The sequence below is a fragment of the Phocoena phocoena genome, chromosome 11, assembly GCF_963924675.1.
Source record: "Phocoena phocoena chromosome 11, mPhoPho1.1, whole genome shotgun sequence".
Lineage (NCBI taxonomy): Eukaryota > Metazoa > Chordata > Mammalia > Artiodactyla > Phocoenidae > Phocoena > Phocoena phocoena.
The window spans coordinates 84,454,871-84,599,049 of NC_089229.1; the positions used below are offsets into that span (position 1 = coordinate 84,454,871).

Below are 144,179 nucleotides of genomic sequence, written 5' to 3' on the forward strand. Positions count from 1 at the left end.
GATAGTCCAATGTAACTGCCAAATCTTTAGTAAAAAGTAGATTGTTGCCTGCATAACAAGTTATTAATGATGGCCACTTTAAAAAATAAAGTTCTGGTATAAATCAATCATGTTTGGCTTGGGTTTTATTGACACTTATACAATATTATGAGAAAAACAATTATAGATTCTGACTGAAACTCATCTAGAGAGAAAAAAAAATCTTTCACTGCTTGTTTTAATGTTAGACATACATTTTAAAAAATATACACTGGTTGAGGGGGCTTGAAAAGCTGCTGGGATGCTAGATTCTAAGAACACTGAATTCTGGTCATCTCCAGGAAATCAACACACAAAATATCTCAAACTTTTCCAAATTTGGGCTCAACTATATAAATTAACATCAAGCCATGCAGAAGTATATGCAAAAAAGTAGAATGGATTTCTAACTTCCAAAGTAGTGAAGTACAGCTCCCCTAATGAAATCACTTTTCAGGTATCACATCAACTCAGGAAAAGTGATTCTGGATAGCCATTTCCGAGGCTCATCTGTCTCCAAGATCAACCACTGCCTTTTGATTTTACTTGCTTTTTGCTCGATTGGAAATATTTTCTAATTATTCAATACTTTGATTCATTCATTTAACAAACATAAAGTGAAGTCCCATTACATAACTAGTGCTATGTAAGGTTATGATACCATAAAGATAAAGAAGGCTCATGTTGTGAAGGCTCATAAAGTATACCTGGGGAGGCAAACTTATAGCCAGACAATCCTGGATACGTTCACTTGATAAGAGGTGTCCTGGGCACTGCAGTGAAGCAGAGGAAAGGGCCAGAAGGGACAACGGCGCAAACACGGAGATGGCTTTCTGGAAGCGATACTTCCAAAGTAGATTGCACAAAGTTTTTAAAAGCTTTAACAAAGTCAAGAATTAACCTGGTCAAGAGGATAAGAAGCATGGAAAAAAGCGCAGAGTTTTGAACAAGATTGACATGTCCAGAACTATAAGTAGATGGGTGTTGCTCTATCTGAAAGTATAAGGCAGTAGGTGAGAAGAATCTGAAGCTGAAAAGAAGAGCTGAGACCAAACCAAGGAAGACTGTGCTTGGAGAGCCATTTTAAACAGTGAAATCGCGAACAAAAAGCACAAAAATGGAAAAAACGTGGTACTAAATACGTAATGAAAAGAACATTTACAGTATGAGAGCTAAAACAAAAGGCAGAACATCAGCTTGTTCAACCTCAGCTGGGAATTCACGTGTCAAGGGACTCAAATTTTTCATCACTCTGCACAGGCACAAGTCCACAAATGACCACAAAAGTGCCCCCAAAATTGACTTTCCCCCAAAATAAATAAATTTTAGCACATAGGCGAATTCACAAATATGGAATCCATGGATAATGAGGATAAACTGTGTGTGTACTCACACATACACACATAAATATATACATGTGTAACACTACACACTGACAATAGAGAATATGCCTTCTTCAAGAACACAGGTTAACAGTGCCCAAAGTGAATCATATATTAGGTCAAAACATCAATAATTACCATAAAGTAGAAACAAAAACACTCTCTGATCACAATGGAATAAATCAAGATATTAAGAACAAAACCAAAATTAAAAAGGTTCTTCCACCTAGAAATTAAACTTGGGTAAAAAGGAAAATATATACAAATTACACAATTTCTGAATAATAATTAAAACACCGCAAGTTAGAATAAACGGTTTTTGTTAACATCTATGCTAATTTACCGTATCAGTTAAATTCCCAACTGAAAAAGCTACATTAAAGAGGTTCCACATTGAATGATGGAGGAATATCTCCTATTGGACCAAAGTTCTCACAGATAACTATAAAATTGGGATATAAAACTACCTAAAAGCACTAGAAAGCAATAAATAGCAAAAGAAACCAGATCAGGATTTACATTTAGAAAAAGAGAATGGCACTGAGTTTCCCATATTATTTACCTGAGGGCAAGCCACAAGTCAGAGGTTTGTGGGGTACCTAAAACTCAAAAAACCTGCAGTCTTTACTTGACGCGCCAGAGGACAGAGTTCAAAGTAACCGCAAGAGCTGGAAAGTATGGAAAGAAATTCTGAGAGAGACCCAGAGATGACACTAAAATCTGCATACAGACCGACCAGATCTCTGGCTGACTTGTAAACTACACAGGTGTGGGGCACATTCCAAAGAGCCCAACTAAATCTAAAAAAAAAAAAAAAAAAAAAAACTGATCAAAAATTTTAGCTGCTATCCACCGAGGAGAGCCAGAGTTTGAGTACAGCCAAGTTACATACCTGCTAAAACAAACAAAATCAATACTTTTCAGAGGATCATAGCAGAATCAAGAGTCTCTACAACATATCAATCACAAGTCCAGGAAACAGATCAAAACTACTAGACATACAAAGAAACAGGAAGATACGAACCATACTCAAAAGAAACCAAATCAACAGATGGTCCCTGGGATGATCCATTGTTGAAATTCATGGACAAGGATTTTAAAGCAACCATGCTCAAGGATGCAAAGACTATACTTATATTGAATAAATAGAAAATTTAAAGAAAAATAGAAACTCTAAAAAACAATGAAATGGAAATTATAGAACTGAAAATAATATCCAAAATTTAAAAAGTCACTAAATGGACATAACAGCAGTTTGGAAATTAGAAGGGAGGAAAGAAGCCAACGAAGTATGAAGACAGATGAACAGAATAATCCAATCTGGAAAACAGAGAAAACAGACATTGGAAAAATAATGAACAGAGCCTTAGTGACCGGCTGAACAACTTCAGTCTAACCATGTGTAGTTAGGGACCCATAAAGGGAAGAGAGAACGAGTCTGAATACAATACTTGAAGAGATAATGGCTGAAACTTCCCCAATTTGGTAAAAGACATAAATTTACAGATTCAAAATGGTCAAAATTCAAGCAGAATCATAAATACAAAGGAAATCACATCTAAATCACATCTAAATAATCAAATTGCTAAAAACCAATTAAATACAGGTCATGCAAGCAGTCAAAAACAAACAAAAACCCCAAAATACCACACTACAAACAGAGGACATTCATTTGAATGATCACCAACTCATCACAGGTCAAAACAGTGTTCTTAGGAAATACAAGTATTGAAATATTAAGGGGTAAAGAAGACTTATGTGTGTAAGTTGCTCAAGTAATTCACAAAAAGAAATAGAGAGAAAATGGTAAAGCAAAGGAAGTAAAATATTACTGGGGGAATCTGGAAGAGGATATATGGGAGTGCATTGAAGCATTCTTCTGACTTTTCTAGTATTTCCTAATTCTGTCAACTGATGGAATTTAGAGGCAGTAATGCCCAACAATGAACAATTAAGGCAACTAGGCCTTAATTTCTAAATATTCTCTAAAAAAAAAACAAAATGTCAGGGATCCGTGAAGAAATAGCTGAATTGAGGGTTGGGGCAGGGAAGTACAAACCTAGCCTGGAACACCTTATGTTGCCAGAAAAGGAAGTGCTCTAAAAATGAGGTGGGCAATGTTGAAAGAATACAGCAGCCAGCTTGAAGGAGCTCTCAATCACCAATCTAGAAATAAACTGAGCAACAGAATGACTGTAATAGAATTACAGCCCACAGAATATCCTTGTGTCCTTACTGCTTGGATAAATAAATAAAGGTAAATAATAAAGGTACAGCTCTTCCTTACAGTAAAATTCCAATTTATGAATGTAGAAGGAAAGAGAGAAATAGAAAATCAGCATCGTGCAAACATCACAATATTGTTGCAGGAAAAAACTGCCAATGGATGCTAAAATTAATAGCAAAGAAACCACACAACTTCCAAGTATCCTCTTCCACCAGCTAATTACCAATTAAAAGTAAAACGTGGGGAGAGAAACCTGGCAGACACTTCAATTAAGTAACTAAGGTTAAAACCACTAGTAACATATGTATTAACATCTTACACCTCATATGATACACTGAAAAGGGCCTATTTCTATGGTAGTCTTGAAAAAATACCCATCTATATTATCAGAGTAAGGAAATAAGAAAAACAAATATGAAATGGTAGAGGCAAGGAAGAACTCTGGAAAGCTGAATCAGAAATTGGAGGTGTCAGTACGGACTCAATTTCTAAAACATACATGAATATGAGCATGTGTACACGTGCACACACACAACACGTGCGCGCTCCCTTGCTCTGCCGGCTAAAAGGGCCTAAGATCAGTAATAGCCCAGGAGCAATGAGCATCCCTAGTCCTCAGATCTAAATTTCTAAATACTAACACCCCCAAAAGGAACCAGTCTCCTTGGAGAAAATGCCTGATTCCAGGGGTCAGGAAGGGAAGTACAAAATTAGTCTGCAATTTCTTGTTTTACTAGAAGGTAAGGAAGTGCTCAAAAAATTTCGGGGTATATCAAAAGGACATAGGAACCAGATTTGATGGGGTTCCCCCAAGCCAAATCTCAGACAATTTAACATCAATATATGGAAGTGTAGTAACAAATTATAATGCATTGAATAAAACAGAAACCCATGAGTATATACTTAAAATACGGTCCCATGCATGGCAGATCAGAGAAAGATAACAGACACAAGAGGATGATTCCTTACAGTAAACAGAGATAGACAGATGATAGACAAGAGATTCCTTACAGTAAAAGGTTGATATACGTGAAGCATGCAGCAGCACTAGAAGTGACTATTTTGCAGCCATCACAATAAAGACTGGTTTAGATAATTATCAAGTATTGTTAAATCAGGGGAGGAGGACAGGAGATGTTTGCCAAGGAGCAAAATACTTAAATCTTAAAGTATCTCCCCAGACTGCTTATTAGTTACCACAGGGAAAACAACTATACAGTGACGACATAGAACAATACTTTGACCAGGTGATCAAAATTAACATCAACATTGATTTCCTCACATGTGATACTCTAACAAGGACAAATCACTTCTGTAGTATTTTGGCTGCAATACATAACCTCAACCTAATCATTACAAAACACCAGACAAACCCAAATTGGAAGGCATGCTAATAAAACAAACACACACACACTGCTGACTATTTTCATTATGGAAAATTGATCTTCATGATAAACATTATCTGAAGGTAGAAATCATATCTTATCTTTGTATCTCCACCATCTATCACACTACCTGAAAATTAGAAACTGAGCTTAACTAACATTAGTTGAACGGATAGTCCTTGCCTAGACTGTAAGATGCTAAGTCCTAACCAGTGTCTCTATTCCTGCTTCCAGCCCCAAGCACAGTGAAAACACATAGTGGCTACAATAATGAATTTTTAAACTAGGTAAACAAAATTTGTTCATAATTTATACAATATTCTACACTCTCACCTCAACCAAATTTTCAAAAGTAAACTTTTTTCAAAACTTTTAAACACTATATTAAAAAACCAGAGATTAGAAATTTAAAGACTCACTTCAAATAGTTATACACGAACATTTAAAAGCTTTTTCTACAATAGGAAAACCACAAAAATAAGTTGAAGTAACAAGATTTATGGATACAAGCAGTTAGAACTCAACTTTATTGTTACAACCAATTTTTATTTACAGAATATAAATCTCTTCAAAAAGATACATTCCTTTATTTAATCAATGATAAAAGGCCTTATTAAACAGAAATAAAGCCTAAACATCACTTATATTTAAACAGAAATACAGATTCATTAAAAGTTTATGAACACATAGCAAAACTGCATCTTTATTTAAGCAGTTACATGAATGAGGCTGTTTTTAATTTTCTTCACTGGTAACCCCATTTTAACCAGAGAACAAACTTTACTTAAATTAACAGTAGTAAAAATGTAAAAATTAAATTTTAAACATGAAAAGAAGCAACAAAAAACAGGAAGTATCTTCATTACCAAACAGATTAACAAGTTCCCAGACACTCAGATACTTTCTGAGGCATATCAAAACACCTACATCAAACGTTGCATTCATTTGAGAGGTATCAATACATTTTCAGTGCTGAGACTATTTGTAGCACTTACAGTATTTACAGAGCAGCATTATACTACTATGGTTCACATTTGAGAAACATAAATTTAACCTTTATGCCACAATTTCCCAATTCAACCTACAGCTAATGCAATGACAATTATTCATTTTGGTTTTTTCTTCTGAAACTGATAAGGACATTGTCATTTAAGAATATGTAATAATGCCAGGTCTTCTTTCTTAAAATAATGGTATATTTTAAAATCCAAATACTTCAAATCATGGAAACTTCACCCAGCTACACAAAAGCTCCTAAATACAGTAGAGTTTAAAAGTTTCCTTTTTGCAGATTCTACCAATTTATAATTACTTTAGTACATGTAAGTAACAGGAAACTTCTTCAGATTGTTGAACAATAAAAATTACAGGGTGTCACTACATAATTTAAGTAGCAGCACAGTACAACCATGCAAGTGCTCTCATTTCCTCCACTGGAAATGGGGGGAAACATTTGGGGGTCTTTCCCAGTTCACAGGAGCTAGTTTACACAGATACTATCAGGTCTTAATCTCTCAAAGTTCCTTTTGAAATTTAACTAATGGAACAACTCAAATCAGCCACCTTTTTCTTACCCTTCACTAACGAGTTCAAATATAACATGTAATGTTTTCAATTTGTATAAACACCTTGTGTTTTGTTAAAATGATTTATGGTATTAATACCATTAATGGGCAAGGTGTAGACAAAAATATGCCTACATTTAGGGATTAAGAGTATTTTACAGAGCAATTTTTTCGTAACTAGAAAGCCATAGGATGCATAACGAACACAGATTTTATTTTAACTTGCTGTTTGATAACATCAGTAGCACAGTAAGTGCATTAAGTATAGGAAAGAAGAGAAAGCAGATTGCAGGACAGAAACCTACTAAAAACTTGAATTCTGAATGCCTCAAAGTCAAAAGGGTATTTTCTATAAGCACTATATTATTTTTTCTATTCAAATAGTTTAAATCTGTCCATTTCATATTATGATTCAGAAAGGAAAATTTTAGTGTTAAAAACTGTTCAGAAAAGTCTAATTCATTGTGTAATATATCTTATTAATTTCAGTTTTCAAGTATTCAAGTAATGCAAACTCAAGCATTTTCTTTTATAGCAATACATTTATGGACTAAACTTCAAAGATGGGGAAAAATTCATTTAAAATAATCGTTACACTTTTCTGTCTGAAGACATCAAACCCAAGACATATAACACTGTAATCTCACAAGTGGTATGTAGCAGAAAAAAAAGGTGGTTTCATATAACTAATGTCTTTCATTAAAAAAAGAAACAAAAACAAAACAGATTGCCTTAATATGTAACTAAGTTTCCAGTCAAAGACATTCTAAAAATCTAATGAAGAAAATTCAGAGCAAATCAATTTTGAAATAAAGATAAAGCTGCTTTACCACATACTTATAATTCACTTTCCTTTGTGCATAAAAACTACTAGCATTTGCCTTTTGTGTAAAGTAGTGCAAGTTGCTGCCAATAACAAAACTCCCCTAGCATAAAACATTGTTAACTTTGTCTATCAATTGAATGACTGACTAATATTAAAAGCTTAAGTCTATATCACTTTGGAATGCTTATTAAAAAGCAATTTAAAGCAGAAAATCAAACTGATAGTTTTCTCATTTACATTATGAAGGAATTCAAAAATGGTACAGAAAGCTTTGTGTAATGTAAAAAAGAAATATCCATATAACTTTAAAAGTGGAGGTTTTTAACTGTTAATTGAGAGTGTTTGGGGGGAATTTTTCCTTTAAATCTGGAAGGTTACATAATAAATATATTTATGAAGTTAAATATTTTTAGTTCAGCAAAAATGGAATTAGCAGTCATTAAAAGAGCACATACCTTTTCTGTGTTTTACAATCCCATAATGAACAACTTTATACTTAGAGAAGCCAACTGAGACATGCTTAAGTTGAACTAGGAGCTATTACTTATCATTTCCCTTGTATATGTGGGACTTAAGATTCACACTGAGATATATAAAAACTCAAAGGTTTTTTTTGTAGAAAAAGGTTAACAGCCTTGAAAACAGAAAAGGATAACACTTCAGTCTGCAATCATAAAATTATATTTTTAATTTGCTTTAGCTTAGAGTCATGACTCAAATGGAATTCTAACAATGTATTAATTTACTGCTTGCAGGAATCTAACCTCCAAAAACTAGTGGTCAACTAAAGTTTGAAAAAAAGTCATATTAGGCACTGAGAGGCTAAATAAATAAGTACTGACATTAACAAAAACTGACAAACCCTATTTCCAGTTCCTCTTGTTATCCCACTGTGCAGCCCGATTTGTTGGCTATTTCCAGTCTAAAACCAAAGAGCTGGATCATGACCTTACAGAAAAATGTCTACAAAAGGGAAAAGAATGCAAAACAATACACAATCTCATATGCAACATACAAGTCACACTAATTTACAAATTTGTATTTACACTGTTTTATATACATTCCAGGCAGACCTAGTTGATGAGTTTTGTGCTCATATTGATCTCAAATGATCATGTGAACAGTATGATTTACTACCACGTCTCTTTAATTCCCAGAAAGTGGTGGTAGCATGGGGTCAGGAGGGGAAAAAATCAAGTATTACTGGTCAGTTAAGATCATACAAGTATGTAAGGAACAAAGGGAAAACAAATTGTGGAATTTTGCTTGCTAAAGCATCCAGGCCACTATGGTCTACTGACTAACACTGAGTATACATGAATGCCACTTCTCTAACAACCATTTTCATATTTACAAAATGAGCTTACTATCAGTTGAGTTATTAGGTAAGGCATTCAAGTTCCTTAGCTTAACATAAAAAGGCAAAAGACATCCCAGCAAGCCACAGGACAAATTTTAGAGGGATGTTTTCCCTTTAGAATCCCTTAAATGATCAATTAAAAGGGAAGCAAACTTTGAACCCTATTATTAGGCTGAAGCATGATCCCAAAAACCTGTACAGGAAGTGGGAACATCATAATACCCAAAATCTAGCCTAAAAGTGGGGGAAATATCTTAAATAGCTTATTTTGTTCCCAAGATTCATTGCCTAGGGCTAAAGTGAGAGCCTTTATTCCCCTTTACATTCACTTCTATATGAATCTCTCTGAACCACTTACAAGAGTATCACAGCTAGCAGCTAGGCACAATCTACCAGCAATGGCTCGGTGAATCTCTATTCAAAATAGTTTGAAGAATATGGAGTAAGGCAGAAAAATGATCTTCTCTCTTCCCACAGTTCTCCAAGATATATCTGCACTTTTAAGAAGTCGGAAAGCAAAAAAAATCAAGAGTACTACATATTCTTCATTGTTCTAAGAAAATGTTCCAGCCCCAGATGAAATTCCACCAAAAACAATTTTTCAAGTTCACTCTAACATTATATAAAAAGCTATTCATTGTTTAATTGGTTCCTTTCATTTAGTTAATTAGGTAAAATTCTATTGATCCTACAGTAATATGGTTTATAAAAACAGAAGTGAACATCTGTAACATTGGGGAGGTAGAAAACAAATCTTGGTCTAACACTGCTAATATAGACACAAAACAGATTTTAAGATTCTATTCATGTAACTAGAATTTACCATTTTAAATGGTCTGTAAGTGTTTCTACTTACTTTATTAGCTTTAAACATCTTGAGATAATCCAAGTATTTTAAAGCACTTATCTGAGAATACAAGTCACTTGGAATAATACATCAGACTCCCCAGAAGATTTCTCAGAGGATTAATTTGTAGTTGCATATTCTGAATATGCAGATCCATTAAGCCAACTTTGTACATGGGCACTTATGTGACCAAAGTGCAAAGCTTGTCATACTAATTTTCTAAGCAGAGTTAACCATGACTGCTCAATTCTACACAGCAGTCTTCAAAATTGGATGCTTGCTTATCTATCTCAACGATCTAAGTTCCTTCCAAATAATAACTGCCATCCTCTCACTCTCAAACAGACAAAAACAAACAAACAAAATCAAAAGAAATCAAACCAAACAGAAGCCCTCCTACCATGAGTATTTTTGCTTAATTCACATTGTTATATCAGATTTTAAGTGTACAAGGTTCATGTTCTAAAGGTTCCTTATTTAATTCTTTTAACCATCTCAACTTATTTCTCTGAAACTATTGATACATTTATCAAGTAATCATTTGCTATCATTCTAAAGACATGGAGCCAGACTAAAACATTAAAACCACAGTGTAAGGAATGAATCTGAAGAAGTAAAAAAGAATTAAACTAAATGACATTTTCTTGTTCCCAAGTATGATAAGCATTCTGGCTTTGTTTCAAAAATTAACAATTGCTGTACTAGCTACTATTTAATAACAAACAAAATATACAACATCTTAATAAGTAAAACAAAATTTTTGGTTAGAAACAATTTGATACAGTAAAATTTTAAAAACAAACTGTAACTTAAATGACCATATATAGTATATGAAAACATTATTTAATACAGATTTTGGTAACATAAAATCATCATATATCTATTCCAGGATTATATGGTAAATATTAATATTTATACTGCCAGACTATGTAGCAAGAGGGGAATTTAATTCTAAGATGTTCCCCCCCAAAAAATGCTTTCCAATACTCCAGAAAGATGTACCACTAGCATAGACAGTGAATGTACTTCACTCTCCTAAACAGATATTTTTCTATGAACATCTTAAGTTATCTAAACCAGTGTCTGGCATTCCAAGAGTAAATGATTCATTTAACTAACAGTGTGTCAAAATAAAAAGGTTACACTAAACACCTAAAATGTTTACTAAGATTAATGTTATTAAAGTAAAACTTAAAAGAAAATTTTCTCTGGAAAATTTTTGTTGCTTACACCCAACCAACAGATGAAAACAGTCACAGAATTCATGTTAAATTTATAATAAATAATTAACATATAACATAGATTAAATTATCAAAGGATTAAACTGACATCTTTATACCCTTCTGCTGATTTAACAAACTTCTAACCCACCACATACTGAGAGCAGTAGGTGTATTTCTTAACATCATTCTATTTAAAAAATAAATTGGTTGTTTAGAAGCATAATTTGTAAAGCAAGATAACCAAATTAAAAGAATTTTAACATATATTGGCTTTTCGGAATTTCTTAAAATATCCACAAGCATTGTTCAGCTACTTAAGAATAATTAAATGTCTTCTTTACTCAGGCACCTTTAATGCAGTAACCTCAGGCTTCATCTTAAAGTATTGGTTAAAACGAACAATTGCATACCTATTGAGAAAAGAGAGTAACAACATAATTACAGCTAAAAACCTTAATCCTTCGTTTATTTCCACCCACCCGTTCTAAACTGATTTTTTTAAGTTTTTAAATTTTCAAGGGACATACTTTTAGTTTATTGCACCACCTACTGGACACTTTTCTAATACTGAAATCATTTAACAGATTATACCAGATTTCCTTGCAGACCAATTATTAAATGTATGCAACCTCTGCAACATTTGACTAAAAATAATAACTACAATGTCCCCTATAAATTCTAAATGTAAATCCCAAGAGTAGAGACAAATGTAATGCATACAGTAAAATTAAACTTACCCAAGGAAATCAAACTCAATAGTGGAGTATTTGGCTTGAATCAAAGCCCACAGTCCCCAAAAGAAATGTGAAGCCTAAAAAAAGGGAAGAAAAATCAAGAATTATGATAATGCATTTCTTTGTAAAACAAATATTAAATTGTAAGTTTCTTCCTTTTTCATCAACTCCATGAACAATACTTCCTTGATGCTTTTTTAACACAAAGTATCTAAAACCACAGGTAATACTGAAGTGTACAGTTATCTGGATGGCTATAGACCACTTTTGTCCACAAAAGGTTATAATAAATTATAATCACTAAAAAATAAATAGAGCCCAGTTCCTGTATCCTGCTTTGTGTGGGCAGAGTTTGGCATCAGCACTGATACATGTTGTTAGTTAAGTGTTTTTAATGGGTCATAATTGCTAATAGGATTTCCTATAAAATACATTACCAAAGGATTTTGTTTCTTAAAATATATACAAAAAGGAAAATCCAAATCTCAAAAATAAAACATATACTGAAACCTGAAGATGTTCAGGGGGTGACAAATTTCTGAAAGCAATTTTTATTGACCCAACAATTCTGCGCAATCAACGATGATATAAAGTTACACAACTTATGTTGGAGAAAAATGAGTCTTAGGACTTAAAGAGTAAACAGATGACTGTATAATTAGGAGCTGCATAATAATTTTGTATGTGTGCTTTACAATCTATTTTCATTTAAACACGATATTTTAAGATTCTGAGGGAGGAACCAAGATGGTGCGGTAGAATGACATGCTCTTACTCCCTCTTGTGAGAACACCAGAATCACAACTAGTTGCTGGACAATCACTGACAGGAAGAAACTGGAACTCACCAAAAAAGATACCCCATATCCAAAGACAAAGGAGAAGCCACAATGAGACGGTAGGAGGGGCGCAATCACAGTAAAATCAAATCCCATAACTGCGCGGTGGGTGACTCACAGACTGGAGAACACTTATACCACAGAAGTCCACCCACTGGCGTGAAGGTTCTGAGCCCCACGTCAGGCTTCCCAACCTAGGGGTTCAGCAATGGGAGAAGGAACTCCTAGAGAATCAGACTTTAGAAGGCTAGAGGGATTTGATTGCAGGACTTCGACAGGACCAGGGGAAACAGAGACTCCACTCTTGGAGGGCACACACACAAAGTAGTGTGTGCATCGGGACCCAGGGGAAGGAGCAGTGACCCCATAGGAGAGTGAACCAGACCTACCTGCTAGTGTTAGAGGGTCTCCTGCAGGGGCGGGGGGTGGCTCTGTTTCACTGGGGGACGGGGACAATGGCAGCAGAAGTTCTGGAAGAACTCCTTGGTGTGTGCCTTCCCAGAGTCTGTCATTAGCCCCACCAAAGAGCCCAGGTAGGCCCCAGTATTGGGTTGCCTCAGGCCAAACAACCAGCAGGGAGGGAACCCAGCCCCACCCATCAGCAGTCAAGCAGATTAAAGTTATACTGAGCTCTGCCCACCAGAGCAACAGTCAGCTCTACCCACCACCAGTCCCTCCCATCAGACTTACACAAGCCTCTTAGACAGCCTCATCCACCAGAGGGTAGACAGCAGAAGAAAGAAGAACTACAATCCTGCAGCCTGTGGAACAAAAACCACATTCACAAAAAGATAGACAAGATGAAAAGGCACAGGGCTATGTACCAGACGAAGAAACAAGATAAAACCCCAGTAAAACAACTAAATGAAGTGGAGATAGGAAACCTTCCAGAAAAAGAATTCAGAATGATAGTGTAGATGATCCAGGACCTCAGAAAAAGAATGGAGGCAAAGATAGAGAAGATGCAAGAAATGTTTAACAAAGACCGAAAGAATTAAAGAAGAAACAAACAGAGATGAACAATACAGTAACTGAAATGAAAACTACACTAGAAGGAATCAATAGCAGAATAACTGAGGCAGAAAAATGAATAAGCGACCTGGAAGACAGAATGCTGGAATTCACTGCTGCAGAACAGAATAAAGAAAAAAGAATGAAAAGAAATGAAGACAGCCTAAGAGACCCCTGGGACAACATTAAACACAACAGCATTCGCATTATAGGGGTCCCAAAGGAGAAGAGAGAGAGAAAGGACCCAAGATAATATTTGAAGACATTATAGTCGAAAACTTCCCTAACGTGGGAAGGGAAATAGCCACCCAAGTCCAGGAAGCGCAGCGAGTCCCATACAGGATAAACCCAAGGAGAAACAAGCCAAGACACATAGTAATCAAATTGGCAAAAATTCAAGACAAAGGAAGATTATTTAAAGCAGCAAGGGAAAAATGACAAATAACATACAAGGGAACTCCCATAAGGTTAATTAATAGCTGATTTCTCAGCAGAAACTCTACAAACCAGAAGGGAGTGGCATGATATACTTAAAGGGATGAAAGGGAAGAGCCTACAATGAAGATTACTCTAGCCAGCAAGGATCTCATTCAGATTCCATGGAGAAATCAAAAGCTTTACAGATAAGCAAAAGCTAAGAGAATTCAGCACCACCAAACCAGTTCTACAACAAATGCTAAAGGAACTTCTCTAAGTGGGAAACACAAAAGGAGAAAAAGACCTACAAAAACAAACCCAAAACAATTAAGAGAATGGGCCTAGGAACATGCATATCGATAATTACCTTAAACATAAATGGATTAAATGCTCCAACCAAAAGACACAGGCTTGCTGAATGAATACAAAAACAAGACCCGTATATATGCTGTCTACAAGAGACCCATTTCAGACCGAGGGACACATTCAGACTGAAAGTGAGGGGATGGAAAAAGATATTCCATGCAAATGGAAATCAAAAGAAAGCTGGAGTAGCAATCCTCATATCAGACGAAATACACTTTAAAATAAAGACTATTACAAGACCCAAAGAAGGACACTACGTAATGATCAAGGGATCAATCCAAGAAGAAGATATAACAATTATAAATATATATGCACCCAACATAGGAGCACCTCAATATATAAGGCAACTGCTAACAGCTCTAAAAGAGAAAATCGACAGTAACACAATAATAGTGGGGGACTTTAACACCTCACTTACACCAATGGACACATCATCCAAAATGAAAATAAATAAGGAAACAGAAGCTTTAAATGACACAACAGACCAGATAGATTTAACTGATATTTATAGGACATTCCAGCCAAAAACAGCAGATTACACTTTCTTCTCAAGTGCCCAGGGAACGTTCTCCAGGATAGATCACATCCCAGGTCACAAATCAAGCCTCAGTAAATTTAAGAAAATTGACATCATATCAAGCATCTTTTCTGACCACAACACTATGAGATTAGAAATGAATTACAGGGAAAACCACATAAAAAACGCAACACATGGAGGCTAAACAATGTTACTAAATAACCAAGATATAACTGAAGAAATCAAAGAGGAAATAAAAAATACCTAGAGACAAATGACAATGAAAACACAGCGATCCAAAACCTTTGGGATGCAGCAAAAGCAGTTCTAAGAGGGAAGTTTATAGCTATACAAGCCTACCTCAAGAAACAAGAAAAATCTCAAACAATCTAACCTTACATCTAAAGGAACTAGAGAAAGAAGAACAAACAAAACCCAAAGTTAGCAGAAGGAAAGAAATCATAAAGATCAGAGCAGACATAAATGAAATACGAACAAAGAAAACATAGCAAAGATCAATAAAACTAAAAGCTGGTTCTTTGAGAGATAAACAAAATTGATAAACCGTTAGCCAGACTCATCAAGAAAAAGAGGGAGAGGACTCAAATCAATAAAATTAGAAATGAAAAGGAAGTTACAACAGACACCACAGAAATACAAAGCATCCTAAGAGATTACTACAGGCAACTCTATGCCAATAAAATGGACAACCTGGAAGAAATGGATGAATTCTTAGAAAGGTATAACCTTCCAAGACTGAACCAGGAAGAAACAGAAAATATGAACCAACCAATCACAAGTAATGAAATTGAAACTGTGATTAAAAATCTTCCAACAAACAGAAGTCCAGGACCAGATGGTTTCACAGCTGAATTCTATCAAACATTTAGAGAAGAGCAAACACCCATCCTTCTCAAGCTCTCCCAAAAAACTGCAGAGGAAGAAACACTCCCAAACTCATTCTATGGGGCCACCATCACCCTGATATGAAAACCAGACAAAAATACTACAGAAAAGGAAAATTACAGACCAATATCACTGATGAATATAGATGCAAAAATCCTCAGCAAAATACTAGCAAACAGAATCCAACAACACATTAAAAGGATCATACACCATGATCAAGTGGGATTTATCCCAGGGATGCAAGGATTCTTCAAAATACGCAAATCAATCAATGTGATATACCATATTTACAAACTGAAGAATAAAAACCATATGATCATCTCAACAAATGCAGAAAAAACTTTTGACAAAATTCGACACCCATTTATGATAAAAACTCTCCAGAAAGTGGGCACAGGGGGAACCTACCTCAACATAAAAAAGGCCATATACGACAAACCCACCACAAACATCATTCTCAATGGTGAAAAACTGAAAGCATTTTCTCTAAGATCAGGAACTAGACAAGGATGTCCACTCTCGACACTATTATTCAACATAGTTTTGGACGTCCTAGCCACGGCAATCAGAGAAGAAAAAGAAATAAAAGGGATACAAATTGGAAAACAAGAAGTAAAACTGTCACTGTTTGCAGATGACATGATACTATACATAGAGAATCCTAAAAATGCCACCAGAAAACTACTAGAGCTAATCAATGAATTTGGTAAAGCTGCAGGATACAAAATTAATGCACAGAAATCTCCTGCATTCTTATACACTAATGATGAAAAATCTGAAAGAAAAATTAAGGAAACACTCCCATTTACCATTGCAACAAAAAGAATGAAATACCTAGGAATAAACCTACCTAAGGAGACAAAAGACCTGTATGTACAAAACTATAAGACACTGATGAAAGAAATTAAAGATGATACAAATAGATGGAGAGATATACCATGTTCTTTGATTGGAAAAATCAACATTGTGAAAATGACTCTACTACCCAAAGCAATCTACAGATTCAATGCAATTCCTATCAAACTACTACTGAATACCTAGGAATAAACCTACCTAGGGAGACAAAAGACCTGTATGCAGAAAACTATAAGACACTGATGAAAGAAATTAAAGATGAAACCAACAGATGGAGAGATATTCCATGTTCTTGGATTGGAAGACTCAATATTGTGAAAATGACTATACTACCCAAAGCATTCTACAGATTCAATGCAATCCCTATCAAATTACCAATGGCATTTTTTTACAGAACTAGAACAAAAAATCTGAAAATTTGTATGGAGACACAAAAGACCCCGAATGGCCAAAGCAGTCTTGAGGGAAAAAAGCGGAGCTGGAGGAATCAGACTCCCTAACTTCAGACTATACTACAAAGCTACAGTAATCAAGACAATATGGTACTGGCACAAAAACAGAAACATAGATCAACGGAACAAGATAGAAAGCTCAGAGATAAACCCACACATCTATGGTCAACTAATCGATGACAAAGGAGGAAAGGATATACAATGGAGAAAAGACAGTCTCTTCAATAATGGTGCTGGGAAAACTGGACAGCCACAGGTAAAAGAATGAAATTGGAACACTAACTAACACCATACACAAAAATAAACTGAAAATGGATTAAAGACCTAAATGTAAGACCGGACACTATAAAACTCTTAGAAGAAAACATAGGAAGAACACTCTTTGACATAAATGACAGCAAGATCTTTTCTGATCCACCTCCTAGAGTAATGGAAATAAAAACAAAAATAAACAAATGGGACCTAATGAAACTTAAAAGCTTTTGCACAGCAAAGGAAACCATAAACAAGACGAAAAGACAACCCTCAGAATGGGAGAAAATATTTGCAAATGAATCAACGGACAAAGGACTCATCTCCGAAATATATAAACAGCTCATTCAGCTCAATATTAAAGAAACAATCAACCCAATCCCAAAATGGGCAGAAGACCTAAATAGACATTTCTCCAAAGAAGACATACAGATGGCCAAGAAGCACATGAAAAGCTGCTCAACATCACTAATTATTAGAGAAATGCAAATCAAAACTACAATGAGGTATCACCTCACACCAGTTAGAATGGGCATCATGAGAAAATCTACAAACAACAAATGCTGGAGAGGGTGTGGAGAAAAGGGAATCCTCTTGCACTGTTGGTGGGAATGTAAATTGATACAGCCACTATGGAGAACAGTATGGAGGTTCATTAAAAAACTAAAAATAGAATTACCATATGATCCAGCAATCCCACTATTGGGCATATATCCAGAGAAAACCACAATTCAAAAAGGCACATGCGGGCTTCCCTGGTGGTGCAGTGGTTTAGAGTCCTCCTGCTGATGCAGGGGACATGGGTTCGTGCCCCGGTCCGGGAAGATCCCACATGCCACGGAGCAGGTAGGCCCGTGAGCCATGGCCGCTGAGCCTGCGCTCCGCAACAGGAGAGGCCACAACAGTGAGAGGCCCGCGTACTGCAAAAAAAAAACAAAAACAAAAAGACACATGCACCCCAATGTTCATTGCAGCACTATTTACAATAGCCAGGTCAGGAAAGCAACCTAAATGCCCATTGACAGACGAATGGATAAAGAAGTTGTGGTACATATATACAATGGAATATTACTCAGCCATAAAGAGGAACGAAACTGAGTCATTTGTTAAGACATGGATGGATCTAGAGACTGTCATACAGAGTAAGTCAGAAAGACAAAAACAAATATCGTATATTAACGCATATATGTGGAATGTAAAAAAATGGTACAGATGAACCAGTTTGCAGGGCAGAAGCTGAGATACAGATGTAGAGAACAATCGTATGGACACCAAGTGGGGAAAGCAGCGTGGGGGGGATGGTGGTGTGATGAATTGGGCGATTAGGATTGACATGTATACACTGATGTGTATAAAATGGATAACTAACAAAAACCTGCTGTATAAAAAAATAAATTAAATAAAATTAAAAGAAGAAAAAGAAGCAGACTCACAGATAAAAAGAACAAACTAGTGGTTACCACTTGTGGGGGTGGGCAATATAGGGGTGGGGGAAAAAAGGGTTATCATGGGGTTATATGAAGTCACGTGTGTGAAACTTTTGGAAATTGTAAAGCACTACAAAATTTTTTAAATCTTTCATTTAATAAAAAATTATGTACAGTTAAAAAGAAAAACTGGCAGTGTTTTGGTCAGTTCAGTAAAGCTACACAGAAAAGACTGCCAAGCATATGCTGGCTCCTAGTTTTTATGCCTTCTGTGGTTCAGATGCATTTCTTTCATTCTGATTACTTAGGAAAAGTTATCTCCAGCTTGCTTTTTCCCATTAGTTTCTGTCTACTTTACTGTCTTCAATTTATCTTGTTTAATGACAGATTTTTAAGGCAGTTGGTATTTTACTTTTTTAGTCATCATTCTTTTTATATCCCTACTTATTACATCTTATTAGAAAACCTATTTTGTTCTGTGTTTCAGTTTTTTCTGCTACATATTTATGAGGCTTCCAATTGACTTTCTCTTTGAAAGCATTAAACAGAATATTGGTATAAATTATATTGTACATACAAGCAAAAATAAAATAGTTGCATGTGTACTTTTTTAACATTTACATAGATAGATATTTGGCTTACATTCATCTCTACCTATGCATCTTTTGATTAGCTATAATCCACATCCAAATATTTAGACCATCTGTTCTCATATATTGAAAATAGATTGATCTATATTTTTCCCTACTGGAATCGTACCTTACTATATATCCAGCTTTAATTTTCATATCTTTCTATAGTGGTCAGATTCTACTAAGTTTTACCATTGCATTGTACTCCTTAGCTTTTCTAGGCTGGGACTACACAACACTGCATTAAACAGAGTTAAATATTTGATAATCTAAAAAAAAAAAAAAGTTTCTGATAACACTAAGACTTCACTTCCCGAGAAATACTCTATTCTAACTAGAAATACTATAACTAGAAAAAAATTACTAGGTGTGTGGTTGTAAGCAACTTAATTAACCCCTCTGTACGTTTGTTCTCTCATCTGTAAAATGCAAGTGAGATATTATAATTTATAATAAGATATAGACATTTGATCTTCATTCACTGTTCCTGGCTCATAGCTCCTTGGACTTTCCTAAGCATAGAGCAACTGGAAGCATCTTTTGTTACAATATTTGGTCTTTTGTCATTGGTTCCTGAAATAGTTCCACAGCTATAATGTGAAAGGAATGTCTTTGTTATTCTTAACAAGCCCCTTTCAACCACATGTTAATGAGGTATCTTTTGGAAAGCCCCTAAACTTGAGGGCTGGTTGCCAGGGGAATTAACCACGTGATTAGAAGGTTGGAACTTTCCGCCCCACCACCTCCAGACTTCCAGGGAGGGAAGAGGGACTGAAAACTGAGATGGCCAGTGGTTTAACCAATCTTGCTTTGGTAATGAAGCGTCCACTAAAACCTAAAAGGAAGGAGTTTGGAGAGCTTCCATATTTCGTGAACCAGATGACCTACGCACATGTTGGGAGGGTGGTACACCCGAAACTCCACAGGAACGTAAGTTCCTACACCCAGGACACTTCCAGACCTCACGGTACTATACCTCTTCATCCAACTGTTCTTTTGTATCCCTATAATATCCTTTATGATAAACTGGTAAACAAATGTAAACGTTTCTTTGAGTTCTGTGAGCCACTCTAGCAAATTAACAGGCCCCAAGGAGGGAGTTGTGGAAGTCTCCCATTTAAAGCCAGTGGACTTGCGAGTGGCATCTAAAGGGGCAAGGGGACAGTCTTGTGGGACTGAACCTTTAACCTATGGAATCTGACACTATCTCCAGGTAGATAGTGTCAGACCTGAGTTAAATTTGTAGGACACCCAATCACTGCCTACTGAGAACTAGAGAACTGATTGGTGTGTGGAAAAAAAACCACATCGGAGCAGCTGGCATACAACAAACGTTCAATAAAATGTTAATTATTAATTATATGAAACCAGAATGACAAAAATGATGAAGATTTTTTAAAATGGTCTTCTTTCTGTCTAAGGAAGTGTCTCAGGTATTGAAAAGTGATTTATGAGATGAGATGCCTTCCTTCTTTTGAAAGTCTAAATCAGTGGTTCTCAAAGTGGTCCATGAATCCATGGAAGACTCTGAGGCCCAAAACTATTTTCATAATAATACTAATATGTTACTTGTCTTTTCGACTGTGTTTACATTTGCAATGATGAAAAAGCAATACTGGGTGAAGCTCCTGGTACCTTAACATAAGTCAAGGCAGTGGTACCAAAATGAATTAGTATAGTAGTCTTATTCTTCACCACCACCACACACTCACAGTACAAATCCAGTCTCACTAAAGAATGTCCTTTAATAAAGTCCTTTAACTATTAATTTTATTAAATCTCCACCCCTGAGTACATGATATTCTGATATTCTGTGGGATGATACAGGAAGTACAAATAAAGAATGTCTGATGCATACCCAAAGCATGAAGGCTGTCTCAAGGAAAACCACATATGACTGAGTTGTGACCTAAACTTGCACATTTTTAATGGAACATCATTTTTACTTGAAGAACAACTGACATATGAACTAGAGTTATTAGACTTGGGTATTTGGCAGACATTTCTCAAATATAAAAAAGAGAACTTGTCATTTCAATGAGAATAAATGACAGTATTTGTTGCCAATGACAGACTTTGACTATTCAACCTAAAATTAGAACTTTGGAAAATCTGTATTCAACTCTGTGAGCTTATCAGCTTCTCAATAAAGTACCTAAAACTTTTCTGATACTGGTGGTGATATCAATAAATGTGATTTTTTAAATATCATATAATGAGACGTATCAACTTTTAGAAGATCTATACAGCTCAATAAATCCATATTTTCCAAATAACTAATGAATGACATTCAAATTACAAAATCACACATTGGTAAAAGAACCATTCAAAGTGCAAGATAAACTAATGGAGTTTAATGTAATAGAATACAAAAGTTAACTTATGTGTTCAGACTGAACATTACAATTAACCTTTAAGAAACCATCACTTGCTGAGTTTTGGTGAAGCATCAAAAAAGAATATCCACAATTCTCTGAAAAGGCAAAACACTCCTCTTTTCCAACAACCCTATGTGTGCGAAACAGGACTATCTTCATATACTTCAACCAAAACAATACATTGTAAGAGATGAAATGCAGGAGCAAATATGAGAATACAGCTTTTGTTATGCCAGACATTACAGAGGTTTGCAAAAGTAAAGAATTATGTCATCCTTCTCACTGAAGTGTTTTTTGATTTGGAAAATAGCTATTTTTCATTTTTAAAATGCTGTTTATGTTAACATGAGTTTTTTAAAAAAACATGTATTTAATAAATATTTTGAATTTGTTTTAATTTCCAAGATGGTAAATACTGATAGTTAAACCATATAAACAAAATCTCGTAGAGGTCTTCAAAAAAGTTTTTGAAGCGTAAAATAAGGTACTGAGACCAAAAAGTTTGAGAACCACTAGTCTTAATCACCTCAGCATATTCTAATGATATAAAAATCATCTGCAACTGGTATCATAATCTCTTCCTATTAGGTGGGTTCTGTAGTAGAAAAGACTAAAATCAGGGGACATTCTACACCTAAAAATAACATAACATTCTACACCTAAAAATAGCAGTGCTGGCAAATGTATTTCTCAATTTTTATTCATATAGTAATGGAAAATAACTAAATAATTCTAAACTAGAGAAGCATTATACATAAAACTTCACGTTTTTGGTAGGTAACACCTTTTATAGGGTGAAAAATTAAAAATTTATATGTAACATTAGACTCATAAACCAAGGGGGAGTGAGGAAATAGCCCATTTGTCATTTTGCATTCTCCAAAATGGCAAAGAGAGAATATTTAAGTACAAATAATATAATAATCTGTGATTCTATGATTTACTAATACTACTTCTCTCAGATTTGGAAGTTATGGATATGTAAATCTATCAAAGGGTATTTTAATTCCTAGGCTACCCACATCTGTTGCAAAGAAAAATTAAAAGCTTTATATGGTGAACAAATAACTAAAATGAATCCTCAAACTGTTTCCTGAAAACCTCAATATAACTTTAATATTTTACTTAGAAAGAATCTGAAGTCTGCCAACAATGTGTCTCAAAACTCAAAGCTTAAAAAACCCCTGTATTCCCTATTTGGTTTTGTAATGCAAATACCTACTTTTGTCTGTCATCTCCTCAACATTAATTAATTATAGTAAACAATTAATTAGAAGTGAAATCTTTTAATACTGAGGAAGTCTGATCATACCATTTACTGAACATTTATTTATTTAGAACATTACCAAACATTTACCAAACAATAAACATTTACCAAACATTTATTTATTTAGAACAGCTACACCTTGATCTTATTCAAACCTCTTTTCCTCCCTTATCAAAACAGCTTTATAATGTATGTATGTGCTGTCTTCTTCATGACAAGTGATCAAGGAAAGAGGAGGAAACAGTATTTAAGACACATCCATAAGGAACAAGAGGAACCTGCCAGAGAATACAGGGAAAAGGGCATTCTAAGTAGAAAGGAATAATCTATACAAAAGCATACAGGCTTAAACCACCCTGGAGTGTTTAGAAAACAAGATGACTCTGCCAGAGAGGAGGTGGTAGGTGAGAAATTTAGTGGGAAATAAGACAATTTGTAGATGCTATCATTTGGATTTCATTCTGTAAGTCACGGGGAGTCATAAAGTAGGAAAGTGACACAATCAGATTCATAAATTAGATTCTAGTTATTAGAAAGAGCACTTTTAAAAAATATACAGTGTGAATTACAGACAGAAAAAACCTGCAGGTAAAGAGACCAGTAAAGACTAACATATGTGAGAGACAAAGGCCTTAATCAAAGGTCATGCAATTAAGGAGAAAGGGTTGGAATTGACAGAATTTTAGAATAGAATCTGAAAATAGAAAAAATGTGAGGAGAGGAACACATGAAAAAAAATTCCTTCTTTCCTGGTTTCAGAATACAGCAACAGAATGGACAGCATTTTAATTAAGTCAAGATAGTACAATAAAGAATGGGACAGAGGATAGGATGCAGAAAATAAACTTCAAGTTTGGACACCTTGTGGTCAAATACTAATGGGACCCTGGATAGATACAGTCAGTACTGATCTGGAGCCTGTCAGTGGGATCATTAACAGAAAGGGCAATAAAAGCCATGGGACTAGATCACCCAATAGAAGTATATAAAGTGGGGAACTCCCCAGGAGTCCAGTGGTTAGAACTCCATGCTCTCACTGCTGAGGGTCTGGGTTCAATCCCTGGTCAGGGAACTAAGATCCCACAAGCCGTGTGGCACGGCCAAAAAAAAAAAAAAAAAAAAAGTATATAATGTACATAAAATGAAAGGAGGGAGGCCCAAAATCCAAACACTAGGAAACACTACCATGTAAGAGGGTTGGAGGAAGAGTAAGAAGAAAGAGGAGCCAGAGAAGGAGACAAGCAGGAGGGCACAAAAGAGGAAAACCAAGGAAGAATGGGACCACAAAAATTAACGAAAGGAAAAATTGGAATCAATGGAAAATAATGTCAAATGCTATGGACAGATCAAGTAAGATAAAGACTGAAGAGTTTTAACTGGATTTAGCAATTATGTCATTATTGTTAAGAAAACCCTATATTCTCTACTTTAAGATCATGTTTAAATAGAATAAATAGAAACAGCAGGCATCCTAGGACCAACTGGAGAGCATGTCATTAATTTAACCAACAGTTCGACTCAAAATAGACATCAAAACAGCAGGTAAAGAAGTCACATTTCAGCACACCCTCTTACTTAAGATGTATTCTGTATGGCACTGGGGGAATGCTGCTCTTAAGACTATGGAAACAGTACACCTGTGAGCCACCAATAGGGTCTATTTGTGAAGACTACATAGCAAATATTCCCCATGTCAACTGCAGAGAATTATATTAAAACTAAAAAGAAGTAGTAGCTAAAATAACTTCAACCCAGTATTCAATTTAATTAGTCTCAACACCTTAGCTGAAAGCTTATTCTAATGGCATCACGTCATTCTCAAAAGGTAATTTAAATGAACTAAAATTTGAAAACATAAATGCATTTAGAGTAAAGAGAAGTGGGTCTTGAAAATAATAAAGCATTACAATATCAAAGAGGCAGGAAATAAATGCTTATCAAAAGAAGCTCAGTAAGACAAAATACTGGTGGTTATGAAAACATAATTCTACCGGTCCTTCCAATCTACTTTTATCACGTTAACATGATATGTTAACATGTTAACATGTGATGATTAAATATATTGTGGAAAAACCTTACTACCCATAAATCTGTCCTTGATTATGTTTTTTATAACATAAAGAAAGAGGGCTTCCCTGGTGGCGCAGTGGTTGGGAGTCCGCCTGCCGATGCAGGGGACACGGGTTCGTGCCCCGGTCTGGGAGGATCCCACATGCCGCAGAGCGGCTGAGCCCATGAGCCACAGCCGCTGAGCCTGCGCATCCGGAGCCTGTGCTCCGCGACGGGAGGGGCCACAGTGGTGAGAGGCCCATTAATCCTAACTCTAACTAGAATCCATTCATTAAACAAATAATTTCACTGAGCAGTTAACCATGTGGCTAGGCACTGTTGTTCTAGAGGCTGGGGATATAGCAGTGAATGAAACAAAATTTTTGTCTTCAAAAGCATTATAGTGGGGGAATTTTAAACAATCTCATTTTGTCATTATTTTAAACAAATAACAAGTTCACAAAACTCAAAATGGGCAACTGTTTAAAAAATGATGAAAATTTTTAGTTTTTAACATTATATCAAGAATCTTTCATTAATTGTTTAAATTTAAACTTACCAATGAAAACTGATTGACTTGAATGAAGAGTATTTCTACTTCCTTTTCAGTAACTTCAGACCCAAAACCCTTATATTCTTTGTACGCTTCAAGGTAAGAACGCAGCCACTGGCCCTGCAGTTCTCTATCTGGATAAAGACTATAGTCTACATCACTCACACCTAAAATAGAAATGAAAATACACTGAGATTTTTAAGAACACATTACACATCTTGTGCAAACTTTAATAATCCCTACCATCTACATTTTTTTTTCAGAAAAAAATTATTAAATGTTTCCATTTGGGGCTGAAATACTAGATATTATTAAGTAAATAGCATTTATTAGAATAATAAACCAATCATAATGTATTCCAAATTAAATGCTAATGTACAATACAGTTGATCACCATAATCAATTCCCATTGCCTCAATTTTTCCTCAAAGTATGAAGCTTGAATCACCTGCATCAGAAGCCACAAATCTTCAATTTTAATAAGTACCTCAGGAGATTCTTATGCACACTAATATCTAGAGCATTTCCTAGAACTGTGGCTCTAAAGCTTCTTTAATCATTTCTCACAGAGTAAGAAATATATTTTTATATTGAAACCTTATACACACACCTGATATTAAGTTTCACAGAACAATATTTACCCTAACTACACCTTCCAATTCTGATACTTTCTATTTCTTTTCCATTCCTTGCTTTAATTATCCCACATACCTGATCTCATGATGTAGAGTTTGAAAAATACTAATCTAGTTCATAGTATTTTGCCTAGCATTCAAGGTTCTTCCTAAGTTGATCCAAACTTACTTCTCTGGTCTTATGACACTCTATTCTCCTTCATGGATTTTATATCCTACAGAAATAGGTATACTCATCTTGAAGATTTCTTGCTTCTTCCTGCAGTGCCCTCTCTTTCTCTTCTATCTGCACATCCAAACTCTAACTTTTTCAATTTTTTTCTACACAAAATCATATTAAGATCACTCTTTGGTATCCACAGCAGTGACTATCCATATTACTAACACGGTGATATCTCATTATATGCACAACTGCTCTCCCTTCCTATAGATATTTATGTACAACATGTATCTGGGGATATGGCAATGTATATAGGCTTGGTGGAGGGAAATAACTGAAAACATGTAAACTAAAACTTTCCCCCAACTCTCTTTACCCAGTCTGGTAACTTAGAAGTATGTGAAAATACATGAATACATAAATATACAAATTCAGCAATGAAAAGTTCCTGCTAGGTATAAACCATCCAGGAGAATTCCCTAATCTTCACTATTTTAGAGCATTCTATGTTTCTAAATATAGCCATAAAATGTATTTTAAATTAATTATACTTACATTAAAAAACTTAAACTTTTACCTTTGATGGTAATAAAAGATTATTTTCAGGGGTAAAAATGACCAGCTTTTCAATTATTCATAGCCAATGACAAAAAAAAAAAAAAATTCTTGAGCTTTTTAGTTAAACAACATTCCAAAAGCCCTACTACACAATAGAAACAGCAAAGGCTTTTAAATGATTAAAAAGTTGCTTTCAAATCTTAGTTCTTTGCATTTTACTGTGACCTTGGTGAGTTACTTTACTCATTTGTAAACTGGGAATATTACCCAACTTATTATTGTGTAGAAAAAATCAGATGAGATTTACGAAGCAACTATGTCAATTCTTAACGAAAGCCACACACACAAAAAGCCACAATCATTATTTTCCTTAAGAAATTAAGGAAGAGGTCATCATCTCTTTCCTCCAATAATAAAGAAAAACCAAAAAGGTCAGGAAGAAAATAAAAATTGTTGCTCCTACCCCCAGTTGATCTTCTTTAAAGAAAAGAAAAAACAATTCGAAAAGCATCCTTTCAAAATTATATATGCTACTCCATTAGAGGAACATGGTCCTCTAGATTTTACCTGCAAATTCATTGAAATGATTTCCAATATCATATGCCAGGTAGTTGTATCCAGAATATTCATAATCAATGAACTGTACATCACCTATGTGAGACACAAAAACAGAGACATAAGAAATCACATATAGGATCAGAAAATCCCTATGCTATTTATAATTAAATAGCTTCCAATATTTTGTCTCATTGTACGTGCTTGGTTACATGCACTTCTGAGACAATACAGGGTAAGGCTGTGAATTTTATGGCAATGAGCTTTACAAAATTCAAATTATTTATCTGGGTCAACAGCTTCTTTGTGAACATTAATGTCCACTACACTAAGGAAAAGTCAAAAAACAGTCATTCTCCAAGTTCAAACAAAAGCAAAATATGTCTTTAACCACATGGGGGCATCAGTTACTTAAAAATTCAAGTTTGGTTAGAAATGAAAACTATCTTTGGAAACTTAATAATCTACGCAACTTTAACAAAAAATTAATCTATGATACTCCAACAGTGAATTGACAAGCTAATCTATATATGGAAATAAAATACAGACTTTCAAAGACTTATTAAATTCTGAGAACCCTGCACTTGCTGATCAACATAACAACATGCCTCATTTAAGAAGTTAGTTGCTATCAAACTTACATATTCCTGGAATGCTACATAATTAAGGTTTCCAATAGCATATTTGAGCAGCCTTAAGGTGGTTGTTTTATCATTTAAAAAGAGCAAAGGTATAGTTGCTTTTAAATATTTTTTTAATTTGAGAAATTTTTACATAAACTAAAGAGATTCCTATTCTAAATTAGTGCTAAATACAGATACAGATATGCGTATTTCATTATAATTCTCCAAAGACTATCCTGTTCCGCCTGCCCAGGGGACAAACTCCTGCTTATAAACACTTCATTTTCGAGTACTGAGTATTAGAGAGGGTTTGGCTCAACAGAGATATAGGTCCTATTTTTTAAAAGACGAGAAAAAGAGAGAGAGAAAGAGAGACAGAGTGAAACATTAAAAAAAAAAAAAATCAAAATGGGTCACTGTCTACATCAAGGGATCACAAACTCAAAGGCTAACAGGGCTCAACAGTTAAAATGGATACATGAACAGAGATGGCTATAAGAATAGTTTCTAAGCTGCTGATATTGAGAAAATGCACAGCATATGTCTAGTTACATTGTCTTTTAAAACATCAAGCTGAGCAAACTTCTGGTTTATACACACTGGCTTTTCCCGGATAAAAGAGCTTTTGAACTGTCATGTGTCATACAGATTTATATGTTTAATATGGGGATGTATGTTGATCATATTCAAACTCAAAAAAAGAGAATTATATGACAGAAAAATGTAATGGCAAGTGGAGTATTTTAGACAAAAGCCAAAAAATTTAATGTAATTGTATTTAATTCAAAATTTTTATAATAGTCAAGTCTAGAGTAAATAAGTGAGATTACCAAAGTATAAAAGCCCAGTTACCAAAATCTATACGCATATTGACAAAATAATATAAAGTTTTTAGAAGTTGGTAACTACATAAACCACTACAACTCAACCAGTTTAAATTCCTGAATTCACAAAAACTATTCCACAGAAAGTCTTAGAGTTAACCAAATCACTTCACTAAACTTGCAGAATGGGAAGACAGAACAAGCTTTAACCAAATCACTTTACTAATAAGCTCCGAAATGAAAAGTCAGAACATATTTAAAATTTTTTTTCTAGGTACCCTTGGGAATGAGAGAGTAAAGACCACCATCATGACAAAATACTTTGCAGCCATGATAAAAATTTCATTTTCAAAAATTATTAAATGACCAGGAGAATTACAAATGTTATATGAAAAAAGACATAAAATAGTAAACACAGTGATCCAAATTATTAAAATATTATGCCCGAAGAGAGGAAAAAAGAAAAAAAAATAATGCATAGGGGAAAAAAGATGAATGGAAATAAACCAAAACAAAATGTTTCTACTAGCTTCATTTCAGATGGTAGACAAGTGACCTTTCTTCTTTTATTCTTTGCAATAAACATTACTTTTAGGAGGAAAAAAAAAATGACAGTTTAAAAAGATTAAGATGAATAAGAGACTAAACACAATTTGGGAAATACCTAACCACCCAGCCTTCAAGAAATCAGGATTCCAGAGGATTTACCAAGTTGTATTACTGAGCCAACCAAATAGTTTTAATAAACAATGTTTTAAATTGCAGCTGTTGATTGCTTTAGCTCTTTTAAACACAAATTCTTGTAGAGCTCATATTAACTGTTACATGCCAATAAAAATACACAGCCCAGTCCTGAAGCTTACTTTTGCCACATAAACAAAAGCTTCAATTTCAATTTTCAAAATTATATTTAGAATTTGGCAAACATAAATAAAATGGCAGGTAAAACATGCCTGCTTATAAATACAATTTAAATAAAGCATAGATCATTTTAACAAAAGTTAAAATCTGTTTCAGTATGAAAATTTTAGCAATGACTTTTTGTAGTAGCATTAATTCATTAAAACTAGCCTTTATTTTTAAATGCTATGTTGAGTTTATAAATAATGAAATTTTAAAAATAAGAAAATGAAGCTAACAAGATACAGATGAGGCTGTTACCAGGCTCCGTGCATGTGAACAAGTGATGCGATAAACCTCCAGTCAGTGCGTTTAAGAAGCACGGGTGCGCCGCCACATGGCAGCAACAATGGCATACCTAATCTGTAGCAGATGAAGAAAATTTGGCAAACTCACATTTTACAAGACACAAAGCTTAAAAGGAAAAAAAAATTTTTTTAATCTGCATTAACTATTCTTTTCAAACAACTGCAAACAAAGTGGAACTCAACCTTAAATTTAATCTTTTGCAACAAAGTAAAATTAAAGAGGCCTGCTTCCCTTATTTCGGGTGCCAGAAAAATCAAATTACTGGAATGCTTTCCTACCAAAAAAATGCACTGAACTTTTCTCTTCTACAAATTTAACTTCTGAATTCTAAGTTTTCCAAGTATTTAGAGGAACATCCACATCACTATAATAATTAATAGCTCATATGGCATGACTATCTTGTTAATTCTTTAAGATATGAATTTTTAATTGGGGATTCAAGGGTGGAAAGAAAATGAGAATACTCCCGAAAATTTTACACAGAATTTTATATAGGCAGATTCTGAGGGGATTCTCAATTTTCCAGATTCTCAAGGGATCTTTGACCTCTAGAAAGTAAAGCATTGCTTTAAGAGCTAAGACTATATTTTATCTGTATATAATTAGCACACAGTGGGTAAAGCATAAGATTACTGAATAAAACTATAATCTGAATGTTCAAATGCTACATTTTTCTTTTTTCGTTTCTTACATATCTTCGCAGTAATGAAATCCACACTCTGAGTTAAACTGTTCAAATTTCAGTACAGTTTAAATAATATTTAAAGTACTTTAAAACCAAAAAAATTAGCTTATTAACTAAGGCTATATAATTCACATGATACATTCATTTGGACTCCTTTTATTTATTGTTGTTACAGAGAAAAGGATAAAGATGAAAAGCAAAATAACCAATATGAGAACCTGAAAATGTTTCCAACTCACTCTACTACTTGCTCTACAGTGTTATGTAAGGCAGAAAGAGAACGGAGAGAAAAAGTAACCATGATTACACTAATGTTGGCAAAATGCTCTCTAATACACAGAAAAGGGAAGTATTCTGTTCTGGGAAACTTTCGCTTCATCCCTTACTCTAGCGTCCAATAACTTTACCCTGGACGTGTACATGTTCACCACACAGTACTCATCATTCTGAATGTAAACTTCTGTATTGTGATCTAACTCGTCCACTACATGGCACATGGCTTCCTGGAGAGGCAGTAGGTCCCTTCCACTTTTCCTTATGCAATCCACAGAGCAAATCCTAGTACACAGGAAGTATTCAAATGCTAGTGAAATAAATGGAGGTTTTGCAGAAAATGCTCAGACACAATGATAACACATATTTAAATGGAAGCGGGGGATAAGCATGAAATATTGAGGAACAAAATATGGCATTTCTGCCATTCTTATTCCAGTATATGACTGAACATATACAGTGGGAATGAATGTATGAGTAAAGAAAAATCACTGAACTAGTAACTATTTTAGGTAGCTCTTCCTTGATAGTTCAGGTTTTTACAGTCCATTTAAAGTTTTTTATTACCTGATTTAGGGTTATTTTATTTTATACTAAATAGTGATCCAGACTACAAGTTAAAACAAGGTTAAGATTATCGTTCATAAAAATTCCAACCTGGAAAATATAGGTTAGCAAATAAGAAAATAAATTTAAATTTTAAAATAAAACAAAAAACTCTTGTTTAAATATCAATAAAATAACAACCATATCAATGCCTTTTCATGAATAATAATAAAGTGGATAAGATTTAGAGTCAATCAAGTGACTAAGAATGGTGACTCACCCATTTTCTATTTATATTGTTTTATTTAAAACTCTAAAGAAAAACCTGGCTTACTCTGTAATTCCCAGAAAAGCTTCCTTTTTCTTCCACTCATTTTGTATTTCCTTAAATAGCTGTGAATCAGCTTCTTGCATTTGCTGACAGAGAAAATAATCAATGGCAGCCATTTTAAGTTACAATTAGGTCTTCAAGTGAGCTTTTTATGAAGCTTTTATGAATGGGGGAAAAGGAGAAACAAAACAGCCACCAATAAACATTCTGACAGAGCATCAAGACATGAGACAACAAACTCAAAAGCTTTAGCAATTACTTCTAACATGTCAGCAGTTAAAGGATTAGTTGAAATTAAAATATTAGATTTGAAGTCAGTCAATAAGCAATACTGAAATTTGTTCTACTTAGTATAAATTCTTTTTAATTAATTGCTGATTAATTTAAAAGATGACTGATGTAAGTCTTATCTTACAATTCTGGAGCGAAAACCACTGCTTTTGGTTTTACTATTATATAACAAATTCTATCATCATATTATTAAGTATACTTTTCTTACCTTTTTAAGATGTCATTTCACTGAAGCCAAGGAATGGGCTGCTGTCTTACCAACCACCTAATTCCTGGCACTGACTAACTTTTCAAAAATCTTGACAGCTACCATCAACTTCAGAAAGGAAGCTTACTCTTCTCCCATATTCCTGAGTCCTGTCAACTGACATGATGAAAACAAGTAGAAGCAGTATTTCTTCTGTGACGCCTACCAGTTCTGTAACTTCGCAGGTGAAAATGCCTATAAACTGCAGGGTGCTCACAGTCTTTGTGTGTGTGTATATATGAGTACGTATATATACATATACATATATACATTTTTAAACTTTAATCACTCAAGTTATAGTTAAGATAGGGTCTGTAAATTGCACTTAAAGATAATCTGAATTGTCACCGCATACCAATGAGCCATAAATCCTTCTGGCTTATACTGATAGTAACCATTTTCACTTTTTCAGAATCAGATACATTTTGTATAATGCATCTCCTATAAACATAATACAGGGGTTGGCAAACAATGTGGTCTCAAGTCAAATCCACCACAGTGCCTGTTTCTGTAAACAAAGTTTCATTGGAACACAGCCACACATATTTGTTCATGAATTATATGAACAGTATATGGCTGTGTTTGTGCCACAACACAGATCTGAATAGTGGAAACAGAGACTATAACATGGGACGAAAAGTCTAAAGTATGTACTACACAGCCCCTTACAGAAAACGTTTGCCAACTCCTATCACGGTATAATAGCTGCAACTGAGAGCTGCTAAGCACCTAGTCTGGTGCTATTTACATTACATGCATCATCTAAAATCTTGCCAGGAACCATCTGAAGTAGATATCATCTCCTAAGTTTCAAATAAAGCAAATAAAAGCTCTAGACTATCAACAGTATAAGCACTTCCTAGAAATCTGCTAAACATGCAGAGTCCTAAGCCCATCAGTAGAAATTCTTGTTCAGATGGTCTTGGATGGAGCCCAGAAACCTACATGTTTCCCAAGTACCCTAGGTGATTCTGGTGCAGATAGTAAAGGATCAAATATAAACACTTAATGAAGAGATAAAATGAATTGTCTAATACCACCTACTTCCATATGTGATTAAGCAGGGATTTGAACACGAGTGTGCTTGGTTCCAAAATCTATATTCTTTTTGACTTCTTTTAAGTTACTTAAGAGTTAAGAGTTTGATTACTCTTTTAAGAGTAATATATCTGCTTGTAAGAGTTACTTAGAGATTTTTAATCTAGTTACAACATATAAAAAAATCTAACACTACGTTTGAAAAGTACATGCAGAGACTTCAAGATGATCCAATATAAATTCATGAAGTTTAACTAAAATTTGTACTTCCAAGAAATTAAGGGTCTGAAACACACTACAGAGAGATACTGAGATTGATGATGCAAAGGCTAGTCCCGTGGCTTTCATCTTGTTATTTTTATATATATCATAGGTGGATACAAAATGGTGAAGTCCTGACCTCAAATCACATGAATGATTTAACAAGTGATAACAAATCAAACACATTTGTGAACATAATATATAGCTTAATCATTTATTCTTTGTAGAAACCATTTTAATTTGAAAAGACTTGACACTTGGCTTTTAGATGCTATAATAAATTAACAAGTTCAGGTAAAGAACTTTGCAGTGCACATTTCTAATTTTCATGATCCTCCTTGATATTGCAATTGTAAGTACTAATGATATGCTACAGCTCAAATATATATAGTTTCTGCTTATTAAACTTACTAAATTTATATAATTTACTTTTTATAAAGTATGAGGCATGTTACTTCTCCTTATAACTAAAGACAAATATGTCATAGTCACATTACTTCAAAACCATTAGCTCCTAATTTGAAACAGAGTAAGATAATAATAAAAAGAACAAGCTTCTTGCCATTGTCATGAGTTTCAGATTTTACCTGAACAATATTCCAACCATGTTTTCTTAATGCTTATGTATCAACTAATCACATAGGAATTGATTTTAATGGATGCCACAAAGTCCAAAGTAGCCTTCCTAACGGACAGTATAAAGCCATTGGTAAGAAAAAAATAACAGAATATCTCCACAACTAACACACAAACATAACCACAAAGACAAGAAGAAACAAATGGTACATAACAGACTTCTGTGAAGAAGGGCAAACTCTAAAACCTGTATCAACATATTCACACTTGTTGAACTGCGAGTTTTATTCTTCTGTGTAGGGAAGAAAAATTAGACACAAAAGTATGATTTAGGTAACTCGTGGTAAAGTAAACAATGACAACCTTGAACTCTTAAAGCCAGACTGAAGCATAAATATTTTATTTGAAAATATGAGAACTTTTCATATCACTAATCAGTAGTTTAGACAGGCAACTGGTTAAATAAAAAAGTAAAAATTAATTTTTTTACCTAAGACATAGTAATCTGATTTTTTTGGTCCCTTATGTTTTAGATTATAAACAAGTTTGTTCAGTGAAATGAATATTCAAAAGAAACTTATAAAATTAAAATATGAAAAGTTAAAATTATATTCCAAAGGAAATAACAGATTCTCTTAATTAACTTGCAGTTAAAAATAAAGCTGAGTGTCCACTTCAAATGTAAGATGAAGACCCTCACTTGAAATTCCGTTATATAAAATAATGTGTTTATTAGATCTTGCACTGAACTTAAAAGCTAATATACATCGCTTTAATGCATAACTAATACTCTAGTCTCACAAATGGCATTGAGATTTGGTTACTAGTATATAATGTAGTACATATATACTATGACAATTATATATAATAAATGGATAATAATAAATTAAAGGACACTGTCAAGTACTTAATGCTTTGGGGTACACCTGAAGTTTTCAAAAAACGATTCCACACAGACTTCAAGACATTCAACATAAAGATGTTAGCTCAGAAAATTTTTTAAAAATAGAATCTCTAATCCAAATTAAAATATCAAATATAAAAGGTACTTAAGTGTGTTTTTGAAAATATGTGCTTCAGTCTACCACCCTTGACAGTGTTCTTTGGTTCGTTTTCTTCAAACTAAAGTCAGTTACAAATATTAAAAGCTTTTGCATTAGCATAGTCTCAGCTTACAATCTGATAAGAATGGTCATAAATAGTAATTTAACATAATATGACCACTTAATCAGAATTCTTTGGCTTCAATATCTTCACAACACCACACTTTTAATTCAAAATAATCTTCCAACTATGATACCTATGTTCAAAACTGGTTTCCTACAAAATGCAATAGCTTCAAAGTTTCAAACAGACTTTTTGAATTAATACTAATCTTTCAACCAAAATTATGTTTTAAAAATGCCAATGTAGTATTGAAGGGCACCTACCGCTTTAGCAACCAAACCTCAAACCACTTTATCCAATAATATAATACAACCAAGTGTTTCTTAACGATAAAAACACAGAGAATTTGAATACAGCAAGATAGGAACAATCCCAAAAAACATTTCACCAAAAAGTTCACTGACCATCTCAAAAAATGTTAAAACAATTTACTAAATTATCTTGATTATTACTTTAGTAGATAAAATTTCAGCAACTACAAATAAAATTTCCTCCATCTGTGGCTCCCTCCTTAGCATCAAAATATCTAACAAATCAGTATAATAAACAGGTAATAGGAAACCTAGAGACATATTTGCTTCTAATACTGCTGTCCCCCCCGACACTCAAAAAATATCTATATTTATAAAATAGTACAATGTCAGCTGGTTTTTCAATTACTCCCATTACAAGCAGGTGCATTTTCAAACCATGAACTACCAAATATTTACAATTAAATTCATAAACCAAGTCATTTTATCAGTTTTCATTTAAAACTCTAACAGAAACCAAAAACTGTTTCTAATAAAGCAATTCTAAGAAACATATTTTATACAACTATAAAGAGAATATGTACTCCTAATTTAGCACAGTTACCGTGACTTTGTAACCAAAAGAAAATGATGAAGACTGCACACATGTTTTTAACCCTTGCGTTTGAATTAAATTTACTGACACAAAGATCAAAGGATTGTTAAGAACATGAAGAAAAAAACCTTACTCACTGCTAAAGTCAAACACCTACCTTGTTTCTCATTGTAGATTATATTCTTACACAACAGGTCATTATGGCAAAGCACAACAGGTGAGCCCAGGTTAGAAAGAATCTTCTTCATCCAAGTCATTTCTTCCTGAAGAATCTCAGAGCTTGGGATATCACTTAGGAACCTTTCAGTTTAAAAAAAAAAAAAAAGAGTTATATCTTGTTTATATTAATGGCAACATTTTTTAAAGTTTCATTAAGGAATAAAATCTTTTCTTTTTGTCATATAGAACTGATTTTTTTCCTTCTAGTTTTATTAAGATATAATTGACACACACAGCACTGTGTAAGTTTAAGGTGTACAGCATAATCTGACTTACATACATCACGGAATGATTACTATAATAAGGTTAATGAGCAGCCATCATCTCACAAAGATACAAAATAAAAGAAAAAGAAAAAAATTATAGTTTTCTTGTAATGAGAACTCATGATTTACTCTCTTAACAACTTCCATATATAATGCACAGCAGTGTTAATTTATGATGTTTTATATTACATCCCTAGCACTTATTTATTTTGTAACTATAAGTTTGAACCTTTTGCCTACTTTCATCCAATTCCCCCTTCCCCATACCCCACCTCTGGTAACCACAGATCTGATCTCTTTTTCTCTGAGTTTTTCAAATATAAATGACCTGCAGCACTATGTTACTTCCTGGTGCATGACACAGTAATTCCATATTTCTATACATACCAAAGAAAATCTATTTTTAATAAGTCCTTTCCATTTAAATGCACAGACTTCTGAATTAAAGCAAGCCAATTATTCTAAAGATTAGAATACAGAAAAACCATTAAAAAGAACTTAAACATGAATAAAAAGAAACAGATCAACAGTTAAAATGCAGGGCAGAAAAGTAAAAAATATATCAGTACAAAATGGGGTGAGGGAATAATATATATATCTAACAGCTAACAATTACTACCACTATTCTAAATGTCTTATGTTTATGTCCATTTTATAGATGGGGGAAACCAAGACACAAAGAGTTAAATAAAAAGTTTAAGTATATTACGTAAAGTTACAAAGATAGTCCATTAAAGAACTAAAACATCTATTTCAAGCTTGGAAGGGTGAATGTAGTATAAATCAGCTAAAGTCACATTTGATAGTTAGTCAATAGATATTATCTACTATTGATAAATCAACTCATTATTATATGATAATCATACAATTGTTAATCATATAAAATTATGATACTATCATATGGTAACCACATCACAGAATACTCATCTTTACAGAGAACTGCCTCAGTAGTCAGACTGGGAAGGGTGAGTGTTGGTATGGCAAGAAGGATTAGTGATCATGGCTTTTTATCCTACACTCTTTTCTGTACTATTTATTGTGCTGTATTTGTAATAATTTGATAAAAATACAATGGAACAAAAATAAGGTGCTACTACTAATTCTTCAATAGCACCATCAGGCTTACAAAATAAGTTCTCTTCATTCTTTCTCTATATCGTCTCTCAAATTACCCCTTACATTTTCCATTTTATAGCACAAAAAAGATTCTGTATCACTGAGTTTACTTTAATGAATTTGCCTATTCATTGTTCTCCCCACTCCTGCATTCTCTTCTACACATACCTTCCAACAGAGATCCTTATATGCGCTTTTTAAAATGGTGAAATTATTCAAGAATTTATTTTAAAAGTACTGAGTCGAATGGAAATAATAGGATTCAAAGGATTATTAACATAATTACAATCATGTACAGACAAAAAGGAATGGAAGAAAATATGAAACATTTTTAATATTTTAACTGTTTTTAATGTTTTAGTTGTATATTTTCTGTTGGGGGGAGGTTCTTTCATTATTTACCACACTGCATCTCCAGCTTTACCCAAGTATCACTAACCTCAAGCATTTGAAGTAACCTTCTCTGACTAATAATAATTTTAAAAATAGCAGCTAACATTTATTTAGCACTTATATGGCCAAGCACGGTTCTAAGAAATTTATATATACCAACTCAATTAATCCTCACAGAACCCCTAAAAGGTAAATATATTACCTTTGTTATTTATGTTTTACAGAAGAATAAATAAGTAATTTGTCCAAGGTTACACAGCAGAACTGAGATTTGATCCCAGGCAGTCTGGCTCCAGTCTTGTACTCTTAATCCATACAGTACCATACTGCCTCTCAACTCTGCACCACTGCCATCTACTTATTCTAAAGTGGTTTTTCCCAAAATCTTTCAATAAAATAGCTATTTCAAAAGAGAATTTTTTTTGTTTTTATGTTATCACTTTCTGAATATCCAATACACCCGACACACTTCCAGGTGTCTGCCTATCCCAGTTAAAGGGGTGTAATATCCCTATCCATTCAAAGTTTGACAAACTACATGTAAATAAAGCACACACAGAGTGAGTCAAACTAATCTTTGAAATAATCAAGCTCAAAACAATACAGCTATTTTTCGCTAATGAATTATAAAAAATTAAAAGAAACAAGAAAAAAAAATCCACAGGTCCTGCTTACTTCTGTTGTTCTTAAAGCAAAGACTTCCTGAATACAAAAGCTGAAATCTTCATGTACACTTTAGGTATAAAGACAAAATAAAATTTCCAATTTTTGCACTAGTATTAATCACACTATGGAAAAACACGTCTGGTGTGGTTTCTGAGGCATGTGCCGCCGAGTATTTCAGAAGGTCCCAGCAGGACTGTGCTCTGCATGTCTGTCAAGAGTGGCTGCGATGGAGGAGGAGGAGGACTCAGCTCACCGGCTCCCACTGGCGCCATCAAAACGACAACTACTTACAGAGCTGCTTACTCTTGACGAGAAAGACCAGAGACTGGCACAAAAGATTTTTTAAAGGTATAAAGAAGAAGCCACAAGAAGACAAGTAGAAGGGCAGAGATGCAGCACAGTCAAGACCTGTACCCCTGGGTGGGCTACCCACAAACGGGAGGATAATTACAATTGCAGAGGTTCTCCACAGGAGAGAGGACAAGCCCCACAGCAGGATCCCTAGCCTGGGGACTCCTGCACTGGGAAGACATTTGGCTTTTTAAGGGCACACTTTCAGGAGAACCAGAGGGCTGTGGGAAACAGAGACTCCACGCTTAAAGGGCATATACAAAATCTCACACACTCTGGCATCCAGGGCAGAAGCAGTAATTTGAAAGGAGCCTGAGTCAGACCCACCCGTTGATCTTCAAGAGCCTCCTGGAGAGGCAGGAGGCAAATGGAGCCTACCCTGGGCTAAGAGACACTGGCAGCAGCCATTTCGGGGAGCTCACTCTACCAGGAGGACACTCGCCCTGGTAAGTGCCATTCTGGAATCCTCCCTCTAGCTTACTGGCACCAGGACCCAGGCCCGCCCTAGCAGGCCAAGTTTTAGGACCCCTCGGGTCCCTCAGGCAGCATCCAGGGATCTTGCCCCACCCACCAGCAAGCTGACACCAATTTCCAGGACATGCTGGACACCAAAGCCAGCTGTGCCAGGAACCAGCTCTGCCCACTGGGGGTCTAATACCAACTCTGGGGAACCCCAGGGCCCTGCAGCCAGAAACACTGGGACCTGGCTCCACCCAGCAGCAGACCAGCACTAGGCCCAGGACCCTCTGGGATCTGGGCCCTTTCCACCAGCAGGCCGACACTACATCCGGGACCTCTGGTCCCACAACCTGCTCCCCCAGACCCAGTTCTGCCCACCAGAAGGCCAGCACTAGCCCCCTTAACCCTGCTGCATATTGTATATGAAAGTTGTTAAGAGAGTAAATCCTAAGGGTTCTCATCACAAGGAAAAATAATTTTTTCTATGTCTTTGTTTATTTATGATGGATGTTCACTAAACTTACTGTAGTAAGCACTTCTAATGCATGTAAGTCAAATCATTATGCTGTACACAAACTTACACAGTGCTGTATGTCAATTATATCTCAATAAAACTGGAATAAAAGAAACATGTTTATATTATTTGGATTCTAAATACTGATTTACACATTTTTCTATATAGGAAATGAAATACCTTAGTCACTCTGAACCTGAAGTCCTACAAAAGCTGAGACTCCAGTAAATTAATTTTCAACATCATGAGACTTAAATAGTCACAGTAAACTAAAACCCAAACTTTTTCATACTCCAATATTACTACACTGTCCCAGTATAGATCTCTAGGCCCCTTCAGAACAGCCTTCCTTTGGACAGAAGGAATTTTTTTAAAAAGGTCTCTATTGTCAACTCACACTACGAAAAATGTACCCATTCATAGTATTCTTTATATTACGTTTACTGCCAAATAAACATTCCATATTTGTTTCTTGGCTCACCACTTCCCCACTTTTATAGGGGTTATTTTTCTTTTTTTTTTTGAGTCAGCTGTAGGAAGGGAAGGAAATTTCTGTAGTGCCTTTTGAGAGTCATATGAATTAATGCTTATTTTACTTAAATGCAAAGAGATAAACCAATCCAGATTTTATACACAAAAACCTTACAGTTATCTTTGAAACCCTATATATGAGCAAAGCAATGTAAAACATAATTTAAAATATAAAAGTAATTTTACCTTTTATTAATATCTTCATCTGCAAATCCTGTGGGAATGAGAGAGAAATATTTTCCCATCTTTAGCCATAGGTTAGATTTGGGAATCCAGCCATTGTGTGCATGAATAGCATGGATTTTAGCAAGCTGACGTGCTATAAGCCTGTTTAAAAACAAAACAGCATAAAAAAGAAAGTGTTAAGAACCATACAGTTCATATCTACTCATAGGTAAACTAAAATAACTAGGGTGCCTTTATCTTATAACATGATTTATTTTTACCATATACAAGATTCAAAATAATATGGCAAGTCAACTCTCACAAGGAGAGGCAAACAAGTGTTTAAAGCATAAGTAGGAAGAAACACCTAAAATTAATACAGTAATTAAATATTGTGTCCAAAAGGGACTGAGTGTCTGGATATAGGCAGCCTATTTTGAATATACAATGTTTGTGACCAGCAGAACAATACACGACTATAAATGATTTCAAGGCACGTATTAGATATTAATCACTGATGCATTTAAATTACACTGAGTCATTTTAATTTTGAGCTTTTGAAGTCACTGAAGTTAAAGGGCAAAAGGGGCTAAAGTAAAAAGGTAAATGCGCAGATAAATAGGTTCTATGAATTAATTTCTGTGTGTTGTTAACAACAAATACTCTGAATAAATGTTAGGATTTTATGATGTCAGAATCAATACTGATATAACAACAAAATAGTTTGAAGCTGTGTAGTATATTTGTGTCCACACCATTTTTGTATCTGCAGAACCTAGTACAGCAAATGCTAATGGAGGAATAAGCATACCAAATAGAAATAAAAACTAAATTACCATATAGTCCATAGAATAGTAGGTAGAAACGTGACTTAACAATAATCTACAAATAAAAGAACTTAAAACTGGCAAATTTTCAAGATGCTAACAATCTAATGTAACGTTCCTCAAAGTACAGTCCTAGGACCTACAACACAGCACCACCTAGGAATTTCTAAGGTTCCACCTCGGATCCACTGAATCATAATCTCTATGGGTAGGCCCCAGCACTGCATTTTAAACAAGATTTCCAGGTGATCCTAATTCACTGTATAATTTGAGCGGCACTAATATAATGCTCCAATTCTGCTTCTGAAGTCACTGAGGTTAATAAAGGGCAAAAGGGACTAAAGTAAAAAGGTAAGCGGGCAGATAAATAGGTTCAGCGAGTTAATTCCTATAACTGTCTTAACAAGGTCTCTGAACAAACATTAGCTCGGCTATGTACTAAAATCAATCTTTGGAAACTTAAAAAAAAAAAAGAAAGAAAGAAAATAATACAGAGGCCTGGGTATTACCCCGAGAAATTAATTGGTTTGGGGTGCAGCCAGGGCGTTAAGATATTTTAAAAGCTTCCCAGATGACTAATACACAAAAACCACTTAACTAAGTACACAGGGAATCTAGCATTGTAGTAATCCTTCACCAATCTGTGATTAAATAACACACTTTTATTATATTTTTACACTACAGTGACTATTCTCATCTATCTAGTTTTATTATTTAATAAGAGTCCTGACTTTCCTTTGGAGAAACTTCCATCCCCCTCACTTTTAGTTCACTTTTGGTTCAGTCAGAGCTCATCTCAATCCTAACTCCCTATCCCACTGGCACCACTAACTTTAGGAGCAAAGAGATGACACAGACTTGCCCAGAGCATTCCATCCTTCAGGCCACAGTGATCGGTTCAGGGCATATTATCCAAGCTAGGCCAAAAAGATTTGATCCCAAGACTTTGGTTGAAGCTACTGACTTTGGTTGAGGCGATCAGAAAAGGAGGGACACACTCCCCACACTGCAAATTGATTAGATAAACCTGTAACTGCTAAGAATCGTAATTGTCACTCCTTAGAAAAGTCTGCCAGAATAAAAAAGGTAACACAACAAAACAGACAGTGGTATTCCTAATGGCACTATTAGAGTCCCTGGATCCACCCATGCTTGAACTTAGTATTCTCAGATATATGAATCGACAAATTCCTCCTTCTTTGAGTCAGTCTGAATTTTCAAATTATTATTCTCAATAAGTCCTAATGCATCTCAGAAGTGTTTAGGCATTACTGCAAGTGAGTTTCAGTTCTACAACAAGAAATATTTAATGTTTTGTTTGAACGGACACAGCATTAAAGAACCAATAGATTGACTAATATTCTTCATCTTTCAGTTTGGATGACTGTAATTCAGCTGACCACATCTCGTTTGATGTTTGATGATCTAAAAAATATTTCACAGTAGGGGAAAATGCTCAATGCCTATTAGGAGCAGAAAACTGCTATTGGTCTGACAGTACTTGATGCAACGAAAAGAGGTCTATAGGACATAGCCCTTGCAAATCTTTGATACCCAAAGCTGTAACTGAATTAGCTGTTACCCTACTGATTCTCTCATGTACCCAGGTACAGAAATTGGTGAGTTTCTCTTGTCTTCAGAGTACCACTGGATTTTATTACTGAATTTAAAATAAGTAATAAAATATTTGTAATGCTGTTCTTTAACCCACCTAAATTTTTAAAGAGAAACCTGCTTATATTGTTATTCTGAAGCTTAAAGTTTACATGTAGATCACATTCAGCAAGCTCCTCAGCCTAAAACTGCTGCCAAGTGTAGTGTCTGATGCATTCAATATTTTCTCCTTGTTTTCTACTCTGGAAAATAAGTATGATTGAGGTTTCACTGTAATTGAGTAAAATTTGCTTTCGGCCTTTATTTTGATGATTAAGTTAGGATTCTATGGATGCTGAAGTTATGTGAAAGGAGAGACATAGATATATCTGAGAATATCTTTCACCTTTAAGGCACTGCATTCTTGTCTAAAATGGAAAATTTGGCGGATTTGAGAATAAAATATAATTGAGTATGCAACCATGTGAAGAATAAATCTTATTTTGGGGGGAAAAAAAGAATCCTAATGCATTACCAAAATATTAAAATCTGTGATCTTTTTAGGTATGTGTGTTTTGGTCCATACCTCTGAAATTACCAAATAAACATTTTTATATAAATTAAATAATTATTGCTTAAATGATCTTCCCCAAGACCATATACTCTACAAGAATATAGGAAAAAAATCTATTTTTATATCAATCTCTCATACAGTATTTGCATAAAAAGCTAGGCCCAAATGAACATGTAGTACTTTAAGCATCAGGAACCTTCATGATAATAAAAGTGATAATAAAATCAAAACAAAGGAGAGTACAAATATACACATATATACATGCAAACACACATATACATACATAGATGTGTATGTGTGTGTGACACATATATATTTGAAGCCACTAAAAACTGGTTTTAAAACTTTAAGGAGGGGAATTGGAACAAAAGGCCTGAAGAAAGGTAATACATGTTACATATAACTCAAGGGGCAATCTATATCAACAGAACATTATGACCTAGAAATGTTTACTCAACAAATGAGACCAGTGATTCAGAAGAAGGGTCACATATTAGAACAGGTATTTAATACCAAAAAATTTTATTTGCTGTTTTAAAAATAAATAATAATGCCTATTTTTTATAGTTTTACCTCAGAGTTTGTCTGAGACCCTGATTTGCAAAACACAAAATGTAGTCTCAGAAGTTGTCCAAATATAAGTTATTTAGCTAGGAGTGACTGGAATGACAATTCTAAGGTAAATACTTCAAAATCGCCACAACTCCAAGGGGTTCTTACACGTTAATGGAATCTGTTGAACATGAATAGCTGCTACAAGAAAAAGCATCTACTAATTTTGATTGTCTTGACTCTTTTGGCAGAAAGGTGGCTAACTGGAGCTGAGCCAGGATTTGAACTGATGATGTGATGCAAAGGCCAAGGCCTTTCCACTATAATATACTGCAGTAACACTGCACAGAATTAGTTGGGTTTTCTTCTGACTTTTCCCTTGTATTTTAAGTCTAAACTTAAGCAAATCATTTCATTTCTCTGAGTCTCAGATTTCTTACAAGGAAAATCAAATTACTGGCGTAATCTTAAAGCTCTTCTTCAAACCTGACGTGATATGTCCCTGAATACCAGAAAAAAATTTACATAAACATTTACTCAATTTGGAGATTTAAGTTCAATAATGACAACAGGAATTTCACATTCATATTCATATACAAAGATCCTGTAGACTAACTTCCCATTTCATACCAATTTCCTACTAGGTATAATAGAAATGTTAAATATATATAAACTATGGAGTGAAAGGCAAATTTTCCAAATTTGATTTTGATTTTTATCAAAAATTATCAAATATTTTCTCCTTTGAACAAATTTCTGAAATTACAAGTGAAATTATAAAAATTATTTTATATGCAATTTTAAAAACATTTCTGCATAACGTGATATAAACCTACTCAAATGGAAAACAAACTAAATTATTAACAACCACCATACAATAGCAAAATTAATATTTGCAAAAAAACTATACCAAAAATTAAGAGCTAATGATTAATATCTTCTAAAGTAAACTATAGATATTTACCTTATCTACAGGTGCACTGTTAAAATAGAATTCGATTATATAAGGGACAAAGTTAATGTTAAATGATAACATCATGCTTATATAATAGGTAAAAATATATTCAGAAGAGTGTTTAAAATGTTTTGTAACATTTTCCTATGTAATTAAAAAAAATAGCAGCAAATAATAATAGTATAGTTGACATTGCTTTATCAATACTACTGATAAATACTACCACTAAGTTATCATACAAGGGGCAAAGACCATGCCTTATTCTTCTATCCTAGCATTCAGCACTAAAAGGAGGTACTTAACAGATATTTGATGAATAAGAATCATCATCTTGGCAACAGACTCAGGATACATTTAGAAACTTACCATAGGATTCTACCACTATTAGAGTTTTTCTCTGGTGGATTAAAATTTATCCTGGATTTTAAAAAATCTCATATAATAAGAACTGTGCCAAAATTAATGCCTAGCTATAGAAAAACAAAATGACCATCCATTTGAAATACTGCCTGTCCTTTAACAAGACACATCTTGTATAATAAGCCTTTTTTGCAAAATCTAGGATTCAAGTCAATGTCTACAGGTCTCAGAACTACCAGTGTATCTTTTCTGTAGCAAAATTAACAAGGAAAGGAAGAAAATCTATTATACAAATATCCTCGTGGAAATAACAAGTATAGTTCAACTGCAAGCATAGCAGCTACATACTTAAAAACTAGGCTTTGCTAAGAGATTTTAAAAATTAAATAAGTCCTACTTACAAGTTCCATACTCATCTAAAATTTTTGATAAATTGGTGTTGAACAAAACACGCAATTTGTGAAGGATGGCTTTGTTAGGAAAATTTATGGTTTTTACTAGTAAATGAATTCACCAAAGTTGCAGAACACAAAATCAACACATAAAATACATTGCAGTTCTACATTATTGATGAACAATCCAAAAAGGAAATTAAGAAAACAATTCCATTTACAATAGCAACAAGAAGAATAAAATACTTAGGAATAAAGTTAACCAACAAGGTAAAAGATTTCTATACTTAAAACTACAAAATGTTCCTGAAAATAATTAAATACAGAAATAAATGGAAAGACATTCCATGTTTGTGGACTGGAAGACTTAATATTGCTAAGATGTCAATACTACCCAAAGTGATCTTTAAATTCAATACAATCCCTATCAAAATCCCAACAGCATTTTTTGCATAAACAGAAAAAAATCCACCCTAAAATTCAAATGTAATTTTAAGGAACCCCAGATAGCTAAAACAAGCTGGAGAAAGAAGAATAAAGTTGGAAGTCTCACACTTCCTGATTTCAAAACTTATTACAAAGCTACAGTTATCAAAACAGAGCAGCACTTGCATAGCCTCAGACATACAGACAAATGGAATAGACAGCTCCAAAATAAACCCTCCAATTTATGATCAAATGATTTTCAATAAGGATGCCAAAACCATTCAATGGCAAAGGAGAGTCTTTTCCACAGCTGGTGCTGGAAAAACAGGGTATCCACATGTAAAAGAAAGACGTTCCTTAATCCTTTCCTTAAATCATACATAAAAATTAACTCAAAGTGGATCAAAAATCTAAATGTTAAGAGCTAAAAAAACTATAAAACCCTTAGAAGAAAACATAGGAGAAAAGCTTCATGACACAGAACTTGGTAACAATTTCTTGGATATGACACCAATAGCACAGACAATAAAAGTAAAAACAGATAAACTGGACTACATACATCAAAATTTAGAACTGCGCATCAATGGACAAAATCAACAGAGTGAAAAGGCAACCCATGGAATTAAGTATTTGTAAGTCATATATGTGATAAGGAGTTAATATCCAGAATACATAAAGTACTCTTACATCTAGACAACAAAAAAAAAGTCCCATTAGAAAATCGGAAGAGGACTTGAAATGACATTTCCCCCAAGAAGATACACAAATGGCCAAGAAGCATAAGAAAAGACGCTAAACGTGACTAATCATTAGGGAAATAGAAATCAAAACCACAATGAGATACCACCTCCTTGCAATTAGGATGGCTACTATCAAAAAAACAAAATAATAAGTGTTGGCAAGGACTTGGAGAAACTGGAACCCTTGTGCACTGTTGGTGGGAATGTAAATTGGTGCAGCCACTATGGGAAACAGTAAGGCAGTTCCTAAAAATATTAAAAATAGAATGACCATATGATCCAGCAATTCCACTTCTGATTATATACCCAAAGGAATTGAAAACAGGGTCTCAAAAAGATATTTGCACACCCATGTTCATAACAGTATTATTCACAACAGTGAAAAAGTATCAACAGAAGTGACCCAAATGTCCATCCATGGATTAATGAGTAAACAAAACATGGCCTACATATAAAATGGAATATTACTCAGCCTTAAAAAGGAAGGAAATTCTGACACACGCTACAACGTGGATGAACCCTGAAGACATTATGCTAAGTGAATTATGCCAGTCACAAAAAGACAAAAAGGTATGATTCCACTTACATAAGGTACCTAGTGCAGTCAAATTCATGCAGACAGAAAGTAAGATCATTGCCAAGGCTGGGGGTAGGGGAGAATGGGAAGTTGTTGTTTAATGGATATAAAATTTTAGTTTTGCAAGACGAAAAGAACTGTGGAGACTGGCTGCACAGCAATGTGAATGTACTGAACACTATGGAACTGTATACTTAAAAAATGATTAAGATGGGAAATTTTGTTATGTGTATTTTATCACAATTAAAAATAAAAAATGTTAACTAAATTAATTAAACGGTCATAAGAAAGAATACAGTTCTTAAAAAGAACTGTATTAGAGCAATTCAATTGTTTTCTATTAGTAAATTTTATGTACAACAGAGAAAAAAACTAGGTAATAAAAAATTAAGATTTCTGATTTTCACTATCATAGATTGGTCCTTCTTCTACCTAGTCTCAGTAAGATAAGGTTTTACTGCACTAACATCAAGGCAAATGCTACTTTAAATTCTATACTCAATAAAGCCAAATGTTTGAAAATCTCAAGGCTGCAGAGAATCTCCTCAAACACCCACTAATACTCACTAATTGCTCCTCTCTTGGAAGCTTTTTAAAAATTATAATAACAGGCATTTTTTTGAAACTGGAAAAATAAAATCCCTAATCCTACCATCCCAACAGAATTTATTTCTTTTTTACAAACTCCCTTTGAGTTTTCACATAAGCAAATTATTTCCTGATTGTAGCCACAGTTCAACTAGTAAGCTGATATTTTTCCTCTTAGTCCTGCATCAGACATCTTGTATGTTTTAGACAATATGAGTTGTTATGACACAATCAAGCATATGACTTTCTTTTATGACTTACTATATAATGCCCTATTGATTTCCGAAAGACAACATTACCAATTTTACTTGCAACTCACAATGTATCGTTTCCACTACAAAACCCTCAGCACTGGAAGTTGGTGTTTTTTAGTTATGCTTCTTGATAAGTGAGCAATAACTCATTTTAAATTGCATTTCTCCCATTATGTCTGTTGCTGAGTGGCTTTAATTATACTTCAGCCAGTATTCCCAGCAAGAGGCAAGTTTTAGAGAAATACTTGATAAGAAAATTCCTAAACACTTTAATTTGAATTAGAAAAAAATTTAAAGGTCTCTGCAATACTTGATTGCTACACAAAAGTTCAAATAAAAAAGATCATGATAAACTTCCATAAGTTGAATTACTAGTTAAGCATTAGCTTGATGCTATTCATCTTTACCTATCACCTCCCTCAGACTCCTCCATGCTCTGCCTCATCCTTTAAAATCCAATTCAAATGTTACCTCAGTTAAACACTGCCTAATTTCCCAACTATACCACAGTAAATTATTTGTACTCTTTTTGAAAACCTTTTCTGTTCCTCTGTGTATACTATTTACCTTATTTTTTCCCCAAGGTTACTGTCTGTCACAGACTGTAAATTACTAGTAGAGCAGCTGACTGAATCATTTTTCCTCCCCTAGACTACATTAAACATAAATACATTCCAATGCCTTTTATATTCAAAGTAGATACTCTTTATTATAATCATAATACAGGCAAGTAGCTACGTCTGAAGAAGCCAAAGCAAGAGAATACTGTGAACCTTGATCTATGGCTCAAGACCCTTTCAGGAAGCTTGTGAGGTTAAAACTATTTTCATAAAGTATTATTTACCTTTTTCACTCTCATTTTCTAACAAGTGTACAGTACAGTTTTGAGAAGCTACGTGAAGTGGTGTGATGATGTCATCATGTTGACCGACAGCTAAAAGGACATGCACTTGATAATCTTTCATTCTAAAAACTTTGTGTTCTAATTTCTAACATAGTAAACACTGATAAATATAATTCACATAAACAAAAGCTCTTTGGGTCCTCAATAACCTTTTAAGAGTTGTAAAAGGGTCTTGAGACCGAAATGTTTGAGAACTTTTGATTTAAACTATCAATGAACTTGCTGTTTTCAAATCAAGCCCAAAAGAAAATTTTAGCAATTTTAGAAAAATGATCAAGCATATGCAAGACATTATTCTTATAGAAAACATAATACTTTGAATAAAATAATTTTTAAATTTAAAAAGTAACAAAGGCGTGTTAACAGAATTAAGACTCATAGTAAGCAAGAACTCTGAAACTATAAGCATCTGAGTAACGAAACTTAGTAATAAGAAATGTGTAATGCTTTGATTCAAGCACTACTTTAAAAAATTGAGAAGCCTTGACCTTCTGCGACAGGCTAATCCAAAACCTCTCGCAGTCCTTTCTTTTGCAAAGAGTTAACTATGAGAATTCAGAAAAAAGGAATGTTTTTTCTTTAGCAAAAATGAAACAAAACCCGAACAAAAGAAAGTTTCTAAATTAACCAAATAGTTGCCTAAAGAAAGAAAAGGCAGTTTTAAAAAACATTTCCTTAGTGCACTTAATACTCTTATTTTTCAAAAGGACAAATTATTTAGGAAAAGAAATGTACCTGAAAATGGCGGGGTTGCAGACATGCTTTGGATCCAATGCTTCTCCCTGTATAAATTCATAGCACAGTCCATTATTGAAGGTACAGTAGAGTTGTGGTGCACAGCCGTGAGCCTGCAACACTCGGAAACTCTTCACTTCCTCATCTCGATCAACTAACAACTCAGTCTTATTGCCATAAATTCGCACCAGGACTACATCCTCCATTGTATTACCCACGTAACAGCCAATAAGTTTGTTTGTGATTCCATCTGTGAAAAGCTGCCCAAAAAAAAAGAAAAAATGGGGGAAAAACAATTATTTACTTTTAATGAAGGAATAGGAGATAACTTGAAAATCATTAAATACTAATTGAAAGAAAATATCTACTTAATATAACTTTTGAATACAAGTTTGCCTAACATGTCTATAATTTTAATTGTAGATTTAAACAAAACAGAATACCACTGTTTACTATGTTGTGTTGTACAACAAACACGTTCTCTCTCTCCTATATCTAAATAGATTGGAAAGTCTCTGAAGACGGGGAAAGTGGCTCTCTTGCTAGCATAGTATATAAAAAAGTCTTTAATAATGTTCATAAGTTTAAATACACAAATATACCATAATTTATATTATGGTAAATCTCCAATTTATAAAAAACTCAACTTTAAATGTTATTTCCAAAGATTACTTAACATAATATGTATAAAAAATTGTTTTAAGTATTCGGGTTATAATAATTTAAACTTGAATGCTACAGCTAAAAAAAAAAAAAGCACAACCTTAATTAGAGGAAGATAGAGATTTCTCAGGTATTTTCTAAAAGGGAGTTTGAGGACTCTTCAAGAGTCTTAAGTACTTAAAGTCCTTTTTAGATTTGAGTACAATGGTATATTAAAAAGTAAACAGATGATTAGCAATATTAGTTCTCTAAGTCTATTCAAAATTGTAGCTTTCATTTTCCTCTACACTACTTTGACACTAAAACTAATTTTCTATTTACCCAATTATAACTCAGAGCTTTTGGAGGCTCTCAGTGGAATAAAGGGATAAAAGTTAAAAAGTGAAAGTAAGCGTTAAGGACATTTTTCCAAAGACAACTGGGAAAGAACAGGAATAATGCACAAAGAATAAGTTTTAAATGTATACACATTTAACTAATGCCTGAGAAAGAAGGTAAACGTTTCTGTTTTGATAAGATTGTTGTAATGATAAATGACATCTGAAAAGGCTTTAGATCTTAAGCTGAAATTTGAAAGAAAGTATTTATGTATCCTTATTCACCTTTGAATATCTATGTTTTTTGGGTATGCAGAGACATACAAACTTTGCTTTCCACGTAGATTTCAAAAAGATGGTATGTAGGGAGACACTGACAAGAAGCATATGTCCTTAAACTAAACTCCATCGTTTTATTAAAATCTATGTTGAAAGCATGTTGTTTCCTATTAAAATGCCATAACAACTCACACATATTATTCTGTAACTCCTCCACATGTCATGTAGAGATGAAGTATTTCAATTATTGTAATGAAGTTTGAGAAGCTAACATTCTGAAATGCTTGTAATGAAAGACATTCTACACTCCTCAAAAGCCAGGAGTGAAATCTATGTTTTCTACATCCTCCTAACAAATAGTAAGGACTTAATACTTAAATACTAGCTTGTCTTCTTGATCTAGCTTATAACAAATTCATTCTTTCACTTCTGCCTATAATAATAAATTTCTTTAATTGTGCACGCTACATTGTACATTTATGTGTACATGCAGAAACATACATACAAAGACATATGCACTTAAAAAGGCTAGAAATGGATAACATTACGAGATAAGATTATTGAATACTATATAGACATTTATAACATAGAGTCACAACTCCAATGACACTAACCCTAACATACTCTGTTGCACAAAACAGCCACATACTTGCAATGAAATGATAGTCACAATAAACCCCTGGAGCAAAAAAATAAATATATGAATAACTTCATTTACAAAAGTAGTTTATGTATAAATAAGGATAAAAATGTCTGCAAAGATATCCAATAAAATATTAGGTAGTTTAAATCTTGTCTCCTGTTTTCTTATTTCTAAGTAGTTTAAACTTTTCTCGTTTGGCTTCTATATGTTTTCTCACTTCTTTTTTTTTTCCCGTAATCAATCTAGTTTACATGTGAAAAAATTAAAATAGTGAGAAAAACGAAAGGGGCTAGGAACTGACATGGCACATACAGCAAGGCCTGGAGATTCTGAACATAAGCAATTTCATAGAACATCAATATCAGATGAGGCCACTCTGTGACCATAATGCATCAAGACAAAAACAAAGTCACTCTGTAATCATGTCTGAACAAAGACAAAACTATGCATTTTTTCCAAACCACAAAAATGACCAAGCACTCCCCTATTCTGGCTAATGTGAGGGACTGCCGTTCCTTTTCCAGGAACAGCTTTGGTCCTGCTTCATTCCTCCAGTCCTCTAGGTAAGATAAGCTACCCACACAGTTGTAGACTTGCCCCACTTCCTTCCTGACAACACCCAAATCCAGAGGAAAGCCTTGCTTCCTTGAACCCTCTCCCAAATCACCAAATTCAAATCTTATACGAAGTCCTTTCTAACACCCACATACTGAGAGCCCCACCATTCCCCATGGAATAAGTCTTCCTTAAGGAAGGAGTAATAAACCCAATTTGTTCGGCTTATCCTAATGATCTCTTGATGGAGATTTCTGACTTTAAAGATGTATGGTTCCCACCTCATATATAAACCAACAATTAATTCACGGTGCTTCAGCCTTCTGAAACACACATTTAAAAACATACTAGGGGGCTTCCCTGGTGGCGCAGTGGTTGAGAGTCCGCCTGCCGATTCAGCGAACACCAGTTCGTGACCCGGTCCGGGAAGATCCCACATGCCGCGGAGCGGCTGGGCCCGTGAGTCATAGGCCGCTGAGCCTGCGCGTCCGGAGCCTGTGCTACGCAACGGGAGAGGCCACAACAGTGAGAGGCCCGCGTACCGAAAAAAAAAAAAAAAAAAAAAACATACTAGGGCATATGCTAGGTATGTATACTATACTAGATATATACTAGAAATATAAAATTCCACCTCAATGGAGGGGGGACAAAACTACTACAAATCTCATGGAGCTCCTTTTCACACAGTTTATCCTGCACTGTTTGTCAAGTATTTAAGATAATACCAGTTCAGAGGATGAGCTACAGAGCAACACTGCTTGACTATAAATTCTAGCTGTGTCATCTGTAAGCTGAGTGATTTTAGGCAAGTCACTTACCTGTATATGCTTCATTCATCTCATGTTTAGTATCAGCACATTAGAATCTGCTTTATAGGTTTTCATGAGAATGACTTAATATACACAAAAGCACAACAGTTCCTGACACAAACTAAGCTCTTATCAAATATGTAGATAACTACATATTTAAATTTGAACACAAGACAGAAAAATAATTCATGATGAGATCATAAAAGTTAATAATTAAGACAACAACTATGTTATAGATTAGCCCTAGACTGTATGCTGCTTCACTGGTACCACCTAGCAAACCTTGAAAGCAAGACCCAAAGATGCAAACTATTCCCAAAGAACTACAAAAACTATCGAGTGCCTAACAAGGTAAAATTCACAATGTCTAATATCCAATTAAAGATTATTCGGCATGGGGAAATCCCTGGCGGTCCAGCAGTTAGGACTCTGCGCTCTCATTGCCAAGGGTGCAATTTCAATCCCTGCTCGGGGAACTAAGATCTCACAGGCTGGGTGAGGCGGCCAAAAAGAAAAAGATTATCAGGCATGCAAAAAGGGCAGAAAAATACAACCCACAATGGGGAGTGAGAGGGGGATCAATTAATTGAAACCAACCAGAACTGACACAGATGTTAGAATTAGCAGGTGTTAAAACTGTATTCCAAGAAAAAAGTGTGTTGTATTCTTACAACAAAAAATTAAGCAGAGTCGCTGAAGACATAAAAAAGACCCAAATTAAACTTCTCAACATGTCTGAAGGGAAAACACACTTAGATGGGATTTAACACTAGGTTAGGTAGTGGAAAAAACAATTTAGCAAATTTGAAGACATAGGAATAGAAACTATGCAAAACAAAATACAGAGGAAAACGTGAATTATCAAAGAGAGAGAGAAGAGCATCCACTAGCTGAGAGACTACATATAAAATTTGAGTCCTCAAAGAAAGGAAAAAAGAGAACAGAAACATTTGTAAAGAAATGACAGCCAAAAGTTTTCCAAATTTGATGAAAACCTATAAACTCAAGATCCAAGAAGCTCAACAAGCCCAAGCCAAGAAACATGAAGAAAACTACACCAAGGCACCTCATAATAAAACTGCTTAAAACCAGAGATAAATCATTTAATGGTACCAATTCATTTTAATCTTCCATTCACTCAGGCACATTTCAGTCACCTTGACCCCTCCCTCTCCATCCCCCACATAAAATGTTTTCTTCCTAGGTAATTCTTAAATCCACTCCTGTTTCTCCATCCCCTTGTCAATCTCCTGTCTGCAGTATTTTAATAACCTCATTGGTCTCTCTTACGCCCGTTTAACCACCTTCCCACCTTCCCAAAAAACTCACTCACTAACTGCCACCAAAATAATCCATCTAAAATACAAACATGAACATGATGACTGGCAATCTTCAACTGACTCCACACTGTTTAGAGGATAAAGTTTAAGTTCCTTAGGGTGTACAAGTTCCACAATACCTCCCAAGTTATCTAGTGATCTACCTGACAAATTCACCCTTCTTTTCCTTCGCCTCACTAACTTCTAACTTCCTTCAAAATTCCAACACAGGAGTTATAACCTCCAGGAGACAATTCCTAAACTCAGATAAGACATAAATACTTCTCAGTGCTTGCTAGTGACCTATACATAGCATTACTAAAATGCACTGAAGGGACTTCCCTGGCGGTCCTGTGGTTAAGACTCCACAGTCCTAATGCAGGGGGCACAGGTTCAATCCCTGGTCGAGAAACTAAGATCCCACATGTTGCACAGCACGGCCAAAAACAAAAACAAAGTACTGTAATTTCTTAATTATATTTGCCACTCCATATTTACTGTGAGTTCCTCTGAGATTTGGAACACACAGAAAGAAGAAAAAATAAAGGTGAAAAACAGGAATATAAAAGATGGGTCAAAGAGGAAAAAAAAGTATGATGGTACAGTGAAAAACTCAACCATATAAGTAGTTACATTAAATGTAAAAGAACTAAATAATCCAATTAAAAAACTAAGTATGGGGCTTCCCTGGTGGCACAGTGGTTGAGAGTCCACCTGCCGATGCAGGGGACACGGGTTCGTGCCCCGGTCCGGGAAGATCCCACATGCCGCAGAGCGGCTAGGCCCGTGGGCCATGGCCACTGAGGCTGCGCGTCCAGAGCCTGTGCTCCGCAACGGGAGAGGCCACAATGGTGAGAGGCCCGCGTACCGCAAAAAAAAAAAAAAACGACTATATGCTACTTTTTACAAGACACATGTAGAAGAAAGCTGATGTAGTTACACCATATCAGACAAAATAGATCCTAATGATTGATACATTCCAGGAGATAAAAAGGGATGTTTTATAATTATAAAAGGATTGAGCCATCAAGAAGATACAAGAATTCTAAATTGAGTGCATGCAATAACATAACTTCAAAATACATATAGCAAAAACTGACAGACTAAACAAATTCCACAATAATTGTCTGAAACTTGAGCACATCTCTAAGAGCTGATTTTTTAAAAACAGGGAACAATCATTACATATACAAAAGAGCTAAGCAATAGAATTAAAAATCCAACTTAACTGACACACACAGAACACTGTACCCAGCCAGAGAATACGCATCCTTTTCAAGTATAATAAAATATTACCAAAATGGACTCTAGGCTTGATTATAAAACAAGCCTCAATAAATATCAAAGGATTAAAATCACTCAGAGCATCTTCTCAAGCTACACTGAATATGAACTAGACATCAATAACACACCACACATACACGTATATACACCTCAAATAAAATGGTTAAGATAGTAAATTTTAGGTTTTGTTTTTTACCACAATAAAGAAAAAACCCTTAATATTCTCCCACTTATTTGAAGTGAAGCAATGCACATCTAAATAATCCACTGGATAAAGAAAAAACTACAATAACTAGAAAGCATTCTAAACTGAATGATAATAAAGTCATATTAAAACCTGTGGGTGCTTATGGGGACACGTAAATAAAAATATTAAAAATAAAAAAGGCAGGGAGGGCTTCCCTGGTGGCGCAGTGGTTGGGAGTCCGCCTGCCGATGCGGGGGGCGCGGGTTCGAGCCCCCGTCCGGGAGGGTCCCGCGTGCTGTGGAGTGGCTGGGCCCGTGGGCCGTGGCCGCTGGGCCTGTGCGTCCGGAGCCTGTGCTCCGCGGCAGGACAGGCCACAGCAGTGAGAGGCCCGTGTACCGCAAAAAAAAAAAAAAGGCAGGGCTTCCCTGGTGGCACAGTGGTTGAGAGTCCACCTGCCAATGCAGGGCACACGGGTTCGTGCCCCGGTGCAGGAAGATCCCACATGCCGTGGAGCGGCTAGACCTGTGAGTCATGGCCGCTGAGCCTGTGCTCCGCAACGGGAGAGGCCCGCATGCCGCCAAAAAGAAAAATAAATAAATAAATAAAATAAAAAAGGCAGAAAATCAGTGATCTTAGCTTCTAGCTCAAGAAGCTAGAAAAATAACAGTCAATTAACCTTCGATTAAAAAGAATTAGGAAGAAAACAAAAGGGCAAAGTTATCAAAAAAACAGAAAAACTCAACAGTCAAAAACTGTTCTTCAGGACTTCCCCGGCAGTCCAGTGGTTAAGACTCCGTGCTTCCAATGAGGGGGTGCGGGTTCGATCCCCGGTAGGGAAACTAAGATCCCACAAGCCACAGTGGTGCAGCCAAAAAAACGCAAACGAACAAAAAAAATACTTCTTTGACGATAAAGTTGATAACTTCCAAGCAAAATCATCAAGGAAAAAAGATACTAATTATCAATAAAGAAGTAAACTTTATTACAGTACAGAAATATATTACTATAAACAACTCTTCCAAAAACAGACAAAAAAGAAAGAGATCCCAACTTGATACCAAAACTTGTCAAGGACATTACAAGGAAGGAAAATTACAGACCACTCCCTCTCATAGTTGGAAAAATCCTAATCAAAATATTGGCAACCGATACAATGATATATAAAAAGGAGAATACATCACAACAAAATGGGGTTTACTCCAGGAACACAGTGGTTCTTAATAAATTGTTTTAAAACGTCATTGTAATTGAGCTCAATAACAGAAAAATGGAGGCAAATCATGTAACCATCATGAGTTGCAAAAAAGTACTTGATAAAATTCAACATTCATTCATGATGAAAATACTTAGCAAGCCAAGAATAAAATGAAACTTCCTTAATCTGACAGAGTATCCAAAGAAAACCTACAGCAAACATCATACCTAATAATAAACTATTGAAAATGTTCTCCTTCAGAATGGGAACAAGGCAGGGATGCCCACTATCACCTCTTATTTCAATATTGTGATGATGTCCTAGCCAGTGTAGTAAGACAAAACAGCAAGGGGCGGAGTCAAGATGGCAGACTAGCAGGATGCAGAATTCACATCTCTGAACAACTAGGGCAGCTACCAGGCACCAGTGGGTGACCATGGACACCTAAGGGGACAGGAGGAACCCCCAGCAACTGGATGGGGTGTGGGGAGGAGTGGGGGAGTAGGAGAAGTGGAGGTGGGACAGGACTGGTGCCCCTGAGGGGTGACTGGGGGAGGCGAAGGGATCCCACGCCTGAAGGGGGAAATTGGGGGGCCACTGGGAGAACAGAGGGTCAAAAGGGAGCATGGCCAGGTTTCCCCTGCCCACTTTGGCCCCCAGGAGCCTGCTGAGATCCCAGGCCTGATCCTCTGCCCACCTAGGCCCCCTCCAGGAACGTGGGTCCTGAGGGAGTGGGAGGGAGGGAAGGGGAGCAAAAGTAAAGGCCGGATCTAGGGGACCCGCACACCTGAGGGGTGGCTGAGGAAGGGGAGGAGTTCCTACACCCAGCAGGACCCTCCCACGGTTAGGGGTCCAGCAGGGACAGGGGAGACGCTGGGGGAACCCCAAGAAGAGGTGGGGCATGGAGGAACGGAAGGGAATGCAGCCAGCGCTTTCCCTGTCCACATTCCACATAGGCACCAGGGAGCCTGTTGGGCTCCTGGGCCTAATCCTCTGCCCTTGGAGCCTCCCTCCTGCCATGCAGAACCCAAGCCCTGCCCCTACACCCCCACCCAGGGCTCCACCTCTGCATTCGGAGACCCCCTCTGAGACCCGCTCCAACCACGCTGGGCCTAAACCCCACCCACACACCCTCACCCAGGGCCTTACCTCCAAATTCCATAACTCCACACTCCAGAGGCCCCCGCTTTGGACATGCTGCCTCTCCCCTTCCATGCAGGTCCTAAGCAGAGGCCCCACCCCATGCTTGAATGTCACCCAGCCTAGGCTCCGCCCCCAAGGCCTCTTCCCGCTGCAGGGTGTGGGTCCTGAGCCTAAGACCCCCACCCCCACCACTAGGTCCTGCTCCACCCTAACCCCCACCCCTGCGTAAGTTCCACCCCACCCACCCACCTAAACTCCGCCCCCCCCCAGAGCCAAAGCTTTTTATTTTTTTTCCTCTTTTAGATTGGGGTTCTGTTTTACCTTGTCGTTGATTCACTGTTGTTGATACATTTATATTTTTTCTAATAAATCTTTTATCTTTCTGCTCTTATTTTATTTATACTTTGTTATTGTTCTGCTCCTTTTGGCTTGTCCCCCCCCCCCTTTTTTTTCTGTTGTGGTTTTGTTTTACCTTCTTGCAGTTGTTTTAATTATATTTTTATTTTTCCTAATGTATTTTTTATCTTTCTAACTTTACTTTGTTTTTATTCTTTGTTATTGTACTGCCTTTTTTGTTTTTTTTTTTTGCCACACAACGCAGCTTGCAGGATCTTGGTTCCCAGGCCGGAGGTTGGTCCTGAGCTCCCATGGTGGGAGCGCCGAGTCCAAACCGCTGGACTAACAGAGAACATCAGACCCCAGGGAATATTAATCAGAGTAAGGGCTCCCGGAGGTCCTCATCTCAGCACCAAGACCCAGCTCTATTCAACTGCAGGAATACAGCCCCACACATTAAAAAAAAAAAAAAAAAAAAAAAAAAAGGGCTTCCCTGGTGGCACAGTGGTTGAGAGTCCACCTGCCAATGCAGGGGACACGGGTTCGTGCCCCCGTCCGGGAAGAGCCCACATGCCGCGGAGCGGCTGGGCCCGTGGGCCATGGCCGCTGAGCCTGCACATCTGGAGCCTTTGCTCCACAAGGGGAGAGGCCACAGCAGTGAGAGGCCCGCGTACCGCAAGAAAAAAAAAATGTTACAGAAGAAGAAGCAAAGCAAAAATCTACAACACCAAATAAATGAAGACGAAATAAGCAACCTACCTGTAAAAATTCAGAGTAATGGTAGTAAAGATGATCCAAAATCTCGGAAATAGAATGGAGAAAATAAAACATTTAACAAGGATCTAGCAGAACTGAAGAGCAAAGAAACAGTGATGAACAACGTAATAACTGAAATTAAAAATACTCTAGAAGGAATCAATAGCAGAATTACTTAAGGCAGAGGAACAGATAAGTGAGCTGGACGATAAAATGATGGAGATAACTGCCAGGGAGCAGAATAAAGAAAAAAGAACAGAAAGAATTGAGGACAGTCTCAGAGACCTCTGGGACAATATTAAACGGACCAACATTCAAATTATAGGGGTCCCATAAGAAGAAGATAAAAAGGGTCTGAGAAAATATTTGAAGAGATTATAGTCAAAAACGTCCCTAACATGGGAAAGGAAATAGTCAATCAAGTCCAGGAAGCACAGAGAGTCCCATATAGGATAAATCCTAAGAGAAACATGACGCGACACATATTAATCAATCAAAAATTAAATACAAAGAAAAAATATTAAAAGCAGCAAGGGAAAAGTAACAAATAACATACAAGCGAATCCTCGTAATTTCTCTAAGCAGGAAACACAAAAGAAGAAAAAGACCCACAAAAACAAACCCAAATCAACTAAGAAAATGGTAATAGGAACATATATATTGATAATCACCTTGAATGTAAATGGATTAAATGCTCCAACCAAAAGACATAGACTGGCTGAATGGATACAAAAACAAGACCCATATATATGCTGCCTACAAGAGAACCACTTCAGACCTAGGGACACAACAGACTGAAAGTGAGGGGATGGAAAAAGATATTCCATGCAAATAGAAATCACAAGAAACGTGGAGTAGCAATACTCATATCAGATAAAATAGACCTTAAAATAAAGACAGTTACAAGAGATAAAGAAGGACACTACATAATGATCAAGGGATCAATCCAAGAAGAAAACATAACAATTATAAATACTTATGCACCCAACATAGGAGCACCTCAATGTATAAGGCAAATGCTAACAGCCATAAAAGGAAAAATCAACAGTAACACAATAATAGTGGGGGACTTTAACACCTCACTACACACCAATAGAAAGATCATCCAGACAGAAAATAAATAAGGAAACACAAGCTTTAAATGACACAAAAGACTAGATAGACTTAATTGATATTTTTAGGACATTCCACCTGAAGGCAAAAGTACACTTTCTTCTCAAGGGCACACAGTACATTCTCCAGAACATCTTGGGTCACAAATCAAGCCTTGGAAAATGTAAGAAAACTGAAATCGTATCAAGCATCTTTTCTGAACACAATGCTATGAGATTAGAAATCAATTAAAGGAAATAAACAGTAAAAGCCACAAACACACGGAGGCTAAACAGTGCCGCTGCTAAATAACCAAGATCACTGAAGAAATCAAAGAGGAAATCAAAAAATACCTATAAACAAATAACAATGAAAACACAACGATCTAATACCTATGGGACATAGCAAAAGCAGTTCCAAGAGGGAAGTTCACAGCAATTCAAGCTCACTACAAAAAACAAGAAAAATCTCAAATAAACAATCTAACCTTACACCTAAAGCAAGTAGAAAAAGAAGAACAAACAAAACCCAAAGTTAGTAGAAGGAAAGAAACCACAAAGATCAGAGCAGAAATAAATGAAATGGAAACAAAGAAAACAATAGCAAAGATCAATAAAACGAAAAGCTGGTTCCCTGAGAAGATAAACAAAATTGATAAACCTTTGGCCAGACTCATCAAGAAAAAAGGAGAGAGGACTCAAATCAATAAAATTAGAAATGAAAAAGGAGAGATTACAACTGACACCACAGAAATACAAAGGATCATAAGAGACTACTACAAGCAACTATATGCCAATAAAATGGACAACCCAAAAGAAATGATCGAATTCTTGGAAAAGTACAAACTTCCAAGACTGAACCAGGAGGAATGAGAAAATATAAACAGACCAATCACAGTTAATTAAATTGAAACTGTAATTTAAAATCTTCCAGCAAACAAAAGTCCAGGACCAGACGGTTTCACAGGAGAATTTTATCAAACATTTAGAGAAGAGTTAATCCCTATCCTTCTCAAACTCTTGCAAAAAAAAAAAAATTGCGGAGGAAAAAAAAAAATTGCACAGGGAGGAACACTCCCAAACTCCTTCTATGAGGCCATAATCACCTTGATATCAAAACCAGACAAAGATATCACACACACAAAAAAGATTACAGGCCAAAATCAATGATGAACACAGACGTAAAAATCCTCAACAAAATACTAGCAAACAGAATCCAACAACACATTTAAAGGATCATACACCATGATCAAGTGGGATTTATCCCAGGGATGTAAGGATTCCTCCATATATGCAAGACAATCAATGTGATACACCACATTAACAAATTAAAGAATAAAAACCATATGATCATCTCAATAGATGCAGAAAAAGCTTTTGACAAAAGTCAACACCCATTTATGATAAAAACTCTCCAGAAAGTGGGTATAGAGGGAAGCTACCTCAAAATAATAAAAGCCATATATGACAAACCCACAGCAAACATCATTCTCAATGGTGAAACACTGAAAGCATTTCCTCTAAGATCAGGAACAAGACAAGGATGCCCACTCTTGCCACTATTATTCAACATAGTATTGGAAGTTGTAGCCACAGCAATCAGAGAAGAAAAAGAAGCAAAAGGAATACAAATGGGAAAAGAAGAATTAAAATTGTCACTGTTTGCAGATGACATGATACTATACATAGAAAATCCTAAAGATGCCACCTGAAAACTACTAGTACTAATCAATGAATTTGTAAGGTTGCAGGATACAAAACTAATGCACAGAAATCTCTTGCATTCCTATACACTAACAATGAAAGATCAGAAAGAGAAATTAAGGAAACAATCCCATTTACCATCGCAACAAAAAAGAATCAAATACTTAAGAATAAATCTACCTAAGGAAGCAAAAGACCTGTACTCAGATTGATGAAAGAAATCAAAAATAACATAAACAGATGGAGAGATATACCATGCTCCTGGATTGGAAGAATCAATACTGTGAAAATGACTCTACTACCCAAAGCAATCTGCAGATTCAATGCAATCCCTATCAAATTACCAATGGCAGTTTTCACAGAACTAGAACAAGAAATTTTACAATTTGTATGGAAACACAAAGACCCCGAATAGCCAAAGCAACCTTAAGAAAGAAAAACGTAGCTGGAGGAATCAGGCTCCCTGACTTCAGACTATACTACAAAGCTACAGTAACCAAGACAGTATGGTACTGGCACAAACACAGAAATATAGATCAATGGAACAGGACAGAAAGCCCAGAGATAACCCCACGCACATATGGTCACCTCATCTTTGACAAAGGAGGCAAGAATATACAATGGAGAAAAGACAGACTCTTCAATAAGTGGTGCTGGAAAAAATGGACAGCTACACATAAAAGAATGAAATTAAAACACCCCCTAACACCATATACAACAATAAACTCAAAGTGGATTAAGGACCTAAATGTAAGGCCAGACACTATAAAACTCTTAGAGGAAAACACAGGCAGAACAATCTATGACATAAATCACAGCAAGATCCTTTTGATCCACCTCCTAGAGAAATGGAAATAAAAACAAAAATAAACAAATGGGACCTAATGAAACTTAAAAGCTTCTGCACAGCAAAGGAAAGCATAAACAAGTGAAAAGACAACCCTCAGAATGGGAGAAAATATTTGCAAATGAAGTAACTGACAAAGGATTAATCTCCAAAATATACAAGCAGCTCATGTAGCTCAATATCAAAAAACAAACCCAATCCAAAAATGGGTGGAAAACCTAAATAGACGTTTCTCCAAAGAAGACACAGATGGCCAACAAATACATGAAAAGATGCTCAACATCACTAATCATTAGAGAAATTCAAATCAAAACTACAATGAGGTATCACCTCACACTGGTTAGAATGGCCATCATCAAAAAATCTACAAACAGGGCTTCCCGGGTGGCGCAGTGGTTGAGAGTCCACTTGCCGATGCGAGGGACGTGGGTTCGTGCCCCGGTCCAGGATGATCCCGCGTGCCGCAGAGCCGCTGGGCCCGTGAGCCATGGCCACTGAGCCTGCGCGTCCAGAGCCTGTTCTCCGCGGTGGGAGAGACCGCAGCAGTGAGAGGCCCGCGTACCGCAAAAAAAAAAAAAAAAAAAAAAAATCTACAAACAATTAATGCTGGAGAAGGTGTGGAGAAAAGGGAACCCTCGGCACTGTTGGTGGGAATGTAAACTGATACAGCCACTATGGAGAACAGTATGGAGGTTCCTTAAGAAACTAAAAATAGAACTACCATATGACCCAGCAATCCCACTACTGGGCATACACCCTGAGAAAACCATAATTCAAAAATAGACATGTACCACAATATTCACTGCAGCACTATTTATAATAGCCAAGACATGAAAACAACCTAGATGTCCATCAGCAGATGAATGGATAAAGAAGATGTGGCACACATATACAATGGAATATCAACCATAAAAAGGAACGAAATTGAGTTATTTGTAGTGGAGTGGATGGACCTAGAATCTGTCATACAGAGTGAAGTAAGTCAGAAAGAGAAAAACGAATTATCGTATGCTAACGCATATATATGGAATTTTAAAAAGCAGTGCTGATGAACATAGTGACAGGGCAGGAATAAAGAGGCAGACGTAGAGAACGGACTTGAGGGCATGGGTGGGGGAAGGGGAAGCTGGGATGAAGTGAGACAGTGCACTGACATATACGCTACCAAATGTAAGGCTAGTGGGAAGCTGCTGCATGGCACAGAGAGATCAGCTTGGTGCTTTGTGACGATAGAGGGATGGGATAGGGAGGGTGGGAGGAAGGCTCGAGAGGAAGGGGCTATGGGGATATATGCATACATATAGCTGATTCACTTTGTTGTACAGAAACTAACACAACACTGTAAAGCATTTATACTCCAATAAAGATGTGGGGGAAAAAAAGACATGACAACAACAGAAGTAGGAATAGGAAAGCAAAAAACAAAACTGTCATTATTTGCAGAAACAGAGAAAATGCACAAAGTATCTAAATTAAAACAAATAATTAGAACATGTGAAAAATTCAACGTATTAACATATCAATTGAATTTCTCTATACCAACAGCAAACCTTTTTTTAAAATGATATTCTTTAAATAATATCAGAAAGCATCAAATTTCTGGGGGGGGAAATGACGTGAAAAATGCAAGATCTCTACATTGAAAACTTCAAAAGTTTGAGAGAAACTAAATAAATAAATGGGATATACCATATTTATAGATTCTAAGACTCAATATTGTTAATGAATTCACTTCTCCTCAAATATCTATAGATTCCACAAAAATATCAATCAAAATGTCATCTAGTTTCTTTTGAGGAAATTGAAAAGCTGAGTCTACAATTTACATGGCAATTTAAAAAGCCAAGAACAGTCAAGGCAATTTTAAAGAAGAACAAAGCTAGTGTCTCATACCAAGGATTATAGTAACTATACCATACCAAGACCTAGAAGCAAAACTTGAGAGTAGTCAAGACACTGTGATACTGGTGCAATAACAGACAAAACAGACTAAAGGAACAGAATTCATAAAGAGACCCACATACAGTGCCACCTGGTTTATGACAAAGGTAACACTATAATGGTGGGAAAATGGTGGTTTCAGGTAACACTATAATGGGGAGAAAATGGTCTTTTCAATAAGTGATACTGGATCACTGGATACTGATAGCCATTCGGAAGAAAAATGAGTCATGACCTCCTCCACCTTACACCATAAACAGTTTCAGATCAAAATGTAAAATAGCAAAACAATAAAGGTTCTATAAAACATAGAGGAATATCTTCAGGACTTTGGCATAGGAAGAGATCAAGACACAAAACATGCTACCCATAAAGAAAAAACTGAAAAACTGGTGTTAAGACTATCAAAAGACACTATTAAGAGTGAAAATACAAGCCACCAACTGGCAGAAAACATTTATAATACATTTCTTTAAAAAAAGGATACCTGGTGGCACAGTGGTTGAGAGTCCGCCTGCCAATGCAGGGGACACGGGTTCGTGCCCCAGTCCGGGAAGATCCCACATGCCGCAGAGCGGCTGGGCCCGTGAGCCATGGCCGCCGAGCCTGCACGTCCGGAGCCTGTGCTCCACAGCGGGAGAGGCCACAACAGTGAGAGGCACGCGTACCACAAAAAAAAAAAAAAAAAAAAAAAAAGGACTCGGGAATTCCCTGGCAGCCCAGTGGTTAGGACTCCGCGCTTCCACGGCTGGGGAGCCTGGGTTCAATCCTTACTAAGATACTGCAAAGCCGCACAGCGTGGCCAAAAAAAATTAAAAAGAACTCAAATATAGAATATGTAAAGAACATCTACAAATCATTAGGAAAAAAATAATCCAGGAGAAAAATTAGCCAAAAAAACTTGAACAGGCATCTCAAAATAGAAGACATTCAAATATCCGACCCACAGAAAAAAGATGCACTAGTTATTGAGAATGCAAATCAAACCCATAATAAGATACCTTAATGCCTACCCGAATGATAACAATGAAGACAGATAATAACAATTGTTGGTAAAAATGCAGCACCCCTGAAACACTCATACAGTATTGCCATTAGGGGTATAAATTGACACAACCACTTTGGAAAACTTAAAGTATCTAGTAAAGCTAAAATAACATACCAGATGACCCAGCAAGTCTACTTCTAAGTATCCGCCTAACAGAAAAACAGATATTCACACTCATCAAAAGACATACAGCTATGTTCACAGCAGCATAATTTGTAATAGCCAAAAACCGAAAACAACCCAAGTGTCCACCAACAGAAGATAAATAAACTGAGGTATATTCTTACAATGAGAATAAGAACTATATATACAGAAATAAATCTCTCATAACTTTAGCATATGCCACCCCCCCAAAAAAAAGTATATACCATACGATTCCATTAAAAAAAATTCATAGAGAGGGAAAGCTATGATATAAAATCAGGATAGGAGTAACACTTGCTTGGGGAGAGTTGATGGATAGTGACTCCAAAAGTGTAAGAGAGGATTCTGGGGTACCATTTCCCAAATCTGTTTCCTGACTTGGATACATATTACATGGGTGTGGTTGCTTTGTAGGAAAATTCATCAGGTTCTACACTTAAGATTTGTGCACTTTTTATTATGTATATCACACACCAACAACAAATTTAACTAGAAAAGAGTTAATGTAATATTCAGATCAGAAAAAATGTACTGCCAGTTAATCTTTTGATTACCTTCAACTCACAGTAACCCTAGAGAAAATTTCCTAAAGCGATAAGGTTTTTAAAACTGAAAATAAATGCATAGGTACTTTAGTACTTTGGTTTAATTAATTTCAATTTACTATCTTAAAGAGGAGATACAGATATACATACAGATACATATCCTCTCATATATATATATATAAAATAAAATAAAATTTCTTTCATGTATTACATTCTCAACAGAGATGATATCACCACCAAAGGAGCAAAAGTTGGTTACTGAGGGAAGAAAAAAATCTAGAGACGTTACAATGGTTTGTGGCTCTCTAAAGCTCGACCCTACCTGCAAAATCCTATTCTTTAGTATTTAATTTCTCCTGTTAGGTAAAAATTAACATAATTTAACCTTCTCTTCAGAGAGTAATTATTAAAATGTTGAGAAAGAGTGGAACATAGAACACAGAGATATTCAATAAATGTTTGCTTTTATATAGATTGAATGATCAATTTGTAGAATGAAAAAACTATGACCTAGGTAAGTTCTCATATTTTTCCAAAGTCATACAATGGCAAAACAGGATAAAAACCTGATGTCATGACTCTTAATCTGTTTCAGGGATACACCCTCAAGTTTATGGGTTTGCTAGCATGACCCTAGACTCACTGCAACATTGTTAAGTATTATCTGAAGAAACGAATAAGGAAGGGGCAGTGGATGATCAATCCCTGATGCCTAGGTGTTTGCCAGATCACCCACAGTATGAAACAGCAGGCATGTTGTCATCTATTACAAGAGGTAAAAGTAAGTGAAACCTAAAAATGACAGCTCCAACCCCAGAACCGCTGTCCCTGAATCCACAATAAAGTGCAAAATAATGAGAAATTGGCTAAATGTGTGATCCCTTGGCTGCTGTTAGCCATACTACCTACGACAGAAAGATAAAGACCGTTTTAGGGTAGATCTTGATGTTGCACCAACCCAGGTTCCAGATGGTCTGATACAACATCAGGCTGCTAAGCACAGAACTGTCACAAAAGAGTTCGTGCTCCACAGCAGATAACTCTTCTTTGACCTCTGTAAGTCATCCTCTGTTTGCCAAAATGATTCAGGTGGGAAGGGCACAAAATAAGGAAACTACTGAAACCTGAGGATATAGTGTAAAGTTGTCTCATCATCACAATGGTCAAGTTAGGAGCAATCTATGGTTTGAAGTCCATGGCATGTTTAGGCTAATGCAGGACCCACAGCTTACTACTGAACAGTCCTGAATGGCTGCAACTAACCCAAACATACAGCAACCTAATCCCAGCAAGACTGCTAGACTGGAAGAATGGATAGAAGTGGCTACTAAGTCGGTTTCCTGAGAAGGGGAGTTGTGCGGTCCCTCCTCTGCATGCAAAGTGGATCGATCACTCCAGATGAAGTGGCTGATATACTGCATATGCAGGCCATACAAGACTGGCCTTACAGTGACCAGGATATTCAACCACTTAATATGCCCCACCCCCAGGTCATGGTGAATACCATGATAAAGGTTTCTCCTTCTACATGGGTCCCCCATGTAACTCTCCTGTTACCAACATGAACTGTTCTGGATGCTGGATCTGATTTGCTGTCTCAAGCTTCCCTTTACAGGTCTTAGGGATGATAGTAAGAAAACTAAATTAAAAGTAAGCGGAAAAGATAAGGGAGATGGCAAATGACTTGCCCCAACAGAGTGGAAGTTTTTCATGGTTATCAAAAAACTGGATGAATACAGCAGACATTGATGGGGTTGAAGCAAAACTTTTCAATGAAGCATTATCAGATTGGATGGACTGATGGGACCTGCTAGTGGTCTCCCAGCATTGAGTGCCCCGAACAAATCCATCATATTTACTCTAGCTTAGGAGATTTTAAAAAGCCAGGGTACAAAGATGATATTAAGAGTCTGCCACCAATTTGGAAATAAGCAAACTGACTGTGAGGCCAAGATCTTGGCCCAACCCTCAGCAGCTGGGAACCCAAGGCCAAATTCACATAAGTGGGTAAAATGGCCTAGAGGTAGAGAAGAAACCTTTTGACAGGGAAGCCCAATGCACTGAATCCAAAACCTATGTGAGAGACTCTTAAAGGAGCAAGTTACCCTGAGAGGACATGAGGATGCCACGGTTGATGGTGAATATTTGTATGCAAAGCGGAGTGCTGGAACAGGTATTATGAGAGGTGGTTCTGTCTCCTTTGCCAGAATGTAATACTGAGATAAATATGTTCTATAGTAACACTTTCCCTATTTTAGTACTGTAACAGAAGACATAAATTCACCCTTCAGCCAGGACTAATTGACCATATCAATTAGGAACTTAAAGAATTGCCCAAACCTGCACAGGTTGCTCTTTGAAGCAATACAGAATACCCGGTGGACAAAAAGAAATTACAGTTTTAATGACACCTTAGAAGTTAAAGTGATTATCAGTGAACTTGAAGGTCATCTTGAGAACCCCAAAACAATCCAATACCTTCTTTCAGTACGTGACACTGCCCTGCAACTACAAACCCTGAGATGATAAAAATATTAAACTCTACCTTAGCTACTATGAAATTTCTTTAGTCCTTAAAGATGATTAAGATACCAAGCAGAGTTTCGATATTTATTTATGGTCTAAAATGACCGATTAACTACTGAATTCAAATGAATGAGCTTGCACAGGCCAATACAACGGGAAAGACAAGCTTCAATTATTCTTTAAGACAATGGCTACTGGACCAGCCCATAAGCCTAGAAAGATGGAATTAATGCATGTCAGTTAACTGTTTTGTGGAAGTAACTATTGGATTCCACCATCTTCGAAAATAACAAAATTAAAAGTAATGTAAAAACAAAACAAAATACCATTTTCATGTATCTAACCGGCAAAATTTTTTTAAATTTAATATCAGAGGTTGGACAAGGTATAGAGAAAAGGATACTTTCCAACACTGTTTTGAGGAGTATAAATTATATGAAAGTGAGAAATAGCATAACAGTTTTGTGTCGACTTGGATTAGCTACAATACCCAGTTATTCAATCAAACACTAATTTAGATGCAGCTCTGAAGGTATTTTGCAGACATATTAACCAGATAACGTCAAGTAAAAGAGATGAGTCCCCATGAATGAGCCTCATTCAATCAGGTGAAGAGTTGTAAAAGCAAAACTGCAGTTTTCCTGAACATATGCTGCCTTAAGACTACAACATCAACTCCTGCCTGAGAGCTTCCAGCTTACCAGAGAATGCCCTACAAATTTCAGATTTACCAGCCTCCACACTTGTGTGAGCCAATTCCTTGAAGATTATAATTTTTTTTCTTTTACTTTTAACCTTTTAATTCCACTAATAAGAATTTACTCTATGGATATACTTAGAAAAGTTATCCAAAATATATGTATAAAAGCAGATCACTGCAATACTTTTTTAATACCTAAAAAATAAAAACAATGTTTTTTTTAAAAACATGGGGCAGGTTATATATACTGACATGGAGATGTCTAAGATATTTTATTTTTAAAATCAAGATACAGAATAACTTAATTATGTATACAAAAAAGAATATAGTTATATTTACTGTATTTATAAACATAGGTAGATAATGTAAGCTAGTAAATCTATAATTTGATAATTTTTTATAAGTTCAAAAGAAATTGTTCACAAAATTATCTTTGGGGAGAATGACTCAGAGTTGGGGGGGCTAGATTTTTTACTTTCCATTTTATAGCCTTGTTTTTTAAGGGCATGTATCATTTGTATTTTTTAAACAAAATCAACAGGGTTAGAATATGAGCCTTTCTAATTTTCCTCTTTATACTCTTTACAATTGTTTTTAAAACCTCACTTTAAAAGTAATTAAGTCACATGATGTTTAACATGACCAAATATTATGTCTGTAGCTATCAAAAATTGTGGTCAATACCATACCAACATGGGAAAATATTTATGAAAGGCTACATGAAAAAACGGAATACAAATTGTACATACAGATGGCCAAACACATGAAAAGAAGCTCAACATCACTAATTATTAGAGAAATGCAAATCAAAACTACAATGAGATATCACCTCACACCCATCAGAATGGCCATCATCAAAAAAATCTACAAACAAATGATGGAGAAGGTCAGGAGAAAAGGAAACAATCTTGCACTGTTGGTGGGAATGTAAATTGACACAGCCACTATGGAAAACAATACGGAAGTTTCTTAAAAAACTAAAAATAGAACTACCATATGAGCCAGAATACTGGGCATATACCCAGAGAAATCCATAATTCAAAAAGACACATGAGGCTTCCCTGGTGGTGCAGCTGTTAAGAATCCACCTGCCGAGGCAGGGGACATGGGTTTGATCCCTGGCCCGGGGAGATCCCACAAGCAGCAGAGCAACTAAGCCTGTGCACCACAACTACTGAGCCTGCGCTCTATAATCTGTGAGTCACAACTACTGAGCCTGTATGCCACGCTACTGAAGCCCTGCGCGCCTAGAGCCCATGCTCCGCAACAAGAGAAGCCACCACAATGAGAAGCCTGTGCACTGCTAAGAAGAGTAGCCCCGCTCACAGCAAGTATAGAAGCTCGCACAAAGCAACGAAGACCCAATGCAGCCAAAAATAAATAAATAAATTTATTTTAAAAAAGACATGCAGGGCTTCCCTGGTGGCACAGTGGTTGAGAGTCTGCCTGCCGATGCAGGGGACGCGGGTTCGTGCCCCGGTCCGGGAAGATCCCACATGCCGCGGAGTGGCTGGGACCGTGAGCCATGGCCACTGAGCCTGCGCGTCCGGAGCCTATGCTCCGCGACGGGAGAGGGCACAACAGTGAGAGGCCCACGTACTGCAAAAAAAAAATAAAAATAAAAAAAGACATGCACTCCAATGTTCATAGCAGCACTATTTACAATAGCCAAGGCATGAAAACAACCTAAATGTCCATCAACAGAGGAATGGATAATGAAAATGTGGTACATATATACAATGGAGTATTATTCAGCCATAAAAAGGAACGAAATTGGGTCATTTGTAGAGATGTGGATGGACCTAGAGAGTGTTATACAGTGAAGTAAGTCCAGAAAGAGAAAAACAAATATCGTATATTAACGCATATATGTGGAATCTAGAAAAATGGTATAGATGACCCTATTTGCCAAGCAGAAATAGAAACACAGACATAGAGAACAAATGTACGGATTCCAAGCGGGAAAGGGGTGGGGTGGAAGGAATTGGGAGATTGGGATTGACACATATACACTATTGATACTATGTATAAAACAGACAACTGATGGGAACATACTGTATAGCACAGGGAACTCTACTTAATGCACTGTGGTGTCCTAAATGGGAGGGAAATCCAAAAGGGAGGGAATATATGTATATGTATGGCTGATTCACTTTGCTGTGCAGTAGAAGCTAACACAACATTGTAAAGCAACTATACTCCAATAAAAATTAATTTTTAAAAATTGTACATAAGGTTCAATAACAACTATGTAAAATATTTAAGGGAGAAATAGAAGGTAATAAACAAAACGAAACAGTTGATTTTTTTAATAAACTATGAATAGGAAGTGGGTAGTTTTCTACTCAAAGTTTTAATATTGTGATACATCTTTTCAGTAAAACTAAGTTACTTCATGATCATATAGTCTCTTATTTAAAAAATTCATACACAGTATATTTTCTCAGAGTACTGGAAAAAATGACTAATTCAAAATATTGTTTGTTAACAATTTTTTTAAAAACTGCTATTGTGATTACCACTAGAGGGAGGGAAAAGTTAGGAGCAGGAAGAGAAAGGGGAGATATTCTGGGCTGCTGGTAATATTTTCTCTTTCCCTGGGCTGGGGTTACGAAGGTATTTACTCTACAACAATTTATGTTTCATTCATTTTTCTGTTCGTTTGTTGTATCTCACAGTTTTTAAAAGGGTGATAAAAATTTACCTATTTATAGTCCATCAGAGCAAAATAACTCCTTATAAGACAAAATCCTGGGGACTTTCCCTGGCAGTCCAGTGATTAAGACTCTGTGTTTCCATTGCAGGGGGGCGTGAGTTCAACCCCTGGTCAGGGAACTAAGATCCCAAATGCCACGCAGCGTGGCCAAAAGATTAAAAAAAGAAGATAAAATCCTGAAAAATACAACCTGATTCCTTAAATATACTTTCCATTACTTCCCTTATTTTTGTCACCCACAAAAAAAAAAAAAAAAAAACCCTTAAGCTTCCCACTTCCTCCCTCAACTGCAAGCAATTAACAAGTCCTGAACATTTATTTTCTGAAATGTCAAATCTGTCCCTTATTTCCATCTTCAAGGCCACTGTCCTAATTTGGATCCCAGCGCCGCTTGTCTGTACTAAAATAAGTCTCTCCTAGGTAGTCTTTCACAAACATTTTTTTAATGCAATACACAGAAAGAAATGTATTTATCCTCTAATTCAGTACATATATACTTTTATATAAAACTAAAAGCTTCACAAGATAATACTTACCTTATTACTTGCAATGCGCTCTGATCTATCCTATTACATCTTATTTTAACTCATCTTTTTAAACTGTAGTGGTTTCAACCCACTATACTGATTTAGCATCCTCTTAGTGTGCAATAACCATCAGTTTCAAAACCACCAATGTCCTTTGTAAGTGATCACTTAATCCCCAATTCAAAGCATTTCCTTCAATGAATGCTGCCTAAATTGTAATCTGCCACTTCTCTAAAATATATATGATATAACTTACCTGCTTAAAAACATTCACCAGCTCCTCATCACATCCTAGATAATAAAATACCACCTCCTTAAAGAGGCATAAAACCTTCGTATCTAAGCACTCCCTTATTTGAAAATCACTCCCACTTCTATGCTTGTTCATACACCATTCTGTCCAAGATACTCATAGTCTAGCTTTTGTGAAAGCAGTTTTTCTTTGCCCAGAAATACTTCCCCATTCCATCTCCTATCTTTCCTTCCAAGCTCAGTTCAGGTACCCCGTCTTCTATTAAGCCTTCCCTCCTCCATTCTCCCATGGCTACCTTCTGCTACAAGGAATGCTGCTGAAAAGTAGCATTATGCCAGTACAAAAAAATACATGTTAAAATTACTGAATTTTAGGAGCTTACAATTCTTTCATAACAACTTTCCACTTACAAATGGTGGGGGGAGAGCCTGGGGGAAGTTGGAGTACTAAAACATACTATGTATAATTTTACATACTTCATTTAATTCTCCTGATACTCTACTCTTAGTAGTAAAGTAGTAAAATTAGTACCAGTAGTAAAATGACTATGAGTACTATAGTTGTTAAATTCTACTATTTTCTACTATGCTACTATTTTCCAAGGTAGAGAGTAAGTCCTTTTTATAGAGATTTTAAAATTTGCCAAAGGTGACAAAAGGCTGGAATCAGGACTCAAAAACCATCTTCTTGGGCTTCCCTGGTTCCCAGTGGTTGAGAGTCCGCCTGCCGATGCAGAGAACAGAGGTTCGTGCCTCGGTCCGGGAAGATCCCACATGCCACGGAGCGGCTGGGCCCGTGAGCCATGGCCGCTGAGCCTGCACGTCCGGAGCCTGTGCTCCGCGACGGGAGAGGCCACAACAGTGAGAGGTCCGCGTACCGCAAAAAAAAAAAAAAACCCATCTTCTTTCCACTACACTATGCTGAGGCCCCAGAGAGGTGAAGTGGTTTGCTCAGTCCAAGTCACACAGCTATTAATACCTGAAAATAAACTAGTACAGTAGGCTCCTGACTTTTTGGCCACATGTTATCCACATATATAGGGACCTATCAAACAACACATCTCTCTTAGCCATAGTCAAATAGTCTTAGGTCCTACCACCCACTCAAATACTTTACTATTAGATAGTAACTATCTTAAAAGAAAGCGGAAGTGAATCCCGTTTCCAAAATAATGTCACATGTGGAAAAGTAATGCAAATTTATGTTTAAGGAACTTAAAGCAAAATCTTTCTATGAACCAAAGGTTTAATTTTAAAAAAATAACTGATTTCACACAGAAATGGCTTCCCTGTCTTAATCATGATATACAAACATAAACTTTTCTCAAAGAGCAATAATTCATAAGATGAGTTCTCATCTCAGATCTACCATTACAAACTCCCAAGTTCACTTTCATTTAACTATAAAATACATATTAACAGTCTACATCTATCTCACAGGGTCATTGGGAGAATGTATGTGAAAGTGCTTTCTTTATAAATAGTAAAATATTATTAAATTAAAAACATTGTGACTGGTATTGTTTTAGAACCACTCTGCCTATTATAAGATACTACACTCCACAAAGCTCACCACTCCTTTTATATTGTATTCTTTTAATTTTGCACAGATAGGGAAAAAATAATTAAACTTTTTAAGACTCTATCTAAAATGAGATATATTATCCCCCGTGTCCATAAGTTGTGAGCAAAGACTGGGCCCTCTATTATTCTGAATGCATTGAAGTCTTTTTTTGTTTGCTTCTGGATTTTCCAAAATGCTCTCAATAGTTCAGCTGTCAAGAGTAAGTGCCAGGTAAAATAAGTATTACTAGAGTAAGCTTCTAAGGTATGTTTAAAGCATTTTATATCACATAAGAATTTTAGAAAAAATCTTTTTAAAATATGGGCTGCATTACTGATACCTGTTTTAATCTGTTGACTATTATGTTAGGTATGATGTTTATCTTTATACCTCAAAGGAAATAAAAGAAAATATTCCCATTGATATTTACTAAAGAAATCCTGAAGCATCATAAAAGCAGAGTTTATAATGACCTAGAATGTGGGAGTCAGATCTACCATACTGAGAGATGAATAACCATCTACTCTGCTTAGCAGTTGTTCCAGCTTCTGGATCAATAGCTTTGCTTGCAAATGGAGGGATTATATTTCTAAATAACAATCACCCTAAGGGCAAAAAAAAATGGTAGTATTTACCTTCACTTACAAATAAGTATATTAGAAGCTTGGACAATGAGTCCAAAGGTCTTAAAGTCAAAACCTGCTACATGGGTATCAGATTAAGATTCAATCCCAAGTACAACAATCAAAAAACAGTTTGATGTTAGCATATTTTATCCTTTTTTTTTTTTTAAACCGATATTCTGGCTTTACTTCACTGAGTTTCACCTAAAAAGATAGTACCTATCTAAAATGGTTGTTCGGGGGATTAAATGATTAAAAACACACCTAATGTACCTCTGGGTAGCTATTCCTGCTGTTCTACAGACAAACACATCAACTGAAATTCCAGTCTTCAAAGCTTCAAACTCTTAAGTCTCTGCTTAAAAAGTAATATGGTTTGCCAGTACCAGAGTTTACCATGAAGTAGCAATGTTTTTAATTAATATCTCTTTAATTTATAATTGACTGCCAGAATATAACTCATTTTAATAAATATAAAGATCTTCTATAATAAACTACAAATAAGTTAATGAATAATAAACTAAAGAAGTCTAGAGTTTCAACTTGTAAGTTTCAATTAAACTAATTTTCCTTAAAGAAAATATACTATTTTTTTTTAATTACACATGAAAATCATTTTGGATTCACTATGTTCTACATACTTGGCTAACAAACATTCCCTTAAATTTTCAAAATTTTTGTCTTAACTTTTTTCCAAAACATATGGGTCCTTTTAATCTGCTCCTAACTCTTCTAGGCAGTAAGAACTGAAGCCAACATTCATGAAAGCTGAAGTGTCGAGAACTGTTCTGGGCCCTAGGGCACTGTTCATGTTTTATTCATTTTTGTATAGGCGACTACCTTACCAAAGAATCTGAGATACTGTTAAGTCAATTAACATTGCTGAAACAAATCAGTCAACAAAATAAGGCAGACGATGTGGCTACTTCAAATGAATACTCTTACATTATTGCTCAGATTTGAAACAAACCTAAAATATGCCAGCCTTTAAAATTACTTTGTGTTTGCAAGGGAAAAGGAGGTTCATTTTCGTATATAGTACCTAAAACTCCAAAAGTTAAATACAAATTAGTATTCAAAATAAATTTCATGTATGCTTAATCGTAACTTATTAGAAATAAGCTATCAAAAAATGCATAGGTTCTTAAGGACTTTTTCTCCCAATTTTTGTCTATCTATGAATACTGTGGCTCAGGAAAAAGAAATATTCACAAGCCGCTGATCCTTCTAACATCAGATATTGTTAGTTTCACTAAGATGACTAAAACATTTTCAGAAGTACCGATACAAATAAAATAACGTGTGCAGGGCTACCGAAGAACCCATGAAGACCTCGGTCATTACTTTGGAATCGAGTACTGTCGCCAATCCCAGGACTTGAGAAGGTAAGACTTAGGGTGAGCATCAGTGGGAGTACACCGACGGGGGAGGGGAGGTAAGGGAAATTAAAAGATCAGAGAAGATTAATTACCACATTATTTGTGAAAGGCGAGGAGATGGTGGCTTGGGCCGATGGGCGAGGACCCCTCGCAAAGGAGTGGAAAAGGTTCTTTTCGCACTTAGAAGGGACAGGGGAGTGGGAGGAGGGGCAACGATCAACAGGAACCTTCCCGAGGTGGAAGGGGTGCGTCACGAACGTAGTCGCCTCTGGAAAGAGAAAATCCGCCCTCAGGACGACCTCAATAAGCAAGGTGAAGGAAGGGGGAGTGACCTTCCTAGGTGTGACGGAGGAAATACAGGATCACTTCCCAAAGAACGGAGGGAGACGACGTTCCCAGAGGTCCTGCCGGCTCACCGGGGACTAGAAGGGTTGGTGAGACCGCCCCCGCCCCCCGGCCCCCCGGGGCCGCGTCAAGGTCGGCTGAAACCCGGGGCTGAGGTGTGGGCGTTACCTGCAGGGTCACCTCCTGAGGGTCCCAGTGCGGCCGCAGGTGTCGCAGGAGGCTCAGGGCCCCCTCCCGGCAGCGCTGCTCCTCCTGATCCTGCACCGTGACGTCCAGCTTGGGGACCTCCGGGGAGCCGGGCGGGACGTGGATGTAATTGGCCATGGCCCAGGCTACCGCAGAGACTACCACAACTACGACGGCGACGGCGACCACGAGAACGGCGGGCGCCGACAGGCTGCTGGATCCTTCCGTCCCGGGGCGCCCTCGCGGGAGGGCTGGGGCGTTCAGAATAACGGCAGAGCGGTATGAGAACAGCTGGTGGCGGCACTCTCGCCGACCCAGGTCTGGATAGCGGCTGAACTGACCAGCAACTGCTCACGGGGAATATCCGTCTCGTCTGCGCTCGGCCGCCGGCGGGCGCGGAGCATGCCGGGACTGGCCTGACGCTGGCGTCACGCGCGGGGCGGGGCCTTGGCTGCGTTAGGATCGAGGCGGAGTTTCTAGCCGCGGGCACAATGGGCCTAGTGCCTGGAGTTAGGTTTCTCGGCCGTTATCGGACAGTGCGGTGCGTGCTGCTAGTCTTTAAACCGTGGGGCTCCCGCTTGGAATGATCCTGAGCCCTGCCAAAACCCCGAACGAAAGGCACTGAAGCTTTAGCTCACCTGATCGGGAGGGTCTTGGGGTCTGGGTTTGAGGTAGGTCTGAGTTTTTCTGGGAAGCGAGGGAAGTGCCCTGAAATAACTCCAGGATCAGCCTCTGCATTTGGCCTGAGTCTGGGCAAGCTGGGTTAACTGGGTCTCCTTGATCTCGGAGCCCCTGTGTACTGAGGACTAACCACATGGTTGGGTTGGCAACTAAATTCCCATCAGCAGTGTACGGAGATCATGGTATTTGGGACAGTTAAGATATTTGGGTAAGAAAGCGACTGCACTTCAAGATGTGTTTTTAAGGTCAGATGTTTGATCATACCGAGAGTTATTCAGAGTCAGCCAAAACAGGTTATAGTGTAGGATGAAGATGGAAGGAATGGAGTTTTGGGGCTCAGCCGCTAGATGCCTGTTTCAGGGTATCCCTGAGTGGGCCTTGAAAGGGCTACCTTCAAACTTTTAGTCTCATTGTCTTACAGCACCTAATTCCCCTGCTAGGGGAATATTGGAAACTGGGTAATCCACAAGTAATTTATTGGGACCTCCTAATTTTCCCAGTGATTTCAGGAAAATGGGTTGAGATTTGACCTCTTAATGTCTTGCCTGCAGCATTTGGTAAATGGTGAATACGTTTGTTACTGGTAAATTAAGTCGCTAACTGGACTCAGCTTAATTAACAGTCAAAATGTTTATCTCATTAGCATCAGTTTACATTCTGATTGTTCAGAAAGAACCTACTTACCATTGTAAATCACAAAATAAATAGCTCACTATCAATAAAGTTAAACTTCATAAATTAAAAAGGAGAAGAGAGTTTTATAGACAGCAAGACAGTTGATTCAACATTTTCCAGACTTAGTCTCTTTTTTAAATCGTATACTAGGAGAAACTCTAAATTATGCATTCCTTTCAATTTGGGGAGAAATAATCAATATACTAATTTCACATTTCAGGTAGTATCTGTTGTTGTTGGGTTTTTTTTGGTTTTTAATTTTTTGGGCGGCACCACTCAGCGTATTGGATCCTAGCTCCCCATCCAACCAGGCCCTCGGCAGTGAAATCGTGAAGTCCTAACCACTGGATTGCCAGGGAATTCCCTCTATTGTATCTTTGTATAATTTGTATTTTTTATTATTAAACAGTTGGCATTTTAAGAATTTTGAAGCTATGGTTTGAATTGTGAAATGATTTAATAGCAAATTACAAAAATTATTTGGGGAATTATACAAGTTTGTAATTTTAATGAAGCAACCATTAATAACTAGAAAGACCTAAAAAAAACCTATTAGGTACCTAAGAATAAAACTAACAAAAGATGTGTAAGACCCTTATGGATGAAATTATATTAATGGAGAAATGAACCATATCCATGAATAAGAAAAGATACTTATTAAAAAGATCTGTTTTCACTGAACAAACCAATAAGTATAGTGCCGTTACAATTAAATCTCAATTGCGTATTTCACAGAACTTGTTAAAGTGGCATTAAAATTCACACCAAAACTTAAGGTCGAAGAGAAGCTGCTATAATTCTTTGTGGGGGCGGGAGGGTTAGAGAATAAGTTGGGAGAACACATCCTACCAGGATTTATGATATAACGGTTTAAGAATGGGCAAATAGACAAGTGGAGCATGATAAAGATTCCAGAAAAAGACCTACACACATGTGAGATCTTTGAATATGATAAAAGTGGCATTGAAAATTAGGAAAGGATGGAGAAACAGTACTGGAATAACTGCTATTTGTATGGGAAAAATTTTTTGATCCCACTGTTACCCAAAAACTGGGTTTGCCTCTTCGTGGGTGTCAAGCCAAAAGACACAACCAAGGCAAAAAGCTGGAGAAGGTAGTATTTATTACTTGCAGCAAGTGAGAACACCAGGGATCTTTCCCAAAGCAACGTCTCCTCGAACAGCAAAATTGGAGAAGTTTTAAGCTAAGGGAACAGGCATATTCATGAATATGCTTGAGTTAAGGAGAATTCAGCATATTATTGGGGCAAAGGTCAACAGAGTCCAAGCTTTAGTCTTGGACTAAAGGGCGGGGGGTGGGTTGGGGTGGGGGCTTAGTTCCTGTAGAACAACTCAAAGATATGTATCAGATTATATATATCCACTGAGGAGGAACTAGGACTGTTTTATAGCTGAACTGCTGCTGCTTGACTGCTTTTCCACTGTTGCTACATTCCTTTGTTCACTGAGACCTGTTCAAGGGCAAGCATTGCAGCCAAGCTTAGATCACAAAATGGCTTAGGCCAAAAATGGCTTCTCTTATGTCAAGAAAGCCATGCCTGGTTTTCTTTCTCTGGGGACCCCCTAGCCTATCTGCTTACAGACTTAATTAAAATTTAAAACTTCTGCTCTGTGAAAAACTTCTCTGTGTTAAGGGAGTGCAAATCCAAGACACAGACTGGGAGAAAATATTTGCAACAACAGATATCTGATGAAAGATTTGTATCTAAAAAAAAAAAAAAAAAGATTTGTATCTGAAATACGCAAATAACTCTGAAAACGTAACAATTGGAAAACAACCCAGTTTAAAAATGGCCAAGGGCTTCCCTGGTGGCGCAGTGGTTGAGAGTCCGCCTGCCGATGCAGGGGACACGGGTTCGTGCCCCGGTACGGGAAGATCCCACGTGCCGCGGAGTGGCTGGGCCCGTGAGCCATGGCCGCTGAGCCTGCGCGTCCGGAGCCTGTGCTCCGCATCGGGCGAAGCCACAGCGGTGAGAGGCCTGTGTACCGCAAAAAAAAAAAAAAAAAAAAAAAAAAAAAAAAAAAAAAATGGCCAAAGGATCAGAACAGCCACCTCACCCCAAGATGAAATACAGACAGCAAACAAGCATATGAAAACATGTTCAACATCATGTCATTAGGGAATTGCAACTTAAAACTACAAGATAACACTACACACCTATTAGAATGGCTGAAATCCAAAATACAACACATGCTGGTGAAGATGTACAGAAACAGGACCTCTCATTCATCACTGGTGGGATGCAAAATGGTACAGCCACTTTGGAAGAGTCTGGAAGATTCTTACAAAGATAAACATAGTCTTACCGTGTGATCCATAATCATTCTCCTTGATATTTACCCAAATGAGTTGAAAACATATGTACATCCACACAGAAAACCTGCACATGAATATTTATAGAATCTTCATTCATAATTGCCAAAACTTGGAAACAACCAAGATATTTGTGAATAGGTGAGTAAGAATAAAAAAAACTAAAACAACAACAACAACAAAAACTACTGGTACATCTATTCAATGGAATATTATTCAGCAATAATAAGGAATGAGGGATCAATCCACCAAAAAAAAAGGAACCTTAAATGCATATTGTTAAGTCAAGGCAGCCAATCTGAAAAGGCTATAAAATGATTCCAACTGTATTACATTCTGGAAAAAGCAAAACAATATTAGGCACAATAAAAACATCAGTGGTTGCCAAGTGTCTAGCCAGAGGGAAGGAAGGATGAATAGATGGGGCACAGGGAATTTTAGAGCTGTGAAACTACTCTGTATGATACTGTAATGGCGGATAGATGACATGAATTTTACAAAACCCATAGAACTGTACAACACAAAGAGTGAACCCTCCTGTAAACTAGAGGCTTTAGTTCATACTTATGTCTTTGACAAGGCAGTAGTTATTTTCAAAATGTGAATGAATGAATGAAAAAAGTGTATAAGAAAATATAGGATCGGTTGGCCTTGTTCTCCACTTTTCTGTTTTTCTTTTTGCAGATGCCACCCTGCTCTCATCAGCCGCTGGCCCGCCATCTCCTTGAGCCCTAACACCATGCCTACAATTAAGTTGCAGAGTTCTGGTGGAGAGATATTTGAAGTTGATGTTGAAATTGCGAAACAATCTGTGACTATTAAGACCATGTTGGAAGATTTGGGAATGGATGATGAAGGAGATGTTGATCCAATCCCCTTGCCAAATGTTAATGTAGCAATATTAAAAAAGGTCATTCAGGGGTGCACCCACCACAAGGATGATCCGCCTCCTCCTGAGGATGGTGAGGACAAAGAAGAGTGAACAGATGATATCCCTGTTTGGGATCAAGAATTCCTGAAAGTTGACCAAAGAACACTTTTTGAGCTTATATTGGCAGCAAACTACTTAGACATCAAAGGTTTGCTTGATGTTACCTGCAGGACTGTTGCCAATATGATCAAGGGGAAAACTCCTGAGGAGATTCGAAAGACATTCAATATCAAAAATGATTTTACTGGGGCTTCCCTGGTGGCGCAGTGGTTGAGAGTCCGCCTGCTGATGCAGGGGACATGGGTTCGTGCCCCGGTCCGGGAAGATCCCACATGCTGTGGAGCGGCTGGACCCGTGAGCCGTGGCCGCTGAGCCTGTGCGTCTGGAGCCTGTGCTCCGCAATGGGAGAGGCCACAGCAGTGAGAGGCCCACGTACCACAAAAAAAAAAAAAAAGATTTTACTGAAGAAGAGATAGCCCAGGTACACAAAGAGAACCAGTGGTGTGAGAAGTGACATTTTGTGTCTGATGCTGTAACACTGTAAGGATTGTTCCAAATACTAGTTGCACTGCTTTGTTTATAGTTGTTAATATTAGAAAAACGGTCCACAAATGCAGCAGCAAATCAGTTGTATTAGCAGAATGTTGTCCTCATTGCGTGTGTAGTTTCAGTACTGATTCCAAACTTATGACTCAGTTTCTTCTAGTATGATCAAAAGTTCTTTCTTCTTTGCTCTGAATAAAATTGAACTGTGGGTTCTCTATAGAAAGTAGCATTTTGGGCTCTCCCTCTTTTTGTAAAGCAATTTCTGCCTAGTTTATTGTCCGGTTAACTTTAGTTTAGTGACTTTTAAAAGTTGGCATTGTAGGGACTTCCCTGGTGGTGCAGTGGTTAAGAATCCGCCCGCCAATGCGGGGCACATGGGTTTGATCCCCGGTCTGGGAGGATCCCACATGCCACAGAGCAGCTGAGCCCGTGCGCCACAACTACTGAGCCTGCGCTCTAGAGTCCACGAGTCACAACTACTGAAGCCCGGGCGCCTAGAACCTGTGCTCTGCAACAAGAGAAGCCCCTGCTCACCGCAACTAGAGAAAGCCCACGTGCAGCAACAAAGACCCAATGCAGCCAAAAATAAATAAATAAATAAAATTTTAAAAAACTTCTTTAAAAGTTGGCATTGTAAGTAAAACAACTTGCAAAAAATTTTCTGAAATAGAATTAACAATGTATTATATTTATTCATGAGTTGGAAACTGGAAAAAGGCTACTTGAGGTAAATGTTATCAGAGTGGGGTTATCAGAATGTCTTCCAGCTTCCTGGAGTCAGAGTACCACTGGTATTGATTAGCCTGTATGTAGCAGGGCTCCGTTAATTGGATCTGAGGACTTGTTTTTGCATTTTTAATCCTCTCAGCTTTGAATATGTTGGCTAGAGGCTCAGTTACTACTCAGTTTGTGTTTTGTGAGGAAAAAGAATTAGACAGTTTGCTGGCTTTTCAATTAAAAAAGACACTTAACGCATGTGGTGTGTCATCTTTTTATAATCAGTAATCCTATGTGGGGAAAACCATAAACACTACTTGCATGTAAGAAATAATTTAACCTTTAATGTTAAAATGTATGGCATAACCCAGAAAGCATCAGTCACGAATGCAAGATACTTTCAATAAAAAGTAAATCACATTAAAAAAAAAGAAAAAGAAAATATAGAAATATAGGATCAAGTCTCCATGACTGCAAGTTAAGGAAAGATTTTCTAAAGAAGTCTCATAAAGCAAACACCCTGAAGGAAAAGGACTGACAAATTTGAAAACATTAAAATTTAAAACTTCATGAAATTAAGTCATAAAAAAGATAAAAGATAATTGTGACATATATGATGAAAAAAGGATTAGTATTCAGAATACCACTAATCAATAAGAAAGCCAAACCACCCAAGAGAAAAATGGGAAAAGAATATTAATTTTCAGAAGAAATCCAAACAACAAATAAGCTTACAAAAATAATACTTCTATAACTAATAATCAAGGCAATGCAAATTAAAACAACAACAGACAGCATTTTATATCCATCCATTAGATTGGAAAAGTTTTTGAATTCTGACAGAGCCAAGTGTACATTACTGGTGGGAAGATACATTTATTTAAAAAAAATAAAACTATGGAAAGAAATTTTGCAGTATTTAATCAAGTTGAAGATAGGCATTCTTTACCATCCACCAATTTCAATTCCAGGTATATACAAAAATCCCACATATGTACATGAGGAAGTGTGTACAAGAATGTACACTGCAGTATTAGTCCTAATGGCTTATAACTGGCAACAACCCAGCTGTCCCTCAGTAAGCAAATAATTAGATAGATGATTGATAGATAATAGATAGATGGATAAATAGATAAGAAATATCCTACAACAGACTAATGGTGGTGGGTAGAATACATCTATCTACTTACACATACATTCAGGAGACAACAGGGGCCCTAGAAGTCAGAAATCAAACAGTCGCTTTGAGGACCCAACAGCAACCATACCTCTGGTTAGTTTGCAAATAGCTGACTTCTCTGTTTCTTCTCTCTCCACCTGTTTTTGTCTCATTCTCTGCTTCTTGAAATCGCACTCACTCTTCAGAGTTTAACCTCCAGCAATCATCTTCACGGAGCTTATGTGGATTTTCCTAATCTAAATTTACTTCTTTTATGCATCTGTTAGAACACCTAAAAACTTCTGCCTTGTGCCACCCACACTGTAGATTTAAATCATAAAGACTGTGCCACATATAAAAGACTAGTAAAATGTTTATAACTTGCTACATAATAAGCATTTTGTATGAGGGAATAAAAGGATCACTGAATATACATCCAAAGGCTCTAGTCATAAATAAATTAATGACAATGGAGTTAACTTTAGTTAGCCGAGTAATAGCATAAAGAGTTTGCAGAAGAAAATATTATGTGAAACGAGATTATATGGACGTGTCTAATAGCTAGATCATCCCCCAAACTGAACACAAGTTTAAAATGAAGCCGCTCTTGTACGCCTAACAGAGAATCAGGGTTAGTTAATGTCATTGTAGACTGAACTGAAGATTCAGAAATCCAGAACACCTGTGATCCCTGGTGTTCAAGGATGTGCATGCTCTGCTCCACTGCTCCCCCTCTAAAAAAATGAAAAAGAAAGAGCCTCTAGGTGTTTGGATTTTCAGATGTTACATAAAAATGAAGCTACACGTGTTCTGCTCTTCACAACTTTAAGGGAGCCTAAGGGAGCTGGCCATCTATAAAGCTACTATAACAAACACATGTATGCTTAGCTATATTAATAAGAGCTAATAAATATTTAACTCTATAAAACATGTCTATCAGTGCTTGTTCTAGCTTGCCTCTTTTTCATGTTCCTAGAATCAGATTATAACTCTATTTCATATAATAGACTAATTCCTTAGTAGCAAGATTCTATCATTTTTCTCTTAATAGCCTCCATGGTCTCAAGACAGTATCTTGCATATCGTAAATTACAATTGTGGGTTTAGTAGAACAGAAATATTTCAAATGTTTCCTAATTATAAGAATCTAAAATATGTAAGGGGAAAAAATGTTTTTAAAGATATATGGGTAATGAGAGGGAATACACCTTGCCAAATATTGAATCATATTATAAAAGCATAAGTTGAGAGGCTGGCACAGAAATAAACAGATCCCAAAAAAGAAAAATCCATGTATAAATGGGTATTCTATACGTAATAAAGATTAATAGTTTAAATCAGTGAGGAAAAGCAGATTAATTAAAAAATAATGTTGAAATCATATTTTTCACAGTATTTGCTAAAATTGATTTAGCAGTTTTTATTATTGTCATTTATTTTTTTCCTATCTTTTTTGGTGTTTTTTTTTTTTTTTTTTGGCCATGCAGTGCAGCGGCTTGCAGGATTTTAGTTCCCTGACCAGGGATTGAACTGGGGCCCTCAGCAGTGAAAGCATGGAGTCCTAACCACTGGACAGCCAGGGAATTCCTTATTATTGTTATTTAAGTGGTATTAATTAAAAGTTCACAAGTGCTGATCAATATTTCACCTTAATTCTATATAAATCAGTGGCAAAAAACATCATTTTAAAAATGAAGAAACAGGGAATTCCCTGTTGGTCCAGTGTTTCACTGCTGTGGGTCCAGGTTCAGTCCCTGGTCAGGGAACTAAGATCTCACAAGCCATGTAGCATGGCCAACAACAACAAAAAAATCCTGTGGTTTTTAAAATCCATTTTTCCAGGACTTAGCTGATGATTGTCATTTAATAGGCACTTAATTATAAAATGGATGACAGGCTAAATATGTTCTGCATTATACTTTAAAGCAATTTTTTCAGACTCCTAATGTATACTGAATCACTCTATATTGTTTTATTACCATTCCAACTTTCTCCCAAATGTACCCAATAGCTTAAACACCAATTCCCAAGTTAAACATTTAATATCTCTATTCTCATTACTATTCGGTCCTCCATAAGAAGTGTTTGAAACTGTATTTTGATAGTTGGAAGTAAGGATTTCAGAGCAATTGTGTATGCACACAAACTACAAAGGGCTAATGCCTACTACTTGTGTGCCTACAGCACATGAAAAATACACAACAAGTAAGGGCCACTTTCTCCAACTTCAGACTCTACTCTACCTTGTTCCAAAGGATGAAACTTTACTTTCTAGCTCATTAAGGCATGTTATACAGAGACTGGAGAGATAATGAAGGGGATGAAAAGAATTTGAGCTTTGTAAGTAGACAATCCTGCTGTAGAATTTGAGTAATTTATTTAATCTCCTTTAACCTCAGTTTCCCCATGTGCAAAATAGTGCTAATAACAGGTCTGCGGAGATTTAAATAGATGGTTATCAAATCTTCAGGATAATGCCTGGTCCTAGTAAAGGCTCAAATATTATTATTAAGTTTTCATCTGGATTAAATGAAATGGTACATAATAATTAGCTATTATTAGATGAGATGGTGTATTATTATTAGGTAATAAAAGGTAAAAGTCTTTCTTAACTTCGTTCAGGGGTATTGTTCCAATGCTTAAACCTTAGTTCAGCAAAGGAATTTCAAAATCTAGAACTAAGTTATGGTTTGGGGGTCTGCGTAACGAAGGAAGCTTCTCTCTTCTTTCCTTGGGAGAGGTGTATCAGAGACTAGAGGAGAATATTCTGGGGGAAGGGTAAGGAAAATATCAAGGACCTACTTTCTCTGGCCCTTTGTGATCCACTAGGTCAGCTCGTGTTACTCTCCTTTTCTTCCCTTTGTATATTTTAAAGCTGCTCTGAGTAACACGACCCGGAAAGAGAGCACAATAGCAGGGAATGAGGAATGAGGCAGTAACTGGCAGCTCAGTGATAATGTCTGCAAGGTACCTAAAACCAGAGCAGATGCGAGGAGACAGGCCATTATTTTGGAGGACTGATGGATAATGAAAACTCTGAAGATTGCTAAGGAGTTAAAAGAAATACTAGTTTTTCAAGGAAGATGGGCAGAATGTCGCCCTATTAATCATAAACTGGTGAGATAAACCAGGATTGCCTAGGTAACTACTATATACTGTAACAGATTATTTAAGCCAACCAATAGTAACCATCCAGAAGAGATTTAAATACAGTAAGGCAAAATTCTGATGGTTTAAAGAGAACAAAGCCTACTATACTAATTAATTAACTTTTATGATGGTGTCAGGCCATTAGCGATAATGAGAAAACATCGGATTTCATGTGTTTGGACTTTGGTGAGATGTGATTCTTTCTTCTTGTCAACACATTAGGACCATATGGCCTAGGATCCAGTATTATAAATTAGAAAGAAAACTGACTGAATATCTTATCCAAATGGTTAAAAGTACCATGGATGCTGAAATGTGCCAGATGGGGTTACTTAAGGATCAGTTCTAGGGTTTTTTAATATACTTATATGTGACAAGTATGAGACATTGTAGAAAACCAGCAGGAGTTTCTATCCACTCCAGCACCCCTGAGTCAGTGCTCAGCGATAAAAATAGCCCAACCAAGGTACACATTCTTGACCCAAAACCATATGTCTGAAACAAATATGTAAGAGGTGGCTAATACACAGACCTTCATATGGAAAAAATAAAAAGTTGGGTTGAGGAGAAAAGAGGAAGAGGCAGAGTGGTAAAAAAAAAAGTTCAAATAATGTGAAGTGTTCTAAATAGCCATAAAAAGAATACAAAACTTATGTATTTCTATAGATACAAATTATTCTTTTAATATTAATTGTATCTTTTTGTGTGTGTGTGTGTGTGGTACGCCGGCCTCTCACTGTTGTGGCCTCTCCCGTTGCGGAGCACAGGCTCCGGACGCGCAGGCTCAGCGGCCATGGTTCACGGGCCCAGCCGCTCCGCGGCATGTGGGGTCCTCCTAGTCCGGGGCACGAACGCGCGTCCCCTGCATCGGCAGGCTGACTCTCAACCCCTGCGCCTCCAGGGAAGCCCATATTAATTGTATCTTGATCACAAAATAATAAATGTTAAAACAGGACACATGCCGGAATTCCCTGGCAGCGCAGTCAAAAAAAAAAAAAAAAAGAAAGAAATAGAAAAAAAAATTAAAACAAAACAAAACAACATGACAAATCATACAAAAGCAAAATTATTAACCTGATGTTAAAAAGAAGAGCACAACATTAAGAGGCAAATGAATATTCCTTTTCTTTTAGAAACTTTCAGGGGTGATAGAAATGCTCTGTTTTTTAAATAAATTTATTTATTTATTTACTTATTTTTGGTTGTGTTGTGTCTTCGTTGCTGCGTGTGGGCTTTCTCTAGTTGCAGCGAGCGGGGGCTACTCTTTGTTGTGGTGCACGGACTTCTCATTGCTGTGGCTTCTCTTTGTTGCAGAGCACGGGCTTCAGTAATTATAGCACGCAGGCTCAGTAGTTGTGGCTTGTGGACCGAGTTGCTCCATGGCATGTGGGATCTTCCCGGACCAGGTCTCAAACCCATGTCCCCTGCATTGGCAGGCGAATTCCTAACCACTGCGCCACCAGGGAAGATCAAATGAATATTCTTCTAAATAAAAACTAAGGCAAAAAGGAAATTAAAAATACAGTAAAGATATTTGGTAAATAATTGATATGAAAACAGTATCACAAGATAGGCCTCTGCTAAATCAGAACTCACACTTGTAGGTTAATTTATGATTTTGCGTTTATCATCAAAATTAAAAAAGAGAAAATAAGCACTGTATTTTTCATTGAAAAAAAAATACCCCAAGGAGGGGAAACAGGGTGGTGGGCACAAGCCCCATAAAATTAGTCTCTCTTTCAGCTTAGCCAAGGCTATCTTAGCTGTTATAGAATATGCAAACATAAATGGGATTCTTATGTATTGCCAATAACTAGTTTGGGAGAAAAAAATTGTTTTAATCGTATTGGCAATTGCATCCAAAAGAATAAATCACCCAGGAATAGAGATGTGTAAGAATGTTTCTCCTATAGTACACACTCATTTTTTTAAACTATAAAATATTAACATGTATAAAGAAATATCCTGTTTTTTTTTTACTCAGCAACAATTATCAATAACATTAGCTCCAGATGATTTGGTTAAAAGTAATTTAATCACCATAGCAAATGAGGAATTCCCTGGTGGTCCAGTAGTTAGGACTCGGTGCTTTCACTACTGAGGGCCAGGGTTCAATCCCTGGTCGGGGAACTAAGATCCCATGAGCCAAGCGACCAGAAAAAAAAAACCCAAAAAAACGCAAGTGAGCAAAATGACAAAGTGATCAAAACATATTTCCAGTAATTTTAAATTTCACACACGTGATGCCCCGTTTAGCAATTTCTTCATACATCATTTAAAATTTTTATCTGTTTCAGAATTTTTTCAGATTATTTTCGCTTTTCTTCCCAAGTATTTACAGCTGCTCTGAGCTATTTAAAATAGTGAAGTTTGAAAGTAATCTAAATATTCAAAACTAGATGATTTGCCTGTGTAGCACAAATTTATGCAAACAATAAATTAAAATGTGGTTTCAAAATTGTACATTTTGAAATGAAAACAAAATAAAATGTATATAATGTCTTTTCAATTTAAAACATTGTGTGTGTGTGTGTCTTTGTGGGAGCAGAAAAGGAATTAGGAAGATAGATGCCATTGCCTTAACAGAGGTCATGATTGCTTTTTCTTTCTTTCCCTTTCTTTCTTTCTTCCTTCCTTCCTTTCTTTCTTTCTTTCCTTCTTTCAAAATATTTATTTATTTATTTGGCTGTGCTGGGTCGTAGTTGTGGCATGTGGGATCTTTTAGTTCCCCACATCTTTACCAACACTTTTCTTTTTATAATGGCCATACTAACAAGTGTAAGATTATATCTCATTGTATTTTTGATGGCATTTCCTTGATGATTAGTGATGCTGAACATATTTTTATATACCCATTGGCCATTTGTATGTCCTCTTTAAAGAAATATCTATGTACAGGTCTTCCCTGGTGGCACAGTGGTTGAGGGTCCACCTGCCGATTCAGGGGACACGGGTTCGTGCCCTGGTCCGGGAAGATCCCACATGCCGTGGAGCGGCTGGACCCGTGAGCCATGGCCACTGAGCCTGCGCGTCCAGAGCCTGTGCTCCGCAACGGGAGAGGCCGCAGCAGCGAGAGGCCTGCATACTGCAAAAAAAAAAAGAAATATCTATATATTAAGTCCTTAACCCATTTTTAAGTTGGATTATTTGGATTTTTGCTATTGAGCTGTAGGAGTTTCTTCTATATTTTAGATATTATTTCTTTTTCAGATATATGGTTTGCAAATATTTTCTCTCAGTCCATAGGTTGTGTTTCACTCTGTTGATTGTTCGCTGCACAGAAGCTTTGTACCTTGACATACTCCCATTAGTCTATTTACCCTTTCATTGTCTGTGCTTTGGTGCCATATGCAAGAAATCATTGCCAAGACAAATGTTATGAAGTATTTCCCCTAAGCTTTCTTCCACGAATTTTACTTAGTTTCAGGTCTTATGCTTAAGTCTTTAATCCATTTTGTGTTGATCTTTGTGTTGGTGTAAGACACCAGTTGCATTTTTTTGCATGTGGATATTCAGTTTTCCCATTATCATTTTTTGAAGAGACTATCCTTTCCCCATTGTATACAATACAGCTTGGCACCCCTGACAAAGATCATTTCAATGTATATGTATGGGTTTATTTCTGGGTTCTCTATTCTATTCAACTGGTCTATATGCCTGTGTTTACACCAGTACCATGCTGTTTTGATTACTGTACCTTTGTAATATGTTTTGAAATCAGGGAGTGTGGGGTCTCCAGCTTTATTCTTCTTTATCAAGATTGTTTTGGCAATATAGAGTCCTTTATGGTTCCATGTGAATTTTGATTCTTTTCAATTTTACTAAATAAATTGAATTTATTGAGTCTAAAAGGAAGGACTATTTAGGTCTCCCTAAATGACAGAAACAAAATATAATTACAGCACATACTATTTTGTGTAATTTTCTCACCTCACTAAACCTTGGCAAAGATTTTAAAAATTAATTTCTATTGAAATATAATAGACAAATAAAATTGTAAAATATTTTAAGGGTACAACATGATGATTAGATACAGCCATTGACATTTTGATAGGGACTGCACTGAATCTGTAGCTTGCTTTGGGTAGTATGGACATTTTAACAGTATTCAGTCTTCCAATCCATGAACGCAGGATGTCTTTTGATTTATTTGTGTCTAATTTGTTTCAGCAGTGTGTCATAATTCGTTGAATTGTTCTATTTCAGTAGATGTTTTGTTTTTCCCAATTGTCCTCTATTATAATTAACATTTTGAGTAACATCTTTGTGCATGTATCTTTATTTTCATTTCTGATTACTTCCTTATGATAGATTCAAAAAATAAGATGACTGTTCCAAAAGCTATAGCTATGTTTAAGATTTGATTCATGATGTCATATTGCTTTCCCGAAAGTCTTTTTCAGACTAACTTTCTATAAGCCAAGTGCATGCCCATCTGCCCTTATTGTTTAAGTCATGGAGATCTGGGGGACTGTATGTTAGCTGCAGTGAAACCCAGTGTATCCTGAATGTTACTTATGACTTTAGAAAAGGTTTAGATTACAGCACCAAAATGATTAAGGTTTGGGAAGATTTTTTATGTTTTTTGAAACTTCGCAGCATAAGATAAAATCTAAATTGAATCAAAAGCTTTGTATTGGGGAACTAGCAGAAATGTTATAATGATTTCAAATGTCTATTGGGAACTCTGAAATGGAAAGTCAAGAGACATTTTGTGAAGCAAATGAAACGAAATTGGTTATGTCAAATAATATCACTGAGTGTTAAATTTTGCCAAGTAGGGAGAATTTACATGAGAAATGTTCCTTTGAATCCCATTTGAAATTCTAGAGCCTGAAGTAGAGATGATTCTGACCATTTTGGTATAGGTAATATAACTTAGTTGTTAATAATAGGTCCTTTACTAAAATTCTCAAAACCCAAAGTCTCTAAAAACCAAATATATATATATATATATATATATATACATATTTTTTTTTTTTACATTTGGCCCAAACTAGTTGGGTACCAAATTCAGACCTGAAGTGAAATCAAACTACGTAGAGTCCTCATTTGTTCCACTCCACGTGAATTAACAAGTTTAAGTCAGATATATTCATTTCTTTGCTTATGGGAGGTTCCCAGACTCTGCTGAAATGTTATATAAATTTTGGTAAATGCACTCATTTACTTTTGTAAAATCTGAAGAATTCTGAATTCCGAAACATATCAAACCTCATGGTTTTCTGGTAAGGGATTACATACTTGTAGTTAAGATTTTTTAATAATGTGTACTGTGTGCCAGATTATTCTAAAGGCTATATTTATTTTACCTTAATTTATCTTTAAAAAACTTATGAGAAAGATATAGTGGTTATTTCCATTTTACAGATGAGAAAACTGACACACACAAAGGTGAAGTAATTTACAAGGGGTGGCGCCTAAATTCATATCATGGCTCCAATCAGACAGCTGGACTAGCTCAGCTGGCTTTTGAATCAGAGTGCAAGGCTAACTTAACAATAAAATCAGGCTAGTTTAATGACCACTCACACTCAGTTTTCTCATTGTAAAATGAGAATAACATGATTAGCTAGCTTACCTGATTACTATCCAGATTAAATAAAACAAGTAAATGACTTAACACACTGGCACATAGTACCTACTCAATATACCTGTGCTGTTGTAAATGTTGGTCACTTTAAGTCAACCTGAACTGTCAGTCTCAATGGGGACCTTGAAATACTTTGAAGCAACTTAGAATTTGCATCAATAAAAAAGTAAAATATCTGTTTGGACTACCTAGGAAGACACCTTAAAGAAATATGAAATCAAATGAAACCAAAAGTTTTGCTTGTGCTATGGTTTGACCTGTAGAACAGTATTTAACACAGAGTGGGTAATCAATACATATTTCTTGAACGAACAGGGTTGTAAAGTTATAAAGAGGCAGCCACATGCTTCAAATTGTGAAATGATGATATATGATGGTAGATAATAAAAATGTTAATGGGTTCATTGGCTTCCTATAAATAAACAGTAGAGTCCACAGTCTATACTTCATTAGAGTTGTGCTGGCAAGACATCTAACAAAGAATAAAAGAACAGAGTTTTGCTTTCCATTTCAGTCCCTCAGGCTACAAACTGGCCAAGACGGGGGGAAGAGGGGCACTTGGGTGAGCAGAAGTGGGTCAAATGAGGCTGAATTTTAAATATGATTGGAAAGCTCTGGGTTCTGCCTGGGATGTCCTTAAGAGATGAGGCAGGGGGATTTGATATGAGTTCAAGTCATTTAGAAAAATATAAGCTTTATGTTTATACTATATTGAGGGGAGACTATTTAAAACTAGTTATGTGTATTTTTCTGACAAAAGGGCTTTGAAAAACTTTGAGCCTGTAGAGAGTTTAAGAACCCATAAGATACTTCAGAAGAAAATAATTTATAATATATATGAATCACCTGGTAGTAACATTAGTAACAAATACATTGTGCACCAGAACTGTTACATTATTTGTTTCACCTAATTTTATCATGCTAGAAATATCACTTGTGAATTGTGATTAATGATTTATAATAAAAGCAGTAGAGCTTTCTCTCCCCGAGAGCAACTCACCTACCCAGGCCACGTTGATCACTTAATCACTGCCGGTCGATTTATTGGGAGCAAATAAATAGTCTGTTTTGGAAAAAGAAAGCCCAAAACAGTAGAACATCCAAAGTTATGTCCCTCCAGTTTGTGCCTGAAAAAAGCTCCTACTTATATTTCAAGACCAGTACAGATCAACAAAATGAAAAGGCAACTTATGGAATGGGAGAAAATATTTGCAAACCAAATATCTGACAAGTGATTACTATTCAAAATATGTAAGGAACTCATACAACTTAATAGCAAAACAAGAAATAATCTGGTTTTAAAATGGGCAAAGGACCTGAATAGACATTTTTCCAAAGAAGACATACACATGGTCAACTACAAGAAATGGTACTCAGCATCATGAATCACCAGGAAAATGCAAATCAAAACCACAATGAGGGGCTTCCCTGGTGGCGCAGAGGTTAAGAATCTGCCTGCCAATGCAGGGGACACGGGTTCGTAGACCTAGTCCAGCAAGATCCCACGTGCCGGAGAGCAAGTAAGCCCGTGTGCTACAACTACTGAGCCCATGCACCACAACTACTGAAGCCCGCGTGCCTAGAGCCCGTGCTCCACAGCAATAGAAACCACCACAGTGAGAAGCCCACGCACCGCAACGAAGAGTATCCCCTGCACAGCAACGAAGAACCAATGCAGCAAATAAATAAATAACTAAATTTTATTAAAAACACACACACACACACACACACACTGAGCTATCACCTCATACCTGTTAGAGTCACTATTATCAAAAAGACAAGTGACAAATAAGTGCTAGTGAGTGTGTGGAGAAAAGGGAACACTTGGGCACTGGTGGTGGAAATGTAAATTGGTGCAGCTACCATGGAAAACAGTATGGAGCGGTCTCAAAAATTAAAAATAGAACTATCATATGATCCAGGAATGCCACTTCTGGGTATTTATCTGAACAAAATGAAAACACTAACTCAAAAAGAGATATGAATCCCCATGTTTACTGCAGCATTACTTACAGTAGCCAAGATATGGAAGTAACCTAAGTGTCCATTGATGGATGCATGGCTAAAGAAAATTTGGTGTGTGTGTGTGTGTGTGTGTGTGTGTATATATATATATATATATATATATATACAGACATTTATATATCATATACCGTAAAAAAAGAAACAAATCATGTCATTTGCTGCAACATGAATGAGGCCGGAGGGCATTATGCTAAGTGAAATAAGTCAAAGACAAATATTGTATGACCTCACTTAAATGTGGAATCTAAAAAAACCCAAACTCATAGAAACAGACCAGATTGGTTGTGGGGGGTTGGTGAGAGAAAGGAATGAGTGAAGATAGTCAAAGAATACAAGCTTCCAGTTATAAGTTCTGGGTATCTAGTGTACAGCATGGTGCGTATAGTGAATGGTACTGTACTGTATACTTGAAAGTTGCTGAAAGTGAAACCTAAAAATTCATATCACACACACAAAAATGGTAACTGTGTGAGGTGATGGTTGGGTTAATTAACTTCATTTCACAATATATACTTACGTCAAATCATCGTATTGTACATCTTAAACTTACATAGTGTCATATGTCAATTATATCTCAATAAAGCTAAAAACAAAAAAGAAACAATTGTTTTGGAACTAGATAGAGATGGGGGTTGTGCATTTACACATTACATTACATTGTGAATGTACTGAATGCCACTGAACTGTTCAGTTATAAATGGTTAATTTTATGTCAGTTTCATGCCAATAAAAAAAAGAAAGAAAAAGACCAGTAAATATGTCACCTTTGGTAAAGTTATAACTAATAGGCCTTCATATCATATTGTATTACAATTATCTGTTTATGCTTCTACTTCCCTAACTGGATTATGTTCTTAAGGAGAGGAACCGCAATTTTTTTTTTTTTTTTTTTTTGCTGTACGCAAGCCTCTTACCACTGTGGCCTCTCCAGCTGCGGAGCACAGGCTCCGGACACGCAGGCTTAGCAGCCATGGCTCACAGGCCCAGCAGCTGTGCGGCATGTGGGATCTTCCCGGACCGGGGCACGAACCCGCGACCCCTGCATCGGCAGGCGGACTCCCAACCACTGCGCCACCAGGGAAGCCCAGGAACTGCATTTTATTTGTTTTGTATTCCTTATGTAGCCCCCTGCCTTAAATAGTAGGCATTTAAGAAATGACTGAGGTAATTACTGAATTGAGTAAGTCACATGTATTTCTCATCATTGAAAAGTTGAAGTTAAGTTTTGGATAACTAGCACATTTTGGGAAAGTCATTGATGTTTGTGATCATGAAGTGCTGAATGTGCTAGGTTATTAAGACCTTTTTTCATAAGATTACAGGAGATTTACCTAACAGAGCTGATAATTGACTTTATCACCCACCAAATTGCTGACACTAACACAGCTGCTAAAATTATAAAAAAACATCTCAGTTGGCTTTGTAAAGGTTGCTCTGTTTACTTCGGGCTGTGACGAACTTATTACTAAGTCAACGAACAGTTCTAAGAGATCTTAATTTCCCAGTAACGTGAGAGTGAGCTCAATGGTGGAATATGACCTAAGGCTTGCAATTCTACACGAGTGTTTAACTTCTTCAAGTAACTCATTAACTATTTGCCTTGCAAATAGAAAGGGCATGATGATTCTGAAAGAACTAAGCAGACTAATAAACGTTTCTGGAAATGGGAAATCCTTCACAATTTTACACTGTTATAAGTGCTACACAGCTTGAGTTGACTTTCATTCACTGAGATATTCCCTCAAATTTTTCACTGTGTGTGTAACTATCCAAACTTCAAATGTGGTGCAGTTAGGGTTGTAAAGGCTTCATCTGAACTTTGTTTTGTGACTCATTTCTCATAACAGGGAACTTTCAACTTGACACACACTCAAATATGTGCATGGAAATAATTCTTCAAAGAAATAAACATGGTGACACAGTGATGAATTTAAAAAAACATTCTATTAAAAAAGCTAATTTAATATTGTTTTGTGCAGATTCTTATATAAGGTTGTATACCTTTTAGATTCTAACTAAAAGTGACATTGGTGTTAATATGGCTATTTTCTTAGTTTTACAAGTCTGGCTACAGGTATCTTCATCTCTGTTGACTTGGGTAATGTGTCTAATGTAAATATAAAACTTTCTCAAATAAAGGAGAAATATTTTCGAAGTAGTACTAAGTGAAAACCAAGTTTAGCAACAATCTAGACATTTATTCCTGTCTTGTTCATCTTTTGTTTTTCTGTCAAAAAAAAAAAACCTCTGAATTAATTATTTTACAATTTAAGAGTACTTAAACCGAGCTGCAATTAAAGGATTTTCTTTCTTTTTGGTACATAACTATGTTTTCCGCACATAGATGGGTATCTTGAATAAGGAAAGTAATAGTTCCACTGAACTGAGTGCAAGTCAGACTTTTATAGGATTGTTATTAATTTATAATGCCATTAATATAAAGACAAAAGAATAATACTCTTTTAATGAGTATGTGGATAAACATAACCAGAAAATCTAGGCTAATTATATCTGTGCTCCCTGGGAGCTAAAGTAATAACGGTAGTTACTAATATAGAACTAACATTTATTGACCATTACTCCATGCCAGCCGGTGGTCTGCACACTTTGTGAATGTCATTAACCTTCACAAACACTATGAAAGAGAACCATGATGAGACATGGGTTCTGAGGGGAAAAGCTGTAGAACAAGAAAGGGAATAAATTTTTGGACAGAGAGCTTAGTCATCAACTTAGCAGGAGAGCTCGGTTTTAGGTGGACTAGGTTTCAGTTCTGTTTCTGTGCATCTATCCTAGTGAAATGTTCAATAAGAAAGAAGCAGTGAGTACCAATATATTCATCATAGTGGTTTTTAAATAGTAGAAAAATAGAAATAATACCAATCCAATTGTAGAATAATGAGGCATTAACCACAGTATATTCATTGGATAGAACCTTATGCTCTCATTGAAAAGATGTTTCAAATAATGTGTACCAGTATAGAAAAATGTTTGATGATAAAGGGAAACACTCTCAAAAAAATACAGTTCAAGTAGCCAAATATTTTTTAAGGAATTCTAATAATTTCCTTGGCTCTCCTCTAAAATTGTTAATAAGTTCCCTTTGATACACCCCAGTAACACTTCCTATATCTCTTTTTCTCTCCTTTTCAATTTTCTGTAAACCCATATTACTCTGGATCCTCTTGTTTACAAGCCACACTCCAACACACTTCCCCTTTTCTCAACTGTTTTGCGTTTCTGTTCATGCCTCTTTGTCACCTTTTTTGTTTGTTTTTTTTTGTTTTTGGCTGCATTGGGTCTTGTTGCTGCTTGAGGGCTTTCTCTAGTTGCGGCAGGCGGGGGCTACACTTAGTTGCGGTGTGCAGCCTTCTCATTGCCATGGTTTCTCTTGTTGCGGAGCACAGGCTCTAGATGAGTGGGCTTCAGTAGTTGTGGCATGATGGCTCAGTAGTTGTGGCTCGCGGGCTCTAGAGCGCAGGCTCAGCAGTTGTGGTGCATGGGCTTACTTGCTCTGCAGCATGTGGGATCTTCCCAGACCAGGGCTCGAACCCATGTCCCCTGCATTGGCAGGCATATTCCCAACCACTGTACCACCAGGGAAGTCCCTGTCAGTTATTTTTAAATTACCCTACATCAATTAGCTTCTCTCTTCTTCCTACCCCTTACTAATCTTGAACTGTGCATCTCAAAAGTCCATCAATACAGCCTGGCAGAGTGACCTTTTCTCTGGAGGAAAAGACGGGGAGCTAGGACAAAACAAAACAAAGCAAAACAAAAACAAAGTCAGCATTTTCTTTTTTAGCAGAGGGAGTGTCATTTCCACATTAAGAATTTTTTTTATCCTGTTTAATTATGAGCATGCTAACAGAATTTAAGATATCAAATATTGAAACTTGTTATCAAGTTCCAAATATTGAAACTTGGTATTCAAGTATGATTATCAAACTGTTTTTTTTTTTGTTTAAATGTATCAACTTATAAATACGTGCACCAGAAATCCATCCTATAAGCCTTTATCAACATTAGGTATTTTACTTCTTTGTCTCTTTTTTCAGGTGAAACTAGGAAAAATTATTTTCAAATACTGATAAATACACAGTTACAAGAATAGTAACATAAATGGAAGAACTAAAATGTAAAGCACTACAAAGTTCTCCCCGCCGAAAGGGCAAGGATTTTGTGGTACAAATGAAAACTTTTATTGGAACTATGTCCTAGGATCCTGCCATTCCCTTGCTTAGTAACATAAGTATGATTTACATATATCCTAGGTACACTGAGAGGTCAGAGTGCTGAGAAGTAGCCAGTTGTTAATAGGGAATATGTCAAGAGGAAGTAAAACAGAAGTATGGACTTAAAAATACTTTAAATTGCTTCCTTGTTTTTGATTTTTAAAAAAAATTTCCATTTCTAAACATAATTGATATCACTAGAGCCCTGCTGCTCTCTTTGATTAAATGAGAAAAGATTAATTGCTGCACTTTGCACCACACTAGATACTTCCTGTAATATCCTGTTTTCTGTTAACTACTTAATCAATAATTCAATTAAAACTCAGTAAAATTGTAAGTAGGTGGGATGAAGTCTCATGAGGTCTTGGATTTACTTTAAAATACTTCAGCAATAAAAAGAAAGAAAAGGAGGGTGGATAAAGCCAGGATGGCTAATACTGATAAGTTTTTAAATCTCTGTGTTGCATGTATTAGGGTTCATTATACTAGCCGCTCCACCTTTGTGAGTGTTTGTAATTTTTCATAATAAGATTCAAATCAGTAGTTACATTGAAGGCAATTTCAAGCTCTTAGCTTTAAAGAATAAGATTTCACATTCTATCGATGAAGATTTTTTTGATTTATGCAGAATAGAATTGAAAATTATCTGAAAATGTTGTAACCATTTTCAGATGAAAAAAAAACCACATATACCATAAATATCAGATTTAAGATATTTTGACATTAACAGTAATACCAATGCATTTCTTATTAAAAGTGAAAAATCAAACTGCTCCTTGATTCCAAGATTCTTCACTAGCTCTCTCCCACTTCCCGCATCACCCCTCTTCTTGCTCTTGTACCTCTGGAAATTTAGCTCTCAATTATTTTTTTACACCATACCTCTACTTTCTTAGGAAAATCACCTGTGTATAAAATAGTGTTGCTTGTATTTTAAAATGAAAGGAAATTAACTTAGAGCAGTTACAGTAGACAAAGCAAGAGGTATTTAAATCCATACCGCCTGTCCACAGCCACAGATTTCCTCATCCTAAAACTTGACTTAATTCCAACTTTGTTTTCTTATCTGAATAGTTCTGAATAGATCTCACTCTTGTTTTCCCCCCGCAAGTCCCATTTTTGCCTTGAAATCTCACCAAGCATCTCCCTTCACAGAGATGTGTTTCTGCCTCCAAATTCCTATCACATTTACCACTTATGTTCATACTCTTCTCTATTGTTACATTTAAGTATCTGAACTGAAATGGAACTTTTCTGAGAGCAGTGACTGCTTTCTAGATCTCTCTGAGCTCTCAAGGGGTTGAATGTGATGTTTTGTACATAGGCTGAACATTAGACTAAAACTCTGCTTTGGTCAGAACACATGCGTTCTTCCCCACCCCTCTTTGGTTCCTTTTAGCTTAGTAACCAGCACGGACAATCGAATGTGAATCTTAGGGCTTTTATTGGTTTACCTAGCAACCAGGAGGGTTCCCAAGGATACAAAACTCTGAAGACATACCCTTTTGATATGGTAATGAATGAAACAAAGGAGGTAGTCCTAAAACAGAGTACAGTTCCAACAAATTGGAATCATATGTCAATATTAGAACTACTGTATAATGAACCGTGGCTTTCTGGAGGAGCCATTATTGCCCTCTCTATAATCAAACGTTTTACTTCAGTCACATCAAACAAACATCTCTAACATTTTAAAAATGAAATAACGAGGACATATAGAGGAGTGCCAAGAACGATATTACAACCAACCATGTTCACATAAGCCAGATTTAGCAAACATTAGCATTTAGCCATTTTTCCTAAGAAATAAAAATTATCGAGTTGAAGCCCTCTTACCTGGTTTTCTTTCCTCTTTCCCCAGAAGAACAGCTATCCTGAAGTTGAAATGTATATTCTTCTTATACATGTTTTTATATTTTTTAGCGTATGTATATATCCATTATATACTATGTAGTATTATTCTGCATGTTTACAAATGCACAAATGTTACACAAATATTATATAATACATTGTATCCTGCAAACTGCTTTTTCATTAAAAATTATGCACGGGTTTCCCCCGCTGTCTGAAAGTTCGTAGAGCGTTCCTGTGAAAACTTTCCTAAGTCAAAATTCTGTAAAGCGAAGAAGCATTTTCCTTAGGACACATCCTGCTAACGGGATGCGCAAATTAAGTCGAGATAAAGCACGGTACTCACACAGTTCAAAGCTATGGTGGCTTGATGCTGAGAGTAATTCCCAGGGAAGGAGCTTGGCGTGCCATTCTCACTGCTCTGGCACACACTGCCTCTATAATCGTTGGCTGCAAAACAAATGCTGAAGGCGATTTTCACTTTTTGCCATTCTCCTAAAGGTAAAAGTCCTCTTTGGATTTCATTAGGTTAGTGTAAACACATACTAATGTAGGTCTTTGGTAAAAGGGAAGTGGCATAAAGCAAACGTTTGGAAAGCGGGGCATACCTGTATTTGAGATTGATGCCTGCAGATCTATTTAATAGATTCGTTTTAATTGCTGCATAGGATTCCACAGAGTGAATAACATACAATTTGCTTACTTATCGAAAAGCATTTAGATTATTTCCAATTTTTTGGAAATTATACCCAAAAAAGCCACAATGAATAACTTTTACATGAGGACATGTGTGAGAATCCCTTTAGTGTATATATTTGAACATGAAAAAAACGTTAATATGATAAATTGTTACAGACTTTCTGGGGTTGGACCATGCTTATATTCATGAAATAAATCTTATTTGGGCATAACTTTTTTTCAGTTACTAGATTAGAAACACATTTTGTTTATGATCTTTGGCTCTAGGTCATATGTGAGGTTTGTCTATGATGTTATTTTCTTGTAGAACACTTAATTTTGGTACCAAGGTTACACAGCTTCATAAAATGATTTGGGGACCTTCGTGGTGGCACAGTGGTTAAGAATCCGCCTGCCAATGCAGGAGACATGGGTTCAAGCCCTGATCTGGGAAGATCCCACATGCTGCGCAGCAACTAAGCCCACGCGCCACAGCTACTGAGCCTGCGCTCTAGACCCTGTGAGCCACAACTACTGAAGCCCGCACACCTAGAGCCCATGCTCCGCAACGAGAGAAGCCACCGCAATGAGAAGCCCGCACACCACAGCAAAGAGTAGCCCCCACTCGCCGCAACTAGAGAAAGCCCTCTCGCGGCTACGAAGATGCAACACAGCCAAAAATAAATAAATAAATTTAAAAAAATGATTTGGGCAACTTCCCTTCTATTACTATTTCTAAAAGTTTGATTACAACAGAACTCATTTCACATTTTAAAATCACTGGAGTACCTTTGTTTTGTTGATATGTTTTGAATACTTTTTCAATAAATATTGGAAAGTTAGCTTTTCCAGAACATTACCCATTTAACAATATTTAACAATATTTTTATATTTATTGATGAAGTGATTCACAATATTTTTCTTATAGTTTTAACAGTCTAAACTGTATCTATAGTTATATTCTCTTTTTATCCAAATATTATTTATTTATGGCTTCTCTTTATTTATTTATTTTATTTATTTATTTTTTTTGCGGTACGCGGGCCTCTCACTGTTGTGGCCTCTCCCGTTGCGGAGCACAGGCTCCAGACGCGCAGGCTCAGCGGCCATGCCTCACGGGCCCAGCCGCTCCGCAGCATGTGGGATCTTCCCGGACCGGGGCACAAACCCATGTCTCTTGCATCGGCAGGCGGACTCTCAACCACTGCGCCACCAGGGAAGCCCATTCTCTTTATTTTTGCTAGAGATATACTATTTTATTAATTTCTTCAAAGAATAGGCTTCTTCATTTACCTATTGTCTCTTTTTTCTCATTATTTTCTACTCATTATTATTTCTATTTTCTTTGTCATTGCTTTATTATACTTTTTGTAAGTATTCCATGTGTGCTTAAAATTATACATTTTTCTGATTATTGTGTGTAGTAGGTCTATTAAAAAATGAATCAAACTCTTTCACTGGTATTACTCAAATGTTCTATATCCTTTAGAATTACATTTGTTTGATTCTTCAGTTTCCAATAGAATTGACAGTTTTTTCTTGAAACGTATCGCTAGAAATACATATACCAATATCTTCATTATTATAACTTTTCATGTGTCAATTCTTTCTCATGATGCAGCATTCATTTGTAACAGTATTAAATATTTTGCCTTAAGTTTTGGTCTGCTGTTAATATTTCTGTATCAACTGTCTTTTGCATAGTATTTTCCTTGCTTAATTTTTCCTTGTTTAAGTTTTTCCATCATTTTATTTTCAGCCTTTTCATGTTGTTTTGTTATCAGTATATCTTTTATAAGCAGCATATAACTGTATTTCTATGAATTTCTATTTTGCAATTATTTTGGACTTGCAAAAAGTTGAAAATCTAGTACAAAGAATTTTATATACCCTTCACAAAACCCTCAACTGTTTACATTTTGAAAAACCACAATACAATTATCAAAATCAGAGAATTAACCCTGACACAATACTACTAACTAAGCAGTAGAATTTACTTAAATTTTGCCAATTACCCACTGTCATTTTTAAGCCCAGGATTCAATCTAGAACATTAACTTGCTTCAATTCTGAAAAATTTTCAGTTCTCTGGTATTTCGTCACCTTGACAATTTTGAGGAGTACTGTACAGTTGTTTCATAGAATGTCCTCAACTTGGATCTCATTTTTCCTCATGATGACATTCAGGTTATGTATTTTTGACAAGAATACAACATAAGTGATGTTTTGTCCATCGCAGTGCATCCTATCAGGAAGTGCATAATATTGATATCTCACTAGTGACGTTGATTGTAATCACTAGGTTAAGATAATGTCTGCTAGCTTTCTCCACTGTAAAATTTCTATTTTTCCTTTTGTAATTAATATGTATCTTATGGAAAGGTACTCTAAGGCTGTAAATATCCTGTTTCTCAATATACATTTGCCTACAACCATCGATGACACTTGTCTGAAACAATTATTACCATGGTGTTTGCCACGTTGTTATTTTCTATTTGCACTATGCTTTCTACATTTGTTAATTAAAGTTCTCCGGTAAAGAAGAGCTTTCCCTCTCCACGTGTGGAATGAGAAGAAAGGTATTTGTTCTTTGTCCCCAGTTCCTGGCACAGCGCACCTAAAACCCCTGGAATTTCCTGAGTGATAAGGGTGTTGTGGGCATCTTTTGTTCTAATACACTGAGTTTTGGCAGGCCCATAGATAGTTTCAGGATGACAGCTGGTCCTCAGAAAGACCAAACTTTGATTAGAAGCTTGGAATGTTCAGCCCCAACCATCCCTAACCTCAGGTGAGAGAAGAGGGGCTAAAGACTGAGCTAGTCACCAGTGGCCAAAATCATGCCTACACAGTGAAACTTCCATTAAGTCTCCCAAATGACAGGGCCCAGGGAGCTCCCAAGTTGGTGAATATATCCACGTGCCGGGAGGGTGGCACACCCCAGCTCCACAGTCTCCTGGGTTCAGGACCCTTCTGGACCTTGTCTTATGTACTTCCTCATCTAGCTACTTGTTTGTATCCTTTATAATAAACTGTAATAGTAAGTATAGCAATTTCTTGAGTCCTGCAAGTTGTTCTAGCAAATTATTGAAACTGAGGAAATGTTTAAAGAAACTGACTTTGTGGCCAAATTGGACAGAACTGTGGATAACCTGGGTGTAACTTGTGACTGACATCTGCAGTGAGGGCAGTCTTGTGGGACTGAGCCCTTAAATCTGAGGAGTCTAATATTAGTACTAGGTAGTTATTGTCCAAACTGAATTGTTGAATTGTAGCCACCTGGTTGATGTTGTAGAGTTGGACAAGTGATGATGGGAAAGACACCATGTATTTGCCATCATTGTGGATTTGTATTTTATTTTAAAGGTTATAATTAATGGTATGCTGGAGCCAATTTATACTGGCCCAGAAGAGCCATTTGTTAACTTCTATGAAATCTGTCGGCTGGCTGTTAAATACAATTACACACACACACACTACACAAATGGTAGCATTTTTATGTACTATTTTGACCTTGACTTTTCATTAATGATATATCTTGGAGATTGTTCTATGTTAACAGAACTTTTTTTTTAACAGATACATTGAATTCCTTTTTTACTTTTAAGATGATCTAAGTTTGCTTTCATTATGATTGGTCTATGTGGATTATTTTATTTTATAATATTTTATTTTGGACTTTGGTATACTCCCTGATTTTCAAGATTTATGGCTTTCTTTAAGTCTGGAGTATCTTATTTATTATCTCTTAAAATACTAGTTCCCACCATGCCATCTCTTTTTTTGAAACTCCTCTTATTGCTTACTGATTATGCCACTTAATTACACAGATATCAAAATTGCAAAAGTATCATTTCAGTCAGTAGCAAAACCTATGCCCTGTGTTTTTCTTAAGGTAAGCTTTTGTTAAAAAAAAAAAAAAGACACCCCAATATACAGTGGCTTTAAAATGTCATTATTTAGTGCTCTCATATGTAAAAACCCTGGGGTGATTGGGCCACGTTTTCTGGACGGTTCTGCTCCACAACAAGTCATTAAATGAACCTGTTTCCCTCAGCCTGCATCTCCACCATTGCCTAGGGTGAGAGTTCTTAATCATTTTTGTGCCGTGAACTCCTTTGGCACTCTACTCAAGCGTATGGACTTTCTCTCAGAATAATGTTTTTTGTTTTTGTTTTTGTTTTTTTTGCAGTACGCGGGCCTCTCACTGTTGTGGCCTCTCCCGTTGCGGAGCATAGGCTCCGGACGCGCAGGCTCAGCGGCCGTGGCTCACGGGCCCAGCCGCTCCGCGGCATGTGAGATCTTCCCAGATGGGGGCACGAACCCATGTCCCCTGCATCGGCAGCAGGACTCTCAACCACTGCGCCACCAGGGAAGCCCTTCTTTTGTTTTTTATTTCTTGGCCAGCCACAAGACACGCAGGATCTTAGTTCCTCAACCAGGGATCGAATCTGCACCCCCTGCAGCGGAGGCGTGGAGTCTTAACCACTGGACCTCCAGGGAAGTCCCAGAATAATGTTTTTTAGTGTGTAAAATGAAATGCACTTGGAGTCAAAGGAAACCAATTATACTGGATTGTGGTTAACAAAATAGCATCCTAAATTGTGATACAATAAAACATACTTTTCTTCTTCTTTTTTTTTTTTTTGGCTATGCGGCTTGCAGGTTCTTAGTTTCCCAACCAGGGATTGAACACAGGTCCTCAGCAGTGAAAGCGCAGAGCCCTAATCCCCCGACCACCAGGGAATTTCCAAAAACATACACTTGTTAATTCATTTACCCAACATGATCAATGGGTCTAATCACAACCATAACTATGAAGTAGGACTGAGTTATGATATTTAAATACTATTTAGGAAAATCTGAAAAAATGATCATGTGATATGATAATATTCTTTTGGGTGGCCAATTCATAGGAATCAATATCACACTGTGGTTTGTGGTCTATACCCATAACTGAAAATATTAATTTTAGCTAATGGCTAGTTAAGACAAGGATGCAATGTTTTCCCATTCATGTTCATGAACCTAAGGTTAAGAACCCCTGCTCTAGGGTATCTCTTTGGCTTGAAGTTGAGTCCTAGGCAGCTCAGTGTTGTCGCTTACAGAAAGGGGAAGAGTACAAATAAGTTCACACTCAGTGTTTTAAAGTTCTACTCTGGAAGTGGCATATATTACTTCTGCTCAAAAGGACTTAGTCAGTGGCCACATTTAGCTACAACAGAAGGTAGGAAATGTAGTCTTCAGCTGAGTAGCTGCATGTCCAAATATAACTATGTTACATGAATTTTAGTAAGCAGCTAGCAATCTCCTCCACGCTCTTGTAAGAAAAAATAGTTTTTACAAATTTTGACTTATAGAACAGATAAATGAGAAAGTGAGTTTAGCTGATCATTTCTTTGAGACATAAACTTCATAAGTACTTTTGTATAGTTTAGTTAGATGAAATATAGTTTCACATGGCAAACCTATAGCAAATAACCTAAGTTAGGGTAGAACCAGGGAATTAGCTCACCACAAAGTGGTGAATTAGGTAAGATTTATTTCAGTCATGATAACATTCTCATTCTTATCCATTTTTTTTCAAATACCCTCTCCACTTCTCTCCCATTTTATGAATCTCATCTTTCAATCTTAATTTCCAATATTTTATTTTGAAAATTTTCAAACGTACAGAAAAGTTGAAAAAATAATGCAAATGAATACCTGTATACCCTCCATCTAGATTCAATAATTGTTAATTGTAAATATTTGCCTTATCCTTCTTTCTTTATTTAATATTATATATATATTATATATTATATATATGTATATATATTTCTAAACAAATTGAATGTTAGTCACAGATGTCTGGGAGGAAGAAATTTTCCTCTGTCCTTCTAAGTTCTTCTGCCTGCTCCAAGAATTAAATTGGCATGGGATGGATTAATAGGAGAAAATCAAACAAAAATTTAATAGCATGCATAAATGAGAGAGCCCCAAGAAAACTGAGTAACTCACAAAAATGGCTGACATCCTCACCTGAGATACCATTTTCAGCTAAAGACAAAAGAGGATGTTGGGGGTAGTGGTTTGGGACTTCAAAGAGGAGGAAGGCAACTGACATGGAGATGGAAAGGCAAATGTTCCAGGTTGCAGGTTGGGTGCAGGTGTACTCTATGTGTTTCTACAGCAGCTACCCAGGTCAAATCACCAAAGCACAAGAAGACAAGACAAACTGTGAGCACACATAAAACATGTGCTCACACAATTTCCTATCATATTATATTCTGTTGGCCAAAGCAAATCACATGGCCAAGCCCTAAATCAGTGAAGCAGGAAAATAGAGTCCACTCCAAGTTGGAAGAGGGGTAGAGTGAATATTTGTGAAACATTTATTTTATCTATTGCACTAAGATTTCCAGGAATATGGACACAGAAGAGGATAGAAAGCATAGGCTTCAAAGGGCAGGACACAGAGAAGCTTAGCTCTGGCCACAATTGGTGTTGGGAAGGGGGAAACTTACCCCTCTACCCTTCTTGGGTTCTCGTGGCTGGACTAAGAGTAAAACTGACAAAAGTCAGATTAACAGGAGTAAAAGGAACAAATGTTGATTCACAGAGGTCTCATAGAAATGTGACCTAAGAAGTGGACAGAGGAGGCAGCTTTTATACTTTTTAGACAAAGAAACAGTAAAACTGTGAGGAATTGACAAGACAAAGAAACTTATGTTTGGGGTGCTTAATTGGTGAAGAATGTAAATAGTTTAGTCTTGGGGTAATTAATTAAATAAGTAACAAGGTTTTCAATTATATCTCAATAGAACTGGAATAATTTAAAAAAGGATGGGCTTCCCTGGTGGCGCAGTGGTTGAGAGTCTGCCTGCCGATGCAGGGGACACGTGTTCGTGCCCCTGTCCGGGAAGATCCCACATGACGCGGAGTGGCTGGGCCCGTGAACCATGGACACTGAGCCTGCGCGTCCGGAGCCTGTGCTCCGCAACGGGAGAGGCCACAACAGTGAGAGGAGGCCCGCGTACCTAAAAAAAAAAATAAATAAATAAAAAAGGAAAAAAAGTAGTAACAAGGTTGGTTTATAGAGGTTTTTCAGCCTAAATTTCCTACCTCTGTCAATAAGGATGTCCTCCTCCAGAGGCTGGGAATGCACCTTGCACATGAGACATTTATTTTTTGCTTGACAGAAAGGAGGGTCAGAGTTTCCCTCTTTCACTGGCAGTTTCTTAAGAAACTTTAATTTAAAATAATCAATATGCCATTGAGACATATTCGGGGACAGCCTACCCTGGGTCTCAACATTAGAGATGGAAAAGGAGAAACAGCTCCCCAGACATCAAATATCAAGAATTAATGCGGAGGACCTATGATGTGGCGTATGATGGTAATAGTGATGAAATGATGGTGATGCTATAGGTATCACAAAAAGTCATAGACACTGATGCTGGGGAGAGAGAGGAAGAATCCAGAAATAAGAGGGAAACAAAATTATTTTTGATTGTGCATGATGAATTACAGCTGTTTGTGTGAGCTCCTTAGCCTTTATGATTCACAATCCTTATGTACAATAACGATCACAAACATTGAATATGTCAAACTGTGTTGTTTTAGTTATAGTAGAAAATTTATAGAATGAGTATTTATATATTTTTGACATGCAATCTGATTTTTTGCTCATAATTAGAGGTATGCATGATCTAAACTAGGATAGAAACTAAGAGAATAGAAATTGTAAAATATATTTTAAACTATTTTACATAAATTAGGATAGTCAGTAATTGGATTAGGTTTAAAGGAGATGGAAGAACGTAAGATACTTATGTACACAAGCCTATGTGACTTCTTGAATAGTACAGTCAACGAAAGCAAATAAGTTGTGAGGGGTTTGAGAGATAATCTCCAAAAATGACTGCCAGCAATTCCTGTCCATCCTGTACAACACATGCTGCTCCTCTCATTCAGACTGCCTTATGACTTGTTTTGACCAATGAAATATAGCAAAAGGTATATTGTACAGTTTTACCGGGCAGTTATGGGCCTTTCCTTCAAGGAGTGATCTTGAACTTTTCAGCCCTAGCTGAGCTCCCAGCTGGCTGTAGCTATAAGGGTAACCCTAGTCAACACCAGGTTGGCAGAGTTACCATTCAGCTGAACCTAGTGGAGTCACAGAATCATGATAAATTATAGTTATTGTTTTAAGCCATTAAGTTTTGGGATAGTTTGGTACTCAGTAATAGATAACTCAAAGAAAAATTGGTACTGGGCGTGGAGTCCAGTCACAACAAATACCTTAAGATACACAGCATTGGCTTTGGGATTGGGTGGTGGACAGAGGAGGGAACGATGCAAGGAGACTGTTGGGGGAGGCTGGAGAATCAGGGAAGAAGCTGTCAATAAAGGCTGAAGAAATTGCAAGAATAACACTTCATGGAGACTGGAAAGGCAATGAGGAAATTACTACTGGGGACTAGGAAAGAGGAAGTCGAAGTACGTGGTGGCAGAACAATGAGCAAACCTGATAGCTGTAGTAACTTGGAAGAGAAGAAGTACTCGGTGAACCTATAAATTTCTTTATGGAGTTTTCCAGGCAGAACATTGAAAGTGCCAATTGGTTTCTACTGACAACAACATATGATAAGGTATTACAAGAGAAAAGTGAGAGTTAAAAAAGGGGATTGTTCCGTTTTCAAGCAGAATTTAGAGGACATATAAAGGGCCCAGGACGGTCTTTCCACCAAGCAAAAAAGTCTCAAAGCTAAGAAATAGCCTCAGAGCAAAGTTAAAATTCAGAGTTCTGCCAGTAAAACACAGTCAAGAGCAAGTCAAGGGTGCATCTGTAAGACCCTTTGTTAAGACCTCAGAATGATTAAGGAAGTGTCTTGTGGATCCTAAGAGTTACACAGAAGGGCTTCTAAGAAACATAAGGGCATCTGACCATGGCAGCCTAATATGCCCCAAATAGAAACACATGCCCCAAAATTCTAATGGTAGAAAGCAGGCTGCGAGAATGACTTATGGAAAAGGAATGATAACACAGGTGAAGCAAAGATCCCACACAGGCTAAACCAAGAATCAATTAGACAATGAATATGGAAAACTCCCAGGGATCAGAATTGGGACCCATCCATGGGGTCTGAGGACTGGGTCACAAGCTGATTTCAGATTGCTATGGACCAGTGACTTACATGTATCTTTCATGTCCTTTTTTAGAACTTGAGTTCCTCTTGCAGTTATCTTATCCTTTTCTCACCAATATATACTGGTATGTCGGGGAGTAGGGAGTGGGGATGGGTAGACAGGTATTTTTAACTCACAGGTCTCCAGGTAAAGATGAAATGAACCTGAGGAATCTCATCCACATCTGGACCTAATACAGATGACAAGATCGTGGACTTTTTGCTAGCAGCATAATGGGATGAGATTTGGGTGAGAGGGAGAGATGAATGTATTTTGCATATGGATGGAAGGTAAATTGTGTTGCTGGAGGCTAGACTGTGGTAGATTGTTTCTCAAGATAGCTATCTTAAGAAACAACTGAGCCAACAATTCCTCCCATCTCTGAATGTGCAGGTTACTTCACCAATCCAAAGGTAGATTCTAATTTCCCTCCCCCAGAATATGGGTTGGATTGCAATTTACATGGACCTATAGAATGTATTAGAAGTGATGTTCTAAGTTATTAGAGAAATGCAGATCAAAACCACAATGAGGTGTCACCTCACACCTGTCAGAATGGCCATCATAAAAAAGTCTACAAATAATAAATGCTGGAGAGGATGTGGAGAAAAGGGAACCCTCCTGCATTGTTGGTGGGAATGTAAATTGGTGCAGCCACTGTGGAAAACAGTATGGAGTTTCATTTAAAAACTAAAAATAGGATTACCATATGATCTAGCAATTCCACTCCTGGGTACATATCCAGAAAAAACAAAAACACTAATTCAAAAAGATACATGCACAGCAGCGCTATTTAAAATAGCCAAGAAAAAAAAAAAAAAAAATAGCCAAGATGTGGAAACAACCCAAGTGCCCATCAACAGACGATTGATTTAAGAAGATGTGGAATATATATACAATGAAATATTACACATTCATAAAAAAGAATGAAATAATGCCATTTCAGCAACATGGATGGACCTAAAGAACATACTAAGTGAAGTAAGTCAGCGAAAGACAAATATATGATATCACTTATATGTGGAATCTAAAAAATAATACAAATGAATCTATATACAAAACAGAAACAGACTCACAGACATAGAAAACAAACTTGTGGTTACCAAAGGGGAAAGAGGGAGAGGAAGGATAAATTGGGAGTATAGGATTAACAGATACAAACTACTATACATAAAATAGATAAGCAATACTCATTTACTTTGTAGCACAGGGAAATATACTCAATATCTCGTAATAAACTATAAAGGAAAATAATCTGAAAAATACATATATATAATTGAATCACTTTACTGTATACCTGAAACTAACACAATATTGTAATTCAAATATACTTCAAAAAAAAAAAAAGAACTGAGATTCTAGAACATCCAAGCACAGGTGGCCTTAAGAGGTTTCTACTTTTAAATTATAGTACAGATATGGATTTTAGGCCTCAAATCTCTGCTCTTGGTCCTTTGTATGTTTTTTTATTGTCATTATTATTGTGACAAGCCAAAGGTGAGCACTTGTTCTTGTGTTCAGTATTGTTTGTGGGCATTTGAGACTACCTGCATGAATACATTGGTGTAGACTTAATCACTCAATGTCCCTTTTTAAAGTAATAGTTTACCTACCACACACATAGCTATTTCAGTAAACCCCTTTATCTGAGAAATGTGGTTATGGTCTTAAGGTAAGAGTAATGAATATCTGCTACTGTTTTCTTCCCCGAATCTACCCTATTCAACTGGCAACAGTATCTGAAATTTTCTTAGGGGAAATGAATCCTTTATAAATCGGCAGTGTGGTTACTGTGGGACGTGACCCTGCCCAGGTTTGATGCATCACACTTTCCCTGCCCGGAAAGACTGATTCCGAGGTTGGTGCATGAACCGGATCAGGCCAATTAGTCAATGTATTGGAACCCTTTAAAAAGAGAAGCTATTTGTCTCAGAGTTACTGCTGGTAGATTTAAGCTTAGAGCTGCTGAATGCCACTTTTATTACCACATGTGTGGAGAGTCTGCATGAAAGTGAATCCTAGAGGGAATAGAGCCAAACCGAGGGATGGAGGGAAGCAGAATCCTGATAGCATCATCTGAGTCTTGGAATCTAGCCATACTTAGGCTTTTCAGTTATGTGTATCAGTCAGTAACAATCCTTTTTCTTGATACATTATTAGCTCTTGATAATTATTTTCATTGTTATATATTATATCATTATTAAGTCTTAATAAACAAAAATTGTTCTTCAGCCTATTTTTTAGGGTTTTTTTGAGTTTTTTAATTGAAGTATAGTTGATTTACAATGTTGTGTTAGTTTCAGGTGCACAGCAAAGTGATAGATATATATATATATATATATATAGGTTATTACAAAATGTTGAGTATAGTTCCCTGTGCTGCATTGTAGATCCTTGTTAGTTATCTAGTTTATGGATAGTAGTGTGTATATGTTCCAGCCTATTTGAATTGAGTTGTAATTAGTGACTGAAGAAGTCTGACTAGAGCTTGTTTGCAGAGCAGAGGTAGAGTCACAGATGTGGAGGGCAAACTTGTGGTTGCTAGTGGGGGGGTGGGCGGGGAAGGGGCAGTGGGGGGAGATGGATTGGGACATTGGGATTGACATATACATACTACTGTATGGAAGGGTAGATAACTAATAGGAACCAGTTGTGTAGCTCGGGGAGCTCTTCTCAATACTCTATAATGACCTGTATGGGAGGGGAACGTAAAGAAGAGTAGATATATGTGTATGTGTGTCCAATTCACTTTGCTGTACAGTAGAAACTAACACAACATTGTGGATGAACTATACTCCAATAAAAATTAAAAAAGAAAAAGAAAGGAAAAGAAGCCTAATACAATGGCATATAAAATCATCAATTCTAGAACTTGGAATTTCAGATCATCCTGACCTTACCCCAGTGTCTTTCCAAACTGAATATTGGCTAAGACTGGGCCATACTAAGGAATAACACTTTCTCCTTATCCAGAAGTGAGTTGTAAGAACCAGTGCAATTGTGCTGTTCCATCTACATGCATGCTTATCCCACAGTTCCCGCACAATATTTTTTTTCCCAAAGGCATGGAAAATGTTGTAGTATAATAGAGGACATAAACAGAGCATTCTCAAGTGACCGGTTTATGCATTTTAGGAGAGAGTATGTATAACGAAATGCAGTTTTGCTCAGAAATGAAAAGGGTCCTCTCTGCTATTGTCAAACTTGTTTTTATAAACTCCTATCTTATATTTTATTTTGGTTTCTCAATCTTGAGTACTTTATTGTCAGGTCTTCATTGGTAAACCTTTCCCCTATGACAATACAATGTGTACTCAATTTTGGAGCATGGAAAATACATGTACCTGTTTTGGACCTGTAGTTTGGATATATAATTGACAGCTTTGTGCTTTGGTGTTTCAAAAATTTTAAGGCTATAATGAGGAGTCACATTTACAATCATCAATATATTCTCTACAATGAATATGCTCCCTTAATTAAATCATGATGCTGGAAAAACACACACACAAACACACACATACACACAAAGGGGTTTCTACATTTTTGGGATCCAGCAGCAATATAAATAAGCTTGGGCTAGACCACTGAATAGTGAGAGACCATGCACTTCAAAAGAAAAGCCCTGGGCTTCCCTGGTGGCACAGTGGTTCAGAGTCCGCCTGCCGATGCAGACGACACGGGTTCGTGCCCCGGTCTGGGAATATCCCACATGTCGCGGTGCGGCTGGGCCCGTGAGTCATGGCCGCTGAGCCTGCGCTCCGCAACGGGAGAGGCCACAACAGTGAGAGGCCAGTGTACCGCAAAAAAAAAAAAGAAAAAAAGAAAAGAAAAGAAAAGCCCTGGCTGCCAGTGCTCCCTGCTAAGGCCCCAGACTTATAAGGGAAGTCGTTCTGGGTATTTCCATCCAGCTTAGCTCTTAGATGCATGAACGACTTCAGCTGGCACTATATGAAACAGAGATAAGCCATTGCCACCGAGCCCTGCTCAAACTGCAGAATCGTGAACAAAGAAGTGATCGTTTTTAAAAGCCACTAAATTATTGGACTGATTTGTTATGCAAAAATAAATAACTAAAACAGGGTGCCTAAGAACATTTTTGGGGATGGTGGAACACATTTAGGGAAACAATGGTTTAATAATTAGGGATTCAAATATGTTGAATTTGAGATCAGAGTGGGATATATAAACAGAAATGTTCTGCTGTCAAATTTATAACACCTTAAAGAAGAATAAAACAGGATTATATATTTATAAAATAATTTAAGTACTGATTGATTTAACAACGATTTACTGGTATCTATTATGTTCCAGGCATTCTGCTAGGGGTTGAAAGACAATGTAAATGTTTCAAGATGTCTTAAGTTAACTTAGCCAGTTAGCAATTTTGAGAATATTTTTGTATGTATTTGTAGCTCTCTCTCCATTCCCAACAGGCTTGATATCAGTAGTGTCTTACAAGAAAGATAAGCCATAGGTCAAATTCTGACAGATGTACTAAGATTTATTAGAATATCATTTTAATTTATATAAAAATTATGGCCCTTCCATGATGAGAAAGCAGAATTCTATTTAAGAAATGCATATTAAAGTGATGAAGGAAAGCAAAATTACAGTATTAATATTTTCATGGTTGGTTTGAGAATAAGTTGTTTGTCATTGGTATATTTTAATGTTTTGTGTTTTGCTGCTTTGAGGAGTATGGCGTATTTAATATTTTACAGATTATCTTTATGATTCCAATATAAAAATTTCATTGATTTATGTTTGCAGTTTCAAGCTGAAAGGCATAAGACAAAGTTATTAGGCTTTATAAATAGCATTATAACTTTTAAAATAACTTAAGATTCAATATAAATATATACACATATTTAATTTTCTAGATTTAGGAGTTATTTACGTACTTGGGGAGTTTTGCCGATCAGACAATTGAACTATTTAACTAAAACAATAAATGTGACCGAATATTAATCAAAAGCCTCTTAAAAGTAATTGTTAAATTTTTTCAGATTTATAAATTACTAATTTGGTAAGTGAAATTAAAAGCTTAAGAACAAATAAGCTGAGGGGCTTCCCTGGTGGCGCAGTGGTTGGGAGTCCGCCTGCCGATGCAGGAGACACGGGTTCGTGCCCCGCCGTGGAGCGGCTAGGCCCGTGAGCCATGGCCGCTGAGCCTGCGCGTCCGGAGCCTGTGCTCCGCAACAGGACAGGCCACAACAGTGAGAGGCCCGCGTACCGCAAAAACAAACAAACAAGAACAAATAAGCTTTTTAACTTATAACTTTAATAAATCAAATATTAATTTTAATAACCTCAACTAATCTTTTGGAGTCATTGTCAAGGACACCAAAATAGTCTCATTGGCATAATGCAGATCGAGAGTTTATCAATGTTAGGTGCAGTATTTGTTGAAAAGGAATAAATGCTACCATGTATGTGTGTTCTTTCACTTTGTTTTTCTATTTGTTTAACGGCTAAAATTTACATTTCTAAAATTTAGTTTGAATGTTTAAGTATTTCAAGTAATAAACTGCTAAGAAAGAGATTTTTCTTTTCTTTTCTTGAGTACTACACCGTGAAGAGCAGAATTGTTTTAAAATGGCCCAGAGAGGGCTTCCCTGGTGGCGCAGTGGTTGAGAGTCTGCCTGCCAATGCAGGGGACACGGGTTCAAGCCCTGGTCTGGGAAGATCCCACGTGCCACGGAGCAGCTGGGCCCGTGAGCTACAAATACTGAGCTCTGCGCGTCTGGAGCCTGTGCTCCTCAGCGAGAGGCCGCGACAGTGAGAGGCCCGCGCACCGCAATGAAGAGTGGCCCCCGCTTGCCACAACTAGAGAAAGCCCTTGCACAGAAACGAAGACCCAACACAGCCAAAAATAAATAAATGAATAAATAAATTTATAAAAAAAAATAAAAATAAAAATGGCCCAGAGAACTCACTGCAGTTTTCCCAGACAAAAAGCAGCTGTCTCCCAGGGGGTGGGGCTGCCGTTGACCTCAGCTATCCATCAGCTGGTGGCTTCTTCTACCTAGCAGGAGGGTTACAATTTTCCATGGGTCGAAAGATCTCCAGAAAGGGCTGGATCTAGGATTTGTGGAGCCTGAAGTTTACAGTCTCCTTTTGATAACTTTCATTTTTATTTCCCCAATAAATCTTACTCCTTAACCATATCATGTGACACTGTGGAATTCACTTTGACCCTCTTCTTAAGTTCTGCTGTTTGTGTGCTGATTCAGTGCTATTACTTTACATCTCTTTCACATGCAGCAATGGAAGAAATTAATTTGAAATTTTATCCTGCTCAAATACAAAGGAAGCGTAAGATACAGCCCTGCAGTCACAATTATGTGCAAGTGGAATGTAAGAAAGCTTAGAAAGACACTTGAAATAATTAAATTAGAAAGTGTCATTCTTATGAGCAAATTACAACAGATGTGAAAAATGTTTTAGGAATAAAAGAAGATATTTATGTGCTGTAAATTATGTGTTTTTGCACTATACAACCCTTTTTCATCTATGTGGTTAACGTGCCTTTTTTAGTAAATACAAGATCTTCAAGAGAAAACCTATCTTGAAAGAAAAAAACCTATCTTCAAGAAAAAAACATCTAAGAATATGAGCTTTGGTTTCTGCACATGCTCCCGAGTGATAAGTAGTTTTACAAAGAAGACTCTAGAGGTTGGGGTTTTGGTCCTGGCTCTGCTCTGCCTTTTTCCTGCCATGTGACTTCACTTGAGATCCCAGGTAAAGCAGAGATCATACAGCTTACTCTGCCAACCTGACAAAGTTATTTTGTCGTTTAGCCAAGTGGACGTGAAAGGATCTTTAAAGTTCAGAAGAGAGGTGCTATTGTACCCATCACTTAGTCATTGCTCCATAATCGTGAGCACACAGCCTGCCCCGTGCCTGGAATACACTGCGTATTGGAAGGCCACTTCCCCTCTAAGTCCATGTTCAAGAGCTATCACTTCCTAGAGCTTTCATGTGGGTGTTCAACTTCATCTGAAGTCTTTAGTCTGAAAGCATTTACTGATCATCGGATTATTTAGCTCATACTTTTTGTTATTTCTTTGAATTATTTTATATATATTTTTAAATTTGGCCATACTGTGTGGCTTGTGGAATCTTAGTTCCCCCGCCAGGGATTGAACCCGCACCCTCGACAGTGAAAGTGCGGAGTCCTAACCACTGGACCACCAGGGAATTCCCAATTGTATTTTTCTAATGGAGTGTAATGTCACGTATTGAAGGTAGGAAGCGTATAATATTCAACTTCACAGGCTGAGCGGATGTCTACCTATTTTTTGCTAGGCAATGTGGCGATTCTAAGGTGAACATTCTTCCTCTTTCTAGGAGTATCATAATGTAGTAGTAGAGATGAGACATTTTGCTTATTAAATATTCATATTTATTACCACTGAACACTATAAAATCATTAACGTCTACACGGTATCTGAAGCCCTAGGAGTAAAGGAGCTTGATCTGAAAAGATTTTAGAGAGAAGAGAGCCTAGGGGAGAGAGCCTCAGAGATTCAGCATCTAAGACATCAGGAGAGGATACTGAGAGTCCAGGGAAGGCTGTGTGCCTAAAACTGCTCTTTCAAAAAGTCTATTTTTAAAAAACGAACACCGAAAAAAAAAATTACTCAGTGTCATAAGTCATGAGGGAAATACAAATTAAAACCGCAGTGAGACACCGCTCCCCATCCACTAGAGTGGTTAAAATTTATTTATTTATTTTTGGCTGCGTTGGGTCTTCGTTGCTGCCCACGGGCTTTCTCTAGTTGTAATGAGCGGGGGCTACTCTTCGTTGTGGTGCCTGGGCTTCTCACTGCGGTGGCTCCTCTTGTTGCAGAGCACAGGTTCTAGTCTCGCAGGCTTCAGTAGTTGTGGCTCGCAGGCTCTAGAGAGCAGGCTCAGTAGTGGTGGAGCACGGGTTTAGTTGCTCCGTGGCATGTGGGATCTTCTGGGACCAGGGATCAAGCCTGTGTCCCTTGCATTAGCAGGCAGATTCTTAACCACTGCGCCGCCAGGGAAGTCCCTTTCATGTGGTTTTAATTTGTATGTCCCTAGTGATTAATGATATTGAACTTCTTTTCACAGACTTATTTGACACCTTCAGGTCTTGTGAAGTATGCATTTGCACACAATTATGAATATTAGTATACAAAACCAATTTTTACTCCACAGATTTCTTAGTTTGTTAGGATTATTGTTTCTACCGTGATGCTGTGATTCATCAGTAGTTTGTATTTGAATAAACTTTGCAAAAATTAAGTTTCAATGCTGATATCTTTAAATGGAATTTACAGTAACCTTCACAATCATGTTAGATGTTTAGATGTTTTACCTTTGACAGAATGACTCTCAAAAGCTTAATTTTGATTGCATGAATTGTATTAAAAATTATTGAAATGAACTGATTTTTTAATTTGAAGCATCTGATAACACTGACATAAAAACAGGCACCATTTAACTATTTGCAAAGCTTTTATTCTGCTAATGGAGCCAACACATTAACCACTCTTGCTCCACTTTTCATAAGAGCACAAGAAAACGTTCAATAAAAAATGAATGAAATTAATGGAAACAGCCGTTTGACCTAATGCATCACAAAGTGATATGTTAATGGGTTTTCTACACCTGCACATGTTAAATTTTTGGTCTTTGGGCATAGTCTTTTTAAAATAAGTACTTACTTTTCAAGTATACACCAATGTTTCTTCCATTGATTTGTGTCTTCTGGATTTTTAGCAGTCATTTACTAGTTATTACTGTTGTCCCTATGGTAGATATAAATAGTGGCAAATATATTGTGCAAGTAACACTTCTATCATCAATGTTCTTAAGAAATGGAAACACAGTACTTAATTTTTCATTAAACATGCATGTTATGGGTTGAATTGTATTGTTTTCCTGAAAATTCGTATATGTTGACATCCTAATTCCCCATATGACTGTGTTGGAGATAGGGCCTTTATGGAGCTATAAGATCATGAGATCAATGAGATCATAAGGGTGGGGCTCTGATCCAATAGGATTAGTGTCCTTGTAAGAAGAAATGCCAGAGAGCATGCTTACTTTCTCTTCAACATGTGAGGACACAATGAGAAGGTAGCTGTCACCAAAGAGCTCTCACCAGAACCCAGTTATATTGGCACCCTGATCTTGGACTTCTAGTCTCCAGAATTGTGAAAAAAATAAATTTCTGTTAAGTTACCCTATCTATAGTATTTTGTTAAGATTGCCCAAGCTAATACAGATAGGAGGACTACCTTGAGACAAGGAGTGACATAATCTAACCTTTTATGGGGACTATTCTGGCTGCTATGTTGAGAAAACCTAGACAACCATAGGTAGCTAAGGGAAGAAACAGGAAGACCAGTTAGAAATGTGGTGGAATAATATACATGAGATATGATGGTGGCTTGAACCACTTGGATAGTAGCTAGCAGATGGTGAGAAATGGTAAGAATCTGGTTTCTGAAGCTACAAAGTGTGCTGACAAATTAAATGTGATGTACAAAAGAAAGAGGGAATCAAGGATGGCTCAAATGTTTTTTGCCTGAGCAAGTGGACAGATGATGAGAACAATTAATGAGATAGAGAAGAATGCAAGCAGTAATTTAGGCGAAGACTTACTAGTAAGATCAGGAATTCTATCTGAGAATGTTAAGTTTGAAATACCTATACACATCCAATCTGCAGGAGAATGATTCAGGCTGTAAATATAAATTTAGGAGTTGTGAGCATTTAAATAATTTTTAAAGTCATGATGTCACATAGAAGAACAAATCTGACTCCATATTGAATCTATTGCTTGAGTTCTAACCCTTGTGCTCTGTTACCTGTGCTTATCATGCTGGCTCTGTACCTTTTGTAAAAGAATGTTGCCTATAGCCTGAAATATGCAGGAGAGCCTATCCTTAAGGCTCTGACCTGGAAAAGTATAACAATTTTCCATATAGATATAAAAAGTTGCAGAACAGAGAATAACATTCGTCTTGTTGGAGTTTTGTAAGAACGTTGTGACCAGACCTATGTGGACAACTGCAAAAACAAAGGATTCTGGCACCAAGAAGTTTGCAACAACCAGCCACACTTCTTCCTGTTTTAGTATAAAAGAATCCTGAATTCTAACTCGAGTAAGATGGTTCTTTGGGACATTAATCTTCTTGGTCTGCTGGCTTTCTGAAAAAAATCGCTATTCCTTGTCCCAACAACAAGTCTCTCAATTTATTGGCCTATTGTGCAGCAAGCAGTATGAGCTTAGACTTGGTAACTCTTCAACCAAAACAACATAATTCCAAAGGATTGAGTAAGAAGCAGAAATCAGAATCCAGCTGGCTCCTATTAAACTAGACAAACTAGACCAGGAATGGGCAAACTTTTCTATAAAAGTCCAGATAGTTAATATTTTAGGATTTGCAGGCCATATGGTCTCTGTCACAAAAATGCAACTCTTCCATTGTAGCGGGAAAGTTGCCATAAACAGTATGAAAGTGAATGAGCATGGCTATGTTCCAATAAATTTGTATTTACAAAAATAGGCAGTGGGCTGAATTTGGCTTGTAGGACATACTTTGTGGACTTCTGGACCTCTAAAATGGACAGTAAAGAGATTTTCAAAAGTGTAAAACAATGTCAGTTTTTTCACTAATTTCTTTTGAAGAATACAGTTTTGTTTTGCTTTTCTTTCATTAAAAACACGCCCTTGTACACTGCTGATGGGAATGTAAATTGGTGCAGTCACTATGGAAAACAGTATGATGTGATCCAGCAATACCACTTCTGGGTATTTATCTGAAGAAACTGAAAACATTAACTTGAAGGCCATATGTACCACCATGTTCATTGCCACATTATCTATAATAGCCTAGACAAGGAAACAACCTAAGTGTCCATTGACGGATAAATGAATAATGAAGATGTGATACACACACACACACACACACACACACACACACACACACACACACAGTGGAATATTATTCAGCCATAAAAAAGGAGAAAATCTTGCCAATATGAATGGCCCTTGAGGGCGTTATGTTAAGTGAAATAAGTCAGGTAAAGAAAGACAAATGCTATATAATTTCACATATACGTGGAATCTTAAAAAAAAAATGAGCTCATAGATACAGAGAATAGATTGATGGTTGCCAGAGACAGGGGGTGGAGGTTGGTGAAATGAGTGAAGGGGGGAAAGGTACAAACCTCTAGTCATAAAATACATGTCATGGGGATGTAACGTATAGCATGGCAACTGTAGTTAATAATACAGTATTGCATATTTCAAAGTTGCTAAGGCAGTAGATTCTTAAAAGTTCTTATCAGGCTTCCCTGGTGGCGCAGTGGTTGAGAGTCTGCCTGCCGATGCAGGGGATGCAGGTTCGTGCCCCGGTCCGGGAAGATCCCATATGCTGTGGAGTGGCTGGGCCCGTGAGCCATGGCCGTTGAGCCTGCATGTCTGGAGCCCGTGCTCCGCGATGGGAGAGACCACAACAGTGAGAGGCCTGCGTACTGCAAAAAAAAAAAAAAAAAAGTTCTTATGACGAGAAAAATTTTTTGTAACTATGTGAGGTTACATACCTAGTAACTAGACTTATTGTGGTGATCGTTTTGCAATATATACAAATATTAAATGATTATGTTGTACACCTGAAACTAATATATGTCAATTATATCTCAATAAAAAGAAATTTTTTTAAGGGAATTCCTTTATTTTTATTTTTTATTTATTTATTTTTGGCTGTGTTGGGTCTTCGATTCTGTGCAAGGGCTTTTTCTAGTTGCGGCAAGCGGGGGCCACTCTTCATCGCGGTGTGCGGGCCTCTCTTGTTGCGGAGCACAGGCTCCAGACGCGCAGGCTCAGTACTTACGGCTCACGGGCCTAGTTGCTCCGCGGCATGTGGGATCTTCCCAGACCAGGGCTCGAACCCGTGTCCCCTGCATTGGCAGGCAGATTCTCAACCACTGTGCCACCAGGGAAGCCCAATAAAAATTTTAATAAAAATAATTTTTAAGTATTTATGTTAACATGTAATGGGTTTTCAATTATCATTGTAAATGAATTAATAGATTTTCTAAGTCTCAACTTTAATTTTTAGGGGAGTAAATATTAATAGATATAAGCCACATAACCAAAATCTCTTTGAGGTTCTCAATAATTTTGAAGAGTACGAAGGGAGTCCACAATGTTTGACGAAAGTACTGCTTTAGAAGTTGGGGGCTTGAGTAGGAACCAGAAAATGGTACCAAAGAGGACCAGCTCATGAGGAAAGAGGAAAACCAGAAATGTGATGTCCTGGAAGCCAAGTGAAGAAGTTGTTTCAAGGAGGGGGTGAGGGTAATTGTGCCAAATGATTGTCGAAATTCTAATGATAAGGACACAGTAGACAAGAAATTGTGGAGCTTCAAGGGAAAGGAGGGCCAATTATTTGTGGTAGAACACTGAAGAAGAAGAAGGTGATGGCATCCAGAGCACTGGTTGAAGAATTTGCCTTAAATGAGTGAAAAGTCCCCACTTCTACAGAAACAAGAGGTAGTAAATGAAGGATGAGGGCAACTACTGGCAAATTTGTAGATGCAGGAGCAGGAAACTGAAGGAGTGCCAATCGAAGGGCTTCTATTTTCACCGAGAGGTTAGAAGTGAGACATCTGTTAGGATGAGGTTGTGATGTGTTTGGAGGCTTAGAGAGTGGAAAAAGTGAAAGGTGAGAAGATAGCTGACTACAGAAATGAGAAGGCTAAGCAGGTAATGTTGAATTTCCACGTGGGGTTAGAGATATGAATGTATCATCTAATTCACCAATTGATGTAATTGATGGATTTTCTCTAGCAAATATTTAACAGCTCAGGTGTTGGGATAGAGAAGACAGACAACAGAATGGCTGGACCAGTGATAGGTAAACTTTTTCTGTAAAGAGCCTGATAGTACATATTTTAGGAGTTTGGGTCATATGGTCTCCATCACAGCTATTCAACTCTGTCTTTGTATTGTGAAATCTGTCATAGACAATATATAAATGAATGAGCATTGTTGTGTTCCAATAAAACTATTTATGGACACTAAAATTTGAATTTAATATATATTTTTTGTATTTATTTATTTAAATCAGTTTTTTAAAATTAATTAATTAATTTTTTTTGTCACACCATGTGGCATGTGGGATCTTAGTTCTCTGACCAGGGATCGAAACTGCACCCCCTGCAGTGGAAGCACAGTCTTAACCACTGGACCACCAGTGAAGTCCCTAAATTATTTTTTATATATTGCAAACTATTATTCTTTTGATTTTTTTCAACTGCTTTAAACTGTACAAGTAAATATTAGCTTCAAGGCCATACAAAAACAGGCAACGAGTGGATTTGGTCTGTAGGGGCCAGAGTTTGTGAGCCCCTACACTAGACAATGTGACAGATTAGAAACAGTTGCACCCTTGAAGAAGAACTGTCCCAGAACTTTGAGTAGTGCCAGGGTTGGCTTCCATTTGTAGGGTGCACTTGTACAGTACACAAATGCACCTATGTATGTGATGGTGCTCACGGAGTTAGAGTCTATCCAATGACATGACAACAGGAAACAAAGCATAGGAATTAAGGATATCAGCACAACAATGGCTGAAGTGATGTGTCACTGTAGTGTGAGCTGAATAGGAGTGGAAGTGAAGGTGGTAAGGGGCTGATAGACACCCAGGCAAGTGGGTCAAGGGCCCTTAAGTCTTGATGAGCCCAAGGAACTGATGTAGTAGGAATGGTGAAAGGAGGAGTTGGAAGGAAGATGAAAGTCCTAGAGTGGTGTGTTTGAGTTCAAGGTTTTAGAGTGAAAGGTTTTCAGATAATAACAGGATGTATGTGGCTCATCCAGGGGTCAAAGTCTGTGATGAGAAAGAAGGAATGAACAAGTTGTCAATAAGTGAATGTACAAACAAAGGTTAGAGTTTGCTACAGCTGATAACATGAACCATAAAGGAATAGTGAGGGTGAAAGTGTAATGATCTGAAAATGGTTCAGAGCCAGAGAGAAATCCATCAGCTGCTCTATCGTATGCCTGATAGTCCCTGACCATGTCCCTTCCAAAAATTAGCTCCCAAATTTTTGTTCCAGCATCCCAAGGAATGAAGTCCTTCAAGATCCATTTCTTTCCTCCCCAAGAATTTGTCTGGCAGAAAAACAGCAGTGAAGAAACTTAGAGGCTAAAAGGTGAGGGAGTGGCAAAGCTGGGTAACATGCTTTGCTTCATTATATTCATATATTTCAATTGCTACCGGTGCTCCAGCTCAAAGTATCAGAGGCTTCTTAAACTAAGTATATGCCCAAACAGAATTTAATTTTCTCCTTGACACAGTCTCCCAGCTCCCCTTACCTAAAATTTGCCTCCCTTGAGTATACACTATTAGTGAAAGACATCACCAACCCTCCCCTGCCACAGCTCCTTTCTTGGTTCTCCTTAATCCTCAACTGTGTTGAGATCCATTGCTACTCTTCTGCTTTAGGCTCTCATCATCTCTTACCTGGATGATGACAGCATCCTTTCAATGATCTCCCTAATAACTCTGCCTTTATTTAAAATTTTCATATATTGTTCATCATGGATTTTTTGCATTGTTTTTGATTTTTGAAAATATTGCATTATAATATTGATCTTGTTGACTGAGTTTTTGGGGGCCTCCTTAAATGGTGCACACAAAGGAAGTGCTTCACTCACTTCACCCTTGTCCCAGCCCTACTTAATATCTCTGTTCTTGTCTCCCACAATCTGTTTTCCATTTAGCGAGGGCAGCCAACTTAAATACATATGTAATCATGTCACATTTCTACTTAAAGTTCTTCAAGGGATTCCTCTCAGGCTAATTCGACAAGACCTCAATAAGCTCAGTCTTTTTCCAATTCCCACTTACTATTTTAGTCTCTTATCTAGAGTTCCTCCTCCTTTTCTCATCATCACGATGGCTAACATTACGTCTCAGTACAGAATGAACAAGTTGTTCTTAAAGCTTTCCTTGTATTATCTCACTCTATATAATGAGGTAGGGTAAATACTTTTACATTATATTATTTATTTATGTATTATATTGTACCCAAAGACACTGAGCTATAAACTTCCACACCTCCCTTCCTCTAGGTTTTTTTAAGCCTTTTCCACATGTTTCCACTGCCTGGAAAGCTCTCCAATCTCCTTTTATGGTTACTTCCTGTGGTAGACTAAATAATGGCCTCCCAAAGACATCCACAGCCCAACCCCCAGAACCTGTTACTTGACATGGCAAAAGACACTCTGAGGGACTTCCCTCGTGGTGCAGTGGTTAAGAATTTGCCTGATAATACAGGGGACACGGGTCCAAGCCCTGGTCTGGGAAGATCCCACGTGCCGTGAAGCAACTAAGCCCACGTGCCACAACTACTGAGCCTGTGCTCTAGAGCCCGTGAGCCACAACTAGTGAGCCCACGTGCCACAACTACTGAAGCCCACGCACCCAGAGCCCGTGCTCTGTGACAAGACAAGCCACTGTAATGAGAAGCTCACGCACCACAACAAAGAGTAGGCCCCGCTTGCCACAACTAGAGAATGCCTGCACACAGCAAGAGAGCCAATGCAGCCAAAAATAAATAAATAGAATAAATAAATAAAAGAAAGAAGAAAAGAAAAGACACTCTGAGGATGTGACTATATTAAGAATTTTGAGGTGGGGAAATTATTTGGATTATCTGGGTGGCTCCAATGGAATCACGAAGGCCCTTACAAGAAGGAGGCAGGAGGATCAGAGTAGGAGAGAATGTGACATAGAAGTAGAGGTTAAAGTGATGTCATTGCTAGAAGGGGGACATGAGCCAAGCAATGCAGGTGGGCTACAGATATAGGAAAAGACAAGGAACCAATTCTTCCCTAGAGCATCCAGAAGGAATACAGCCCTGCTGACGCCTTGACTTTGGACCTCCAATGTCCAGAACTGCAAGATAATAAAATCATGGGTTTTTAAAACTGAGATGCAATTGACATAGAACATTGTATTAGTTTCAGGTGTACAATAAAGAAGATTGGTATATTTATACAATGGACTATTATTCAGCCATTAAAAAGAATGAAATAATGCCATTTGTAAAAACGTGGATGCATCTAGAGATTATCATATTAAGTGAAGCAAGTCAGAAAGAGAAAGACAAATATCATATGATACTACTTGTATGTGGAATCTAAAAAAAGTGATACAAATGAAATTATATACAAAACACAAATACACCCACAGACATAGAAAACAAACTTATGGTTACCAAAGGGGAAAGTGGGGGAGGGATAAATTAGGAATTTGGGATTAACATAAACACCCTACTATATGTAAAACAGAAAACAAACAAGGACCTACTGTAGAGCACAGGGAATTCCACTCAATATTTTGTAATAACCTTTAAAGGAAAAGGATCCGAAAAAGAATAGACATACATGTATAACTGAACCACTTTGCTGTACACCAAAAACTAACACAAAATTGTAAATCAACTATACTCCAGTAAAAAAAAAAAAAAATATATATATATATATATAAAATGATTCAATATTTGTATATAATGCAAAATGATCACCACAGTAAGTCTAGTTAACATCCATCACCACATGTTACAATCTTTTTCCCTGTGATGAGAACTTTTAAGATTTACTTTCTTAACAATTTCCAAATATGCAATACGGTATCATTAACTATTGTTGCCACGCTGTACAAATGTGTGTGGTTTTAAGGTACTAAGTTTGTGGCAACTTGTTACAGCAGCAATAGGAAACACTTCCACAGGGAAGCCTTTTTTGATGCCCCCAAACTGAGTTAGATGTTTCTCCTCAATGTTCTCTCCCCTCCCTGGCCTTGCCTTTCTTGTAGTACTTGCCTTGCTGCATTGCATTTCTGGGCTAGGAGTATAGAGGAGCAAGCCTTGCTATCCACAAATGTCTCTTTGGCATGAAAACAATCAAGGCCCACAAGACTCAGGAAGAAACTTTGACCTTCCCACAACTGCCTAAAAGAATTAGATAGAGAACCTGTTTCAGGAAGGAAGCTATCGTCATAGATAACTATAGTATGAGCTATTTGCGTAGACAGAGAGGAACGTAGCAAAGTCTGTTAAAATTTCTCTCTGGGTCTCATTGTCTCTGCATGACCCAGCAAACATTTGTTTACCAAACAGTTGCTTTTCCATCTCTGTGTAAATTGCCTTCCTCCACTTTGAGGTCCCAAACCACTCCCGACAACATCCTCTTTTGTCTTTAGCTGAAGATGACATTTCAGGTGAGGGTTTCAGCTATTTGGGTGGGTTACTCTGTTTTCCTGGGTTTCACCCTCATATACATGTTATTAAACTTTTGTTTGATTTTTCTCCTATTAATCTGTCTCATGTCAATTTAATTCTTGGACCAGCCAGAAGAACCTAGAAGAGTAGAGGAAAATTTTCTTCCTGCCCCACAGGGGACCATCTCTAACTCTAGACTGTAAATTCCTTCAAAAGAGATCATGCCACTCCTTTGTATCCCCAGAGCCTAACTTACACATACACAACTGCAGCTCAAGAGATTTGTTGAGTGAATGAATGAATGTGACTTCTCAATCAAAGAGGGCTGAGATTACGTGTCAACTGAAATAAAAACACACACCACTGGATAAACAACAAGGTTCTACTGTATAGCACAGGGAGCTATGTTCAATATCCTGTGATAAAACATAATGGAAAAGAATATGGAATATATGTATGCATATATGTATAACTGAATCACTTTGCTGTACTGCAGAAATTAACACAACATTGTAAATCAACTATACTTCAAGAAAATAAAATAAAATAAAACATAAAAATTGTGAGTTAAGGGCTCCCCTGGTGGCGCAGTGGTAGAGAGTCCGCCTGCTGATGCAGGGGACATGGGTTCGTGCCCCGGTCCGGGAAGATCTCATATGCTGTGGAGCAGCTGGGCCCGTGAGCCATGGCCGCTAAGCCTGCGTGTCCGGAGCCTGTGCTCCGCAATGGGAGAGGTCACAACAGTGAGAGGCCCACGTACCACAAAAAAAATAAAATAAAAAATTGTGAGTTAAGCTTTATTTGGGGAACTTACTGAAGACAATAGCCTGGGAGACAGCCTCTCAGATAGCTAAAGTGAAGCAAAGTGTTCTTTACCCAAAGTGAAGAACCTGATAAGAGCTCAATGAGAGATGAGCAAAAGCTCTATCTATATAGGCTCTTCCTCAGCTCAAGTCAGCTGAGTTTCTAGATTTCACAGAGTGGGTAAATTATCTATTCATGCTTTGGAATTTGTACATTGTTTAGAAGATTAGAAATCCAAAGATTTCCCAAAGTTTCCTTTATATTATGCAGAGAACCAGAATTTTTAAGCAAAACCGTTGTGACTTTTGTGACCACACAATAGAGAACAATATAAAAAAAAAGTGTAAAGCACCCAAAGAGCAAGGTACCTATTTTCTCCTAGATACTGTTTCTGTGGTTTCAGTTACCATCACCATGTGATGAGCCCAAAAATGTATTCTTCTCTGTGGATAGGCTACACTCTAGGCGAGAAGAGAAGAGAGCTGAAATGAGCCTTTGATTCAGTTAATTATGATTGCTACTGTAAAAAGTATTTAAAAGAACTATTAAGTTTTAGCTTGTTACTTAATGAAACATCTAAACAAAAGCATCATATTCTGACATCGACATCAATCTCTAACTTATTTATTTAATTTGACCCCAAGCAAAAATTTTCCAGGCAAGTTCCAGATGCTGTTCACCAGCTATTTTCTCCTCACATCTTCCTTATTAAATCCTCATGCCTCATTACTCCAAGCCTGTAATAATTGAGGTCATTGACGAAGATGTCCTCACTCTGCTAATCCCCACTTATTTTTTCCCAAATTACTAATCTTCAGGGAATATCTCAAACCATCATTTCTATTTCTGAGTCAGAAAAACAAAAAGGGGAGAAAGATACGGATGACAAGGACTCTTGGAACATTAGACTTTAACATGGGCCATGTGACAATCTCTCCTTTACCTGGAAAGAGATAGATTTGATACTCTGTCATTGGAAATTCAAGGTGCCCCAAAGCTAGGATTATTTTATTCTCAATACATAACTTTTAAAAACTAAAACAAGATCTAGGGAAAGAGTATGAAGGATGTTTTTGTCTTTGTTGTGAGAATTTTTGTGTACATGTGTTGAGGAGGGGGAAATGTCCCCCTCTACCCTTTTGCATTCTTGTGGCGGGACTAATAATAAAATTGACACAAGACTGATTAATAGGAGAAAAGGAAACAAAATTTAATTCATGCATATGGTGGACCCATAGAAATGGGACCTAAGAAGTGACCAAAGGAGGCAGCTTTTATATTTTTTAGACAAAGAAACAATAAATTTGTGAGGAATTGACTGGACAAAGAAACTTAGGTTTGGGGGGCCCAATTAGGAATCTAACCAGAATTTGGGCTGGGGGTAGTAAATTAAAGACGTTGCCAGGTTTGTTTACACAGGTTTCTCAGCCCCAATTCCCTGTCTCTGGTGATAAGGGTGTCCTTCTACCTCCAGATGAAAAGAGGGCACCTTTCACATGAGCCATTTATTACCTGCTTTCAGGGAGACAGAGAGGAGGGTCAGAGTGGCCCTATTGCATTGGCTGTTTCTTAAGTAGCTTTAATTCAAAATAATCAATATGCCATTGACGTACATTTTGGGGAGGCCTACTCTGAACCCCAACACATGTAATGCTTCAGTTAAAAGAAGCCCACCTTTCAAGGCCCTAAATATAAAAAATAAAATGTTTTAATTTGGTGTCACTTTAGGCATCAAGGTCACTTTACAAGGAAAGAGGCAACTAGGTCATGACAATGGGTCCTAACCATAGATGGACTTTTCAAATTTTGGAGACAATTAAGGCAAGAAATGTCAGCAGCAGGTAGCTTTTGCCCTACTGGAATTCTGCCTGAGACTACCATGTTAGAGCTAATCTAACCCGCCATAGGATGGCAGGCCATCTCAGGAGACCTGAGACCTGTCGCTGACAGCCAGTGCCAAACTGTCCATCTTGTAAGGCCACATTCCCCCCGGCCAACCTATATGGAGCTACATGAGTGGGCCCAGCAAAACTGACAGAGGGGCCATCCAACCAACCCCCAGAACTGGCATAAGGAATCCTTGCTGTTAAGTCACCAAGTTTTGGGGTGGTCAAAACAGATTGGAACAGTTGAGGAAGACATCATGAAACTCAGCTAAAAAGAAACAACAGGCCCCAAATGGAGTCATTTATGCTACGTCCACATCACCAAACCAACACTTAATACCTAACCTAATTGCTTTCTCAACCCCCTCAGAATGTGACCTTTAACAAGTCAACCTGGAATTGCCTGTCAGCACTACTCGAGGTAATTTGCCCAATAGGTACTTTCTTTCCCCTTAGGAAGGTGACTCTGCCTGAAACTGCATTCTTTGTTAACAATTTTCTGTTTCTGCCCCCCTTTTTGCCTTTAATAACCTTTCCTTTTCTGTAACTCAAGGGAGCTCCTATCTACTTGCTAGGTGGATGCTGCTTGATTACGAACTGTTTAATAAAGCTAATTTGATCCTTAAATTGACTCCATTGAATTTTTGTTGTTTAACAACATGTACAAAACTAAACTCAATTTTCTTGACTTTCAGAGTCCACTTTTTCTAGTAATAGTGCCTTCATTTCTATTCCATTGTGTCTTGAAACAGAGGCATACTTTTCCCTTCGTTTTCTTTATTTCCCTCTCTAATGTACAGCGTGTAAGTCTCATGAATTCTTCCTTAATAATTTCCTTCTCCGTTTTCCCTTCTTTTAACACTGTTGCCATGTTTATGTTAATTTAATAACTAAAGCACAGCAATGATTCTTTGTTTTTGATCTTTAGCAGTTCAGTTTATCCTGAATCCTCATGGAGCTGTCATTGTAATAAAATATTGCTCTAATTATGCTTCTTTCCTCCAAAAAGTCCCTAAATAGCTTCCTTTGCTGACACAACACTGTTCTTACTCCTTAACTTTATTGATTGAACCACCTCCCTCCCAATTCTGGTTGCCATGTGTAGTCCTGAGCATAACCTATCTTTCTTCCAAGCTATCACTTTTCTCCAAAACCCCCAATTCCAGCCCAATAACAGTAGCTATTATTTCTACACTATTCCATAAGCATTCTTTCTTCAATACTTTTGCTCTTCCCTGACCATTCTCAGATTCTTTTTTAACTCCTTTAATATTTTGTCCAAACCACGCAATTAACACCCACTATATAGGCCTTTATTATAGTTACATTTTTCATATGTAATATATGTTCTAACCGCACACCTAAACTGCAAACTTCTGGAGATCAAGGTGCATACCTCAGACCCTGTATAAGGATAAAGTGTTGTCAGAGTAAAGAGTGATCAGTAAAGAGTAACTGATACTGAAGGAAGCAGTCAGATTTGGGTAGGTGGGCAGAGAAAGGGCATTTGAGAGGAACAAGAGGAACAAGAGAAAATGCACCGCTTGTTCCAGAGACTGGAAATATGATATCACATAAAGGGTCAATTTAATTCCTTAACAACAACAACAAAAGCAGGGCTCAGCTATTCTTCTTCCCCTTGCTTACTTTTCTCCAAGGCACAAGGGTGGTCATTTTTGCCTCAGGACTTTTACACTTGTTGTGGAAAATATAATCACCAAAATAGAATTTTAAAATTACTTTGTTGTTTGCAAGAGCCGTGTTACAGGAAGGAAAGAGGGGGAGGGTTCACGAACTGTAGGCAAATTACCACCGTACCCCAGTTCCTTAACATACAAAATTACAGGATCTATTTTATCCAACTCCCCCGCCCCCGCCATCCTCCAGGGTTGCCTTGTGGTTAGCAGGGGGGAAATGCCTCCTACACCCAGCAGGGTGGCGGAAGGGAGGGTCCTGTAGTCAAAAGTTCCTGAGAGCTCTTTAAAACGGGCGCTGTTTGCATACATTTGAGGGTTTTTTTAGTTTTTAATTTTTAAAAATTTTTTAATTTTTTGGCCACGCTGCGCAGCATGAGGGATCCTAGTTCCCCAACCGGGGATCGAACCCATGCCCCCTGCAGTGGAAGGGCAGAGTCTTAACCGCTGGACCTCCAGGGAAGTCCCTATCCGCATGTATTCGAGAGGGTCACACAGGTGGTCCAGTAAAACACTCAGGAACCACCATTTACACAAGCCCTTAACTTCTCTAACAACTGATATGAAGTGCTGTAACCATTCAACAAACTCATTTATTCGACAAATATTCTCTGAGTACTAGAGAATATTTGAGATAAACACTGTTCTAGAGGAAACATGCCTCACAATTAACAATGTACAAAAATCATATACACGGAAGTTTTATGAAAGAGTAGGGAAATATATATACCATGAGAATACTGATCAAAAGAAAACTGGTCTAGCAATATTAATATAAATGAAATACACTTTCATACAAGAAAATATTACTAGCAGTTTGCTTGTAATGTTGAAATGATCATGAGGAAGACATCACAGTTTTGTTTCTGTATCCTCTGAATAACAGCCTCAATACATACAAAGCAAAAAAGTTGACCGAACTGTAATGGAAAATAAATAAATCCACATTCTTAATAGATTATTGTGGAGAAGCTAATTTCTTTACCATCCCTTTTCTCCCTAAATCTTTGCATTGCGTATTCCTCTTCTTTTTTCCTGATATTATCTTCTTAGAGAGCTAGTTTCAAGTTATTCTATTTAAAATAATGCCTCCCTATTATTCTTTTTTTTTCATTAAATTATTCTATAATTCAGACAGTAAATATGGTCTATTTTTGCTTCTTTCCAATAGAATACATTTGATCACATTTTTTTTTATACGGCAGGTTCTTAATAGTCATGAATTTTATCCACATCAGTATATACATGTCAATCCCAATCGCCTAATTCATCACACCACCACCACCAGCCCCCGCTGCTTTCCCCGCTTGGTGTCCATACGTTTGTTCTCTGCATCTTTGCCTCAATTTCTGCCCTGCAAAACAGTTCATCTGTACCATTTTTCTAGGTTCCACATATATGCATTAATATTTGTTTGGTAATCAGATATTTGCCCCACCATGAAGGTAAATCTTTCAGATAGAAAAGTTACCTCTGGTAATAGCTCTCTCTCTGGGCCAAGCCCCCTATCTAAATTCTTTTAGACAGTTAAGAGAGCGAGAAAAGTTTTTCTTGAATCTGCTGGGTCTTGATTGCCTTCAGCTCAAAATAATCCACATATGCAGAGGGACATATTTTGGGGTGGTGTATTCTGCTTCCCTTCACTCCAAAATACAAAGAGTTAAAATAGCTATGACATTGTTATTATGCCTTAGAAACATGATAATATTATCAAATTTCCAGTCGAAGTTAAAATTTTCCTGATTGTTTCAGAAATGTTCTTGCAGTTGATTTGTTAACATAAGGATCCAATTAAGATTCATACACTACATTTGGTAGAATTGCTTCTTAAATCGTTTAAAGTATGTAACATTTTGTCACCTTTTTTTTTTTAAACAGTATGTTTGTTGGAGAAATTGTTCTATAGACTTGCCCTTAATTTCAGATTTTCCTGATTGCAGCCCCATGATGTTATTTAACATGTTCCTTTGTCCCCTGCGTTTTCTGTAAAACTGGTAATTAGGTATAGAGATTTGATCAGATTCAGGTTCAATTTCTTTTGGCAGTAATACTTCATAGGTGTTGTACACATCCTATGGTATCAAATCAGGAGACATATAAGCCTAATTTTCTCTCCTTTTGTGATGTCAGGAGCCATTGATCACCATTGCATAAATCCAGGATTTCATTAGGGTTTGCAGTCTGGTAATATTTTTGTTGTTGTTTTTTAACTTTTTAAAATTGAAGTATAGTTGATGTAAAATACTGTATGTTACATGTGTACAATATAGTGATTCACAAATTTTAAAGTTATACTCCATTTATAGTTATTATAAAATATTGGCTATATCCCCCATGTTGTGGAATATATCCTTGTAGATTACCTTATACCTAGTAGTGTGTACCTCTTAATCCCCTACCCTTATATCGTTCTTCCTCTCTATCCTCTCCCCACTGGTAACCACCAGTTTGTTCTCTATATCTGTGAGTCTGCTTCTTTTTGGTTATACTCACTAGTTTGTTGTATTTTTTAGATTCCACATATAAGAGATATCATACAGCATTTGTCTTTCTCTGTCTGACTTATTTCACTTAGCACAATGCCTTCCAAGTCCATCCATGTTGCTGCAAATGACAAAATTTCATTCTTTTTATGGCTGCGTAGTTTTCCATTGTGTATGTGTATATATATATATATATATATATACACACACACACACACACACACACACACATATTCTTTATCCATGCATCTTTTGGACACTTAGATCACTTCCATATCTTGGCAATTGTAAATATTGTTATGAACATTGGGGTGCATGTATCTTTTCAAATTAGAGTTTTTGTTTTTTTCTGGTGTATACCCAAGAGTGGAATTGCTGGGTCATATTGACAGTTCAATTTTTAGTTTTTTGAGAAACCTCCATACTGTTCCACAGTGGCTATACCAGTTTATTGATACATTCCCACCAACAGTGTACAAGGCTTCCCTTTCTCCACTACCTCATCTACATTTGTTATTTGTGTTCTATTTGTTGATACACATTCTGACAGGTGTGAAGTTATATCTCATTGTGGTTTTTTTTTTTTTTTTTTTGCGGTATGTGGGCCTCTCACTGCTGTGGCCTCTCCCGCCGCGGAGCACAGGCTCCAGACGCGCAGGCTCAGCGACCATGGCTCACGGGCCTAGCCGCTCCGCGGCATGTGGGATCTTCCCGGACTGGGGCACGAACCCGTGTCCCCTGCATCGGCAGGCGGACTCTCAACCACTGCGCCACCAGGGAAGCCCTCATTGTGGTTTTTTTTAAATTGAAATATAGTTGATTTACAATGTTGTATTAGTTTCTGGTGTTCAGCAAGTGATTCATATATAGTTTATATATATATATAAACTATAATGGAAAAGAATATATACATATAAAGAATATAAAGATTTATATATATTCTTTTCCATTATAGTTTATTACAAGACATTGAATATAGTTCCCTGTGCTATACAGTGCAGACTGGTAATATTTTAGTATTACTATTCCGTCTTCAATTATGAACTGGAATACATCTATATAGAGAAACTTTCCCTTATAAACTATTCCCTCAGGTTATCCTGAGGTGCAATTCTTCTAGGAAAGGCAAGATAAATGCTTCATTCATTCTTTGTTTAGTTTCTGCCTTCAGAATAATGTGTTGGTTTCCTAGCATTCTCCAAAGGGAACAACGAGGCTTTTTATTCTATTGTTGTAAATATCACTATGACTTTTACAAATTTTAAATGTTCCAATAAAAGTATACATACATTGATGTGGTCCAAGAATAAATGTATGTATATTACACACATGTATACAACACCAATATTATTACTAACAATTTGATCACAGAAAACAGATTAAGATTTCTTTGCAGTTATTTTTGTCCTTAGGATACTTCCCAGTGGGAATACATAGATAAATTCCTATGTTGTAAAGACATTTGGAATAATTTTTTCTATGTGATTAATCTGTCATTTTTCTACATAATTAGGTTTACTTATTTTATTTCAATTTCAATTATTTTTTAAATTTTACTTTGCTTTAAACTTACATATTTCCAAAGTCTATGCTACAAAACAAGGTACCTTTTTGAAAAGATTAGCTTCTTTCCTATCTCACACACCCTGTCTTCTCTATCCCCTCATGGCTAACCATTTTTATTAGTTTTCATTTATTTTTTGTTTAAAAATAATATATGTGAATACATTTCTCTATATTATTATTCCTCCCCTTCCTTAGATAAAAGATACCTGGTGTTTAATTTTTTTTCCTAAACATGTTTGCTTTCTAAACATGCTTGGTTTTCATACTTAGCCAGTATATCCTGGTAATTACTCCACAGTAGTATACAGATACTGTCTTTATTCATTTTACAGTTGCGTACTATTTAAATATGCAAAATAACATAGTAGTTTATTCAGCCTGTCTTTTCATGATGGGCATATATGTTGTTCTTCTGCTGTTACAAAGAGTGCTATCATTTATAGCCTTGTGCATTCAACTTTCTGTGTTTTTGTTAGTGTTTCCTTGGGATAGGTTTCTGGAAGTGAGAGTTTTGGGTCAACACAAATCCATTTGTACTTGTCCTGAATATCACCACGTTCTCCTCCATGTCGGTTACATAATTTTGCATTCCCACCAGCAATGTATGGTAATATCTGTTTCCCCACAGTCTTGCCAACAGAGTATGTTGTCAAGCTTGTGGGTTTTTCTCCATCTGATATGCAAGAAATGGCAACTCATAATGGTATTAACTGGCATCTTTTTTTTTTATTATGAGCAGCTTTCTATATGGTCAAGGATCATGTGATTTTTTTGTGAACCATCTGTTTATATTTCTTAACCATTTTTCAAAAGCTCTTTTAGATGTTCTTTATACATCAGGGATAGTGCTCCTTTGTGATAAAAGTTCCAACTATTATGTGAGGAACATGTACGATTTTTCCTTTTCCATACAGCTATTCAGTTATTCCAACATCAGTCATTAAGAAACGGAACATGGCATTGTTTTGCAGCTGAAAGGGGACCAATGTAGTTGGAATAGGTCAGTGGGAGAGTCATGAAAATAAAGCTAATAAACTTGGTACGGGGTAGATTATATAAAATTTTACAGTACAGATTAGAAATTTTCAATTTTATCTTGGTAGCAGTAGATAGACACTGCTGTGGGGGTGTTTGAGCAAGCTACCCTTGGCTGGGGGTGGTGGCAGTGGATCAATTTCTTTACCCAAGTTGAAGGCAAGACAAGCCACAGAGGTTAAGTAGTAGCAAAGGTCCCGAGGTATGTAGCTGAATTTATACTTGGAATACTTATTCAAATCCCAACATATTTAGTATTAAAAGACATGTAGTTGACTTTTCTTGTTCCAATATGGCTCCTATAGATATTGCTAAAATTTCAACTGGCCGCATCTGAATTGCAGTAGCTGTCTGCATGGATGGTGCCTGTAATGTGTGAAGCTACTCCCTCCTGTGGGAAGCAACTCAACCTACAGCAGGTCTAGAAATCCCTTATGTAACTGTCTGGAACAGAGTGCATAGGCATCGTATCACAGTGGGCTGTACAGGGATACTAGCCATAGATTCGGCTCACTTCTGTTCTTCCCATCAATTGCAGGAATTACTAACTGCCCCACTTGTTAGCACTCCTCCTCTAAATAGTCCACAGTGAGTTCAGCTTGGAAGCTGAATCTTGCTCAAGACACATTTAGTAAATATATATCTATAGCTTTACTTTTTTTTTTTTTTTTTTTTGCGGTACGCGGGCCTCTCACTGTTGTGGCCTCTCCCGTTGCGGAGCACAGGCTTCGGACGCGCAGGCTCAGCGGCCATGGCTCACGGGCCCAGCTGCTCCGCGGCATGTGGGATCTTCCCAGACCGGGGAACGAACCGGCGTCCCCTGCATCGGCAGGCGGACTCTCAACCACTGCACCACCAGGGAAGCCCTAGCTTTACTCTTTAAGGTACATTGTATACATTATTGGACAGCCCCTCTAACAAAATGAAAATATTGGAAGTTAAAGGGGGTGGGAAATTATGTATCAGTGTAATACAGTCATTGTTACATAGCAGCGGTCCCCAACAATTTTGGCACCAGGGACCGGTTTCGTGGAAGACAGCTTTTCCACGGACAGGGGGTGGTGGGGTGGGATGGTTCAGGCTATAATGTGAGCGATGGGGAGCGATGGGCAGTGGCAGATGAAGCTTCTCTCGCTGGCCTGCCGCTCACCTCCCGCTGTGTGGCCGGGTTCCTAACAGACCTCGGACTGGTACCGGTCTGCAGCCCGGGGGTTGGGGACGCCTGGCCTATAGGATCCTAAAAACTCTCTTAGTGCCAGCTAACTGGCAAAGGAAAAATAACGTAAATACAGTGTTGAGTTAAAACTTTTAAGGGTCAGGTTTATAACTTGTAATGAACTGAGGTGAATTGGGATCTATTTCGGTTTGTATATGTTGAAATGAAACAATTCATTCGAAAAACAATCCCCTTGAAATGGAACAGTCTAGCACTAGGTGATAGGGTTAACACAGGTGGAGCCTCATGGTTTGACTTGAAACAAACCCAGCAAGGCAAAAATTAAATAAAAAACCCACTTCTGACTGATGCCCTTCTCTTTAAGTTCTGAACATTCTTACTTTCTTATGAAGAAAAGGGTCTGACAAGAATAAAGGGGCGTCACCTGGTCTTTGGCAAAAAATTCCCCTAAAATAGAGTGATGCAAATATATTCACTATTTAAAAACATCACTTTGGCTGCTTCACGGTGAATGGATTAGAGGAAAGCAAGAGTGGAAGTGGGGATACCAGGCATCCAGGTGATAAACAATGGAGGAAAGTAGATGGATTTGAGAGATGTTTAGGAGTTATTATAAACCATGGGACTTGGTTTGTCAACGGTAAGGAAGAGGAAGAGTCAAAGGTAATTGTCAACTGTGGCTAGACTTTTCCAGATAGACCTTAAGTACACATAAATGGAAAATCTCTCAGCTTTGCAGTACAGACACTAATAAAGGGAGCTTGTCCTGGAGCTGGCACGATAAGAAAGTCAAGGCCTTTAGCCTGCTTTTACACTTGCGTGACATGGCTCACTGAGTGCATTGTTGGTTACTGACACAAAGCAATGGGTTCCGCTTTAATAATCTAACAATCTGGAGCACATCATACTCAATGTGGTGAGGATGCCCACCATCCACTGGGCTTGGCTTTATGAGATTCAAGGAAACCAATGGGAGGATGAGCCTACCTAGCTGCCTATTTGGCTTATTTTTATCCTTTATGCAGCTGATTTGCTGCTTTAGAAGTGAATCAATGCAAAAGTAACTGAACCGAGTTCAAGTTGTCATTTGTATCTACCCTCAATCTTAAACCAGTGAGTCTCTGGCTTGAGCAGTTGACTAGGCATCTGGTTACGCTACTGTTTGAGATGGGGACCACAGTGGAGGAGAACTGGGCCTTTTATTTTGCTGCTGTTGTAGTAACTGCTGTTGCTGTAACTGCTGTTGCTGCAGCTGTGTGAGAGGTAAAGAAAATAAATTCCGTTTTGGATATGTTGACTTTAAGGTTGCTTTGATATTCCAAATGGAAATAGGAACTAGGCAGTCGTATATATGGGTCCAGATCCCAGAAGAAAGTTGTGGGCTAAAGATAAAAATGTGAGAACCCTGGGCTTCCCTGGTGGCGCAGTGGTTGAGAGTCCGCTTGCCTATGCAGGGGACACGGGTTCGTGCCCCGGTCGGTCTGCGAGGATCCCACATGCCACGGAGCGGCTGGGCCCGTGAGCCATGGCTGCTGAGCCTGCGCGTCCGGAGCCTGTGCTCCGCAACGGGAGACACCACAACAGTGAGAGGCCCGCGTACCGCAAAAAAAAAAAAAAAAAAAAATAAGTGAGAATCCTTAGCCAAACAGATAGAAATGGAAATTATGAACATGAATGAGATTGCCTAGGGAGAGAGTATAGTTAGAAGAGGAGCAAGAACGGGACTCTGAGAGAAACACGTTATTTGTCAAGGAGAGAGAGCGGGCTGAGAAGACAGATGTATATAGCAGAATAGGGAAGAGAAGCTTGGGAGACTGTTTCAAAGGAACGTGATCAACTGTCCAATGCTATTGAGAGTCCTGTAAAATGCAAACTGTCCACTGGATTTAGCGAGCAAAGTTTATTGATGGGCTTAAGGGAAAGCTGTTTTATAGCAGTGGTAGCTAAAGCCAGATAGAAATAGTTTTAGGAGTGCCTGGGACGTGAGGAGAGGACACCAAATATAGACAACCCTTGAGAAGCTTAACTTTGAGGGGATGGAGAGAGATTAACAGATTTTAGGAAGCCAGGAAAGAAGAGAGAGCAAAGTAGTAATAGTATATGTGCTAAATGTTACGTAAATTTAATTCCACAAACATTTGTTGATCACATGAGGGGCACAGGGCGGGGAACTGAGAATTGCAAGATGAGAGAGTAGAAAGCAGTCCTTCCCCTCAAGGTGCTCAAAGTTGAATAGGGGAGAGATAGCTAAATAATTATGTATAAGGACAGTGCAGTAACACATGTGCTAGACACAGTGGTAGCATAGTATGTTTATTACAAAGGAGAACAGGGAAGACATTTGAAGTCACGTTTAAACTGAGTTATGAATTCTTAATTGTTTTCTCGGATGACTATGAGAAAGGTATCCCAGGCAGAGAGATAAACATCATTTACCGGAAAACTGCATACAGCCTTTAAAGAATATGGGTTCTTGGAATGGCATTGTCTAGATATAAACCCTGTCTCCAAAATTACCACCTCTGTGACTTTGGGTAATGACCATACCTTTGCCAAGCCTCAACATCCTCATCTATAAAATGAAAGCTGATAATTCCTATGTCAGATTTTTCGGGAGGCATCAAAGCTGAGATGCACTGAATTCAGCGGCTGGTACACAGTAAATATTCAATATACATTAGCTCTTGTTATTACTGTAGGATCTAAAATGCAAAAAGTGTGGCAAGGTATGAAGCTAAAGAAGGTAATCAGGAACCAGATCATGATGGATTTGTCAGGAAATTCAGCATTGTTCCCAGCACTAATGAAAAGAAACTGGTGCAATTATTAGAAGACAAACTGAAGTCAGGCTTAATTCTACCCAAAAAAAAAAAATCTTCAGGAAACATCTTAATTATAATCTCCTGTTGATGAAGCCTAAGGCAACAGCTATGTACAAGTACCTCTCAGGCTACTAATTAGGAGGCTGAACTGCTAACCTCTAACTGTGCAATTTGCAATTTTTTTTTTTTTACATTACAACATTTTGTAACACAATATATTATTTTTCATTAAGATTGTTGCTAAACTTCAGTTTTCTAATTCTTCTCTTTATATTTTTTGGTATCTAAAATGAAAAACTGGTAGTATGGCAACGCTTTGATTTCAGTAAAAAAGTTCTTTCACCTCTACCACCAAAACAAAACAAAACACACTAGGATTAGCTGATCATGTACTATAGCTGACCTCGAGAGTATGATAAGGGCATTTTTTTTTTTTTGTGGTACGCGGGCCTCTCATTGTTGTGGCCTCTCCCGTTGCGGAGCACAGGCTCTGGATGCGCAGGCTCATTGGCCATGGCTCACAGGCCCAGCCGCTCCGTGTGGGATCCTCCCGGACCGGGGCATGAACTCGTGTCCCCTGCATCGGCAGGCAGACTCTCAACCACTGCGCCACCAGGGAAGCCCTGGTAAGAGCATTTTTAAGTGTAGGGTTAGACTCCATAAAAAAACTGCAGGTAGATCTAAGGAAATTTGCATTGGAACTGTGGTCTCTATCCTTTTGTCATAGTTTGGATGGATAAAGGTTTCCCTAGTCCAGAAAGTCAGTGGTTTCTCTTTTAGATTTTTATTTTGAGGTAGTTCAACTTCTCACTTATGTAAGCAATATTCCTTCTGTAAAAGAAATTTTTGCTTTGAAAAGATAATTCTGGGTCACCACTGCCTAGAGTACTTAATTTAACCCATTGAGTAATTTTTAAAAATTTTTATTTATTTATTGTATTATTATTTTTCCTTTCTGCAGTACGCGGGTCTCTCACTGTTGCGGCCTCTCCCGTTGCGGAGCACAGGCTCTGGACGCGCAGGCTCAGCAGCCATGGCTCACCGGCCCAGCTGCTCCGCCGCACGTGGGATCTTCCCGGACCGGGGCACGAACACGTGTCTCCTGCATCGGCAGGCGGACTCTCAACCACTGTGCCACCAGGGAAGCCCTATTATTATTTTTTTTAAACAAATCTATTTATTTATTTTTGGCTATGTTGGGCCTTTGTTACTGTGCATGGGCTTTCTCCAGTTGCAGTGCGCGGGGGCTATTCCTTGCTGCGGTGTGTGGGCTTCTTATTGTGGTGGCTTCTCTTGTTATGGAGCACGGGATCTAGGCACATGGGCTCAGTAGTTGTGGCTCGTGGGCTCTAGAGAGCAGGCTCAGTAGTTGTGGCGCATGGGCTTAGTTGCTCCGCAGCATGTGGGATCCACCCGGACCAGGGCTTGAACCCGTGTCCCCTGCATTGGCAGGCGGATTCTTAACCACTGTGCCACCAGGGAAGCCCTTTTTTTTTTTTTATTGAGGTAAGATTGGTATGTAACATTACATTAATTTCAGGTGTACGACATAATGATTTGATATATGTATACACCACAAAGTGAACAACACAGTAATTCTAG

The 144,179-nt window shown here is 37.0% G+C and overlaps 1 protein-coding gene and 1 pseudogene across 1 annotated transcript; one reads left to right on the top strand and one right to left on the bottom strand.

The window, feature by feature from the left end:
• Window positions 1-11,170: 11,170 nt before the first annotated feature.
• Window positions 11,171-78,497, bottom strand: ETNK1 (ethanolamine kinase 1). Its single transcript, XM_065887530.1, has 8 exons — window positions 78,076-78,497; window positions 50,470-50,729; window positions 41,014-41,154; window positions 36,470-36,612; window positions 27,408-27,491; window positions 25,494-25,654; window positions 11,571-11,644; window positions 11,171-11,243 (listed from the first exon to the last, which is right to left on the bottom strand). The coding sequence occupies exons 1-8, from the start codon at window positions 78,229-78,231 to the stop codon at window positions 11,171-11,173; spliced, it is 1,092 nt and encodes a 363-aa protein (XP_065743602.1). The 5' UTR covers window positions 78,232-78,497.
• A 4,025-nt stretch (window positions 78,498-82,522) lies between these two features.
• LOC136131070 (S-phase kinase-associated protein 1-like) lies at window positions 82,523-83,228 on the top strand (annotated as a pseudogene).
• The last annotated feature ends 60,951 nt before the right edge of the window (window positions 83,229-144,179 follow it).

Excerpts from the sequence above, each read along its gene's own strand:
- ETNK1 (XM_065887530.1), bottom strand. The coding sequence starts at position 78,231 with ATGGCCAATTACATCCACGTCCCGCCCGGCTCCCCGGAGGTCCCCAAG. Across the intron at positions 50,730-78,075 it reads CTCAGGAGGTGACCCTGCAG|CTTTTCACAGATGGAATCAC; the intron begins GTAACGCCCACA and ends TTTTTTGGGCAG. Across the intron at positions 41,155-50,469 it reads TGCAACCCCGCCATTTTCAG|GCTTATAGCACGTCAGCTTG; the intron begins GTACATTTCTTT and ends GTTTTTAAACAG.